The following is a 144,179-nucleotide window of genomic DNA, read 5'->3' on the forward strand; positions in this document are numbered from 1 at the left end:
CTCGAGCCTCCGCCGGTGGTCAGGCTTCGGCGTAAGCTTGCGCAACCTGTGTAATTTGCAAAAAAATACCAATGAAAAATACCGAGCTCACGTGACCCTGCGCCTCGTCAGGTGCGCCCAGCTTTGGCCAGCTCGACCTTCAAGAACACACCGTCCAAAGTTTGCGGTGTGACCTCTCGCGTGCTGTTCATCTCGCCAGTTCACGTGCCTTCGCGCCTGAAATGGAGAGAACGGGACAGAACGCGCTACAAACGTCGAGTTCGCGAAGCCGGCTCCTTCTGGTTCTAGCGCGTGGTAACGCGGTCCACTTCGGGTAGGTGTGAAAGGCTGCGGACGAAACAAATCGGGTTTGATGTCATAGAGAACTGTCAGCGGGAAGTTCGGAAATCTATGTCAGGTGAAACAGCGGGGTCTCAGACGAAGGGAGAGGGGCCGCCAGCTCTGCTGTTTCTCGATCGTTGCACCAGTAGTAAAAGCTGTGCTAAGTCTTTTTATTTTATTCGTGCGTTGCGAAAATTACCGGAATATATCAGTACCAAAATGGAGTGTCGGCATGGCAAATTACGCCCTAATCTTAACGTCAGCTTTATACTTCCACTCCCTAAGGCTAAACTTAAATGCAAAGGCTGTGGATTAAGCCGATCATAATTACTCACTGAAGAGGCCGTCGTCTCTGACCTTGCCATAACTTCGCCAGGTAGGGTCCATTCCAAGTTATGTTTGGTTTCACAAAGTCACAGACTTAAACTGGCCAGGCAGTCTTTGTCTTTACTAGTGGTTTTCAAGGTTAGCAGGAGTTTGGGGAAGGCCGCAATTAAATCAATACTTAAGAATGCGTGTAGCAGTGGGCCACAGTTTTATGGGTCCCGTATTTTAGAATGCGTTTACTAATTACTTGAGGCATAACAAAGAGTATAAAGACCAAGAGAAAACAAAAAGGCTGCTAAATGATTAAGAGAAAATACTGCGATAGTAAAGATCTTAAACATAACAACAGATCCTTCTGTCGTCCCTGAGAACACTTGGTTGTCTCCTTAATGTCTCTGATTACACCTAAGAACACCTGAGATTTGAATACGACAGCACTATCATTTAGTAAAACTCCCCAGACTGCTTTCTAGTGCGGGCGTGTTTACGTCGCAACCAATGGGAATTGTAAAGAGGAGTGAGACTCTGAGTTGCACCTGCCACCATCATTTACCAGTTTTGGGTACCTGCGAATTTGCGTTGCCTTAACAGCCAAATCAGTAGTAGTGAAACTGCCGCGAACTTCTGAACTTCTGACGCAACTGTCATAACTAGTTATCTTCTTGAGTTTGTAGTTTTGTTTCGCCTAATTATACCCATACCGTGCTACCCCAACACTGACTCTTTACGTGCGAAGCAGCGTTGAACTTGCTGCGAATTTCGCTTGATGTTTTCTAAGTACGAGGCGGCAACGAATGCAAAAGGAATACCTGTAGTACCAAGAGCCATGGTGCCGAAATCGCAATGGTGTAGCATGTTCGGCTTTCATGCCGGAGTCCTTGGCTTCGATGCATTTTCTGACTGGACATTAGAATACACAGTTAAAATGAAACTATATGTGATATATGCAACTTAACATGATACAACGAGGTGAATAACTAAACAAAAACTAACGCTACCTAAATGTGCTACCGGGGCTTCCTAGGCATCTACTTGAGCAAGCAATTATAACGCACCGATCGTAGCTCTGCAATTTAATGATTAGAAAAGGAGTTATAATTTCTTATCTGAACAGTGTTATGTGTTTAATAAAGCTTGTATTGACACTTACCGCATTGCGTTCCACACACTTAGCAATTTAGGGCAACATGTGGTAATAGGAGATCTTTGAATAGACTAGGAAGTAAAGGAAGCGTTTCATACATGAAAAAACTGTGGTTGATTCTTCTCTCAAAGGAATCGGTAAAACACGAGATTAAAATGTGCAGCGAAACCTGCAGCTGAGCATGATTTGCGGGTCAGAGGCTGTCTTGTGGGTGTGCTCGGCGAGTGACATTGTGCTGGCGGGTCATTTCGGCAGAGGTGTACTGGCGTCATTTCCGTGATGAATAAGTCGCAAGTAATATATTGGTGTATCCCGGCATAAAAAAATTGAGTTAAAATATAAAACCCGAAACCGAAAAAAATATAAAAACCGAAAACCAACAATCCTAAATACAACGCACTAATAAGTACTAAGGGCTGCTTCGCCACAAGAGCACCTGTGTAGAGGGGTGCACCCTTTACACACCGCTTGCTTTGTTGTACCGGCGTTATTTTCGTGAAGATATTACGTCAGTGAAATCTTCGTGCATCCCGCCATAAAACACTTTCGTGTTAAAAAAGCTTTCTTCTTTTTGGAGTAGTGAAAAACCGTTTTCTGTGACTAATATCGAACATGAAAGAATTTCTTGCCTTCCGTTTTAACGGTGTGGACAACATGTCGGCACACTGAAGTGTCTTGAAGTCCAGCGATCCTGTAATGGTGTACACGTATTTCTAAAAATTCACAAAAATTTTAAATGAATAATCCTGCTCTATTTAACCTTCATCCTCCTAACGCAGGTGGGTGGAATCGCAGCCACAAGCGGATCCCATCTATCAATATCTCGGCAATTACATGCGTAAGACCCTGTGATATATTCGGACGTATTTTACAAATTTTATATTATTCACACGTCTCGTTTTTTTTAAACCAGCACTTGCTCTTTCTGCCTTTAACGCTGGGCTGTGTTGAGAACAATTTAAGAAACATGCGTAATATTTCGAGCTCTGCCAAGAAATAAAATAGTGCGAAGAGGGCTAACGAATAAAGAACAGTTTTAATGGTAGATTTTATGTTTTTTTTATTTTAGGGTAGTGCCTGATCTTCTTATTACGCCAGTCAACACAGTGTTGTTAAACGTCATGATTTATGCTTCATCTCGCAACGGTATCAGCTATCTATACCCATGCCTACAAAAATGTAGGCATGTAGCCTTCAGCTCTCCGAAAATATGTTTAGCCCAGAAATTCAGCATCTTTGACCGGTGAACTTTATATAGATTTCAACGTCAGACTTGTCATGTATCCCCATGTGGTTCGGCGTGCCGAACCAGAAATATATGCGGCAACTTGCGAACTTTTGCACAGAGCGCAGATTCGCCATTTTAAATGAAAAGCGACAGGGAAGTAGGGATTTCAGTGGTCGTTTCTATGTTTGGTAGAATTGTTTATCAACCATTTGACAGTAATTCAAAGACATTTCCCGAGGAATTGAATTAGTATTAATACAGCGTTTTCCTACCAATACCGGAGCTACTTCACACAATTTTCTTAAGAAAATAGCTGCTGCCTTCGTACCGCAGCGGAGCGACGGTCACAATTTATGGTGATATTGTTTGTAAAAAATGCAATGCCAAACTTTTATTTCTCTTGCAATTCACCAAGAAAAAGAGCTTGCGAATGGTATTCAATTTTTATGGAGAATTGTTTCAAATTAGCGCGCATTATTACATGTAAAAACAAACGTTTATATAACGTAGAATAATAGGTGCATTCCTCTTACTCGGTCTGTCTAAGACATGGATTTCGGTTATTTAAAACGTGAACCGTTACTAGGAAACTGTTGAATCACTGATTTCTTCTTCGATATCTTGTATTGTGCATGGTCGGGGTTCCATGGTAAGCATGCAAACTGATGCGACATAATGAAAGATTTGTTTTTCACACCTAGAATACAAATAATTTCGTTGTTTGTCGGGAATTGCAGTCAACAATGATAACCGTTGATAATCGCTCTTTTACTTCATTTCCAGTGCTGCCGGAAGGATTCCTGCATGAACCATTTTTTTGGCTTCAGGGCAGCCCGTGAGTTTTTTTCAGCGTAATACAATCTCCAAAAGTGCTGAAAGACTTAAAAGGTTGTTGAAAACAAAGTTGAATAGAGTACCTCAAAATGCGGATATACAATGAAGGATTTTAAAAAAGTACTATTACAGGTCATTTATACTACTGCACGTACTGCAAATAATCAGCAGCAAAACAAGGCGCCGTGCTGCTGAGTCTAACGAAGCGGATGTGGTCCAGGGCGCATGTTGTGGATGCAAAAAACAAAAAGCCTCCGCTGTCGAGATTTCGGTGCAAGTAAACATACTCAGTTGACATTAATCGGGATCTCCTCGCTACTCCGGGAATCGTTGCCTAGGTGTCGGTTAATTGGGTGCGTAAAACTCCAAAACTTGAAAATATGAAGTTGTTGAACTGAATACTCCAAAGTTTTTATTGAATGCTGCGATTTTTTATAAAGCTGCGTGATTTCGGAGTATTCAGAAGGGGATTTTTTATCCTTCCTAAGGTCCATGTGGCGGACATAGTTGTTTAAGTATATAACCATGATATCTAAAGAAAAGAGCTGCTCCTTTTAATCAGCTGTGGCGGTGTGTATGCGTTACCCTTCAAAAAATGCTATTTCAAATGAATAGGTTAATATCGTTCCGCCAACCTGTGTTCAGAAGGGGCTTATATCTCAAACTTTTCTGTGGGGTTGTTAAATGAATTGCGCGTTTGCCCTCTGCACAAGAGTAGTGAAGCAGTTCCTGTCTGAGAAAAACTCAAAATACACGCATAGTGATGGTAAATATCATGCCTGTTTTACTTTCGCTTTTTCTCAGATCCATCAACTTCGGAGGGTTTGGCAGCGCTGTCGCGTACTACCTAACCCTTGGCTTCGGCTCCTATGGTAAGTAGTATAAGGGCCAGCGCTGTGGCCGAAAACGTTCTGGCTTGAGTGCAATTAGCCTAATCGAAGCCGCAATCTCCTTTCTAGTAAAGCAACCCTACCGTCATAGACGCCATATTTCTTCCCACCAATCCTTGTTAAATAAATGCTGCCGTGCAATTTACGCCTGAGGGAAACTTTATTCCGGCCTCATATGGACAATTAGGATAACAGAGTGGATACCAAGAAATGGATCTAGAAGTAGGGAAAGGCCATTAACCCGATGGAAGAATGAAATATAAAAAATTGGGGGTAAACTGTGGACTCGAGCAGCGCAGAACGTTTGGACGTTAATGGGACAGGCTTTCATGCTGCACTACTTTAGTAGGATGATGATGAGAATGATAATGGTGATTATGATGATGATGATATGCCCGCTACCTCAGCCGACCGTTGAAGGTCCAGCTGTAGCGGCAACTTCAGAGGGGGAACGGTGAGGACGCCACTTGTCATGTCCAATAGGCTCGGCGATGGTGTCGTTTTTGCCAGGGAGGTTCACATTTCGACGTTTCTCCGGCGTCGTGTATTTCTCGACCCACCTGCAACTGCTCACCGATCTTGATTAGGAGCAGCGGCGCCAAGCACAGTAACGTACAAAAAAATGTCACGTGTCACTCAGCTATACCGTCATTAAAGAATCGTGCTAATATATCCCCACATATGCGAAGGGTTCGCCAATTTTTTCACTTCCATTTGTTTCTTGTGGTGGGGCCAATTCCATTTTAAAGCTGTTTTTTTGTCTGCATCCCCAGTAGAATATCCTTTGGCATGTCCTCGATGCTTCTCTTCGTATATCTGGGGTATTCTTCATGTTCCACCAACTTCTACTGTTCCTATTCCTTCCAGTTGTTGCGTTACTCTTGTGCCGTATCTTCTTTTTGTAAAAGAATTTAGTTGATTGTATGACCAGTTATTGTACACTGCCTCTCAATTCATTTGTCTAAGCGTTCGACGATTTTTCTATCTGTTTATTCCGTAATTTGAAGTCATGATGAATGCTTCCTGATAATAGCAGTGCTGCACCTAAGCAGATCTACGAAACCATATTCTTTCTGTCATCACGCAATAATAACATCACAGCTCTAAGTCTATCGAACGCTTTTAGCAAACTTTTGCGGAGCCTATAGATACATAGAAGCAACAGTGTTGTTTTCGTTATTGCAATCTAAAATGTATTAATACTTTTGGGGTTTTTGGTCACTGGTATGATGCGTCAGGGTGGTAAGCATTCAAAAATTGGCATGAATGACGAGCAATTTACGGAATTCATGAAGTTCTGTTCATTTGTAACCGCTTTTTTCTGAGCTGCTTGCGAAAACTGAAGTACTGTATGGGCTTAATATGGCTTTAGGCAAGGTGCGGCCTGTGTCGATGGCAAAAAAAAAACTAGCCGAGGATGGCTGAGGTGTGGTTCACATGCATTATTATAATATGTATGAAATTCTTCCCTCCGTTCGAGCTTCAGTTCAAGTGGGATTATATGTGGGATTGATAGTGTAACCAGATTGCAGCAACCGAAAGTTATTGTACGCAATCCGCTGGTTCGTTTGTAGATATAACAGCAACATGACCCTTTTATCAGTTCGGTTAGTGTTGAAAAAAAGCACCCACAAAAGAAGAAACCCTCACCAAATCACGGTAATACGTGTAAAGTAACACAGTTTGGTGGAATAAGTGAAATGTAGATTGTTACTGAGTTCCACCGATCCTCAAGAAAGAGAAGTCACAAAAAGTTTAAAACCAACCGTCTGAGATATTTTATTTCATTTCATTTTATTTTTCTTAAGGACCCCCCAATGGGGATATTGCATAAGGGGTGATGTAAGCACAGGAAATAGTAATTTGTAGCCACAAAAACAAATTAACAGGACAGGTCAGCCCTTACTTCGGCACTGAAAGAAGACGGGCTGGTGATGGCGGCGATATGGTGGGGAAGGCCGTTCCAGTCCTTAGCCGCGCGGAGAAAAAAGCGTGGAGCGTAGATATTGAGCGTGAAGCAGATTGGTAATTGCGTTTTGCAAAAGTAACTTTGTTCATTGCGTGAATTTTTTAGCTAAAGACTGCTCAAGAGCCGGATCTAAATCCAGCAGGTGCTGTAGAGGTGAATTGTCGTATCGCTTGCAGGCTCCATGTATAACTACAAGGGATCCCTGGACGACTGGTGGAGCGGACACACACGCCGCCAGTACGAGTCCGAATCAGTATGCTTCCGGAAGCAGGTGGAATGGTTCACGAACCCTTTCACTGGTGAAGAGGTGCGGCTCTGAACTTCTCTCTTTTCCTGTTGGGTTATTTCTCTAAAACTGCGCCTTTATTAGCGGCATGACGTTTGCTGAACTCTCGGGAATATGGGAAGCCTATAGACGAAGCTAGAAGACGCACGTCTGTCTTGGCCGCATGTACGTGTGCCAAATGAGCGTTAGTTGGTTAAGTTTTATGTAAAAACCATATATATTCAAAATAGCTAAAAAACCACCACTGCGATGAACAGGAGTACAAATTACATGAAGGTAACAAGACAAGGCGACAATATTCCTTTGCTCAGGATAATACCGCTGCGAAACAACTTGTATCTGGCATTTAAAAATGGCAAATAATAAAAAAATGGCAGCGTTTTCAGTTGTTTGGCGCTGCTCGTCCAGTAAATGCCGCTAAGCAGCCAGTACTAATTAATTGACTTACGCCTTTAAAGACGAAGAAATTACCTGTGACTGCTGACTTTAGGCAAATACAAATTGTTCTTGAAGATTTATGGCGCAAAAATGTATCAGAAATCAACATAGATTTCTCCTAATTAATGGCTGCAGAAGCTGCAGTCATGAACGAAGAACTATCGATTTCCTTGACGCCGCCTGCCTCGCAGATTTTGACCGTCGCTCCAAGGTAAATGTAGCTGGTAGCGAAGCTTTCATAGAAGCTCATACATTCAGAAAATGGCGGCTCTTCAGCTGCTCATGGGGCATAGCGCTATCTGTGTGAGGAGGGAAAGCGCTATCTGTGTGAGGAGGGAACACTTCCGGCGGAACAGAAAATAAACCGGATGTGGCGCCAGATACGGTCAAAATATGACGCCATTTTGGCGGCACTAGCGCGAAAATTTGACATCAAACTTTAGCAGACCTCTGATCGCTGATGGCTCATGTCATTGCCATCCGACGCAAGTTGGTGAGCTTTGGGTGAGTGGGCATCAAGTCAATGCCCGCTTAACTAGTACAGACTCAGGGCTAGAGAAACGTACTTCAGTGTACCGTCGTATGATTCGCCTCGGTGTTGCTGAAAATATCTTGCATTTTCTCAGAAACCTTATTCTGTATTCATGTCTTCTACTGCTGTACAAACGCAAGCAGTTGTTTAGCTTCATCGCAGTGGGTGGCAAACCGGGAACCCGGCATGAACCCCCCCCACACCCGAAAGTTTTTTCTGCCATGTATACAGAGCACAAAATGACACTGGACTCCACATGTCTGCTACCCGGCTCCCTCTTCATATCAAAAACATGTCCTCGGTTGGCTTGGTTGTTAATTGCGTCGGACATACTCATGTTGCTTGCGTGCTTTAAGTATAGATCAACGTTATATAATGCTTGCGCAGTTTGTGTTCATCAGTTCTAAGAGAAGAAATAACGCATAGTCATGCCATAATCATGACATTTAAAGTTTGTTCCCGGATAAACATCAAACAACTTTATTACACTAAAGAAAATCTGCACGTAGGAAAATAAGCACAAAATATTTGTAGACACTACATGCAATATGATTTTCTTTACGCGCAGCAAATATACTGATAACAAGAAAAACTGTAGGCACTGCATCTTGACGCAAAAAATCGGGCCGTAGAAATGCCGATTCATTAAAGTGCAGCGAGAACACCACTCCAAACCGCAGTAATACAGGCGTTTTATCAAGTACACGCCGGTTTTTACAGAACTTCACCCAGGACTTCGCCTGCAATTTCAAGGTTGCATTGTTTAGGCAAGTGTCGCAACATATAAGTACAAAGAGAAAAATGAATCAACGCAAAAGGTAGCGACTCCAGTAACAACACATAGCAGCAAAGATGTGGCGGCAGCGCACACAGAGCAGCACAACACAGTACTGCGGTGTAAAGATTCCTTGCGCATGCAAGCGCGGGAAGCGACGATCACAACAAGCGTTGTAATGCAATAGAGAAGGCACTGAGATAGACAATTAAAGCGAATCGTTTGAATCCGAGTGGCGCACAATACTTGCGCTTTTGGAATACGCTGAGAAGTCCTAGACTATTTTACACCACTTGCTCTGAGCCAAACCATAGGCGAAATCAAGCGATAACTGTGATATTACATAAGGTTTTAAACGCATTTTTTTTTCAAAGCACCACGACGTCCTCTTACACAAACCACGTGCACGTATTAAGTTAACAGTACTATAGTTTTGCCTTAACTTGTGGAAATGAGAAAATCGGTGCAGTGAAGCGCCAGGCGTACGGGAGTTGCTGTTGCAACCTTGTACAGCATGTCGTTTCCGTGGATACCGAGGAAAGCGCTCCGCGCCAATCGTTGGCAGCATCGACCCGTAGGACACCGTGCGCGTCAGGCACAGTACTAAACGTGTTCACCGGCGATACAACGCACCTCGCAACTCCACGCGCAGCAAAAAGTAAGTTCACACCGAATTATATGTAAAAACAAATGCAGGCGATACAACGCACCTCGCAACTCCACGCACAGCAAAAACTAAGTTCACACCAAATTATATGTAAAAACAAATGCAAATGCGCAACACCAAAACACGCGACGGGTGTTTCCTTGCAGACGAACTTTACGCGCGCCTTTCCGAACACTACAAGGCCTGTATCACGGAGAAATGTCATGTGCCAATCTTCAGAAGGCGCGACAAAAATGTTTTTGAGAATGAATAACAATTTCATATATTTTCTTTGCACATTGTGCCTATGTAAAGTGATTCAAAAATAAATCTCGTTCGTGAAGTATAAATATTGTTTTATTGTTCAATAGAAATAGTTTTTTTGTTATTAGTGTTTGTACTTTCCCCAGCTAGTCGCGCTTCAATCACTACTCCCGTAACTTCCCGTGCTGATGTCGCTGGCAATAGGTTCTGAACCACTTTTCGCCCAAAGCTTCGCAGTGTTACATTTACCTTGGTCGCTCTGTACAAACCGGTTTGGACATGTTTTTTGATAAAATCATGACCGGCTTTATATATAGCCACCAGCCCATGCTCGCCGATTCCGTGTGCCAAATTCGCCATTGCTTGTTTGTCTTTAATAAAGGCGTTCCGACGCCACAGCACAGGCAAGGGCTGCATCTGATCCCCATTTCTCCGCGTTGTGCGCGTTGCCTTGGACCGCTGTCACGGTAATTTCTTATTGTTCTCGGTCCATCGTGCTCAGTCTGCGGATTCGCCCTAGAGGAAGTGCACGCCTTCTGCGTTCTCGACGATGTGCTCAAAGAAGAGGTTTTTAACGCGAAGTTGTTACTTGGCTAGACTAATGAAAGCACGTCCCAGGTTTGCGTCCACCGAACCCTAACCCACACGGATATCGTCCGCCAAAAATGATCCACTGCTGCTAATTCTCTGCTAACGCCCTCCATTGCGTTCGACGAGTTTGATAACGCTTTACATCGGGAAGAATAAAAACCTGCCAGAATATTCCGCGCTTATGCTTCTATAGTAAAAATCATAAAAAGATGAACAGGAAGAAGCACTTTGCGGGCATGTTTTATATAGAGAATCAAAAGAAAAAAAGGAAAAACGGAAGAAACACTCGGCGTGAAGGCGATTCTCATTGGCTTGCGGCAGCATAGCATGAATAAAATAAAAGAAACCGAGTTTGCATCAGAAATTTCCCGCGAAGTCTTGGTTGGCCTCCAACTTCTGGGCAGTGTAGCAGCCGCATGAATAGCGATTCTTGAAAAAGTAGCTGGAGTGAGTCTGATGGCGAGGTTGTAGGTTATAGTCGACTTAGGCGGGAGGCTCGGCGACAAACATAGCCAGAAGAAACGTTTTCACTAAAGAATATGCCGGAAGGTCCTGCAATATTTCTGCATCGTACCTCCAGAAAACACATTCTACTCAATGGTATCTGTTGCGTAGAGCCGAATAAGCCGTGTAGGCGCACGGTGCAACCAATTGATTTTCATTAGGAACCGATCGCTTCACTACTGGGACAGTGGCTGAAAAAGGTATCCCGAAGATAATTGTGGTTTTCACGAAAATCATGGACCAGGACATGGCTGCCATAGCCAACTTCCCCATTGGTTGGGCTAAGCCACACCGACGGAGCTGCTGCAAGCGTGGCGCTTCATGTGTGGTGGAATGCCGCAACCGCTGAAAAGGTTGTCGTCGATTCGTACTCCCATCGCTGGAAAAACATTTTTTTTCCCGCATGAATGACGGCGCTTCCACACACACACACAATGTCCCTTTAGGGGTGTTCTTACGAATTGGAGCCTTCCTTGTGAGGTTTGGGACGTGCATAAACGAGCGTCGCGAAACAAAGATACCTCCTCGACGCAACACAAGAGCCGACAAAGTGTCTTCATATAGTATAATGAAACAATGATTGCTCGAAGAAAAATAAACAGGTCTAGACTTAACCGTGAATTGTCGTTGCTAGCCGGTATTATAGGTAGAGATCGGTGCAATAGGCATTGATTGGCATAACGGCCGCTTCTTATGCGAGCAGTATGAGGCCCCACTGCGAGCGAAAGGAAGCTGGAGAGTTTGGAGATTAAACTTAGCCCCACGTGACGGAGCGCTCTGTCCCTGCACAGCAATTTTAAGGCACACTGGCTCCCATTGTCACCAGCGGCGATGGGCAGGTCGTTACCTATAAGGCCGGTCGCGGACAAAATGAATGAACTAACGGACAAGTTCACAATTACTCGCGCTATACTGTCCAACGTTAACGCGCCATGGTACTCTACCCACTTAAAACGGTTGTATAACCGAAAGGAGCGTTTGTACATATTAGCCAGCATGTCTGCAAGCTCTGTTTTGTGGGCTGCCTGCAAGGCGAAGAAAAAATTGTCAACGCTCATAAAAATGCCAAACTTTTTTTTTGCTTGATACAATGCCGTCGCTGTTAAGAACTGACGCAAATCGGTTTGGTCCGTTATAAACGCCCTAAAGATTGCGGTTCTCCAACGGTTTCTGATAAAAGTAATACCTCTATTCTGTCTAACCGGTGTTCTGGAGTTCTCAACACAGTCTTTTTATCCAACTTCTCTCAAAACTGATAATGTCCTACTAACCTTACCTTGCAGCTAGTCACAGCCAGATGCCCCCACTTACCATCGATAATTACGGTTTAAAAAACTCATTATGTCATTAAACCCGTCACCTTCACCTGGTTGCGGAACCGATCAGCTCGAAATTTTTTATCAGCATGCGTTCCTGTTCTTCCATAAAATAATATTTTTCAGCAGTCGCTTAATCATGGGGTTCCACTGGCTCAATTTATACTTGGGGAAGTGCTTCCAATCCAGAAATCCGAAAACAGGCACTCACCCCTTAATCACCGCACAATTTCATTATTTAGTATTCTGTGCAAACTTATTTTCACATATAGTATCCCCTAATGTAGTTATATTTTTGGAATTCATTGGTTATTCTTATCAATAACAACACGTTTTTAGAAAAACGTACTCATGTGAAACACAGCTTGCATTTTCCTTGATTTTCCAAAGCATTTGATAAGGTGTGTCAGTAATTATTTTTGTTTAAACTTCATCAGCTCAACCTTGATTTTACCCTTTTAACTTGGCTTCGGTTTTTTCTTACCAACCAGTCTGTTCTCGTCCGCTCATAATTTTAACTCTGAGCAAACACGTGCAATCTCCAGTAGGCTACAAAGCTCAGTGCTGAATGCTCTAACATTCTAACATTCAATTATCCATCGACGACTGTGCCGTGTACCGGCAAATAAGTTTTGACCATGACATCACCGCCTTGGAAACTTTTCTTAGCTGTATTTTTTGTGGGGCGAAAGTTGGCTCGTGGAAGTGAACGCTAACAAATGTAAGCATTCTCGTGTCACCATAACAGCTCTTAAGTTACCTACTCACTATATTGGTGCCCCCGTTTACATCATGTACCATCTTAAAAAAAACACTGGTGTTCACATTTCAGCCGATTTAGAATAAGCACTTACACGGAGTATGTAATTGCCAATGTTAAGCTCCGGCTGGGATGCCTACAACGCACTTTTCAAAAGCCCCCTATTACTTAAATTACTAATGTACAATGCATTCATTCTTCCCAAGCTCGAGTATGCCACTTCAGTGCGGCATCCATGTTACGATTCTCTAACCCAATCCCGACAAATGGCACAGCATAACTCTGTTTCGTTTTTTTTAATCTTCAATCGCATTGCTGGCATCAATTTGATGAAATGTAGACTTTAACTACCTCCATAATCTTGTCGACAAAACTTTTTCTGCCTGTGTCTGTTCCGTAAGGTAATTTATCACCCACAACTACGTTATCACCTTATCTTGCGTCCGCATTTTACGTCGCCTTGCTTGGATCATGCTAGATAAGTTTAAACTCATTGTCACGAACAGAAGTATTTGTTCAGTGTTTTACACCAAAGACTTCAGTTGACTGAATTCACTATCCTGCCTCAACCGCTGCCATTACTGATCATGAGTCATTCGAGAACAAAATAGCTGACATTGCATATTTAAAAGGCCTTTTTTTTCTTTCCCGTCCCATTGTTATGCATTACCTAATATTGTACAATAATAGCCAACTTGTTATCTTTCTATTTTCCGTCCTATGTTTAGCTATGATTGTATGTTTAGAAGCAATTTTTGTAAGCTTTTGTTTCATTTTACTGCTTTCATTATTACTTTACTGTATTTAACCACACCGCTATCCAATTACCTATGGCCCTGAGTATAGTGTAAATAACAAATAATTAATAAATAAACCTAAGAACATGCAGCCACTTTAGCATGAGTCTCGTACACTATTAAAACGGTAGCACATATTTGGAAAAGGAAATACTGTTTTGGATATTATAATGTAGAGTTAAGTAGCGTTCAAGTTCAGACATGACAGATTAACACAGTCTTTAGCTTAAAATGTTCGTCGAACGCAGCAAACACTGAACCCCTGCAGTCAACATTACTGAAATAGATATGCTGTATATTCATTGAAAGGTAATCAGAATCTGCCTGATTACTGAATTGTGCTCGACTGCTCCCGTTGGCATGGTATAAGTGCGCCTGTTTCCCGCGTTGTTTTTTTAGGCAATTACTCAGCGGAAGAGTTAAGTACGAAACTAAGCGGGTATGTTTGAAATCTACCGTTTGTAACGTTTATTCGTTCGGTTTTGGTTTCTAGTAGGAAGAAATCGATGCGTAATGTGAAGTTGCAAGTTTCTTTTAAAGGTAACTTGAACGGGCGCACAAATCCCTTTCAAAGGTTTTTCAACAGCTTAAAATGTTTTAGTACATGCTCAAAAACATGTCAAGTTCTTAGGCTAAGTGGCACCGAATACCCATTTATTATTGCGGCTCTATACACATGGAAGTTTTTAAAAGTTGCTAAGAAAATGGTTCTTTCGTTCTCGACAGAAAAAAAGCCGCTATGCTGCCTTGTTTGAGCATGCTAGAATAAAGGCCCATTCCCTGATTGGCACAGAGGAAAACGAAACAAACGAAAAGAAGGTACTGAAGCAGCGCTTTCGGCGTGGAACTCAAACAGCTTTGTTTCGTTGTGTCAGCGATAACAAGGTCGACTGAAGTGCTGAGGGCCTCGGTTCTATGCTACACTTCGTGCACATACATGTAGAGTGTAGTGCATAGTTCTTACAATTTTGCATTTCTCATTTGCAGATCAATGGCACCATTAATCAAGATGAACTTGTGGCGAGCAATGCCGCCATCAAGGAATCTTTCAAGGTGCGCCCCACCTTTTTTTACTTTGAATCATTAAATTAAAATGTGTAGGCGAGACATTTGTGGCAGTTTATATTTTGCCCGCGTACATTGCTGGTTACTAGGGAGAGGTGCAGTCTGGGGTGGCACCGAAGAAAAGGTAGCGTTGTGGGCAAGTTAGTAACCCGTTTTTATTGCTTTTTACGGAACATTTGTGTTACTTTTGCGATACAAAAGAGTCCGGGATCTTCTGACAGTTCAATAATGTTCCGAAGGACGTGTGTGATATTATTGTACCATAAAAATTTAAACAAGAGGATAGAAACCGAAGAACATAGTACTTTTACAGGAAGTCTGAATGATGGTGAAAAAAAAACGTCCTGTTGCATTCTAATAATAAATGTTTCGATTATCCTAGTGGCCCGTCGTATTTGCGTGAAAGGAAATAGCTGGCGACGGTATAAAAATAAACTGAAATCGATTCCATACACGTGGAAAACATTTTGTGTCTTTGCCGGAGGTTACATGTTTAGATAAAAGCTACAATTTTCTGCGCTGCTCACAACCGTGCTATTTATAAAGGTCAAACGGTTGCAAACGAGGCTTTCTGCACTGAAGGAATAATCAATATTTCTCCCTGCAGTCGATTAGACAGTTTGAACACTTTCCATTAAAAGTGGCCTGCTATTCCTTCCTCCTCAGTGGTTTGTTTTTACAGTGCTAGCCTATTAAACTTTCATAGATATCCGCTACACTTTAGGGCCATCTTCCAGGGCAAATAATAAAAACACTAAGCATGGCTTACCGCAAATTTAATAGGCAGGTAAACTGCTTCAACTCTCAATACCGTGAACTTCACTCAACAAGGGATCCAAGTGTTAACGTGCACAGAATCGTGAGGTCCTGACTTCGAGGTAGTTGGCACTGAAGTCACGATTGCCAACCTTTGACCCGCTATGCAGTACGACACGTTTATGCCTTTCGTCTTTTTTTGAGTAACGTTAGACGCTGCAACACGTCACGCCAGATTAAAGCCTTGAGGATCATCAAAGTGCTAATGGTGTTAATTCAGCGAAGGCACTAGTGAATATGAGAGAAATCATTTTGCAGGATATTCAATTTAAGCAATGCGACATTTGCCCCTTCTGCCGGTTTTTCGGAGAGCTGCTGCTTTTCCGGAATTTTTATCAGGTGCGCCAGTGGGTTTTTTGGCACACCAGACACAGGTAGATTTCCGCGTATTGCTCCCACGGGCAGGGAAAGCCACTCGCGGAGGGGTACGGGCCGCCCAAGAATTTACGCCAGGATATACTGGTCTCCGTGTACTGCGCTCGAGTGGCCGGCCAAGGAAGTTAGTGGTGGCCAGCGCCCGAGGTAGTCCCAGGTTCGATGTGTATCACGTGCTTCGCTTTTGGGGCTGCTGGCGTCTTCGTATGGGAAGTTGAAACGTCGAGCGTTTCTTGCTACATCTCCTATTTCCTGACGTACAAGCCAATACTCACCCCTATGAAGCACCGCGACGAGCACAATAACGCAACCAGAAAGAAAATTAGAGCCCCTTCCCTTCGGAAATAGGGGCGTACGCAAAATTTGACCTCAGTGAAAATGAAATCATCTAAAATCTAAACGCAGTGACCACAAACTGAAAGCGGTGACACTTATGCAGATATCAAAAGTCAGTGGCGCCAATAAAAACCGAAAGCCATGGATTAACCAAAACAAAACGCTTTCATTTCGCTGAACTTAACCCGAGCGCAAATGATTGGTATAAGTTATGGTAATCATTAGAGAGTTTTAGCATACCGTCAGCGCGTTTACTTCACCATCTACTGTGCTTGCGGGAGCCGACTGCGCATGCGCGAGAAATTACCGGAAGAGGCTTTACCGGAAGAGACTTTACCATCGCCAGCGAGTTTCCTGCACAGACGAAGTGCACCTCGCGTGTTGATAACCGCAAATGAGTGTGCTGGGCGCTTGATGCTTGGTAAAGACAATAGAAATAACCTTAGTTGAAGTTGTTTATTACATTTTCCTTGTGAAATGACACTTAGCTGGACGAAAAATGACTATTTTTTATAGGTGGGCAAGCAAAATGAACGCCCCTATTCATGCTAATCCTCGTCCACCTCTAATAGTTAAGATACGTTTCTGAGCTCGCGAAGTGCTTTTACGACGCAAAAATTGTGCTTGGAAAGGTATTGTAATTTATTGTGTAATTAATACAACATATTGTACTCCTGTCTTGTCGAAGCATTTATTGTACTCATGTCTTGCCGAAACATTTAGCGAGCGCGTAATTATAGTTTACCGTGATTCCAGCCCTATACAGTAGACGGCAACACCGGCATGTTTTCTTTTTTGGAGATTTGCACCTGATGGCTACAGCCTACTAAAAATACCTTAGGTTATTGGGAACAATTCATCCGAAAAAGTGAAACATTCAAGGTACTTTAAACGAAAGCAAATTGATATGAGGAACATAATCATGCACGATTAGCTTTGAGATGTCGCTACCTGACCACGGTGGCCAGGATAAGCATAACATAAGTGGTGTGCTAAAACGTGTCCCACCGTTTTCGATGGTATTCGGAAGTCCGGCTTCTGGTTACATTACACAATAAACGGTAACACAAACCCGGTAACGATAGGCGAAAACTTTATATTCTGCGATTTCGGGGAGGTTGACGTTCGATAAGGGCAGCCAGCTCTTCCGAGCAGCGAACATAGCCAGGCCTACCAATGCCGCGCTAGGAGGTGCTACGGGAATTTGCACAGTAGAGGAGAGTTTTGTACACCATCTTACATATGAAAGATAATTTTCTGCCTCAATGAAAGGCTCAGGGATCATAAGAACTCGTTCGTGTCCATGGTGAAATGCGCCTAGCAACGTAGCAACGTATTGTTGAATATCTGAATTCACCCCGGAATACAGGAAAAAGTCCGTTCTCCAGAGGCCAAGAAATGAAATAGAGCGCGAGATTTGGTAAGCCTACAGCATCATCTCCCGAAAAGAAGGGAACTACGCTAGCGTACAATCGGTCACCTTATCGAAAAGAGATGTAGACTTCTTGTCCCAGTAAGAACGGAGCATGCACTCCACATAACCCGCGCGCCATGCTTATCAGAGGGGCTTCAAGAAAGTATTGTTTCTGTGTTCTCGTTTGTATTTTCTTGTTTTAAACAAGCAGCGTGTATACATACTGAATGTGTCCAAATATACCAGTTGTTTGCGGTTCTTCACTGTGTAGTTGTCTTTCTGGTCCTTGTTGCTCCTTAATTTTAAGCGGTTTACACCCCAGCTTTGCCGCATCAACTAGCCCCTAGTGACTTCCTCTCAATGTCAAAAGAAAGTGTGCCTGCTTTCAGCTTACCTCGCGAAGTAATTGACATGAGTTAATCAAGAAACAAATGAAAATGTAGCGCATGGAATGCCCTCATGCACTCTAGAAGCTTCGCACCCAAAGCTGCAAGGCGTTGTAGTCGTTTAATTTGAAGATGGGACAAAGAATTGAAATTTATAAAATATTGTTTTCTAAAACGTGTTTTCAGGCCTACAGAGTGTACATGACCAAATATGAAGAGTTTTACAAGTCCGTGGTCATTCCAGGGCTGGGAGGTTACACTCAAGACCAAGTATTCTTTATTTCGTACGCTTTGGTGAGTTGCCGCCTGTTTGGAATGATTTATTACGTCAGGTTTGTTTGCTACAATCTTGAAAATTATTAATGAGAAGATACGTATTTTGGAGATAGTATTGAAGCGATGGGGAAGCGGGAGGTAGGATTTGGCTGGGGGAATCACCACTTTAGCTCTTCGACAGAAACAACGTTTTCGGGTTTTTTTTAAGTGTGAATACACTTTATAAGCGACCCCAAACCATCCACCGCCGGCGGCGGCGTTGGCGTCCGCAGTGCTCCTCTATATTTGAAAAAGAAACAGCATCCGGCGCCAGGTTTCGATCCGAGGACTTTGCGGCCGCAGCGCGACGCTCTACCGACCAAGCTACGGACGCGACGGTGATATCAGTGTTAGACGCGCCTTATATCTTTAACGCATTCAAACTACGTCGTCAGCGGCGTGCGTTGGCGACTCAGCGGCGTTATAGCGGCTTGATAACTGCGTGGTGTACACGTGATACTACAAACCCGATGGAAGAGATGGAAGAGAAGGCGGCGAGGCGGTGGGCTGCGGGGGCCGAGCGCAAGCGCCGCAAGCGGGCCGACAACCGTGCATTCGCACTTTCACATTCTCCCCCTCGGGGAAATGCGGGGGAATTTTTTTGTGTAGAATATTCAATAACATTCCGGTTTCTTCAGACTTAGGCACTTAAACACATGTAGCAAGAGGATTAGGCAGATAACGCAACTTACTAACTGACCAAGTGCGATGGTCCCTAATCTAAGACAATGGACAATGGCAATCACTGAGTCACAGCCGAACTACCCAGTCTGAAAGCGGAAGAAGGTAAAACGCAGGTTTTTACCTAGAGGCCGATACCTTGGTTGCGTTTTTGTTAAAATATTGATCTGCAGAGTTACCCAGAGGCCGATACCTTGGTTGCGGTTCTGTTAAAATATTGCTCTGCAGAGTTTTATAACCTCCAGTGTATTAGCTACGGCAAAACGATTTGATAGGAGGGGCCCAAAGGATAGTGTTGCGGGCATTCCAGCGGTTGTGCTCTACAGGCAACTGTGCTTCCACATGCGTAAAACTCGCGGAGGTTGAGCAAACACTTTTTCTGGATTTTTAGCGGGACAAACGTTGTAGGAAGGTTCATAAAAAGCTTCTCTGTTGTGCACTGTCTACTTTTGGCTTGGAAAAACCTGAAATTAAGAAGGTTTTAAGAAGGTACAAGTCAGGGTATGGCGTTTTCAAGGGCGAGTCCAACACTTTATCGTGATTTTTTCGTACGCCTGCGGATTTCATGTGCAACCCTACGGGGTGAAATTTCAGTGTTAACACAATGATACCAAGATGCGCTATTTACGAGGCAGCAATTATAGCATATTACACTATTTTCCGACCATCGTAGCGCGCAAAAGCCATTCGTGGTTCTAACACATTAGTGGAGTTTGGGAAAGAGTGTGGCAAATTAAGCGGGATGTTCTGATTATTTGGAAGAGATCAGCCCATGCCACCTGAAGTAGCGAAGTCGAATGTTTCCAGCATTGAGCACAAGCCGGTGCACTGCCTCGGAACATTGTCTGCCGGTACCATTTTCCCAAACACTTAATCTTTATTTGGCATGTTTTTCTTGGCAGCCAAGAGACGCTGCTAATAGATTTTAATTAAACTTGGTGGCTCAAGATGAAAGATGCTGAGTAGAACCCCCGAGTTTGGGCAGTGACTAAGGCGGTGTACTGCGGACCCCAAAAACGCGGTGGAGGCTTTTTGATCGGGGCGAAAAGAGAAAACGCCAGTGTGGCGACATTTTAGCGCGCAATGAAGATCCCAAGGTTGCCAAATAATCTGCAGACGGCGCACGTGCCCAGGTGCAGCTCAGAGCGTTAAACTGTGCAATCATCGGCATGCGGAGAAAGAGCGTAGGAAATGTAGCAGCTGAATAACTGCGCCCATGACGGCCATCTGAGGCAGTATGGTTCGCATTTCAGGCGAGTCCTAACGCATAAATTATGGCTACATCAATGCAATAGCGCCTGTGGATTGTTATCTGAAGGCGAAGAATAAAAATGTATCTGGTGGCGACATTTGGCGTTGGTCAAAAGGAGTGGCAGCTTAAGTTCTCATTGAACTTGTTGCTCACGTAGGTGTCCTTTCCGAATTCGCTGACTTCACAGTGGTACGACAGGCGTAAAGTGGAGGAATTCCCAGTATACAGTAGTTACAAATCTTCCCGGTGCTGTAGCATCCTCCTCTTTTTCAGATATGCGCTTTACCAGGTTTCAGCAGCGATTAATGAGATTCAGACGTTGGTATGGCTGATGTGAAGGGATATTAATACAGATGAAATATATTTCACTTCCCGTGTCAGGGAAAAGCTAAAAAAACGCAATTTATGGTGTGCATGAGCATAGAAACAGGTCCTCCTTGCTTGGTGCTCTACGAATTCTATAATATGCGAAACGGTGCACCCATCTACATTTCTGCGAGCCTTGTGTCACTAGATGTATTGAGTCGTATCGCTCACTCTAACGGATATCCCATAGGATATCCGTTAGAGTGAGGATAGAGTTAGAGGATACCTGAGAGTTAGAGGATACCGTTAGAGTTAGAGGATACCTAACTGGAAGTCAGTTCAAGCGGACTGCACGAGAAACATCACCAACGATGAACGCAGCTCATGTAAATTTTAGAGTGATGTTGTGCTACTGACACTGCTGTCCTCGTTAGTCACAATAACTGTGAGAGAGGTGGTGAGAGAAAAATAGAGAGAAACTTCATTGATAATGGGACGTGTTATGCGGGCAGGTGGTAAGCAGCCTCAGCTGCTCAACGACCTTTTCTGCTTTGTCCGTCGGGACTGTTGTGTCGTCATATCAGAGCAGCCCACGCCACCTTCCATAGCTCAGCGGTGGTGATTGGGGTTAGGGGCCTGTCGGGGAGGCCGGCATGTGGTGCCGTCCGGTGGCCTTGGTGCCGCACAATGTGCACTTGGGAGCAGAGAATATGGAAGGGTGATTACGATGGAAACCTCTGTTAGGAGCGAATTCTTTTTATAGGAGTGTCCGGAGCCGTTAATCCGTGTCGGTGAGGTAAAGGCGGATTCGCACGACGAAAAAATCCTGTCTTTCTGGCCCGCGCAGACAGGTGACGTGCCCAATTTTAGGCTCCGCCTGTTGGCTTCGAGAACCCCCGGATGCTCCGGGAAAGAAAATGCCTCCGCATGTTTCCGGTCTACGGCGGCGGACCTACGGGAGGAATGGAGCCTGTCTTTGGCACTGTGTTCACGTGGTTTTACGTGGCGCGAGGGGGGGGGGGCGGATTTTTGGCGCGGTGTGGTCGATAATATGGAAGTGACAAGGGCGGTCTACGGACAAGCGCGACTTGGCGTTTGGGGGCGCTGTGGGTGATCGATTGCTAGGGTACCTCAGTGTGTGTTTCTGAAGAGCCGCTTCGCTTCCTCCGCGCTGTCGCATCCAGTCGCTCCGAACGTGTGGATGAGCTACCAAACCTGACCATACGGTGACGCTGCTTTGACATCGTATATCCGTCCGCCTCCACGGGCCCTCTCGTAGGTCGCGAGAATCCCACTTAAGGGTGGGCGGGGAGGACGTAGCAGAGGTGAGAGAGGCGGTACTACGTGGTTTGTCACGTCGTAGCCAAATAGGCTGTCGCGAGCTGACCTGGCTCCGTGGGAGGCAAAGGCAATGGAGGTCATTGCTGTGGCGGCTCTACGTCATTTTTTACCTGAAATAAATAAAACAGGCGCGTGGAAGCTACTCCGTACTGAGAAAAACATGGTTTTGTATGTCTCTTCCGTATTACCCAATATTGCAGTTCTGTTTCCAAGCAGCACTACATCTTTTTTTCTCCGGTTTCAAGGACTTAATTCGCTTTTTTCAGACTATGTGCGAGAAGATACGACGCCGAGCGTACTACTACGACCTTCATCCTAAAAAGCTGGTGCCCAATCATCAAAGGTATTTAGTAAGCTTCTCTTAGTTTCGTGGGCTGGTATTTAGTACTATGTCTTCCTAAGCTGTGCGAGTAAGTGGAACCTCACTTGCTGGCTAGCTTTTTTAGCTTCTATGTTTTGGTGACAATAAATACTAGCTGGTTTGGGACTGCCTAGGGAAAAGGGATAGTTCAGTTGCAACTACCAGGGCATAACTGAGTTCGGGAAATGTTTGAGGTAACTCCGGAAGCCATAGTCCAAAATCAAGTGGGACCCAATCATGTTTGGACTAAATATTGTAAATTTGCTTTCAGGAGCTTCCGAAGTAAATTTGGCGTAAATTTCACTATTCTTCGACCTGGTTTTACGCTTTGAGTCATCGTTATTTTGTGTGTACTCTGTGTGCCTGAGGCATGGGGTCTTTGACCTTCAGTCTTGTTTTCCGAAAAACGAACTATCAACATGGCAGGGACATTTAAGAATGTCAATCAGCACGGGGGAAGAAAGAGACATACAGGAAAACAGCATTTAAGATTGTCAATCAGCACGGGGGAAGAAAGAGACATACAGGAAAACATTTAAATGAAAAACGTTTGATTAATATTGAGAGAAACCTGTCTTAAATAAATCTTCTTTTGCTACAATCAGTCCGTGATGAATGTTTGGCGCTGCCTGAGAAATTGGCCTGCACTGATGAATGACAGCATCTCAGCAAATGAGCTGAGAAATCTTTCGGTTCCTTAATGCTGCTGGAATAACTTTAATGAATAAACGACGCAAGTATCTGCGGCTTCACAAGTTGTCGGGCCACCCACCAGCTTTGTCACCACAGTAAAAATTGCTCTCCAAGGAAGCAGCAAGACCGCCAAATTTGCGGCGCAGAGCCACCAACGGTTACCTTCTTTCAAGTGTTCTTATTAAGAGCACAGTATAAGTGGCTCCCCTCGGCTGAAGGGAATTTTTACAGCGAAGCTGTCTATGAATAACATGCAGTAGATCGTATCCAGTGATTGACCTAGCGCAGACCAACAGCGTAAAAAAAAATTCAGTGTATGGAAAAAAAGTCGTAAAGACATAAAAAGTGGCGCAGGGCATTCGCATTCATATTTTGATATAAGGAGCTTATGTTGTCCCTAAAAATTTCTTCGCAGCATTGCACTTGTGCTTTAAGGTGATGACGACTTTAAGGGCATCAGTGTAAACGTGGTCTTGGTGCGCTGGCTTTTCTCCATGTTGTGTCGCAAAGTGAATCATGACCATCTCTGGAGGGAGTATGGTTACAGCGTCATTTTATACTCCTCATCACTACCACTGCCTCCTTCCCGAGTCGTTTATGCTCCTCGACACGCGCGGTGCTGGGTTCCTCCATGTCATTGCGCAATGCGGCGCACTGTTCGGCGTCTACCTGGACGAGGCACTGTGGCCTGCGACGTGCTTCGCGTAGCCTCGCTGTAATATTACATCACTGTGTCTACCCCCCAATCGTGTATGTGTGCTTAGTCTGTGCCGTGGAGATCGCGCCACTGCCTTTATATTTAAACAGAGTAGATCCGCAATATAGCGAAACCCTAACAGAGCAAATCCCACCAAAGGGCCAGCTTCTCTGGGATTCGCTCTTCTCGCGGTGGAAGCGCTCCGAACTTCTTTTTGCATGGTGGGCATGCAAACAAACACTTCCACGTTATTCTGCCTTTGCGAGAATTCAGATTCATCACATTGAAGTTCGGCTTCATCACCATAAGTACGCCTTAAAAGTAATTTACTGCATTTCTGTCTGTGGTCCTCCCAAGACTTCGGCAACATTCGGTGCCCGTCACCATTTTTTGTTTACACCTGTGCGGTAGAGCATGAATTACAAATGGTTCTTCGTACTGTGGAAACGTTGATCCACCGGCTGGTTATCGTATAAGTTTTGCCCCGTAGGGATAGAATGTACCCAGTGGATCTGGATATCGCCAGTGTGCTCCACCCATGCGGTGCCGGGTCCCTGTCAGCGGGCATCTACAGCAGGGATTATCGATCCATGTCTGCTATCGCACGTTTCGGTTTCCGTTTATTCTAAGAGACTACAATGTTTCAGTACATGGTGATTGATAGTGCAGAAAGAGGTCCCGAAGTGCGTCACTGCGGTGGGAGCGTTTGTAAATGAATAGTAAAATATTATATAGGAGTAATTGCAATAAACGGAAGTTACAAAAGAAGCAGCACGAAGATTATTACAACATTACACAAACTCTTACACAATATTAGTTCGGGCATAAAAACAGAACACGCGTCTCAGACATGCGAAAAAGTACAAATACGTATGGCAAAAGAACAGGATAGTGGGAAAAAATAAAGTAAAATAAACTAAGCTGAAACATAAGAACAAAATCACGTGAACTAGTCAGCTGGAAGGCAGGGTTCTTCAAAGATAAATTTCAGAATTGTTTGTAGGATGAGCGAGTTAAGGTATTTCTACCATTCATATGCAACTCGTTTCATAATTAAATGGGGGTAGATCTAATGGTCTGTATGCCATAATCGGCGGTAAATAGACTGCGAGATAGGTTAGGCTGGTATTTATCCTGTAATTATACCCAACCTTTATTGAGGCTTGAACTGAATATGTAACGTTATCATCTAGCTCTTTTGTATTCCGAGAAGATATATTTAGCCTTTGTGCATCAGCATGCGCTTTGTTACTGGGTGGTGTCCCCAGGAAAATTATTCACGTAGTGTTTTCAAGATAGCAGTTGTGTGTAGTTTTTATCACTGTTACTAGAGTGTAATCATTTTTTCTAATATTCACGTTTTCAATTTTTTTACAGGACGAATCTTGCGCTTATGAACTTCGACCGTTTCGCCATTGCCTTTGACTGTCCTCTAGGATCGCCTATGAATCCTGAGCTTAAATGTGACGTTTACTGAGTACACAGGTGTTACTATATATGGTGCCGATCGTCTAGAACACTTCAGCCTGATTTATCAAATGTATTTTTAAAGTGTGTTACGTTCATTATTGATTTTATTCGTTTAAAGTAACTTTGTAATATAATAGTTTACGTTTTTTTAATAAAAAAATATATTTCTATTGCTTTTGTGGTCCCACAGTATCATTCGTGGAATGCTACATTACGCACTACACCGACCCATAATCTCAATGCAAAAACGACAATCGGTGTACTTTTAGCCAGAGACTAGGCTCTGCACTTACTCTCACCTGAGACTTTTTGGGGCAGTTGTTGAGCGCTTCTTAGAAAACTAAATATCTAGGCTAACGTCAAGGCTGTTTCTAGACTTGCTGCTCCACGTAAAGACATCGGTGAGAAATAAAAAAACATTGATCTGAAGGACTATGCGGAATATTTACACTGAACCGATTGGGATCTGTGTATAGCAAAAGTGTGCCAAAATAAACCTAACTCCTTGGACTGAATCCAGGTATGGACAGCTGCGTGTGAAACCAGAAAGGGCCTTTGGGTATAAGAATCACGTATTTAGTTCTAGATTAACGCCCCTGTAAAACACACGTCAAACCCTGTTTGCCTTTAGGCTTCACTGATATGGCTTCAGCCAATATCTTTTCTGAGAAATAAAAAAAGTTTTCCAAGCAATCGAATAACCAATAATAAAGCTCACCATTTTGACATCGGCCCCAAAATTTACTGTTGTCACAGTGGGGATTTAACAAGAACCAATGCAGGAGTCAGCCATGTGTCACGTGACCAAAGTGAATCACGTGACTGGGAAGAGGGCCAGAAAGGGGAGGGCATAAGGAGTAGAATGCAATAGAAGATTGGGGTTCGAATGTTTTTTTTTTTTCAGTAATGACCACGTTAAGAAGACCATCCCGGAAGCACTATGGACCAGTTTCCGAAGGAAGAAAACCCTGAAAATTGTTCTAGTACATTCAACAATTGGCCCTCCACAGCTCCCGGTCATAAGTCTCAGTTCCCAGCATCGATGCAGGACTTGCAAGCATCTGCAGTCGGAATGCCGGCGCTGAAAAGAATAATGGTTTCTCGAGCACTTCCTCAAACATTGTGCATATGCTACAATATTAATTCCGTCATTATCAGTACAGTGGAGAAACCAATAGGCCTAAGACCTCCTTTGAGCAGTTGCTTTTAATAAAGCTTCACTAGGTGTCACCCCAATATTTTTATATTATATCGAGCTGAATATACAGCAGTCCTGCGTTAATTCTCCAAGAAACAAAAATATGACTATTTATTTCGTACTCCCTAGACTGCTAAAAATATTTCTTGTAACGGTAACTTCGAATCATTAGGGCCATTACCATAGCCCACAGCATTCAGACTTTTTTATGCAAAATCTCGCTTAATACAGAATGACCGCCTACCTTTTAAGATGATACCTCGATATTTTTGCACACAGTCACCTCTTCCGCCGATGTCCTTATTTGCTTCCTGTATTTTTTTTCTTTCTCCATTTGTAAAAATCTCGAACCGTCTACCAATATTTTTCTTCTTGTGTTGTGTACTTGCTCCTACCATTATATTTTCTTTATTCAGAAAATGGCCCCTCCTAGATATTTTTCTCTGTCGCATTGCGCATGTACTGTAACGTGATACGTTTTTTCTCTTCTGACTGGTAGTTTGTAGGAAAGTTAGGCGTGTACCACGAGCCCACTTTTTGGCGTTGCCGAAAGCTTTGCTTTAGGTCTCACGGGGTCACTACCAAGCACAATTTACATCCGCTCCCCTTATAATAGGTGTTCATAAACTATTATTCGCAGATACTCAAAGGGTCTCGTTCAAAGGTACCTTCCCTCTCACCGGCTATAACTTTCTAAGGAGTAAACCCTTATTTTTATCTCGTTATTTTGCTCCTCTTAAACAGATTCTAACACTCTGCTTCTCTCCTGCCGACAAATTATTTCTGAATCACCCACTGCGTTGTGAAGAGTTCGTCCCATTATAGTGCATGCCAAGTGTGACGGCTGTTGCTCTTAAGGTGGCAAGTCTTCTGATTGATTGGTTGGCAACGTACCGTGGCCACTACCTATCGAAAATTTTCCGTCTTGTTCGTTCACCATCATCGCAGTCGTATTTCACTCTCTGCCTCTATTTCTGTGTGTGCGCGTGTGTGTGTGCTTGCATTTGTGTGTATGTGCGTGTGCTTTGTATTTGGGTTGGCGTGTTCGTGTGCATTCGCGTGCCGGTGTGCGAGTGTGTGTACGCGCGTGCGTGTGTATGTGTGTGCGTGTCTGTATGTGTGTGGTTGGGTGTATGTATGTGTATGACTGTGTGGGTAGGCCACATTTTCATACAACTAGCAGCAGTCAATCAAAGTATCACGCAACTCGCGTTGGCCTGCTTCCAGCGCCTGCAGTCCCACCGGGAAAAGGTAGGCCTCTCATATCTTCGCCAGTCTAAATCACCTGCATTGCTTTGGGCTATACAAGTACCATCGATAGGCATACTGTCAAAAGCATTCCCTTGAACTCTTTAGAATTACCATCGCGGTTACCTCCCGTGGAATCAGTAAGAGCCAAATCGTGGGACTGTAAAACAACTCTCCAAAATAAATTCTCGGTTTTGAAGGAGCTAAACAAGGTCAGTGTTGAAAGGCTAAATGAGAACCTAGCATCGGTACTCAGTGAATCGGCAGCGCAGCAGCTGTATGAGAAGCAACATGTTGAGAACAAACCAAAAAAATTAGCAGTGGCTTAGCTCGGCTATGCAAGAATATACGTAGCGTGAGTAAAGGTTCAGCTTGTTATTCTTAGCTTTCTCGTTGTCTAGGATTAGCTTGATTATCATGCTTACTGCTGCTTTAATGACACACACACAGTATACGCGTTATGTGGCAAATGTATATTTATTAAGCGGCTACGATGCAGCGTCACCAATCGCTCCAGAGCTAAGCTGGTTCCACAGGCGCACGCCGGTGTTGCTGCGGCGCATGAGCCATCGGTTTCACACCCGGCCACCCTTCGCTGAATCACCAAGTGGACCGGTCTGCCACGTGCGGAACCGAGGTCGGCGAAGGCGCTGGACGGGTGGGGTGTGGTTCTACACGCACATGCTGTTGTTGCTGCGACGCATGAGCCATCGGTTCCACACGCGGCCACCCCTCGCAGGATCATCAAGTGGACCGGTCTGCCACGTGCGGAACCGAGGTCGGGGAAGACGCTGGACAGGGGCGGGGGGGGGGGGGGGGGGAGGGTGGTTCTACAAGCACACACCGGTGTTGCTGCGACGCACGAGCCGTCAGTTCCTCACCCGGCCACCCCTCGCAGGATTGTGAAGTGGACCGGGCCGCCACGTGCCGCGCTTGCGCAGCAAGGTCTCCAGGAGCCACGTGAAACTGCTCAACCTCGGCCAGTGTAGCTCACCCTACAAAACAAAGAAAACGAAAGAACTAATTGCAAAACCTCAGAACATGCAAGCGTCGAATGAGGTAAACCGGATTGACTTAAATGAGCTGTCAAAACTGATTCAAAGAAATAAAACAAAATACATTCGTGCATATAACAGGGAAGTGGTCACGGAAACGCTGTGAATAGGGGTATGCTTGAAAACAAGTGAGAGAAAGCTAGCCATCTGCAAACACAGCATGTACGCACTCCGAGATAAAAAGGGAAACATTACGCGCAACCTGAACGAGGAAATTAAGGTAGCAGAACGATTACACCAGGCTTTATGCCAGCGAAGTTATACCAGAGAAAACTACTGAGAATAGAAATTCAACTTGCGAAGTCTCACTAATAACAAAGAAAAGCTTTGAGAGGCTCTCGAAGGCAAGAAAATAGGAAAAGCTGCTGGTGACGACAGCGGGAGGAGATATTCTACTAGAAAAGCTTGCCGCACTATTTTCAGAATCCTTGAAGGCTCAGGAAGTGCCCCTAGACTACAAAATGCCAATTTTCTGATTCATAAGAAGCCAGATCCCAAGGATTTCAAACATTACACTCATACGCCGGCTGTCAGTTGCTTACGAGCTTCTTACCAAATATAGGTAGCCGCATAGGCGACAGTCAGGATTACCCTCAGCCCAGAAAGCAGGCTCTGTTACCGAAAAGGCATTCAACCGCGGATCACATCCGTGCCTCCAACCAAGTAATAGAAAAATCTACAGAGTACATTGAACCCCTTCACATGGAACTTATAGATTACGAGAAAACGTTTGATTCCGTGTTCAACGCGGCCGTTTTAGAAGCACTAAAGAAACGGATGCAAGAATTCTAGAAGACATACATAAAAGATGCACGGGCAGGGAAACCCTCCATAAGCAAAGCGATATATTTCCAATCCGAAAGTGAGTAAGACCGGCACATGAAACATCTCCAAAACTATTCACAGCATGTCTGGAGAAGGTATTTAGAATACTTGACTGAGAAAACATTGGTTTAAGGATATACGGGGAATACTTGAGCCACTTAAGTTTTGAGGAGACATAGCCTTTCTGAGTAATACTGCATACAACATGCAAACAATTCTTGAGAAACTATAATCAGAAATCTCAGCCATAGCGCTAAAACTAAATCTAAAGTAATGAAGGATAAGCATTCAAGAACATCTTCACATTAGGAACACAACGTTAGAAGAAGGAACAGAATGGAACTACCAACATCTTCACATTAGGAACACAATGTTAGAAGAAGGAACAGAATGGAACTACCTAGGTCTGATGGTTAGTTCAGCACCCAAACACGGGAGAGAAATCTGGCACAGAATAGGTATAGGCTGGGGAGCACTCGGCCAACACTCCCAGATAATGAAAAGTAAACTGCCTCTCTGTCTCAAAACAAAAATCTACAACCAGTGGATACTTCCGGTGATCACATATGGGGCTGAATTTTGCTGCCTTACTAAACAACTACAAAGCAAACGCAGGTCGGCTTAATGGGCCATGGAACGAATGAAGGTTGGAGTGACACTCAGGGACAAGAAATGAGCTACCTGGGTGAGACAACAAACTAGAGTAGAAGATATCATAGTTCAAATAAAGAAACACAAATGGGCTTTGCCTGGCTGTGTACTGAGACGAACCGACAACCAGTGGACAATTAGCGTTAAAGAGTGAATAATAGGAGATGGGTCTAGACGTACAGAAGGCCAATAACACGATGGAGGGTTTAAATTGGAAATTTCAATGGTAAATGTCGACTACCGTAATACAGAATCGGTTAGAGGTGAATGGGAGCTGCCTTTACCGTGCAGTGGACCTGAGCGGGATGATGATGATTAATGTGATGACCACGTAGTAAATTCCGGCAATAGTCGGAATAAGGCGATACTCCCACTGGAAGCGTATTGTATACTCAGACTTAGGACACATTTGTGCGGCAAGCTATTTGCACCCATTTCGGCTTATTTGTGTTCTGTATGTAAGGTAGGATTTGTAATGGGTAGCGATCGACGACGTAACACCCGAAAGCGAGACGTAAGACCTAACATCCTATGTTTGTGCTTAAGGTTTCCACTTTCGATTGGAGCTTTAAGACATCTCAGCAGCGTGAAAAACGTTGTAAACCGAGCGCTCGGATACAGGCTAACGACGTTGACTTGAAATAGGAACCTCAAGCCTAATGTCTCGCTGTGTCGTCCCCGTCCACTTTTCATCAACGTGTTGAACTGGGTACCGGTTGTCCAAGTTAGACGCCAATACGTGCCATTAGACGCAAGTATGGTCCCGATGTTGTTTAAGTCATGTCTCACGATGAGCAGAGCGATGTCACAACCACTGTACTTTAAGCCGCGGGTGCCAGTTGATAACGTTATTGCTCAAACAGTGATTGGTAGACCTTTCCCGAATAAAGCACTCGCGTCGCCGCCTCCGTGTACGGTATATCAGCCTTTGGGCTCAAAACTACCAGTAAAGAAAAGCGGCAGTGTTGTCCGCTATAGATTCTGTGATTGTGTTCTGTGCACTTTACGTCACCCACTGTGATCCACACGGACCTTCAGGCACTTATTTTCTGACTACACGGGCGGGGAATGCAATAGTCGTAAAGGCATACAACTAAGCAAGCAAACATACTTTAAAGCACCTATTTACTCCACATGAAGTGTGGATGTTATAGCATTTTTGCCAAGATGAACGCGCTTGGGGTTACTTTGGCTGGGTATATTAACTTGCCAGATAACGGTACGCAGATAAGTGGTGTACATTTGGAAATTTGCCGGACCGTGAAACCGCTTTAATGGCAGGATAAAGTTTTCGGCAGTCTAGAGCCCTGTTCTCGATTTACGGTGCGCTGAACGCCTCAAATCAGGACAATAGGCTTTCGCAACTGCTAACTTGTCGAACGGCCCTCCTTTTCCGTCTACACGCTTGCAGTAAGGTATCTTGTCTCTCTCTTCGCACCAGAAGTTTTCTTTATATGTTCAGCGCCTTGGTATTTTTTCGAGCCCTGTAGCGTTTCTATTCTGTTTAGTCTCAGTTTTTTGGGCCGGTAGCAATCACTGTAAGCTCTTCAACATCGTCTCAATCAATAGGTTTGCCAACATGCTCTCCAGCTCAGCTACTCTACTGCTTCATCTCGGCAATTACTTGAACTTGCGGTAGTGGCGACTCATGGAGTTACGCCGTCGTCGTTAATATCTAAAGCCTGTACCTCCCATTTTTCTGGACCTGGTAATTGTGTTAACGACAAATAGAAAACGCTAGAAACCCATACAAATAGAAAACGCTAGAACGAATGCTCCCAAGAAATACGTTAGAGTTTTAAAATGCTCCAAAAGTCTTTTCCAAACGTTGACTAAACGTATTTTCCCACAACCATGACTGATGCTCTTGTTAAAGAGTGCGCGTCCGTCCTTTGGGAAAGGCGCTCACGACACCTGCAACCAACTTTCTATGCTCAGAACACCAAACGTCACACTGCTGCTTGACCTTATTATATTCAAGATGTCAAGAATACGATTACAGTTTAACAACGTGTGGGTACGACCGAGTCGGTAATCCATTATAACTCCGTTAACGAGCCCTTTTGCGTGTTCTTCGGTTCAACCTTCTTTTCTTATAATGCTCATCACTATCGCTGTTTGCAAGTAGCGTTCATCCTTGTCTCCCTCGTCCTATGTTTTCTTTATTGCGCTTGACTGAGTTATAATAGGTTTCAGTTTATCTCAAGCGGAATACAATATTTCAAATCCTCCGGCATCTTTATCGCAGCATTAGTACGAACGGGACAAAACGCTTCCATTTTCTTTGAAACAAACATCCTCCGCAAAGTTAGGAATCTCTCATACCCCTTTGCTCGAGAGAAGCACTTGAAAGAAGTTTCCATAACCATAACCGTCCCAGGCAACATATCCGGCTATCCGGCTACCAGTCGATGTAAGCTGCGCAGCAGGAGGACCGACAGCTGTCTTAGATATTTTTCCACTACTCAAGATCCTCACAGATCAGCTGCTTTTTCTAAGCAGGGCAAGCTTAAAAGAACATGAATCCAGAAGAGCTACCACTAAGGACTTTCGAGTTACGCTTTACTTTGTAAACTGAATGCTCGAGGTTGCTAAGCGCTGCACAGTTTACGGTGGCAATGAACAGCTGGGAGCAATGAACTTGGCGCCGTACTTACCGGACGCGAACAATGACGTAGGTCTTTTTATGTGACCCGAAATTACCGCTGGCATGCGCTCGTCTGCCACATAAAAAAATGCGCAGCGTACCTGCTTGCTCTGCAGAAAATGTAGGCGGAAGACCATCGTCTTATGCCACTCCTGCCGCGAACAGCTTATTCTGTCTTCCTTTCGAACTGCTCCCGACCTCCCCCGTTGTCGCTATTCTTTAATGAATACAATGTACGTTCGATCAGTTCACTTGAATTTTCCCGGTGTCACAGTGGCAGCGAGCAGTTTGTCGGAGAATGTTTTCTGTGTAGATCTTGGAACAGCTCATGATGACATTCTTTCTTTTAGTGTTTGCTGTATCCGCCTGTCTTCCAGAACGCTTTCAACTTGTAGTTTCTTTATTAATGCTCTAAAAAACAATCCAACGCTTAGTCTTAATCAAGAAAACGCTGAAGAGTTCGGTTATGCAGCTATATGTTGCTATATGTTACCGCATATATAGCTGGGTCTTTTTTCGCGCTCGTCATTTTGGGCACGTAGTAGTTTAAAATGGTTCGTATGCATATGCTTGAAGTTCCAACATCCGTCAGAGTGTTTTTTGATCGGGCGATTGAATCATATGAAACTGAAGATAGACAGATGGACCAGAATGTTCGTGGTTATGAAAGCCCAAATAAAATTTACTCTTTAAAAAGCAGGCAGACTCCAAGCTATAGAGACAGCTTGGGGCGTGCCAAACGGATAACATTACTTTCATGTCACACCACGACACATTAATTTATTCCCCTGCAGACGTTCATGGAAGCCGTCATACCGAGAAGCGAGCAAGTATGAGCTGAACATTGCGAGCACAGCAGTTCACTTGGTTGTGCGGCGTAAATTTCCGGCTTCTAGCTGCAGCTGGCGATGTTTGGTTGGCAGCGCAGCGCTAACTCGAATAACGTTCCCTGTAAATGCCGAAGTATACTGTGGCTTGCAACAAAGAAACAAAAACCACCCACAGTTGTGCCGTAAAGGTGGGGTTACAATGTGCCTCGTGGCAGCCCAGTATTTGCGAACCTGAGGCCAACCCCATTTTGAGAATCGTTGGTGTGGTGTACGTGTTCTACCGCCTCGAGGATTCCTGGAACAGTAAACATGGTAAGTAACCGCCTTTTGCAGAAGAGCTTTGTCTAAAATTGGGAGTTACAATTTGCCCATAGATGTCCGTAGATGCATAATTTGTCGGCAGATTTGTCGATCGTTGGGAGATGTTAGTGACCGGTTCTTGAAAGCATTGTCTATAGATGGGAGTTAGAATTTAAAAAATTTGTCTAGAGAAGTCCGTTGATCCATAATTTGTCTGTATACTTATCCATAGATGGGATTTGTAGGTGACCGCTTCTGAAGAATAGCTTTGCCTATCGATGGGAGTTACAATTTGTTCATTGATGTCCGTAGATCCCTCATTTGTCCGTAGATTTGTGTATAGATAAGAGTGATAGGTGACCGTTTCTTGTAGACATTTTTTGTCTATAAATGGGAGTTATAATTTGTTCATGGGTGTGCGTAAATATATAATTTTTCATAGATTTGTCCATAGATGGGAGTAGTACGTGACCGTTTCTGGCAGAATAGCTTTTACTGTAGATGTCCGTAGATCCGTTGTTTGTCCGTAGATTTGCCCATAGATGCAAGTGATAGGTGACCGTTTCTTTTAGAAGAGCTTTGTCTGTAGAAAGAAGTTAGAATTGGTCCCTAGATGTCCTTAGATGATAATTTGTCCGTAAATTCGTCCATACATGGGAATGGTAGGTGCCCGTTTCTTGCAGAAGAGCTTCGTCTATGAATTGGAGTTATAATTTGTCCATAGATGTGCGTAGATCCATAATTTTTCCGTGGATTTGTCCATAGACGGGACTTAGAATGGGAAGCACTGAAGACAGCCCTTCTCACCCGAAAGTTCGTTGAAACCCAAGTGCAGGAAGGTAGGAAGAAAGCAGGGACAGGCTCAGACGTGCAACTAACCTTTATTCTACACAGAAACAGCCATAAACACAGAATCGACAAAGCATTGCGCATGCGCAAGAAAAAACAAATCTACAACGACGTGTGGTGAGGATATTCACTGTTCTCTACACAAATTGACGTATCACTGACACAGATATTAGAGTGTTTTAGCTGACCGTCTTTGACGATCCGCTCCTCTACCGGCGGCTTCAGTTGCAGAAACCCTTTTAGCTAAGTGATAACCGTATCCCCCTCCCCCCAACCCCCCACAGGAATCGGCGCCACTGGTCGTGTCCTGCGCGTGTGTAAACCAAAACTCCCTCCAAAGCAAATATAACAATTCTTATTTTGGTCACTCAAACAAAGTAAAATACTTTGTTTAGCGCCTAATTTCACCTTTTTATATAATGTAGTCGCTGAAATGATATAATAATCCCAAATAATTCAAAAGAAACTGTTCAAGGTTAGCATAGCCAAGACAAGGCCGTCTTTCCCGGCGGTGCATAGAAGTTGGCTCGCGCTTCGGTCGACGTTTTTTGCTTCCGTTCTAAAGATGGTTGAGGTGTGTGTGGCACCTTTGTCTATTCCGAAGCGCTTTCGCAGTTTCGTCGCTGGTGTTTCAACTGAAGAAACGGAGTTTTCGCCTCGCTGGGGGCATCCATTTGGAATTCCACGCAGTAGCGTGAGCTGCCTCGTCGGTCCGCTAAGAGGCCCCGGCTGGCGGAGCACGGCCCCGCTCCGGTATTGCCGCTAGACCCTAACACGCCATGCATGCGCAATGGCACTACCGCTTGCTAACGGAGTGGAGCGGACCGTCAGAAACGGTCAGCTAAAACTCTCTATTTCCTTTTTACTGTGACGCAGTATATGCTAAATCCCCGAGTTTGCATTCCGGTGAAGCCGATTTACTCGGCGCCGCTGCGGCGCTCCTCCTCGCCACTGCTACCATCGCTTTCACAACAGTCATTCCAGTAGACGCCACCTATGCCTCTTTCACAAGCTGCGCAATCGGCTGATAACGGCGGTAGCGCACTTTTTAGGCATTACCTCAGCAACTTGACCGCTGTGAACGGCGACGTGAGCCTAGAATTATTTTTCAGCATGAAATGCTTCCCCGCGACATTTTCGCCCATATATATCACACCTAAGCATGCCCCTATCACCGGTTGCCGGTTTATGCGTCCACTGGTTCGGGGTGGAAGCAGGGTACGTGCATACACAGCTAGGCTTCATGCCGCTACCAATGGCATACGCGTTGTGCGGCGGGAAATTTAAACCTTGAAGTCCCGGGGCTCAATGCGACAATTTAGATGTCCTCAATGGCGGAGCGGTTTAGGTTTGGGTCGGCGTGTTACACGAACAGTGAGATGCCTACGACGCGGGGCGGGAACGGACAGCCGCAAGCTTGTTCACTAGATCAAAGCTCGAATGATTCCAGGTTTTCACTCCATATGGGACAGACGCCTGTCGTTCGCTCGGTGGAAGAACAGCGGGAATAGAAGAAGCGTCAGCCGGAACATAAAGCCCGAATGGGAGCGAAAACAACAGAAAGCCGTTGCCGCCACCGTTGCCAACGCACGTTTCAGCTCACCCAGCAGCTGGGAATATCTCCCGGATGAACAATAGCGTCGACGTAAGCCAGTATTTCCTGTTAAGCTTGAACGGCTTTCAGAGCGACAATTTCGGCGGTGACCCCGCACTTCTAAGCACGCGCACATAACTGGTTTTGGGTTTAGTAGGTACGAGTTGGGTGTAAAGGGGGGGAGGGGTGCGCGCACGCGCTGATATAAGTTTCATGCCCTCACTGATGACATGTCCGTTGTTCTGGCGGGAGGTGTGAAGCACAAAGATGCCTACGACTCGGGAGGGAAACAGACAGCTCCATGTTTGCCCACTACAATATATCTCGGGTCCCTGAAAGGTTTATTGGGCTAAATCGCAAAGTACAAACAAACGTGTTTTGTTTCGTGCGTTTCATGTACTGCGTTAGCTACGCAGGACATGGTTCCTGTCAGAGTGGAAGGGCACTAATTTTTTCCCCATATTATAGAAAAATTCTTCTTCTGGTTCGATCGGCCACATGGTCAAACCAATCTGCAAATTTTTCGGTTTCTTCCTTCTCAACGCTTTCTTCGACCCCGTTTTGGGGTTGAAATACCGATCTCCTCCTCCTGCACACACGGACACTAAATTCGGCGGCGACAAGTTCATTCTTTTCGCCTTCTGGTACATTTTCTAATGTACCTGCGCTATGCCTAACGTGATCCCGGTGCGCCCATAAAATTGCGGTCCGGGAGCGAGCCTTACCGCTTTTTTCAAACCCCTGTCCTAGCGCCGGCTCTATTCTCAAGAAAACGGGCGATGATAGGGTCAGCGTCTCCTACAGGCGAAAGAGAGATGCCACTAGCTCTACAATTATCACCATGATAACCGAGGGAACAGACCTAGAATCTGTCCCACGCGTACTTCTCGCCAACACCGTCATGAATGCTGCGGGACGGAACTTGGCGGAACCACGTGATACCTGCTTGAGACATTGCCCAGACAGAACCTGAAGGGGATCGGAACCTACCGCATATACCGCCAAGAATAAAAATCTAGCCATCATGCAAGTGCTTCTATTTTCAGATTCCACCGCCACGCCTGAGATCTCTTGCAAGGGTGTCGTACATAGAATCTCCACTGAAACGACCTAACAAGAGCTCCGGCAACACCAGGAATCATAACAAACCCGCATTCTGTTCGCCCGTCCCATGGGTCGGTCCAACACCGTCTCTGTGACATTTCATAGCCTCAGAGCGCCTCACTACGTGCTATTCACCGTACCGCCATCCAATGATATCCTCATTGGCCAAGCAGCATACTGTTCCCGAATCGAATGATTATCGTGCTCGAGGTTGGCCCTAAAAATGGCATTACTCCGACCTGTCCCAATAGCGCAGGCATCTTTCCAGCCAACCCGGGCTGGAGGGTGGCCCACTCTTGCGAGACGCGCTGCTACAACTGCCAAGGTGAACATCCTGCTACAGACCCCGACTGCAGGAGCAAGAACTGCTGCGGACGAGAATGCAATAAGACTAGCAAACACACATCGAAAGCGGCTTATCGCCGCCAATAACGCCTGTGAAAGCCAAGATAAACCAGTGCACACACTGGAAGTTTACGGATAATTGCTCAAACATACCCCGGACTCTCGACGAAGAAGCCCAGCCTTTCACGCAGGTACGCCAATCCCGACGCACAAGAACCTGGCCTGCACGACGTGTCGAACTGGAGCAGCTACCTGGAGGTACAGTCAGCTGTAACGTCCAGGGAACTGCGGTTCATGGACCGGCGAGAACTCCCCGAGCTGCCTCATCTAAAACAAGGCGAGAGACGGGCACTGTTGGAGCATCCAAAGGAAATACGGGCACCCCCTACCAGACCACCACTGTAACGACAGCGCTGCAGAGGGTGTGAGAGTCTGGTGGCAGATTTGACGTGAGAGAGCCAGTCCGTCCCTTCTCCTCCAATCATCTGCAGGGCAACAACAGATTCAAAAAGCACACACACATCATACCAATAACAGTCACCAAAACATACAAGCAAGCATTAGGACTAGGATTAGACACACACACGCAGCCCCTATCGACGAATGAGCTAGTCCAAGAGACAAACCACCGTGTACCGCAACACATTCAAAGGGAAATTGATTCTGCTGGCGGATGTCCCGTCCCCCCATTAGCAATATTTGGATTAGGTGACGATGGGTTGCCTCTATACTTCCCTCGAATGTTCGTATCTGCACCTCCTTTCCTCTTACAGCGTTCATTTCCAGGCGCAGTTTTTGGAGCATAGCGAAAATATTGGAAATGAACTACAAGACACCATTGCACTGCACGTCATTCCTAATGTAGCCACTAGGCCTTCCAAAGGCTTCGTGGAACGCTTAAGTGACATTGACACCCGTATAAGTATCATACCTAAGAGGCGCGCCATTGAATCATCTCCAACAGGCGCCAATTACTCTGCCTATGATGAGTACACAAGGACTGCGCTACTGACACACCGCAAAGCACACAATGAACTACGCCCACGACAAAAGCATGTCCGATCGTTATCCGAGGTTCCCGCCGGAATGATCTCTCAGCACTATGACAGCCCCTCCCTAGACAAACCCTGACCATAGGGCAATAGAACTGTCGCTGCCTCAAGCGCAAAAAGAATCTGCTGCCAAAATGTTTGGATACATTAACGAAAAATTCACAAAGTGTCCTGGAAGAAATGCGGGAGAAATTTGGACTCTCAGGTTTGAATCATTCTCCCAGAAAGGTATCGCACGAAGAACGAGGAAAGACAATCGTGAGAAAAAAATTATGCAGAAAGTCAGAGAATTGTCCACTGGGGCATAGCATTCTTGTACCACTGGTCTTCAGCGTGAGTTCTTTATAGCCAAATGTTTGGGTTTTTCTTAACCCTGTCTGACCAATTATCGCCATTTACGCTATTTTACGCTCTTTTAACGATTACATTTGAGACTTTCACGAAATCTTCATTATTGTGGAAATTCAGAAATACGCGGTTCAAAATTTTCAGTATTTATTACATTTATATGTATTTTTTTTTTAATTTGGAAAATTTCAATCGCCCACGTATCTTCATTTCTGACCCGCACTCAGATAGACGAATTAGAAATTACGTCCCACTCCACGAGACTCGAGTAATTGGAGTTCACACAGCAATCTCGCTCCGCATAACATCTAAAAAGAAGCAAAAGGGTCTAAGGGGTACTCCTCTAGACAAGGATGAGCTATGCTCCGTTCACTAGGGCGAACGATTGAGGATCCAGAAGGCTAAATACAGGAGAACCCCCCCCCCCCTTGCTACCACCCCCTGGGAGAACTTGCCGAGGATGACTGTACATCCTATCCCCCGCCACATGACCGTGGAAAGTGGCCACGAGCGCAGAGCCCAGAGAGCGCCTGTCACCCGCCGTTTAGGGGCGCAGAGTATTGACGAGGGTTGCACTCCGATCTTCACCGGCGCCGCCGTATCAGACGACGGTATATTTCCTACCCCCGGATACTACGGGGACGTACAAAAGATTCGTCGCTTCCTGGGAATTCATGATCCTGGTCATGCCGAAGCGTTAGCCATAGCAGATGCCATCATAAAGTTTACCGGCCGACGTAAACTGCTCATACTGACTGACAGACAGGATGCAATCCGCCTGTTCTGCCGAAACAAAATAGCTACGCACACGCAACACAGTCACAGTACTAATAACCCACCCACCAGAGCTTTCGGCCGCACTCCGGTGGATCCCAGGTCATCGAGGGATACCAGAAAATATGGCTGCTCACCCAACCGCTCTCTCGGAGGAATACGGCCGCCTTACAAATTGCATCGAAGAAATAAAAGCCAGGCACCAAACGTTGGTTTAGATGCGCACAGATGAAGACACACATGCCATCCAGCGATCTCTTGGGCGCGATCAAAGAAAAGTTGCATCCGCCGAGCTGAAGGAGGTGTACTACGCACCACCCATATCATCCACTAGATAAAAAATAAACCTGGCCACCCTAGCTGCCCACCCTGCGGTCACGGGTACCCTAACAACCCAGACTACATGTGGGACTGCACAGAGATTATAGAACCACGGACTCTCTTTCCCCATTCTCCTGGCATTTGTGTCGATCTGCTCGACCCCTCCCGAGGGCCCCCAATACAGCTCAAACTTGCTCTCCACCAGTGCACGAATGCCACCGGCGGCACCCATCTTCAGTCAGGCACTTCACCACCTCCTCATTAAGATTGACAGAAGAGGAGCTCTGGGAGGCCCTCCTCCAACACATTGAGGCACTCCTTGGAGACAACTGGTCACAACAGCTCCAGCGCAGCAAAGCAGGCGCCTTTATAGAAGGGCAAATAAAGATGTTTTTTTCTCTGTCTCGCTCTCGTGATATGGTAAGCTTCGGGAATGCCTCTTTCTGGGCTATTATTGAATATAACAAATTTACTTCGGTTTGTGGGTGGGGCTGGTGGTGCGCTCTTTCAAGCAGTCTAGGTGCTCTTGTGTAGTATTTTTTGAGCACTGTGATTGCGATACACCAATGCGCATGGTGTAATAAGGTTGTCGAGCCTTCTGCTTGCTGTTTTTGTATTGTTATCCGAGTGCTCCAGAATTGATCTCATAACTTTTCATTACATAACGAGCAGTTGAAATGCTATGCTGACAATGGTCGCTTGCGATCACCTACTTAAACGTGACACGTTCACCTTGTGTGGCAGAAACATTTCTGTCGAATCTTCAGATTCAATGCACGACGGCCAAGTTCTCAGCGTCGCAGTTTACGCCATTTATAACGACAAAAAACATTTCACGTTTTCTTGACACACTTAAGCAATGTTTAATTGCCGACAGAAATCTGAGCTAAATTGCCTTGGGCTAATTTTGCAGGACACAGCGTCCCTGACACCCGTTCTGCAACCCAACGACCACGCTTTTAAAGCTGCAATAAAGGGTGGGGTGGTGTTATCGCCTTACCCTCCCGTGGAATTGATTCCAAAGGAATCCCTCTACCAGTACCTGAAGAGGCGCTTCCTGCCACGAGCCCATGAACCGGCATTGGTGAGTGTAGTACGGTTCAAGTCGAGTATTAGCTGGTCGTTTTGGTGAACAGTGCACTTTAGGTAAAATCTGTAAAGGATTTTATCTACGATATATATACAATCTTGAACTTCATGTGAAAGTCCTCTTGAATGTATTTCATGAGTACGCACTTCAGTTTTAGTTCAAGATTGAATTTTCTGAGCACATATGCTGTCCTCTATTGCCTTACAACTCCATTAGGGGGTACGTGCTGTTGTTACATCTCTAGATACAAGAAAAGGTTGCTGAAGGTAAATCCTGGCAGTGAAAGGTAATAGGAGATTGAATAGGAGATGACATGATTTTTGTTTGGGCTCCCTGATTTCTCGGAATATTGAAAGTTGGGTGAACGGCCACCAACAGAAGCCAAACAAATAATCTCCCCGGTCACGATGTAACTAATAAAGGGGAAATAAAAAGGTATTCTACTTAAGTTGTTCTTTCGTCCCCAGATAAAGCAGGAATCAGTTTAGCTTGCGATGACTCAAGTATGCTAGCTACCATACCAGGAAACGCGTTTTTGATCAGTCGTGGGAGCACATTGGTAAAAGGCACAGCGGGTATTTCGTGTATAGGACTGCTTTCTTACTCACCGCTGTATCTTAGTGGCTGAGCCATAGTGCTGCTGAGCCCAAGGACGCAGGTTTGATTTCCGGCCGTGGAGGCATCTTTTCTGATGGAGGCAAAAAGTAAAAACGCCAGTGTGTTGGAGAATTCGGCGCATGTAAACATCTCCGGGTGGTCAAACCTAATCCGTAGCTCTTGACTAGAGGCACGCCTCATCGCCTGTTGGGTGTCGGCGCGTTAAACAACATAATAATCACTCAATGACGGCCTTCTTGCGGACAGTGGTAGGTACATCCGGGTAGGTGAAAATCCTGGAGTATAAAATAGCCTTTGTCAAAATCTTATTACCGCATAGCCTAGCTTAATTGAAAAATATGGTGGTATAACATTGGAGAGCTGAAATTGAGCATGTGCGGCGCAACTAACCACCATAAATTGGTGATTTCGAAACTGTAGGAAATGCGGTCTTTCTATGAAGCGTTGGAAATAAGTTATGAAGAAAAAAGATTCTTCTGTCAAATGTATAAACAATTGGACACAATGTGAATATTTATATAAAGCTGAAAATAAACCAACTCGCCAAGAAAATGTATAAACAATTGGACACATTGTGAATATTTATATAAAGCTGAAAAAAAACCAACTCGCCAAGAACGCTGAAAAATACGAGTATGACACAGATTCAAGAAATAATGTGTACTCCAGTAGTGGCCGGGGCCTGCCTTCCTCGCAGTCAGGTAAAGTAAAAGAACACTGGTTATCATGACGCCGGCGATCAGGGGAAGAGAAGTGCTGCAAAAATGGTGTATGTGCACATTGCTAGAGGTGCTTGCAGAACCAAACGTTCGGCATTTTTTGGCAATGAAAGGGAGGAAATTCTACAGAACAGTGTATGTTCATACATTTTATTTTTGAATTTATTTGCCGAGGGAAAGAATAACGACACACCAGTGGAGCAGATTGTACACACGTGTCAAGGGCACCTGGTCGGAACGGCTTCCATGCACTATAAGAAATTGTTGGCGGTGAAAAAAGAAAAAAAAATATTGTACGGTACATATCAGTTTGCGTATCCTTGACACCAAACAGTCTTTACGCCCCGTTTACTATGAATTCTAAGAAATAAGGCACAAGGCACAAAACCCACACAGTCTATAGTGCTCACACAAAAGGCCGGCATACAGTGTGGAACGTTTTAATGGTACAACACAAATGCGGCTCCTGTCCTGGAATAGTACATGGCCAAATGATTATTTGGCGAAGATTTTGTGCGGCCTAGTGTGTCTAAATCATTATTTCGACACACTTGCTTCATTAAGTGGTGTAAGTAAGAGTTCACACTTGAAGGTACGAATACTTGACAAGTACGATTTCTATCACCAATTATTCCCACCAATTGATGGTCTCTTGCCGTTATAAATTAGGTAACGCTCCCGAATTTCTCGCTCGTGTTAGTTAGAAAAGCATTTACTCGAAATATAGGTTGGGGATGTCCGAACAAATGATCCGGTGTGCTTACATGCTTTCACTGGGTTAAAGCGGAGACACCTCCATAAAAGCGGTGATTATTAAACGGAATATGAACAGGGGTGTCGGTTTGGCCAGGACATTGTACATCGACGAAGGCACTTTGTAGAAGATACGTACACTATATTACTGGTGTCGCCCCTGAGTTTGCTTTCTGTTCCCTACGTACTCTGAAGCCGTGTCGGTGGAAAGTTACTAAGTTGTAATGCCTGGCCATAACTCGGGCCCCATGTGATTGCAAGATTTCAGACCATTGCTTGCGTCTGGGTGATGTTCGAGCAAATAAAAGTACCAGCTATACTCAGGAAAAAGCTAAGAATAGCACAGCTCATGTCGTGTGTGATGACTAGCCAGTGATGACTAAACCTACCAGCAGGGACCCACGGCAGATTTATTGCTGCCTCTGCTGCGGCGTTAACATATCCAATCGAAGAAGCAATAAGTAACGGTCTATTGAATGTTTTAGCCTTTGCATTCAGAGCACGCAGGTGATGCTTAGGGGTCATAGGAAGGTTTTTATCTGACATTTTGTGGGAACATAGTTTATTGCGAGCAGTGTTTGCATCAACATAGGTTAAATTTTATTCTGTTTTCTTGTTTTTTATTACTACTTAGAGCGGCTTCTCTCTTTTTAACAAGGCTTGATGCTTTGAAATCACAGAGGATTTAAATCAATCTGTCGTACCATTGCAATCGGTGGCTCACTGGTCCAAGAATTACGCCGCTCTTAAACATCCTGGGCCCCAACTTTGCACACAGGAGAGGAACGGGCGATGGCTCACGTTCGGCGAAGTGCTGAACCTTTTGGAGCGGTACGTCGGTGGTTTCCAGCGTTGCGGCGTTTCTACCGGCAGCCGTGTCTGCGTCCACGTGTCTAACTCGGCTGAAGCGCTGCTCGCCACCTACGCAATTTGCTGCGCCGGAGCTGCTGCGGTGCTAGCGAAACCAAGTTTAAAAGAACGTAAGGGATGCCTGCGCCCGTTTCTTTTGTGCCATCGCGTCCTCAAATGAAGTTCGTTTCCCCTGCTGTTCATCGAGACAAACTTGGGAATTCTACTTTGAAAGGGCCAATTGCTTGTCTTTTATATATTTTTAAGAAACTAAAGGTACTAGAAACTAAACACTGACCAGCTGCGTTCCACGTGCAGTGCGCTGTACCACCCAGTAATAAGAGATAATGACTAAATACCTGAAGTTAAGGCATGAAAAATCAAGATTTTCTGGTGTTTAACAACAAACTAATAAATTGATCAACAACATTAAGTTAGTTGCAAATAACCTAAAGTTGAAGGTTTAGTTACACATAATCTGGCGTGCAGTGGCACGCAAGATGATTTGCAACTAACCCTTCGGTCTAATTGCGAACACCCTTTGAAGTTACCCGGCACGCTAGATGACGACTGTCACGACAAGAAAACTTGAAAAGTGGCGAAATGCTCGTTCTATAACCACCGTCTGTCGTTCTTTCTTCGTGCTACTGGGGCTGCATCTTGAAAAGAAGCGGTGCATCCATGTACGGTGGTTCACAGTGCACCAGTTGATGGCGTCATCAAAGTCAGACATTCACGCGGTTTTCGCCCGGCAGTCATCTTTGACCTTGGGCGGCACGTGCGCGGCTATGTCGCGCCATTTTCTCTGTTTTTATTGCCTTAGCAATAAAGAGGCACAGTTTTTTCCCTCGGTCCCAGGACACAGCCCAACAAAAGACGATAGAACGAAGTAGCTCCTGTGAACAGGGGTGGCGTCATGCCTATCCGCTGGCCAGGTTATGTGCGGTGTCGCTGCCTACACACCTGTGGCGGCCAAGCTGCTCGGCGATGTCAGGAGGGGGTGGCGTCGGCTCGAGAATGGTCTCTGCGTCTACGTATGTTTGGGATGGCGGAGCGATTCGGCTCGCAAACGGCGTGCGACAAACGCGCTATTTCGCGGTTCCCAAGAAAGGACAGCCTTTGCAGAACGCTGACACGAAAGACCCAAAATAGTCATATATAACAAAAAATGCTTATTAGCACGAACATACAAATGGGCACTTACGGGCACCATTTAGGATTGCTTAAAATGTTGCCATCCCGGTAGTTTACGCCTATCTGTTAAGTAGTCTTTGCATGGACTTAAGCAAAAAGAGGCATTTTGCTTAAAGTTCCGGTCTCTTAACAATGACAGGCGTGCTTGGAAGACATAATCATGAAAGAGTTACCGGGGAAGTGTTGGGAACATCAGTTTTAGGGTTTAGCATTGAAATAACAGCCCCGGACAGGGTCAAAACTGCAACAATCGTAAACTATCATAGCTATGGCAACCGCAGCATCTGATTGTATGGGGCGCAAGAACTGATCGTTTGGGCTGTAATTGAGCATGCAAGCTCAAGATGTGACTTGTCACCGTCTTGTGTTAGCTAGCGGGGTTGTAGTGAGTCCGAGTGTTGCAACTTTTTTTTTTTTTTGAGCCTTAGTAGGTGTATTTAAAATGTATCAACTTTGCTTTGAAGTTTATGCTCAGGGCAAGGTTGTTTTTCCCAGAAAGAACACTTACTTTGCTACCGGTGAACGGGGAACTGATTTCAAATAAATCCTCGCTTTTGACAGAGAATAACATATAAATAAGCCGTTCATTCTTAAGTGTTGCTAATTACAAGCGATCTTTTTTCATGTCAGGGATCATTAATGGACCTGAAGGGTTTTAAGACGGACGTTTCTTTTTTTTTTTGACAAATTTAGTTGCTTCACTTCTCAACGGGACCACCTCAGGTTTGTGACGGCTGTCTGTAGGCATTGGGCCACACTGAGGGCTTAGGCTAAAGTCGTGGCAATGCCATAGTTTCGTAGGTTTGGAATTTGGCTTTAGCGGAATGATAGCTCTATTATCTATTTTCTATAATCTATACCGATTATATACTACATGAGGTTAGAATTTCCCTGTATTGCGGTTCGGGCTCCTTTCATTTGTACCATCTGTTGACGACGCTGTAGAAATGGACTATCTTGCTAAAACTTGTTTATTTTAACTAATCTGTCCGTACAACGGCGTCCCTTACCCGTGCAACAGGAACTTTGTTGCATGTATAGCCGTGCTGTGCCTTTTTTCTAGTCCATTCTTTCAGCAAGTATATCGCATGGTTCTGTAAGAAGGTTTTCATTAAAATGTACCAGCAAATATGCTGTCTGCTCTCAACCATAGCAAGTCTTCACCATTCTATGAAGGTTCGGAATGAGGACTGCATTTACTGTTTTTATAGTATTTACGAGTCTAGCGTGAACGTAAATAATTAATTGTAGATGTCGGTTTGCCCCCTTTGGCAGCCGAACTAGTTAGTGCGAAACTGGAAACAGGTGCAGATGCGTGGTTCACGGTTAGTAATGCAACCATTGATCACTTGAGAAGCTTCGTTTTCGTGACCCGGAAGGCTAACATCTGCAACATTCGCCAGTATTTTACAGCCTTTTTTGAGATTCCAAGAGCCGTAAATCTCTAAATGCCCTTCGGCGCCCCCCACCCTCTGCCCAAAAAAGTGCGTTTATTTTGCCACATTGACCACTCGTCTGAACAAAAACCTTCAGTGCTCCGGCAAAGCTGGGCGCTTCCCAAGAACTGCAACAAATAAAACGCGTTTGCTTGTAATTTGCCCTAGACTACGTTTTTTTAATGAGCGGTGGGAAAAGTGGAAAAAGGAGAGTTTCATGTTAGCGTACAAACATGGGCAGCCCGTTTACAACCCGCGCCGTAGGGATCTTACTGTCTCTGTAACAACCCAACCCAAACTGCTCGACAACGGAGGACCGAAGGAAGGTTGCATGGGGTCGTGAGATGCCGACGTTGAAACGCTGCACACGTCGCTCTTCAAGCCTTTCAGGGTGCCCGCGTCTGGATGGAAAAACACCGGGTATTTTACCCGGTGTTTACCCGGTGTCCCTAGGGGCTCTAACGAAGGCAACCCAAAACACCAAATTCTGGAAAGCAAAAATTTCTATTCTAGGCGCTTTTTGACAGTTATGATACTTCCAAACCGAGGCAATAACAGTTTCGCTGTAAAATGCTAAAGATGACGATATCGAGTCTGGCAGATTGTTTAAAAAGTGATTCTACCATTTTTTTACTGACAGGAGAAGTTTTGTACCAAGTGAAGGACAGCGGGGCCACCTTTGTCCTGACGGAAGAAGAGAACCTTGAGAAGATTTTGAATGTACACAGTAAGTGGAAGTTTAAGGTGAGCCTTTACACTTGCCTTTTGAAGGAAACATCACCAACAATGGGTGACCGCCCTGAACATAAATGACGTCTGTATTTCGTGTTATACCATAGCGAAAATGAACCAGTATATAAATAACTTCAAATGCCAGGATAGGAGATAAAACAAAACGTTCTTGTAATTTTTTTAACAAATACAACTAATTTCTTTTTTTACTGTAAAATTAGTATGTTCCCGTTTTGGCTTAAAAATACGCATTGGGATTAGTTTTTCGATAAATCTGCCTTTGATAATCTTCGCAAATGACATCAAGAAGTTTGTGGGGATAAACTGGTAGCAGTTAGCACAGGGAAGGATAATTTGAGATCTATTGGAGAGGTCTTTGCCCTGCAGTGGGAGTAGGCAGGCGGATGATGATGATTATGCTGATGATAGTCGGTATATTTTATATCCTATCGTAGGCGTGAAATGAGTGTTTGTGTTCGTCCACGACTACATTCAGACCAATATTGAAACTATCACGCGTACCGACCTCACCAGTTCACATTAAAGAGCATTCTCTCTCTCTCTATCACGCGTACCTGCACAGCTGATGTATGAACAGGTAAATGAATTTAATGCAATGCGCGCCAGTAAACACACACGTCGGTTGCAAATACGTATTACGTGCAAGGGCGTTTATTTCATAGGCTTGCACGCGAACGTAGGCCTTTTGCTAACGAAGGTAGGCACAGGTGACGGCGTATATATTGACTGTGTACACAACGAAATTACCCATACGTACTTCCCTTTGTTGGATCCGCCTAAAATCAAGCCAATCAACACTTTTGTTTTAAAGAAGGTCTACGGTCCATCAAGCGAAAAGCATTTGCATATTGCTTGATGGCACCTGACGGTTGTTACACGCGGACGCGTATTAAGCATTATTGAGCCCACCAGAGTAGCCTATTTTATTTATTTATTGTACCATCCAGGCTTTAGAGTATTGCGGATGGGAGCGGCACTGACGAACGATGTACAAGAAATAAAGGACATGAACGAGGCACTACAAACATGTTAAAAACACAAAACCAACTATGATTAAAATGTAACTGTCTTGTAATGTCCGAAGGGGGTGTGAATTAATTAACGAGATAAAAAACGTGTTACATTTTCAAAACAGAATAGGTTATTAAACACAGTTTTGAAACGGTTGGGATCGGTAATGAATGCAGGTAATTGTGGGAGGTGACTTCATTCCTAACGAGTTTTAGGCAGGATAGAACAAAAATGTGTTGATGTTTTTCAGCGATGAACATCAACTTTAAGTGCATGGTAAGTATGATTTGAAGTGTATGATGGTGGGTTCATCAAACGTTAACAAACAAGAGAGCCTTTACAGTAAATTTCGCGAAAGATCACAACGCTCGATATCTTACGGCAAGTAGCGAGCAGTGGAGTATCAAGAATTGACTTCGTCTTTGAAAAGCTGGCACTTCGGCAATGATCGGATAATACAAATGTGACGGCACGATTTTCAATGCTGTCAAGTTCGTTAACTAAGGTGGTATTCCCGGGGTCCAGTATACATGACGCGTTAGTCTGTAACGTAATAACGCGAGCAACCTGTGCTAAATGTGCGCGTCCATCTCCGGTATTTCCGCGCTAAACTTTTTCTAGTTACGGCATAACAGCGTTGCCTCTACATTTTCCCTCGTTTCTTCTGCGTCTATTCTGCTTGAAAACCTGACACTGTTTTCATTCGCCAGGGAAGGAGATGAGCGTCGCCAATGGGCTCAAAGCAAAACATAACCCTGAGGTCATATCCAAGGTATTAAGCTGAGCATCATTCTTTGGTCTGGCTGAGAGAATAAGTGGTGCGTTCTCCTCTCTTGCCATTGCCGACTCCCTCAGCGTGAACAGCATGGCACTTTGCCCAGTAACTCACTGACGCCGGAGTCAGCACCCAACTTCACACACCGTGCGGATATTTCTGTTGTAAGCATCAGTAACGAAATTCTAATCTTTGCAGTTTACATCACACCACAAATTCTAAAATAAGCATCCACTCCTTCATTTATTGGCAATTTTGAGGCGAACACACTAGCGATGCACCCCTGTGGTGATTGAGACTTTTTTTGCCATACCGAACAAATGAAGTGCAGCTTCCTGGATTTTGACTTGGGCAACTGTAGACTCGCACACCTCAGCGACCATATATAAAGACACATTAGAGATTCTGTTTGTATTTGGTCTTGGAAACAAAGCTACTCCACTATTAAAAGAAATCCCACAAAGCATTGGGTGCCCCCCTTCGCGAACCTAGGGGTTTTGCAACAGGTTTGTTAGACAACCATTTTCGCGGCATCGGGATAGTTCACCAAGTATTTCCTTTAAAACGATCCTTAAAGCCTGTTTCGGGGTTTTTATTTGAAAGGAAAAGATGAAATTCCTTGGCGCGTGTTAGCGGGGTGATTACAGTCGCGTCGGGAAGGCGTCATTAGGTAAGGCCCAATGATATTGCAGTGCTCCGTAGTGCTTACACATGCCGCTTTTCTACCCAGAGTATATTCTCCATGGATCCAATCAAGGGATATAAATGCATCCAAGATTTCGAGATGGAGAATACGGACTTCTTCAACGAGCCTATTATCGAGGATGCCAGCAGCCACATCATGCTTTATACGTACACGTCTGGCACCACAGGTCTTCCGAAGGGAGTGGAAATCAGCGTGCACGCCTGCATTGCATCGATAGAGTTGACCAGGTAATTTGAACTCTAAAATAATAAGAAAATACCCACTTTGAAGGTTGCGGTCGGAGATGAAAGCGTCGACGAGATTTTACTTCGACGGGCGGAAATCGTACAAAACATCAAAGTACAAAACACAAACTTTGTTAAAACGCGAAGCTTTCTCCTACTCAAACCGGGTTAAAGTCGAAGTCCAAAGCCCAAGCTGCTTCGACCAAATCGGAATGGCGCATTCAAATAAACGCCTCGTCATAACGCGAAAGATTTTCTAGATGCGCTTGATGGGCCTTCTCTTATCATCTTTATTTTGTGAAAGCCATTGTTTCCCACGTTGCTTTTCCTGCAGGGTGTTTTGCTCGGACATTGACTCCATGAGTAAGGCAAAAAAAGCGTCGCTTTAATTGGGGTCCAGAAATTACTGACAGCTTTCGTGTTTTCAAATATTCTAGGCCTCATCAACCCAGCAACGTTGTTTCACCGGGAAGCTTGCTGCAATCAGTTTGAAAATAGTTTGTAAAATTCCCATTCTAATAGCCTGCTACCACACCTATACTATTACGTCGCAAAAGACCGGTGACAGACTTTGGAGCACAGCCTGAAATGTCCTGCCAGTAACCGGACGCCGTCGGGAAGAAACCCGAAAGTTGGAGCCGCTGATCAAGCCTGGTGAAATGTAACATAGCTTATTATTATGTAAAAACTACAAGAAGCCTAATGGCGCCACGAACGACTTGAGCTTGCTTTGGGGCACTTTAAGTGAATCGAATTGGATTACCGGAAGCGAAATGAACCGCCGGTGTCTTTAATAAAAGTGTGGGTGCGATTTTGTTTTTGTAACTCTGATTTCTAAAGATTGGACGCTGTTTAACGACGACATTACAGAGACGCCCCCTCCTAAACTCGCACAATAAGGTCTGTCGGATCTATAGGCTACGAGTCATGTTTATTTCTTTACGTCAGTGCACTGGTGAGGGCCGCAAGTCACCTTACGCCGCCATGTAACACCATTGTCGCTCGCAACTGTTATAGCATCCAGATACCGTTCAGATAGTGTGTTTGAATAACCGGTTGAGATTGCAGCAGTCAGCTGCAGGGAAAATCGTAGTTGGAGCTAGTAAGATTGTCGCGGGTGGGTAGCTGGGGATCACCAGATTTCCTATCTTTTATCATTCATCATCATCAATTGTATGTCTACTGCAGGACGGAGATTCCGTTCCGTGGTGCGTACAAGCATGCCACTTCCTGTGCGCAGCCAGCGCGATCCCCTAGTTTGCTTCGGAAACGCTTTCTCTACTTTTGAGCAACTGGTTAAAGATCCACGCTGTTCGGCTTTAGCATACTAGGTGTAGAAACGCGGGTAGAAGCCCAAGCAGTGCAATACTTCTTGTAAGACCCATAATGTTTTAATAAAGTTCTACGCATTATTTTCGTAAATAATTGTGACGGGGTATCTTTTAGGCCAGTTTAGGGGCTTTAGCAGGAAATCAACACGTTCAATGATATCTCCCGAATGTACCGGAAGTGTCTACCTTGTACCTATCTGGAAACAAAATATGGCAGTGCCGCACGGGGGCCTCCCACTCACTTACTACGGCTCCTACCCTGCAATGTCTGAACTTATTCAGTGCTTCCAAACATCCCTATCTAATCTCTTCATCAAGGGTTGTGGGTTCCCCCCTTGTAGTCCCCTCTTTCGGCAGCCACTTTATTATGGCCCTGGCCCAACGGTTGCCAGGTCTGGGTATTACCCGCCCGGCCTATCTTCATCGCTTTCTTTATTGAAGTCCGTCTTAAACCCGAGCCTTCCCTCTATTCTAAGATGCTTTTTCCCTATCCCTACACGTTATATCTATCGTTCTTCTTTTCATGGCCAATTGGGTCACCTCCGGCCTTTTTTTCTGGGGTGTATTCGGAGAATAATTCCGTGCGGTGCATTCACCAGGTAGTCAGGGGTAACTATGGATGTCAGAGGAGAACGAGATACTACTCAGCCCAGTAATCATCATCCGACTCATAGCCACCCTCCAGATAAAATATATTTTAGCAATACAAAGTTTCAGCGATATCATGAATCATCATTACTGCCTAGCAGACAGCTTTCCCGTAAGAAATGCGGGGCCGTCATATTTTCTTTGGAGACTGTGGGAGTCAGGTGGGAATATTCTGTCAGGTTTACCTAAAAGATACCATAGAACAACATATTGTTTGTACAGGGAATAAAACAGCGTTCGGTTGTTTGCCGTCAATCTAGATATAAAAATGAATGCAGGGCTGCTTTGAAATTAGAGGTTTCAGTTGAGGCATTTTCATTTATTTATGATAGAGGCTAGATATTTATGTTGGAAGCGCGTTTTTTTGCAGGTGAGCAATCATTACAAACATTCTTGGCCTATGCTCTACAACAAAGCTTCATGGTTACATCGAAAGTGTATAGAAAATAAGAAACGTCTACGCATGAGTGCATGCCGACGCGTTTTGCGTGCGGTCCACGGAGCAATAGACCCATAATAACGGTGCACTTTCAAAATAGAGAACGCTACTTTTTTTTCATTTCCTCGCTTGGTATCTCACAGGGCGGCAGAGGTGTATTACGAGGACGACGTCTTCCTGGCCTGGAACCCTGTGACACACGCGTCTGGCTTCATTTTTGCCCTCACAGCGTGGTGTTGTGGAGCCAGAGTGGTGTCTTCACCTGGAGACCTCTCCCCCGCCGAATTTGTCGACGTTGTGAACAAGCATCAGGTACACCTATTTTCCAGTCAGTGTGATTAAGACAGAAATATGCCATGTGCAAACTCCGACGAGGTATACGCGCCAGTTAAAACATATCACGTTCACCTCAAAGGCAGGATATTCAACTTCCCTCTTTTAACGCAGATTTTGCACTGAAAGGGGGCTACTAATCGAACTTACGCTGTTCTGAGTATCATTGGCTTCGTATTTTTTAGGTGCCTAATCTCACATCACGGCTACTCAAGACGAAGCTTGCTATACATTTGACTAGCAGTTTGGACACTCCTTGAAAAAGATCCAGCTACGTCAAGCTCTTATACCTCGATTTTAATACAGACCTTTTATATATTCCATCTAGATATTCAATCTACCTAGGTGTTGCCATTTTGCCCTATATTGGTATTAGGTGGAGCGTCAGTTAGAAAACTGTATTTAGAGTATTTGCAGGTTCTTGTTTACAGAATTCACACGGTGGAAAAGATAGTCGCGTTAGCAAGTGAGTGAGTGAGTGATTTATTGATACAGAAAGTGGAAAAGAAGCGGACTGGAGATATTTTGAACTCATTTGGGGTTCACGAGCGAATCATGCGCGCGTCACCATCAGCGTCAACTTCATCTGCCCGTTTGGGGTATTATACGTGTGTAGCACAGCATAGCGAATGACCGCTTTGCAGGGAATAGACTTAATGTCACGTAACAGCATTCAGGCAACTTCTTCGCAAGGTGGATGCTTGTGTGAAAGTACACGCCACCCGTTTCTGCATTACGATTATGGTAACGCTGTGAGTAACGGGACTGTCGCGGACAATGTGCTATGGCGGACCATTGTAAACTTAGCTGTGTGTCGCACGCCTGCCTCGCTAATCGGGGATAGCGGAAGGGAGGCGGAATGTGATACATCAGCCCGCTTTACAGCAGTCGCCAGTCTAGAATATCTCTGCAAAACGGCGAGTGCCCGTTACTCTACATTACCTCTTCACTAACAACCGCTGGTGCAGGACATTGTTTCCTCGTTCACTAAAGTTCTCCTGCGCTGAGTCCTCACGCTTTTGCTATTTCTTTCCCCTGTTTTCCACCTCAGACTCAGTTCGTCATTACCGCCATTCAATACCCACTTTGCTGTGCGGTCACTCCTCCTCTTTTGCGTCAGTTGATCGTTGATTCGCTAACACTGACGACGCTAAAGCGAAGGAACCTTGCTTGAATAAAATAAGAGCTCTAAAATCAGAGCTCTAAATCAACATATAGCCACAAAAAAACAGTCCTTACACATCGACAAATACAAGCAGGGACGTACGTACACCCGCTTCGAATGAACTTGTTGTTTCACACACAGTATGCAAACGCAAATGCAATCTATGCAAATTTTGTCTACAGCTGGGTACCCGCCAGCATATAATTGTAGAATGCCCTCAAAACCCAGCCCTACCACACCCCTCCACCCGTTTTTTTTCTGCGCTGTGGGAGACACTGCTGACCAGCTCTCAACCGGAGGACCAGACTCCTGGTGACACGGGACAAGACGGCTAGGGCAAGGCATGGATTACCGGACAGGGTTCCTCTTGTGTAATTCGAGCTCATTAAAATATCTTCTCTTTCTCTTTCTCTCTCTCTCTCTCTCTCCCGTCTCGCAGAAGCTTAAGATTCCGCTAAATCTTACTACAAAGCCATATGCAGGGAATTCGACCGTACAAAACTTTGTGATGGACAGCTTGCTCGCCAGGAGTGCTACTATCTAAGTGCTTTCTGCACCTTACAACTGTACGTGCGGTAATTTATTTTCTTCCTTCTAGGTGACTTCGCTGTGCGCGTTCCCCATGGCGTTCCGCAAACTAGTCTTTGACCTTGAGAAAGGCCTGGTTCCGTCGCTAAAGCGAATCATCACATGTGGCACAGTGTCTACCGAGGAACTGTACCGCAAAATTCTTGAGGTATGAGGGAACGGGACAAATGAATATCCACCGCATGCATGCGGGCAAAATCACTTTCGGGGAGGTTATATTATCCCGCGCTTGAATGTCGGTGTTTTATACTGAACTAAAAACAAACAGCATGATCTTAATAAATTCTTAGTACCTGTACTAATTTAGGTCATTTAAATATTCACCTTGGTGATTCCCAGAGAATCGTTTTTGAATTGAATGTGCCGAAGGAATTCTTCCATAAGAAAATTATTAGATATTCATGCCCCTCCACCTCCTCAAATGTACCAATAAAGGTGTACATAACCGGTTCCTCGTTTAATAACTAATTTCAGAATATAATGGAGCCCCGTTAGCACCACATTATTATTATGTTGTAATGTAAGCGAAGGATGTCATGACACAGTACTCATTCATTTTATGGTGCCCACGTGCGGAGAAACTTTAGCGCTTCTGGTCGCACGCGACCAACTCTTCGTTTTAATCATGGCTCCAAAGCAAGTGAACTTCCCATGCCTCCTCGGTGGTATCTGCATGTTTCTAGTTACCCTAAAATTCCTGGTAGTGACTATACGTCTTTACGCACTCCGCAGGCATGTCGTCTTGTGAAATACCGTGCAAGCATACAGAATTATCACTTTTCCAGAAGGAGAAGGATGTTGCAAGCCTTTTATGTTTGTGTAAAAAGTACATTTGTTTTCTCTGCAAAAGAGCTCACGCCTGAAATCCTTACTGAACTTGATTTCTAGTCGCAGAAAGAGCAGTTTATGTAAGGTATGTTTATTGTATGGGGTATCATCCAACAACCTCGTTTTTCTACCTAATTTTTTCGGGCGTCTTCATTTTAAACAGGCGCAGTGCACGCGACCGTCCGCATAGGTTCGCTTGCTACTATCTCTCAACAACTGTATGGACACGCAGGTTGTTTTTTTAAAGAAAAAGACGCGATAGCACTGTTCTCTCGAAACACATGGCTTCAAAAGTGTCAGCTGTCCCGAACTGTTGTTTGCCGCTGACTCCTGGAGTAGCAGCATATGCACTTAAACAATAAAAAGGATTAGTGAAATTTCTTCCCTCACTTCATTTACCAATACTCAGACATTTGTAGGTCTTTGTAATGCAATGTCTACAGAATAAATGCGGCTCCTTGTACACTTTGTGTACAAGGGCACCGGGACTCAAAATTATGCAGCAGCTATTCATCTTCAGGCGAGATCGGGCAAACTTCTTTGGGGCACGTAAGCGTCGACCAGCCAACAGTGCGCGCTTTAAGTGGTCGGAAATAGTTAAGCATAATATGTAATCTGGCAAGTAAGACTAGGTAATATTTTGATTTCATTACCTTTTTCGTTGTTTATGATTAATATTCGAATCACCTACACGCCTAACTTCTGCAATATTTTTCGAATACGTACTAGCGTCAAATCTCGCCATCTTTATTCTACACTTTTGTCCAAGTTCCCAACTAAAAAGATAGGCTTTTGTCAATATCTCCCGTCAAATGGGTGAGACACTCAGTTAGCTAAGCATTTTGCTTCGTAAAACATGTTAGGTAATTGGGATGCTCATTAAATGGTAGCGAATGCACTAACTTTTTTCAAAAAAGAATCCTAAAATATTTTGAAGAATTCTTAAATTCACATAATGCAATCAGGGTCTATCAAAACAGGTTTAGGAAAAATAGGTCGGCGGATCATGCACTAAACTAAATTAATAGCAAACAAGTAAGCAGTAAACAGCAAACAAGTAAACAGTAGCAAACAAGTAAACAGTTTTGAACAAAGAATGTTGAAATTCAAATACCTATTTTAACAAAGGGTTTGCGGACATGAACCACAAAAGTTTTTTTTTTTCACTTCTACCAGCTTAGTATAACAATAAAAGTTCTATTTTCGAATAAATTCTAAACATCATGTGGAAAGGCATACATTTAGATAACTAGATTTATTACCCCCAGAACATCTCCCCTCTCGTTTATTACCCATTCTTCAGGAAAAAAAAGTTTTAGCATTAGTTTTTATGTTTGAAGAAAATGTTTGAAATAAAACGTTTGTTTCATAATTTACGAGAACGATACCACCGTTTCTTTCTCGAAAGTCTTCTGCTTTGCTTGATGTGCAAACACATTCTTGGCTACAAAGTTGCAACGTTGGTCAAACTTTAATTTACTTGAGGTTAAATTATAGAAGTCTGTAACTTTATTTTACGACAAATAATATCGAAATATACATACAATTTTTGTTTATTTAAAGAAGAACGCAAATAGTGAAAACATTCGACACATTTCATGTTATTTCGTCAGAAAATATGCTATGCAAATGTCACGTACGCCACTTGACAGTAAAAGCTTCTCGATTTACGCCTATTCGCCAGCACAACCAAATATTTATTTCAAAAAGATATGCTACTTTTCTTTACTCGTTTATGTTTATACCTGACCTTTTTACTGGTAATACAATTTTCCCTTGAGTTGAAATTATTTTCTGTTCACCAAAGTTTTGAGTCTTAAGTATGGCAAACTTTGAATACGGTAAAACTAATAAAGTATGTTCGTTTCCCCAATTAGGTATTCCAGCTAAAGAGCCTGAGAAACGCTTACGGCATGTCGGAGACCATCGGTTTTGTCTGCATCACACAGCCCAACACCTTCGCTTTTCAAAGCATTGGATACCCATTGTCTGGTACCGAAGTTAAGGTATGGCTGGGGTTTCTCTCTGTTTAAAAACCTTTTGCAGTACGACGTGGAACAAAAATAGCCAACACTGCCGCCATTATTTCTATATTACCGTATAGGAGACCATGGTAGAAGCCATTGTTTTCCATCAGAATTGAAAGCAAGATTCAGATTATGCGACTTTAAGGCTCAGAAGGTACACCTGGGCTATAAGGTACACCGTATTGGATGGCTCAACATTAATTTTGACCTCCTGGAGCCCCTAAACGTGAGCCGAAATCTCGACACACGGATTGTTTTTCTTTTGTTTTTGTTTTTCGTCTCCATCTGAAAGGAATCGCAACCGCGCCCTTAGGTTCAGTAGAACAGAACCTTAGCCACGCAGCCAGCGCGGCGGGTTGTTCTAACCAAGGCTTAATTTTTTGCAACGACCGTTTTGTGTCTGGTTGGGATGTTTTCTTATTGTAAAAATATATTCCAACAATACGGTATCGTATTTTATTTATTGTGTTTTTTATTCTTTTTTTCCTTCATTTCTCTTTTTCACGGTCACGGTTTCTGAAGTGGTTTCACTGGTTTCACCGCCCTGCCTAAGCTGCCCCTGTAATTCTAAACATTGCATTTCTTACTTTCTTGCTTGGCTCCATCCCATGAGCTAAGTGCGTTATACTTTGCATGCCGCCAATACGCCTCTGGAGAGGTAGCAATAGGGCTTAACTTGGCTAACTCTCGTTTTGTTAGCAAATAGCGCACGTTGTGAAAAAAACGGCCGTTTGAATTTTGTGTCCCTTTCTTTTCGGCTGCTTTCTCTGCACACAAATATAAGACCGCGTATTTATTTCTAGCTTTATAACAGAAGAAACCTATATTAGTTGTTGGGAAACAGATTGCCAATATAAACTTGGCAATCTGTTTTGAATATTAAGGTGCCCATTGTGTACAAACGCTGCCAAGTAAGGAAAATTGTGTCTAATCAAAAATTACATATATAGAGAGACGGCTGTCACTTCACGCAGTTGACAAGCATACTATACCGACGTTCGGCCAGTTACCACTCGCAGCCTTTGTATTGCTTAGTATTTTCGAGCGCCATAGTTGTTTTGAACCAATGTTTTAAGCTGGTTTTAGGGTCAGCTTTAGACATTTTACCCAAATGCATAGAATGTTCTTCAAATATTGTAAAAATCTCTGAAACACTTCAGGCAGATTCAAATTCGGTCATATAAATTAAGCATGTTTATGAGAAGCCGTACAGATTATCCCTCGACAACATTTCAGAACACTCATCAGCTTGCACCGCTTCAGAAAGAAGACGTTAGAATACAACAACGCGGGAACGTTTATTTGTGAGTGCATGAATTATCCTCGGGGATGATACCAAGAGAGATCGAAATTGCGTGACCATGAACATTTCTTGTTTCTTGTCATATTTTATGAGTTATGCGCAAGCCACGAAATAGTCCAAAAAATTTAATGCCCTTCCACTCTGTAAAGAAGGATGACCAGCAGAGCTGTGGTGCCAAGCCTCAACTTAAGCTTTGAGTGGGTCGTAGTTCAAGGGGTGCACGAAGCAAAACACCTTTGTTTGTAATTTGAGCTTGAGCATAGTTCCTGGTCAAATAACTGGACGAACTTTTGACAAACTAGAGTTTTGTTCCGGTGGACAAACATGGTGATGTCCGTTTCCCTCCCGTAAATCCCATATGTATTGACAGCGGACGAGAATTCCAAAATATTTACAACTTCACTGTGCACCATGCCATTTTGAAAACTATATAAAACCCGGCGTTGTGTTAGGGTCGTCTTAGCGGCTAATTGTCATGTAATTTGTTTCGATATAGCTTCAATAAAACAAGCGTTAGATCCACTTTGTGTAATGGTATTCCCTCCGAAGATTGACGTGATTCACTGTGCAACCCTAGATGTGGGAAAACCTTCTTACAAAGATCAAGCTTACCACGATTCAGTCTGCTTCACCTCCTAGCACAAATGAATTGCTGGGAAGACATTTTAAGGCGCCGCCCTTGTCGCCCATCTCTGGACTCAGCCACGTCGGTGTGACCGAGCGACTGATGGGAAGACCGCCGATTGAAAGAAAGGAAAGGAGGAAAATGTCGCGGGATTGGGACAGGAGGGCGGTTCGCCGTGGCGGCGTGAGCCAGCGCTCTCCGAAAGTGTGCGTTGTGGAAGGGAAGGGACAGTATGCTGTGCCCGCAGGAGGCGCTCGAAGCTTGGCGAAAACGTGAGGGCGGGCGTTCGCGTCACAATGATGCGCGTTCGCTTAAGCGTATGTTCAGACTACCGACGTAACAACGGTATCGTGCGCTATGGACGTAAAAAAACGGCGTTTCACGCAGTTCGGTTGGCTGAAACGTCAAATGACGTTGTTATTTACAGATATTACGACATTTGCGGCAACATTCTGAACCTGACTTAAGACGCAGTGCGCGGTCCCTTCCTGAGACGCACTTCGCGCCGCTGCCGCCGAGGCTCACCGTCGAGAGAACCCACCAGTGAGTGTTGAACTGCGAGTGACGCAACCGGTCGTGCGCATCTGCAGCGGCTGTTGTGGAACGCGCACATGCGCGCTCAGCCAGTTCTTACTGAGCAATGAGCGACGCAACTGGTGGAACTGCGTCGTCTGCCGCTGCTACTAAACGAGCTGCCCGAACAGCAGCGCCCAAATATCGCATTAAGGAGTATCGTAATCGCCAGACAATTTCTCAAAGGAAATATAAGCTCTCTTGTATTAAAATATGAAGGCCTTAGGACCTTTTTAATTTGATATGGTTGTTCCATGCGCGGGGGTATGGCGTGAAGTTTTACGGTCACGGGGATTTGAATGGGCTCCTGAACGTGGCGCTACGCTCGCCAGCGATTCTTGTCTACATCGTTCGGTTACCGGAGACGATCTGCTGAATCCTAGCTATAACAGCTTTGCTGTAAAAGGCAACTTCTGTTCCTTGTACCGTGCAGAGTTTGCAAGAACAAAGTTTGCAATGGTGGCCAGGGTGACTCATAATTTCTGGCTGCGGCAGTTTTGTTCTAGTTTGGAGCTTTGCGCATGGCAAGGTGTAATAGTTCGGACTCCAACTAGTTTGAAATCAAGCGCTGCACCAACAAATCCAACAGGTCAAAACGAAATTTGCGCTCTGCTCTCAACCAAAATTTAGAAAAATCGCAAATTAGGACTGGACGCTAGATAGTCGCTCACTTTGACGTCCCTTACTTCAGTATCTACAATAGTGACAAGCTTGTAAGTGATAGGTAATATCGACCAGATAATAATAAACACATCTGTGATGTATCGCTTGTCAGTATCAAATATAAACGTACCCAAAAAAACATTGACTGACGTGATTTTTTGTAATATTCCATGTATAAAAATTTAAAAAAGTACTGGATATCGATCATCTTCAAAATTCGGGAAACTAGGCTGCTCAATAGCTCCAACAACACTGCTACAAAATGTTGCATTAGTTTGTTCGTAACGAAGCTATAAGCAGCAGAACTCACGCGTTCGAGAGGCGTCGGCGTGCCGTGTGCTCCGCTACAGCGGCTGCTTTTGTGTCTTCGCGCTTTGATTAAAGAGTGCCATTTCACAATGTGTGGCCACACCAGCGAATTTCGAACCTTTTTCGCCCTTGTATGCGAGAAATCGCGTTTTTAGAAAAGGCACAGCGTTCCATCTTTTCTGCGTATGTTTATACTTTCTCTTGACAAGCGATATTTCAGAGATATGGTCATAATTATCTGGTCAATATTACCTATGCAGTACAAGTTGGTCACTATTGTAGATACTGAGATAGGGGCCGTCAAAGTGGGTGAAAATCTAAACTCTAGTACGAATTCACACTTTTTTTCTAAATGTTTTGTTTACGGCAGACCACAAAGTTTGTTTTGACCTCTTCATCATTATGGTGTAGCTTCTGTTTTCAAACAGATTTTACTCTTATATTTACTAAGGTGCTAACTACCTTGATCCTACCTTTACCTAACCTTTACCTAACTACCTTTACTCCTAACTACCTTGACTTGAGCAATGCAAAAAGTATGACAAAACTGCAGTTGCCGGAAATCACGAGTCAGCCCAGCCACCTTCGCGATTTCTTTCTCGCAAAGTATGCATGGTAGAGGAAAATACTGCACTTTTGGGCTATGGCCTGGCTTGCGCGTAACTCGTAAAAATACGAGGAATAATCAAGACTGCACACCCGCATATTCGATTGCTCGTCAAATCAGCCTCACGGTTCAAGACAATTACGCAAAGTAAGCGTGCAGGGGTCAGTAGCTCCTTTTTCAGATTTTTTGTTGGATATCCGGGCTCATTTCTTTCCCACTGTTGTCCTGCCCTTATTCATATGGGGAGCGGCGTGAGAATTCTATCTATGTCCCGTGCCTAAATCTTCTCACCGCGGCAGCGAAAGCGCGCGACAAATCTGCATATTTTGTTAGATGACGATCACACTTCTGCTTCTAGTTTTTTTTTACTGAATAAATGCTCCAGTACAAAAAAGAAGCGCGAAACGGATGCCGACACAGAAAAAAAAGTACACGGGAGGAATCGCTACTAGCAAATGGGAAGGCTATTACGCATTAGAAATATATTGGCGGTGAGATGTTTGAGTGGCGCCCCCTGGCTATGACGTCGGCTTAGGGACTCGCGCCGCTGTCGTCTGCTACACTCCGCTTGTGAGGGGCAGCAGTGCCTGTGCTAGAAATCGCCCGCTTTGTTGCTGTAGTGCGTTGAAAAGCGCATTTCTAGTGACTCAGTTATTTTGCCAGCTTCAGACGCATCTGAATAATTTCAAGTTGTATCCCCCCAAGTTTGCAACACACGAGGAGATAGAGAACAACTTTCTTCAGAGCATCGGCCAGAAGATCGTGTATAACTCGTCCTTTCTAGCTTATTCGCGAGGATCAGCGATCAGAGCTTCTCGATAAGTATTCAAAATGCGTACGCTTCCCTGCAGTATTTTTTAAATGCTCTTATGAAGACTCAACAGTCTAATGCTACGTACCAAGCAGCGGCCCCTACACGTGCATCGCACAGCAGGAAAAAAAAAGCGGCTTTCTTCTATTTCTTTCGTTGTTGTTGTCTTGAATCAGATTACTGTTTTTTGCTTTTTTTTCTGCGCAACGCATTAATTTTTCTGCGCCATCACAAACGTCTTATTAAAAGGTTTTGGGATGTTTGGGAGACTCACAAAGATCGTGTAGATATTTCCTTCATGTTGTATGGCATACATTCCCTTCACAAATTGGCCTTCATTACGGCTGCGTGCAAGAATGTGCATATGCGCAGCGTGCTTTGTTTATTCACATGCAAATACAAAGAGAAGGTTTGTGCTACGCCACCGCAGTCGCGCCCTAAACAACGCTGTTCACAGTACTCGAAGGCGGCTTTTGTGCTCCGCATTTCTATGGTAATCACATCGTTATCATAACGAACTGACTCTCAACCCATGGTGACATGAATACGGTGTTGAAGGCATGATATACTCGCTAACTAACGCAATAAATAGTATACCTGCATATATTACAAGAATCGAAACCGAGGAATAATTCCAAGTAGCTCTTTATTATTTTCCAACCCTTCCAGGCGCAAAGAACAAATCCTATTCTACTCGGGATGACGTTCTATGAATTGAAGGAAATTATTTTTACTCTCTTGTCCTGGACTGAGGACCCAGTCCACTAACCAGCTCTATTTAATTGTTAAATAAAGTTTTCTCCTCCTCCTCCTAGTCCTCCTCCTCTTGAGTGCAGTTTTCCTATTACGCATATCCGAATATCGGGAAGATATGGTTGTGGAAAATGTAACGAAATATCCCTCCAAGTCTGAACAAACATAGTGTTACTGTATATTTAACGTAGACGTGACTCGTTTTGCTCAATAAACGTACATACTGGTTAGATGCCTGGTATAAAATCAGCACGCGCCTATATACACAGTGGGTTATTTGGAACTCAACCTACAGTTTTTGCAGCCCATAGTGCATGTCGGCAAACTTTCATGCTTTTACAACGTTAAGTGATGTGACACAACACGTTCGAGCATTAGGCATGGTTGCAAAAACTGTTTTACCTTACATATGATCACCCGGAATCGTAATGCCTTCTGCTAAAGCCAACAGCCGTGAAGGCCTAGAATTTGTTTTGGTCTTCCATTTTCGCTGTTGTCGGTTATTAGCAGCTGACTGTTCCTTTTGTTCGAAAGATTGCTTAATTGAGAAGCTGACGCCTAGCTCGGACTCTTCGCGCTCCGCACAGGACCGGCTTCGCAAGGAATGGGGCGACGCCGGCAATGTTTCGTCCGTAGCGGTATCCAAAACTATACTTTAACTGACACCAGGAGCTAGTGTATGCGATTTTAACCCTATTACTATGATAAAAAGTTACCCGGACGCCAATTCTGGTGCGGACAAGCATCAGACGTTGACCGAGCGCAAAGAAACAGCAGGGAGAGCGAGCCTGAGTGAAGCAGACGACAAATGCGAGAATCCCTAAGCCGACGTCACGGAGGCGCGCTTCGCAGCGCCGCCTGTGTTCGCGCTCACCGCCAATAGAGTGAGAGACCTTGATAACCTAAACTGATTTACACACACACACACACACACACACACACACACACACACACACACACACACACACACACACACACACACACACGCACACGCACACGCACACGCACACGCACACGCGCACGCGCACGCGCACGCACACACACACACACACACACACACACACACACACACACACGCACACACGCACGCACGCACGCACGCGCACGCACGCACGCACGCACGCACACACACACACACGCGCGCACACGCGCACGCACGCACGCACGCACGCACGCACACGCACGCACGCACGCACGCACGCACGCACACACACACACACACACACACACGCACGCGCGCACGCACGCACGCACGCACGCACGCACACACACACACACACACGCACGCACGCACGCACGCACGCACGCGCACGCGCACGCACGCACGCACGCACGCACGCACGCACGCACGCACATCAATGAAAGTACAAAATTAAATACGAAATTGGAGTTAGTAAACTGTACAACCGAATGTTCTTACTTTTTTTCTTTTATTTATACTTGTGTATATGTGTGGGTGTGAGTCAGTTTGGGTTATCGGGGTCTGTCACACTACACATTTCTATTTCTTAATAGCGTTCCAGTTGCTATTAGCGAGTGCTCCTGTGTAATTTGTTTCTGACTCGCCATCCTTTTCTCGCGCCTTTTTCTAAATTTATCAACTTTCACTCGACCATCTTTCTGCAGGGCAGTACTCGGCCAGGAGGCCGAGCAAAAGTGTACCTATATCACGAAAGAAACACGCTGCGTACATATAACAAAATATACCGGATGTGCGAAGGCATCGATAATATTAGATAAAAAAAGGCAACATCAGAAGGCAGAACAATGTGCAAGAACGGCGGGGAAATTGTACAAGACGGGCAGAAAAAAGTTGCGTAGGAAAAAATGCTGCGGACCAAAACGCAAGCAGATATATTTTTTTAACGCTTGGTTGAAGGCATTTTACAGATAGAAGTGTCTTCCGCAGAAGTGTTTTTCCATTCATGGACTATTCGGGGGAAAAAATCGAAAGGTCTTTCGAGCAAAAACAAATTACACCATCTTCCCGTGGGGAACTATGAGGAGGATGCGAAGCATCATAGGGGTTCTGTGTAGGCTCCATTGTGTTGCCGTTATGTTGTTTCAGGTATCGGAGCACAAATGGTAACGTAGTGTGAACCCCCATGTAGAGTCAGAGAAATGTAGAGAAATGTTGAGACAGCGAAGAGACCGACACCAGCGTCACCTGATCGAACACCTCCTGGTTCTCGTCTTTCTTTATTCCGTGCTCACGCTCCTACCCCGCTGCCCGCCCTCTCCGTCCTCTTCTCTGGTTGAGCTGCAAGGCGCGTGGCGCTTCCCGCCACAGCTTTCCCACGGGAAATTCAACATCCTCCTTTAATGTTTTCAGTTCGTCGTTTCCGTTGACGTTCAGCTTCGCGTGCCTTCGTTGTATCAGTAGCTTCTTGACGTAGTTTGAATGAATCAAGCACATAAGGCGCGTTCGTAGCACTTGCTCCTGTCCCGGTTTTGCAGCGCAGTGGGAAGAGCACCACGTACTTCCCGTTGCTGCCGGAGAGTCGGGGGATAGAACGCGGCGCCGCTAACTATTTCTTTTTTTATAGTGTAGGGGGAGAGGTACGGACGCCGGGCGACGTAGGGTCGTCTAAGAGATGCTTTGCATCTAAAACAGAGTAGGATATATTTTCTTTTAATAGACCCGCACCTGAGACAATGGTAACCAGCGCTTCAATATTTGAGAATAGGTTACAGTTTACGGGAGCCTATAATCATTCATTTGAGCATATTTTGTTACCTCGGGTCGAATAGACCAGATTTTGTTATCTCCTGTCGAATAAAAAATTTCTTCATTCATTCAATAACAGTACTTCTCTACACATGAGAGAAGAACGCTGGTTTTACATTGAATACGCTTAGCTCGGTATGCTAAGTGTGGTGCTTCGCTGCAAAATTGTTTTTTACAGATTGTGGATGGGGATACGGGTGTTGTTCTGGGAGACGGTGAGCTCGGTGAAATCACCTTCCGGGTTCCAAACCTTATGAGAGGCTACCACAACCGGCCAGAAGCGACCGCAGAAGTCCTCGACAAGCAGCGTTGGCTTCGATCTGGTTGGTACATAGTTGTAGGATTATGTGTATGTATGACTACAAAAGAAGGTAGCTTTCATTTGGATGCTTCTGTATGTTTAACGGGACACTGATGCGACATTGTAGAGGTGCGCAACCAATGTGCCTTTACAAGTTGACGTGCGCAGGTTAGGATGCGAGCGTCGTTAGGTCATGTTTACAAAACTGCTTCCCCCATTCACCCAGTTGACCCGATCCGCGGGATTTGAACTGGCGAATAGCCCTTAGCGTGCGCTTAGCCATACAGTGTAGACGTTATGCTGGTATTTCGCTGCGCAGTCAAGCAACGTATGCGTGAGTCTTATGGTGATTTCTGAATTATGTCTACCATTTGAAAAACTGCCTAAACACACTGCTCTTCTCTTGCACTCAGCGTGTTTGGCTGCATGAAATATAATTCCAAACAGGTCATGCAGGAAACGGGCGATTTCGTTGGAGCAGACATAAGTAAAGCGTGCTTCACGGTTTATTCAGTGGTGGAAGGCGTGATGCTATTGATTGCTGAATGAAGGCTCAATAAATAAATACACACCAAACAAAGCTCGTATCAGGCACTAGACCACAACCTCAGCCCCAATTTTTATCCTTCCCTCAAACACCCGCTAACGTGTTTTAACCCTAATTCGGCGATTACACTATTTTATTCTCGCAGGCGACGCTGGCTACCATGATGGCCGCGGCAGGTTCTACATGGTCGAACGTCTCAAGGACATGATAAAGTGTCTAGACCAGCAGGTTGCGCCAGCGGAGATAGAGGCACTTCTCACCGGGCACCCTCTGGTTCTTGAAGCAGCGGTCATAGGCATCAAGCATCCACATTTTGGTGAGGCGCCCACTGCATTCGTGGTGCTACAAAATGGTGTCCGAGGCCACGTCGTAGAGGAAGAGCTTCTCAAACTTGTAGCCGGTGAGTATGTTGCTGTAAAGCTTCAGGTGTAAGCCCAATTTAAATATGGACGTCCCAGTGGCGCGAATGTGTAGCAGTTTGCGTCGCCGAGGCGTGGAGCGGTCGCATTTTTGGTGTTTCTCATAGAAATCGACGAGTTGCGCAGAGTAGGGAGGAAGTAGTAGTAGTAGTCACATTAGTAATAATACTAGTTAATAGTAGCTATAGTGTTGTAGTAGCATTAGTTATAGCAGTAATTAGTAGTAGTAATGACAGTGACACTCTAGTAGTGCTGGTATTACTACCACTAGAATAAATTAAACTCAGACGGCACAAAACCTCCCCGGTGAAGTGTAAGTGACGAAGGACTCAGTATGACTAACTCTGTAAGTCTCGCAGGCGGTGGTCTATAAACACCCTTAGGGCGCCAAGGCATCAGTTCACGGCCATATTCGGCCTTCGCAGGAAGCTACCGCATTTTGTTGTGTTCATTGCGGATCGCTTTTATTTTGGCGCATTTCCAAGCGCGATGATAAAAGTTTAATGCCACTTTCCTGTTAATTATCTGCATTGATAGATGTAGTCTGTGTCCATCAACGCCGGGGACGGATACGGTTATCGAAAAATGCGCGGGCAGCGCATTCCAGTCTCCCCTTGCACAATGCCATTTTTCCGTCCATCATCCAGTAGGCAGAAAGGGCACTAATAATGAGAACCAGGTCTTCATGAGTAAACCTTCTTTCGTAGCGGGTCCGGAGCAGTACAAATGGCGACAAAAAAACTCACATGAAGGGCGTCGCATCAGTCGACGCCTTCGAACTTTTTGGCTGCGATGTATAGCGTCCTTGTGTTTGCACCTGTGTCGCAAGCGGAGATTCTGTTCTACTTCATTGGACGGCGGATGTATGTACTATCGCGCTCAATTTGACTCGGATCACGCGAGCGGCTGCCGGAACTGCTCCTCTGGCGCTCGTGACACCAAGCAGCGACTTATTAATGAACTTTAATGCGCAGGGATCGGCTCCTCTGATAATCACCACCATTCCCCGTGGCATGTTCTGTATGAGATCTACGGATCTCAAATGTGCCTAATACAACCATTCCACGAGTGTTTCAGGGACCATGTAAATAGCGTCACGAACATTGGTTGAAACTGCAGTTCCCTATTGCGGCTCCTTTTCGTACGCGCAATATTTTCCGCAGGCAAGTCCGCCATTTCTTTCTTTATTTTCTTCATTGTTGCCACTCAGCTCAATTACGTGCTTTATGTTCTTTGGAGCGGTGAAAAGTCGAGGCAACAGGTCTGCACTACTTTATACGATAAAAGAGAGGAAACTTCCACGTGTCACCATAATCGAGTAGCCATGCAATGCTGCACCGACTAAAGTATATCTGATCTGAACTGTTCCCATTTCGGGTGCATTCAGACGTTGCGCACAAGGCAGGGCAGCTGGCTGTAGAACCCACGGTGGGTGCGGGTGATTATCGGAAGAGCTGCACTCCTCTGACTTCTTGAATGCCTCCCTACGCGGAGGCACGAACGTCTGATGAGACACTCCGGCCCCCGCTTTCGTGTTGCTGGTCAAATTGAGCGGGATATGAGTTTCTCATTACCCACATAGTTGGGTTGTGTGGTTTTTATATGTCCGTGCTTTGCGGGGAACTTATGGCAACCGGTGCTCACAGTAACCTCCCGAGACGCCGCCGTGGCGACTTAGTGGCTATGGCGTTGTGCTGCTGATCCCAAGGACGCGGGTTCGATTCCTGGCCGCGGCGGCCACTTTCCGATGCAGGCAAAAGCACCTGCGTTTTCGATATTTTGGCGTGCGTTAATGCCCCCCAGGTGGTCCAAAATAATAGGGAACACTCCACTATATGGCGGGTTAAACCAACAATCAATGAAAGAATCAATCAATCAAGCAGCGTCCCGAGGTGCACCGAGCAGGGAGGAGAAAGCCGTTGCGTTTGGTGCGTCAAATGGCTGTGCTGAGTGGCGTTCGTGAGATTCTCCATGCTTTTTTAGGTTTAGTTGGGCTGTAGTTGTAAGCGGACGTGTGACTCGGCTTGTGCAGTCAGATATATGCAGGTACAAGCTATCATGGCTGCGTAAGATGGAAACAGCGCGCCCAGGCGTGTCACGAGATATAGAATCCACACTTTCTAATAGAAGGGCCCCTCACATTTCGCATTTTTTATACGGTGTTGCTGTTGAAACCTTCGGGCACGGACTTGATGCCTTATTTGATGCCTTGAGAACAACGTGCTTGATGCACCTGGTTGATGCCTGGTGTTTGATGCCTTCAGAAGCATTTATTTCGGTTTGCTTTCGCAAGATGCCCGAAAAACCGACTACCGTAAAAACCCGCGTATAATACGAGTTTTTTTGCCAAATTTTACTGTGTAAGATTTGTGCCTCGTATTATAGGCGGATCCCAAAGTTTTCAGTCGAAATTTTGCAATTTCGGTTTCAGCGGAGGGTGCGCCATCTTGAGGTGGCGTTAGCTGGCTGCTGCTTCTCTCAGCCGGCGCCATTTTGATCGTTTTGACCACGCGAAGGATCCCGACACGTTCAACTCAAGTCTATCATGATGTCGGGTGCACGAAAAGAGTATTCGGCTGCAATTAAAAGAAACGTTATTTTATGTGCCGAGACCATCAGGAATTGCGCCGCAGGACGGCAGTTCGGCGTCACCGAAGGCAGCATTCGTGGGTGGAGAAAGCAACTGGTGCTTGACTGGAAAAATAAATGTTTTCTGTGCTCTTTACCTCGCATTATATGCGGATGAAAACTTTTTTTCTGGCTTTGCTGTCCCAGAATTACACCTCGTATTATACGCGGGTCCGTATTATACGCGGGTTCTTACGGTAATCGAGGCGTAAAAACTTAGAATCCCACATGTACGTTTGTGAAAATTGAGCGTTTACAGTAATCACCGTAAGTCTGAATGCCTCTTCGTGGCAAAATATTGTCACTCCGAAGGCGTGTAATGTATTTTATGGATCTACATAGTAAAATATATCTTTATCAAAACCGTTCGAGTGACTACATGAATTTCCCATAGTTTCTCTGTGTTTCTTCGTTATTCAGAGCAGTATAAAAGTGCGGGCCAATGCACCCTTTACAGGTAATTGGGAAGCTAAGCTTTATACACCACCTATAACACGGGTGACTACGGACCGCTTGCGTCAGTCACACGTTACACTGTACCTGCAACATGTTCTTTATTATTTCACTACAAGACGACGATCAGAAAGGCCTTATTATCGGTTTGATACGCACTCAGACTTTGCGCTTCACCGCACTTATATTTTGTAGCAGCTGAGTAACAACTAGGGGTCGACTGCGACGAACACAATCGAAACTGTTTATGATTTTTTTCGTACGAATCGATCGTTGAGCTCTCTACCGCGTATCCGAAATGCTTGTAATCCATAGATCGGCGGCATAGATGGAGGATAAGTGAGATAGCATGCATTGGTGCGAGCTTCTTTTAATTTTTCGTAGCTCCTGACGTATGCGCAAGGCGCGCACACGGCCGCTACACGTGCCGTGGGCTATGCGTACAGCGGCGCGAGATACCACGTGACGCTGTCAAGTGGCATTCAGCGACAACGCAGGGGATAAACCCGCAGCTGTGCTCGGTAAATACACCGTCTGTTTGCCCCATTTTCGTGTGCACGGGTCGACGCGGTTGAGTGCGCGGTGAGCGTGAAAGCCGCTTGGCGTTACCTTGTTTACAAACTCAACTGGACAACAAGTGCGCTAGAAGGAGCTGAATCTGACGAAGCACTGTGCGACGCTTTGAAGCACGGCTGTCACGCGGCGATCTCCTTCAAGAAAAAGCAGGCCATCCACCGAGGCAGCCATGCTATACGAGAGTAGGTGTTGGTAGAGTAAACGCCAAATACAGCATGCGGCAGTTTCTACCATCGCATTTCTTTGTTGTTTGCTTTTCTTTAATATTGTTCTTTTGTGTCAGTCCTCTTTTTCTTTGAATATCTCATGGTGTGCAACTTGTTATTGGCATTTCGTTTCCTGATGCACTGTGAGAAATGTCCTCATGCTACCAGTTTTCTTATGTCTGTAACTGAGATATTATCACTGTGTATTTATGTGTGACATTGTTCATGTGTGTATATCTAACGTCATGAACATTATATGACTTTGAACCCATGACCATGAACCCTTGGCTGTGCTGTCCTGCCTTTGAATATCATATCTCTGCTTTTCATGTAACTTGTATGCCTGTTTATTCATGTAAATAAAGCTATCGTTGGAAAAAATGAAGTGCGCTCACAGCTCAATTTGTAAGACAGCGGGATCTTGTTTTTTTTCTCTGTTCGGTGCATGTTCGATTCCTCGCAGTGTCAGTTTTTTTCTTTTATTTTCTTGGCGGAGTTTTCTGTTGACGCTTCGCTTTAAAATAAAAGGGTTGTGAGTTGGGCGAGTTGGTAATGGTGCATCTTGAAAAAAAAAAACTGCGCGCAAATTAACGGGGACAGGAACAGATGAAGAACATAACTGCGCTTGTGCCGTCTTCATGTGTTCTTGTCCCCGTTAATTTGCGCGCAGTTTGTTTTTTGCGAGTCGCTTTAAAATGCTGAGTAAAGCACCGCAGACGAAACACTGTGCCATTGTTGTACAAACTGTCCCACATGGAAACGGTCACGGCATAACTTCATCACAAATATTGCACTGTACCATTATTCACCTATAAAGGTCAGGAACTGTAAAGTTTCGCTGCTTAAAAGTGGAAGCTGGTCACGCTTTTGCAGAACGGATTATTTTACGAGCTAGAAAGATTTCAATAGTCCATGTTCAAGGATATCGCTTCTTAGTGCGAAGCGTAGGAGGTCGCTGGGTATGTTTTTTTAATGAAGGATCAATATATTTTCACCTGTTTTACATTGTATATATTTGTTTCTTTCCTTTCATGCAGACCAAACAGCGAGTCACAAACATCTTCACGGTGGCGTCATGTTCGTGGACTGCCTTCCCAAGACGGACACGGGAAAAATTATGCGCGCACAGCTGAGAGTTCAGTATAGCGCTGCGGTAAAAAATTAAAAATGCGGATGATTTTAAGCAATCCCGATGTAGTTATTTCCCAAGATTATAGATCTTTCCTATCTGACGATCTGTCTTCTTCACATGAATATTTCTGGTGACGGCAGTAGTACTTATAAGTTCTATTAATAAGGAGAAGCCGAGAAGTTACAGAGATAATCCTCCGACATGTGGCCAACCCACACCAAGACACCTGCCACGAGACTTTCTCTGAAAAGGTTTATTGTTTGGTAGTGCTTTTTTTCATGAAGCAAGAACACCGCCAAACCACGGAAATATGATGTAGCGCAGCCAAGACAAGGACGGGGCAGGGACAAGACGGGTGCTAACTCCCAACTGGCTTTTATTTAAAAAAACGACGTGCATATACACTTAAGGCGTTATCGCACATGTGTACAAAAAGCAAACAGGCATCCAGTGAGCGGCCACATAAAAAAACCCCAAAAAATAATAAAGAAAGGCACACTCATTTGCTTAAATCAGCAGCACACGGCCACGCAATCATCTCCCTTTCGTTTGATGTAAAATGCTTCCTCTACTTTCCTTGTCGCGTCCACCCGACTTCGTTTCAAATTTTTGTTCTCTCCGATACAGAGACACAGTGACATTCTTTGAGGTGCGACGACAATTGTGTTTATTGGAGAGGGCATGCTCTCGCAGTCGGTCATTCACTCATAGACCAGTTTGTCCGATGTATACTTCGCCACAATCTAACATCATCACGTACACAATACCGTCAATGCAGCCTACGAAAGGCTTAGCATTTTTTGTACCGCATGTTTCGGGACGTTTCTTTTCGTGATCTGCTTGAACGCATTATGTGCCAAGTTTAAAGGGTGCTGAGACACTGGCGGGACCTTAAACCTCGTGGCGACTTTTTTTTATATTGTGTGCGACTCGACGATGATAGAATATAATTTTAAAGCGTGTTTTTTGTCCAAAGGTTCTTCCTTAGCTCTTTTCAATACAGTTCACAAAAGGCTTAGCATTTTTGAGTCGCATGTTTAAACGGTGCTGAAACTCTACCAGTACATTATACCCCGTAGCGACCTCTACCGAGACTCATTGCAGTGGGTGATTACATTTCACAACTGTTTTTTATATAGACGGTTAAGTGTTCATCGCCGTGTATTCCACAGCGGTGATATTGAAAAAAAGAAAATATGTCCGTTGGCATTAACGCGTTCATTTAAGCAGAGGCGTGTGGGATCGACGGAGGCACATCGGCACCACTTTTTTCATACCGGTATTCACGGCACGGGTCTGTAGTGGTGCGACTGTGCTCTCGTATTATTAACGTCATATTTCCAGGTGAGAGATTTTCTTTCTATATTCGTTACTACGTCTTCGATCGTTGGCCAATGGTCCTGTTTTAGAGCTACAAGCATAAATGGGCTGTGTGTGAAAGCTGCTACAATGTTTGACATTTCCACGCTCAAATGACACCTGTAGACCACAGGACACATCTGTAGCACACTTTTATAAGTCGACGGACACAACCCATTCAGTACGTCCACGTTTAGTCAGCTAAACGCATCAAACTGTGGACCTCCAGGTTGAACGTTTAGGGTAAAATTGTGGACTTCCATACTCGTCGATCATACTGGAAAACGCTGGTTCTAATCTGAGTAAGAAAAAGGTTTGCCCAATTTTGTTTTCAACACAAATCACTCATTTTTACAGAAACGTCCCTGGGAAATGTGGAGTCATCCTGAGCATTTATTGACATCATTTCTATTCTGTGAACAGCCGCTCAATTCGCTGTGATCGCTTGGTGGTTGTCTGTACCTGGACGCGGGATTTCGTAGCTTCTGTCGTGCTGGTTTATTGTCCGGACGGGTAGCAAAGCCAGAGAGTGCTGAAAAGCAGGGCGCTAAAAGATGACCTGGCGATGAAATAATCGGTGTACCGGCCAGGTAACTGTTTGACAGGCACGGTGCACGAGCTTCGGGCTGATGAGGTTGCTTAGCCCAGTTGCTCGCCGCGGTGCTTCGCCTTCCCAGGTCGAAATACAGTGGAAATCTCGTTGGGTGGGTACGCGTCAGTCCCGTACGAAGCAACACCAGAAATTACGAGGCTATCGCTTACACCGCGCACGCATAGCGCCATCGGCCTTTTGCGGCTTCTGTCTAGAGGAGGAAACAATTGACCACTCTCTGTTGTCTTGCTGGCAGTTCTCCTCCCTCCGAAATCATTACCTGGAGGTTCCCCTCCGGCGACTGGGTCTCGCGTTGTCGGTGCCTAATGTATTGTCATTTGGGGCAGTCGGGCTTGGTTGGTGCAACGGGGATGTTTGTCGCACTCTTCACTCATGTATTCCCGAAACAGGTCGCTTGCCTTGTTAATCATTCGCTTCAACCAATTTTTAATCGTTTATCTAAATACCTGTTGCAACAACAGTATTCATTTCTTTGGTTCCAAAATTGTTAGCATCACTGTACCCTATTTTCCCTTCGTTTGAAACTGATTACTAAGCTTATTCAACAGTGAAATCACAATAAGACTTGGCCAATCCCCCAGAGTGGGTACGCGCCATTCTTGTTCCGGATCCAACCAACCAACCATATGAGTGAGTGAGTGAAAAGACTTTATTTGATTATCCGGCGGACGACTATCTTAGCCCTACGACGACGGGAGGGTCATCGCGATGCGGCCACACATCATCTCGGCGTGGTGTCCTTTACTCGGCGAGCAGCCCTCACTACTCCCGCCTTCTGGCACACGTGTCTGCCCCTGTGCTCCCGCCGTGGCTTGCGGCCGCTGCGGGAAGCGCCCAACGGGAACAACAGACACGGGCCAACCATATGGTGACTGTTCCGCAGCTTGTCTCTCCTTTCACAAGGCCGATTTGTTATGTTGATGACCACTCGCCTGTTGGATTTCGTGCAATTGCTTGTGATTTGGGCTTCACTATATAGTTAAGTAACGCTGTCACGTTAAAATTCAGGGCCGAAGGGGCGGTGAATAATGCACTTACTTGCGAATACGGTGCAAAGAGCCACCGGCCCCAGTCGATTGACGCCACGTGTCAAGACGACGCACAATGGAACTGTTGCAACGCAAGCTTAGCTCTCAGTCTGGGTCGTGACACGGGCGTAATTAACTGCCTGTCGTTGCGAAAACTGTGCGCGTTTGAATAAAGACAACGTCACTTTTATTTTCCATCATTGTGCCGGATGCAGCCCGTCAAATCGCTCCCGGTAATTGCCCTGGCGTCTTCGTCTGAGGCGCGTCGTTAGGATGGCTCAACCGAGGCGTTCCTGCTGGCTCGTTGCGGCACACTGATATTTGCCTTTCAGGATTCCACACTGGGACCGTATCTGCTGGCATCACCCCTGGTCTCATTATTCATCCCTCCTAGGACTAAAGCGGCAACCCTAATGACTGATGTTATCATAACCTACCACCGTCAAGGACGGCAAACACGGTAGCCGAAATGATTTTGCGTTTGCCACAGAACTTTCGTGCGTGCGACGGGGACAAAAGATAGCCGCACGCAGTTGTGAGAGGAAGGTGGGCTTCCCTTGGGTCGCGTTGTAAGGCCGGTATTGAACGGAACTGAGGCCGTCCGCAGATTGAAGCACCGTTTTTGGGCCACAGGTTTGCTACCGACCCGACGCCACTTGCGGATCAGAAACATGGTAGGTGACCTTTCTCCATAAGTACGTTCGGTTCAAGGCGCATGTGACCACTAACTAAAGTACTGTAGCTGATTCAGATGCGTTTTTCCTAAGCGTGCTGTGTTTGTCACCCTGTTGCAGTAAGTGTAGGCCCTGTTTCTAAAGTATTGATGTTTGATACTTTTTGATATGATATCATGTTTGACATGTTTGATATAATGTTTGATATTTCCGACCCTACTACGCTCAGTCGTAGAGGCGGGAATTTATTTTTGCAATAAAATCTGAGGCTCTTACTATATATCTTTTTCTAATATTTTTTCAGTGGGGGTGTTTGCATACAGTTCTAGTTTTCTCCTTAAACATTTCCCGGATAACTTGTGGGAAAAGTTATCCAGAAAGCCACCTATACGCCCAGACGTTCACCACCAAGCTGTTTTTCACTTACGTCAACAGAGATAGACTGGTACCCATTTTACCGAATCCCGTTGCCATGACACGACGTTACCGCAAGGCTGCACTGGTTCCGGAGCAGTCGACGAGGGCAACTAGATGGGCCAGCCCACATTAGTGCTACCATTATAAGGATGGGAGGGATGATTACAATCAAGTGGCACATGCAGTCTCTTTAGAATGGCTCCGTACCTCGTAAGTACACTGCCAAAGAGGCGCATGAAAGCAGGAGTGACGGGTAAAGGCTAAAACAAATTGCCTTTTAATGCATGAAGAGCTGAAGCGAAAAGTTGTCATATGCATGGTGCCCCGGTGTAGCGCCGTGATGCAAAAGCTTGAAGTCAATGTCGACCACCGACGACAGCATTCTCGGCTGCCGATACTTTGAACAGCTGACCCCTACTGCCTGGGCCGTAGGCGAACCACCCAAATCTCCACGTCCCGCACGGACACCTCATCTTCTTGTCTCTACAAAGCCTTAAAAACCGACCGCTGATAGAATTACGATGGGGTTGGCCGATTACAATGGCTATGCCACACAAGCAAGTAATGTTCAGCTCTTGAAAGGCACCCCGCTGTGCGCTGATAGACCCGGCGGTTGTCCATATTGCCGAATCATGGGCATATAATGTACCTTGTCAATGGGTGATAATAGTTCGCACAGGACGATGTTCGATGGGGTCAGTAAGAAATTGGAAAGAAGAGATTACATATCCTTGTTACTTTTATTTGTGCTGTGAGTTGGAGCGGGAAACATAACGTAACGACAATCGTTGATTCCTAGAGCGGCGGTGGTGTCGTTACAAAAAACGTTCAATGCGGTACTTTTTAAAAGCAAAATAGATTGTTTTTAGCGACGTTTAGAGATCTCCTTGTGCGAGACGTTACACAATGTCTCCATTGATTTATACTGCGATGGGTCTTTTTTGATAGGAGGTGTAAAAGATTTAGTACCAATATTTGGGTCAGAAGGAGACATCTGGCGTAAACACAAGTGTGCACTAAAGGTGAACACTATTTGGGAAAGAGGTCATTATCCTCCACCTAAGTGGTGAACCAGTGGTGAACAAAGTCCTCGCATAGCGGGACCTTGGTCTAATTTCTGTACTGAATTCATTAGAATTTTCGGCCGCCCTGCTGTACAAAAACTACGCACCGAACAGCGCTTACGTGCACGCGGGCAGCAGGGTGGCGAGACGTTCAACAGCTATATCGAAGACGTCATTGACCTATGCAAACGCGTCGAACCCTCAGGGAGGAGGCGCGGCTATTCTTAACCAACGGGATTTTTCTGGTTTTGGAAACGTGTACAATTTTTTTGTACACGTATATTTAGTGGTGCAGCAGTGAATCATAAATCCTCAGACGTCTGCATTGCTATTAGAGTGAAAGTTGCTTAGAAGTTTGTTGTGGACGCGCCCTTTCCCAGAGGTTGTGTAGCGAGATTTAGATGTTTTCGTACACCCATGTTTTATGCTGCTAGAACGTAGACAGTGGTCCAGCGGTAATGGGTAGTTTCCTTTCTCAGTAGTTGCGTTAGGGGTTTTAGATAGTTATTTTATGGTCGTATGTTTCATGCTGGCGGGATATAGACCATTGTCTAGCTGTAAGCACTACAGTCTAAGAGTTGTGCTGGTGCTTTTCACTTTAGTGCAAGTTTTTAGGCGCTTGTTATTGGCGCGATGCCTTCCCGTGAGTCGTTTGCGGGTTCCAGAAAACAGTCGTGGGCGTAAACTTTGCCTGTGGATGTGTTGCGGGTTCAGTATTCGATGACTCAACCCACATCGACTAGTGTAACGTATGCGTCGAGATGTGGGTTTCTTTTGACAGCGTAGATGAATACTAATTGGTAACCGAAGTTGCGGTGGTATCCACCTTCTCAGATACGAGTTAGTCAGATTAGTGGTCCTTATTTAGTAGGTGGTTCAATGAGATCACGGAGTCTGTGAGCAGTTACTATGCGAGTGGGCTTATATACTAAAACAGAGGGGTTCATGCTTCATGGCAGTATCGTAGTAAAGTTGCGTGGAGGTTATAAAAAAATGCGCCGAACTTTGCAGTCACTTGCTTTGGCACATTTTCCAGCGGGTTGGCTTAGCTGTGCAATGGGTGCGTCCAACTTTGCAATGACTTCTTTTGGCGCATTTTGCAACTGCTTGGGTAATCTGCGCAATGGGTATTTTGAATCGCCTATTGTGGTTTTAGTGGTTCCATCTGGCCACATGCCCACACCTAACTCTTACAGGTGATTCTGCATTAGTTCAGGTTCAACGCAGACCTCTATTTCAACCAACTCTCTGAAAACAACTTCTTCTAGAAGTAGAATTCGACGCTTATTCTCAGTGACAAGAGGCACAAGTTTGAATATAAAAAAACCTGGAGATGGTGGTCGTTTCGAATTGTTTCCACAACTTTCTCAGTGAGCCCTAGAACAGTTTCCGCGTGATTTCAAAGCAGACTTAGGCAAACATGGGCCTCGTTTCTACAAAAAATACTGAAATCCCATTTCATTTTCAACGCAGTGTTGAATATAGAACAGGCCTTTATTAGAAAATCATTCGTGTATTTACGAGACAACGGGGAAACAAAACTCCGCGGCTGCATTTTCTTACGCCTTAAAATTCACAGAACGGACGGGCTCTAAAGCACGCTTTTCCATCAAAAAGCTGTTTCTGTCTGCTCAGTACCATTCTGAAATTGCGCGTCAACTCCATGGAAGTGTAATTGGCAGTGTTTGGACGTCTTTCCCGAACAGATAAGGTAATACCACTGTATACAAGAAAATTAATAGACCTGTAAGTCTTTATGCGAAACCATACATTCCTAATAAATCGTGCAGTAATGCATTTTTTATTTTCTATTTTGCTGTGTCCTAATTAAATTGCGTTAGGCGGACTTAAAATATACCTTTTTATTTATTATTCCCAGCTATCAAGTATTCTTTTTGAAGCCAGCTGAAATGCGACACTCGAGCAAGTGACCGAGGCATTGAACATGAATGTGACCAGTGCGCTTGTTCAATCACTCCAACGGAGCGCCATTAGTCGAGCAGTTTTATGGGACAATTTAACGCCTGTATTCACCCGTTGGCGGCTTTGTGCAATCACAAACATTAACACTTTCGGTTTTCCCGTCGTAGATATAGGCTGTGCATGCCTTCGTTTGAAATTATTTGCATTTATATAAGAATTTATGGTGCCTGTGTTTCCGACGTTTGAGGCCTGTAATGTTGTTGTGCCTGCGTATTTCAGCCCCTAAAATGCGCTTCTTCAAAGCCGCCCTTTAGTGATCACTGTCTGTGGTGTCATCACAATGCGTACCGTTTGCAAGTGTGAATTTATACGTGAACATCGGGTCTAGGAATGCAGTGTTTCCAATGCGAATTGGAAAGTTCTGATCAGTTAAAAGGCGACATGCTTGCTGTGTCGCATCCGGCATTTCGGAAAGTTGTAACTGCATTTCGGAAGCTGTACTTTACGCTGCGTGCGATTAAGTTCTGGAAAACAATCACCTGAAATGCTGGGTGTTATTTTCGCCTCGTTTGTTACTGCATAATCCCAAGTGCGCGGGCTTGATTTCTGGAGCGACAGGCCCTTTTCTTATAGAAGCGAAAAGCAAAAACGGCCGTGCGTTCAAGATTTCGGCGCAAGTTGAAGATCCACAGGTGGTCAAAATTAATCCGGAGGCCTCCACTTCGGCACGTCTCATCGCCTGTGTAGCGTCAGCGCGCTAAACTAACAATCAATCATTCAATCAATTCATTACCACAATAAAAGAAAACACGGGGTGTTGTGGAGGACTATAGGCGCCTAGGATAAAAAGGTAGGTGTGTGCGTTCTTGGGTGAACTCTTTCGAAGAACATGTACATCCAGTTGATGGGTTAAGTGGGTTTGTGCTAGGTACGCGGCCGTTGAACGAGTGGTTCATGGTTGATAATAAAGAGTTAGGGGCTAAAAGTATAAAGGGCGACGCAAGGGAGGTCAGATTTAACCAGCCGAATCACATCTTGGCTGTGCTAAAAGGTATCCTGGGGGAGTATCGCGTATTTGCAGGCACAACAACGGTAGCACTACCACGCGGCGAGCTTTTGAGTTGGAGCGGACTACACGGGCAGAGTATCCTACATAGCGGAGGGTATGAGTGAGATGGTCAGAAAAATCTAGGCAGTAATTAGAACCCCTTCGGCTTTTTCATGACGGGCCGTATGGTTTCTTCAAGAAAACCGATTCTTTACCCGTCGTATTGAGCAGCACGGTTAGTAAGCTGACAACCCACTGTAACATCCGCACATGTCTAAGTTTTAAACTCTTTGCGGTGACGAAATAGCTCTTGTTTAGAGGCGGCGAGTGATCCTCTTTAGGGCTGCTGTTGGAGGCGAAGGATGAATATCGTCGGCAGGAGGTGGAAAAGACTGGCGAAGGAGTTGGTTGTTACTTATGTTTATTTCTTGCATGTTCTGTTTTATTGAGGCATCTTCCTAACATACAGCGATTTGGGTAGGAAAGCGGGAGTGGAACAGTGGAGTAAATAAATCTTGACCAGGGATCTGTGGACCGGTTACACTGGCTTATTTTATTGTCCGATGAAATTCCAAGATTTCTTTTTCTCGACGCCAGGAAGGAAAGGGAGAGGATACGTTTCTCCTCTGTGTGCTAATAGAATATTCATTTCGGAGCATGTACACAGGGTCAAGGCGAGATTTCCTTCTGGCTGTCCGAAGCAGGACCAGGCATGGTATTTTATTGGACTTGCCAACAACTCGTGTTTGTGGGTCCCTTTCAAAGCAGCTGGGGAAGACGACGGCTGTCGGCACCAAGCAAATATTCCTACAATGGTCTAGTACCCGCTGACGATTCCAGTGGTATTCTTCGTTCAAAATGGGCAGAGAATTACAAATGGGCCACAAATGTTCACGTAACGCGGCAAGTGAGTGCGGCATTGAGATAGTACGACCGGTGTTGAGCATCCAGGCAGCAAGCATCGCTAATTACACCTGTGTAGAGGATAGCTCTGTCAGAAAACCTTCGTTTGCCGAAACATGCACCCCTATACGTACTGTCCTAAAATTGGCTTGAGGTAGTTTAGGGCTTGTAGGTGGTTTAGGCAAAGTATTTCGGGCCATTGCTTGTAGAGCAAGCGTTAAGGAAATGCTTTGCATGCCAGCGGCGGTTTCAGGTTGTGTTTCCACAAATGCTGGTTGACCAAGCACAATGCACACAGATACCAGAATAGCTCAGTGGCAGGCATCCTTTCGAGGCGGAGGGCCGAACTGCATGAAGCCGACATGGCCAAGACTGGGCGGCCAATGGGGGGCCAGGGGCTGCTTTTTTGGACCTATGCGATGAAACGAAGCCAAGACGTTATAAGGCTACGGATCAAGATGGGGGACAAAGCCAACTGGGTGTGATCATTGTTTGTTCGTGTGTAACCGCATTTGAGGTCAAAACTACCGTGTATGCCTTGGCAAGGAAAGTGAGGGGTTCTGACGTCACGACGGGGGCCGCATAATATAGTTTGAAAACAGCGCGGAAGACGGGACGGAGCAAGTAATAGACGACACAAGCGCTGACGAACAACTGAGCGATTTAATTCGCAAGAAAATATATACATAAAAAACTAGGGGAAGAGAAGAAAAAAAAGTTGTTCGTCAGCGCTTGTGTCGTCTATTACTTGCTCCGTCCCGTCTTCCGTGCTGTTTTCAAATTATATGATGTACCAACAAGCCCTTCAGTTCACCCTTTGGCCGCATAATACTCACAGGGTCTGTTTCCGAAAGGTGCGGGAGGCACTAGTTTAGGTGAAGCTGCTTCGTCCAGGTGCAAGCTTAAGTACCATCCCGCCACCTCACGAATTGACGAGGCGTTTCTTGAATTTGTACCTTGAAAAAGAAGCTTTTATAGCCGTTAAAATAAAGCCGGTGCTTAGCACCACGGGAAGTGGGGCAGGAGTGGAAGCGTCTTTGCGCTCGTCGTTAAAAAAGGAGGGTGCTGTGAGGGAAATGGGAGGAAAAGTAACCGTGCGTGCTCTCACAAACTGCGCACGAAAGCCCGCGAACACCGAGCTATCGGTCGACCAAATTTGCCTTTACTCCGCACTCTCCGCGTTACTTGCGCAGTTCACCTCGTGTTTACACAGGCGATGTCGACCAATGTCTGTGCGTGGACTGCGATTGAATTGTGGATACGGTGGTTGCTGGCAGACGCTTCGCTACAACCGAGCTCGAGCTCGACAGAGCAGACTTGACCAGCTTTAACTACGGGAAAATTTATGGCTACGCCTTCATGTATGTAGCGGGTCCGAGACGTAAAACCTTTAATGATGTCCGCCGCCAACGCTCGAGAGAAACAAAATTTGCTCATACCTTTCGCCTTAATTTTGTGTCATCCCTATGTCAAGTGCTAAAAAGTTTTGCTGGTCATCGACCTCAACACGTGGAATGGCTGAATTTTTCGCCTGGCCTGCCAGTCAGTTGGCGGAGGAATTTATCGAGAGGATGACAAGGATGGGTGAGAGGATGAACTCACCCTTCTGCGCAGGGCTAAGGGGGAGGGATAGATGGTTTGCTCTTTGTTGACGTCGAAATTGATGCTAGCGGGTTGGTGGCCTGGTTAGGTTAAAAACGCCGGCTTAGTCATAGACTGCACGCTGTAAAACTGCCCTGAATTCCGGTGGCTCACTGTTACGTTTCGGAGCGGGAAAATGTGGGGCGGTTCTACTGATGCGGTGCAGGCCGCAGATGTTGCCGCTTCTCTGGGAATTGGATGCTTCCGTGGTGCACTGCTAATTCTGGACCCAGCAATGTTCATCGCATCGGGTGAGGACATGCTCTACATGTTTCGCGAATATAGCAACGAAGTTGGTACGACTTCAAAAGAAGGCCGACCGCCGATTTATGAATAAAAAACTCGAACAGTTTACAGTGCGACCGACGCCTGGCTTCTGTTGCGTTTTCTGTTTCCAGAAATAGTCAGGTACATTTCTGTTGCTAAGTGCGCTGTAGAGATAAAGGCACCTTGCGTTAAAAGGCAAACATATATGTAACACCATCAACGATGAAAGGGTACAGCTACTATTCCTAAACATACAAAAAAATCCAACCCGGTAAGTCTCCTGCAAGCGGACAGTTGCCAACGTTGTATAGTCTTTACTTGGAAAAGCGAGTCGACAGCAGGCCAAATTTTCTACTCCATTCTTTACCAAACACTTTCAGCATTTGTGCACCGTAAAGCCCTGGTACATTTTCGTGGTTTCGCAAGAGGTTCCCGGCGGAGTGGTTGTTCCTAAGTTACGTACTTGTTTAGGAAGGCGCATTATCAAGATGTATCACGCACAACATACCAGAAATATTTTCTCTCATCTTGAGGGGCTTGAACAGCTCCACAATAGCTCGGAGTCGCATTCACTGTGCTGGTAGCCTTCACCTTTTTTTTTCGTTTGAACTATAAATCGTAGATTGCGCCAGAACAGTCGAATACCAGAAGTAGACACTGTTTGGACGCCTACGATAAGAACATCTGGCGACAAAGACTTCTTCCGTCAGAGCAGGCGCCTGAAGGTGCTCTGCATGAAATGCTGGATTGTGGATTGCCGTCAGCAAAAGCACGACAACATTTGCTACAGTGCGACTATTGCTTCATTTACGAATGACATGCTTGTAGAACTCCGCTAAAGTTCATTTGAAAAAGAAAAAGTCAGGCCCGTCTAACGGCACGGCGAAAAAAACTTGCGCAGGACTGTGTACACGGCACACAAAATTACTATTCTCACAAAGCTCCTGCGCATCTTAAGTCTTTTTTCAGTGATTTATTATTCTTGTCTATTTGTTGGCAGCGGTTACTTTACTGAGTTCCTTCGCCGCTTGGGATCCATATTTAAATATTGGTTTTTCGGTACCAAATGTACTTTTAGGGCATGAAAGGCTGCTCATAAGTGCTCTCAAAGGGGAGCAGAACATCTAATAATGAAAACGTTGTCACATAGCTGAAAAAGAAAGTGTCTACAATTCTCGGCACTTGCGATGGATATTTAAATAGTAGTTTTTCGGTACTAAAGGCACATTTAGGGCATGAAAAACTACTCATAAGTGCTCTCAATTGGGAGCAGAGCGCCTAATAACGAAAACGTTGTCACATAGCTGGAAGCAAATTACCTACAATTTGTTTGGGTGACAGCTGATCATGTTGTACTGTAAAACCCATTATTACCACCGACATTCTATTTTCGCAAATAACGTGATTGAATAAGTTGTTCCCGTCCAATTAACACAGAAAGCTTTTGAATAATTTTAAAATAAAGCTGTTCTCTGTAATTATGTCATTGCTGTTATATTTACAGCCAATAACGGATCAGCCGAATTTGTCGCAGAAATGTTCAAGACAAACGTGTAAACGTGAATGCAAATTTACTTATACGCAGTAAACGCATCGTTGTTGCAACCAACAGGTATTTGAACTGCAGATAAGTCGATGCGGTTGCACACCGGTGTCTTCTGAAGCATTTAGCGCCTCGAGGAAAACATTTTTAACCTGAGCGGAAGTCTGTAGGTTTGGGCTTGGTCCGATGGCCTGAGCAAAATATGCACCAAGAAAAAAGAACTCCAATGGCGTAAGCCGCCTGGCGCGGGCGCCGCTCCGAGACTTGAATAAGTTCACGCAGCTGCGTAGTCGGAGCCAAGTCTCGCATAAATATGCCGTCATTATGCAGACGGGGTGTCGGATACTTCGTGTTGCCGCGTCAGCGACAAACACCGCATCGAGGCTCGCTCAAAATACATCGTTTAGACTCAAGCAAAACATGGGTTGCCCGAAGAAGTATGCAACTTCTAAGGAAATAGCGCAGCGTGAACTCTTTCGTGTCTGTGCCCGAGAACATTTCAGACGGCTACAATCCCACCCCGAGTATCGCGTCCAAGGCACGGCGCCTAAACGGCAGCGTAGAGCGGGAAATCCCGAGTAAGGCCCTCGTTATGTGGAGTACAAGCACAATCGCCGGCTAAACGACCCCAGATTTCGACTAATGGAGAACTTCCAATGCCAGGACGCCAATCCATGGGTGAAACCCAGGACCAGATCCTAGGAGGGAAGAAGCTATGCCAGCCCCCAACTCCGCTGTTTCTTCAGCATTGAACTACTAGTGAATGCTGCGCCAATTTTTTTGGAATATATTTTAATCGGCAGTCCTAAGTAAGCTCAAATGAAACACTTTCGTAATGGTTGGATTCGCTGGTGTTCTTTGATATAGCAAAGGACTTCACAAAAGCTTTAGTCTGAAGGCCTTAACTTCAATGAGACCTGAGATTTTAGATGTGGCAGGGATGATCTTGTCCTAAATTTATTCAAGAATGGGCATGGTCAGAATTTTTTTTGTGGTATTTGTACGCGTGATGTTTCAAAATCTGCTTACTTTCACGTAGGACAGACGTCCGCTCAATTTTCTTGCTGTTGATTTACATCTGAAAAATGGAAATGCCCAACGAATCTTGAGAACGTATGCTCATTCGAAGAAGCCCTTATCACAGAAACTTTGCTACAAATAACTGTTCGCGGCATTTATAGCAGTATTAAAAGCTGAATGCTGGCAATTTCCCTTCAAGCCTGAACTATTTTTCTTCGAAATTCTCTAAATTGGGTGTCCACTAATGTCGGCTTACCTCAACATATATTTTCAAGCAGTTAGGGCTGCGAAATTAAATGATTAAGATACTTTTATTGGCACATAAAATATAAACCCGTGGCGTACCTTAAATGGACACTGAAGTGGTCTTTAAACACTGCGGGATTCCTGGCGCAAATTGTAGTCTGGAGTCTCTAGGCCATGTTTCGATCACTCTCGCAGCGTTTACGTCATTTACTCAGTAGAAAAATCAATTCGCAAAGCTGTCTTCCTCTCTGCATCTTCCTTGCCGATTTCCAATGACGTTTTGTATGACTTCAAAACAAGTTAGCTTTGCTTGACTGCGCTACTGCACGGCTCGCCGACCTCCCGACAGAGTCAGTCGGCCCAGCCTTTAGCCGGACGGCGGCCGGCGGGTCGTGGCAGTTCGTTCGCTCAGATAAAACTAAGTCACGGCTCGGTTGTGCCACTCAGAATATACCTTCAGTTTGTTAGTTTGCAGACTGTATGAGAGAGAGAAGAGAGAGAAGGCTCTTTATTGGAAAAGCAGAGAGGTTTGCCGGCATTTACAGACGCTTACATGCTTCTCTGCTGTGGGTTAAGGATGGGGGAAGAAAAGGCCCAAGGAAGAGCTGGGCAGGATAGAAAAGAAAAAAAAACTGTCGTGTACTTGGCGCGGTAGCGGACTTTTGTTCTGAGCTTGGACCACATAATTTACAAGTTTGAAATTAGGCCAATTTCATCCAAATAAGAGAATAAACTTCGTAGAGCTTGGCGCTGCTTTGACGGATGAATCCGTGGTCCTAAAATATTTCTGAGAGTAATCCGCAGACTGTATCAAGCTCCAAGTCCAATTCGCTCCACATAAGCGCACATGTGATGCTTGACTTACTGCTACGCTAGGAGAAAACTCAAAAGCCAATTGAAGGTGGGAGAACAGTACGCGAAGTTAATACAGGTAATAAGGAAATAAAATCCACCGATACTTTTATCGTACAGCGTAAAACCTTGGTGCGTGCAGCTCTTTTTGCTATGAGTGAACTAGCACAGTCGCCAGTAGCACGACCACACATTTGCGAACAACTTTCCGTATAAGAAATGAAATCGCTAGAGATGAGATATTGTGGGAATTTGGGGGCGCTTACTGCACGAGTGCTATACAAGAAATAGTTGCCTAAGCTGCATTGATTGCTAAGGCTAAGTAAGAATGTACTCTGGCTATACATTAATGCTTTACAGTTACGCTTCCTGGCATCACTGGCTTATGGCCGAGTAGTTTGGAGCACTAGGTATATCGTTTCGCCAGTCGCAAGTTCGAATCCTCAATAGAGTACTTTTTTTTTCAATTGATTTATTTGTTTTTGGGTAGTGGTTTCTGTACTGAATTCACCATGTTTGCTCTGCAACGTTAATTGCTCCACGAGCGAGTTGGCAAAACGCGTGCAGGCTGACACTGCCGCGGTCGCGTGTTGTCCTGGCTTTGATGTTGCCATAAGCACCGTCTGCTTGCAAGCACAGTCCCAAATCAGCCGACCCTTGGCCTGGCCTGGTGTGAACACACCTCTTACGATACAAGCACGATCAAGACAAGCCCCAAGGAAGGGAAAAAAGCGTCTACCGTTATGTGGAGGGCGTTCATCCACTCGTGCGCCTCGGCTAGTGGTTGTTGCCATTCAAAGCCGTGCTGGTAGGTTTATCTGACGGATTTTAGAGCAGACAACCTGGCAGAAGCACGGTATACGCTTACTGACATACCGAGAATGCCCATGCAACAATACCATCGGATGCCAAGCACGCTGTTTCGCAGAACGAAAGCCGAAACTGGTGTGACTTCTAATCTTGGACATCGTCCAAACCGCACACGGTAGTTTTTCTTCTTGCACGCTTTATGAAATAAATGCTGCCTTATCGCCCGGATAAACGATAAAAAGTTTCTTTATTAGAGCTAGTATACTCACTGGGAGCAGAAACAGGAGCTTGACGAATTCACCACAGTGTCCCTTTAATGCGTCAGTATTCAAAGGAAGACATAGTAAAGGGAGCATGTCATCCGTGATGCGTAAAATGGCTCAATTCAAACTTTTGGTATGCAATAGAATGAATAAGGACACACACGATGTTTTTATAAATTCAAACTTAAATCCTGTTAATAACGCCTCGAATATTCCACTAATTAGGTGACAGTGATGGCTGTACTACCAATCAAGCGACAGGAATGGCTGTATTCCCCTTTTTTGTTTCTCTGCTACTGGTATTCATGTGTGTCCCGCATTTATGAGGGGTCTTTGTCTCTTCCCTGACCGACCGGTGTACAGGGAACCTCCTTTAAATCGCTAGTTGCATCGGGAGACTTGTGACGTGTCTTGTGGAGTTTATTGGCCAGAAACTCTTTCATGCAACCTTCGGCAGCGAGGCACACACATGACAACCACAAAATATTTCACAAAACACCGCAATGTAGCCGTTTGTATTCTAGGTAGTAATAAAGATTATGGTCTTCTTTCCCAGCTGGGTTGGTCGATGGAGCAATGCATATATTATAACCAGGTTTAATTTGGGCGATTATTTTCTATGATAAACGTCCTTAGCGGTGTTCCCAGATATGAGCGGATGTATCCAAAATAAAACTACTCTCTTTTTTTTACCTCAGCAACTCCGGAGTCGCGTGTGCCTTCGACGTATGTAGCCCGTGCTGCTGTTTTTGCTTACACCCAGCTCCACTGTAGAGATTGCAGAAATAGTGTTGCCAATAATCACGCTAATTTCGCCCATTTGCGTGTGGTTACAGTTGCTCGCGAAGGGCTGTCTTTTCTTTGTACCTAGACTCGTACCCAGGGACGCCGCCTAAAGTAGCATCCGAAGCACGTGTTTGCCCTGTTTATCACAAGCACGTTTATCGATGTTTTCGGTCAATCACCCCGAGGGATGTATGGCGAAGCCGTTATCTGGGCTTTGAGGCCCCGAAAATATTAGTGCAGGACCAAGCCCTCAGGCGTCGGCGGCGTTGGTTGAAAGGGAGGATCTTTGGGAGCTTTCCACGGAGTCCTTCACACTGTTGGTCTGGCCCTAAGGAGAAAACTTTTGAGGAACGTAAGTTTTCTAACGTGCTTTGAACACAACAGCACAAGGACATTTATCAAATAGTTATTTACTGAATAATTGTACTTACGTCTCCTTATTTGCCTTCTGGCGCTAATTATTTACACAGGCTCATTCACTGGTGCATCGTGTTTACGCTTTACGCTTCTTTTTGCTTTTACTTTCGCGGGTTTTAGTGCTAAATTATTCAACTAGGAATCTGTTAACACACGCCTCAGAATTCCCAGAATCAGAATACAGTAGAACCTCGTTATAACGAAGTAGTACCGGGGCAGTACATTAGTTGGTTATATCCGATATTCGTTATAACCATATAGATAAAGAGCAGCTCTAATAAATCGGTAACCTGGTTGCCGCATAATCCTAGATAAAAAACGAATTGTTCTGCGCTTCGAACCCACTATAAACGTGGTAGTACTTATCTGTCTCCTTGTGGCATTTCACACTAAACAGACCGGAACGTGAGAACGTGAAATTACAGCAGAACCACGTTCGTTCGGCAAAACAGGCCGGCCTTCTTATTTACTTGAAGGAGAATGCGACCTTCGCCTGGTGGCTTTTCACAGTCTGAGCGGAATGAAGTTTTTCACAGTGTCAACGCAATAAAGGGCCTTAAGCTACTAAAAAACGGTTGTTTTGTAGTTGCCACTAAAGGTTGCTACTAAAAAACGGTTGCAGATCTTTCGTAAGTGTTCTAGCTGTCGAGTTTCAAGCCTCGCGGGAACCAAATATTTCTTCGCTATAGCCGATATCGCGCGGCTATCGAGGTTTAGGTTTCGTTATAAAAAGAATAGGTGTGATTGAAATGAACCGTGACCAAACACACTTCGTATTTATTTCGCGATATCTGATAATTCACTATATCAGTGTTCGCTATGACGAGGTTCGACTGTACTACGTGGCTTCTGCGCGCCTGCTCTACTCACATGCCACAAAGTTCACGTGTCGCAGGGCACCCACTATGCTACATCATTTGTACCACTGCTGCTGACGTGCGGAGAGAGCCCCGTGGTAGCGCACCCGGCTCCTACTGTGCTGCCGCGGGTGCAAATTCCTTGCGAACTCAAATGTATTTTATTTGCACTTTGGAGCTGCGGTTTTTGTCGTACCCGATCATCAGAAACGGTTCTTGGCACAATGAGGCACTTCAGCTTTTTGTCTAAAACTAGGTGTTCAGTACTCACCGCGCATAAAGTAAAAGTAACGTAAATAAAAAGCTAAATACCTATACAGTTTAGGTAATTCCTTTCACTTGATGAGTTATCACTGTAATAACAACGATGTGAATAAAAATAGACGTCCTATTACATAACGTCATCACACAAGCTCATCAAAAAATATGTGGTGCCTATCGGATGCAAACTTTTCCTAGGTGAGCATAGAAAACACATTCGCTTCGTCTTGTCATTTGGCGTCTGATACAGAGCAGCTTATTTTTTGTCTTACATGCGAGCGTTGATAGCTGAGCCCAACTTCAATTTATATATCATTGTTCAAAACATGTGGAAGGGTATGTGTCACTCTACGGGCACCTAACGCTTTGCTTAGCTTCCTAGTGTTCGCGCAGATTTTCTGTACTCGACCTTCGTGCTTGTGCACAAATGTATAGTACTTTTTACAGTTCATAGTACGGTACGCACAAATTTATAGTACGAAATTTGCACACAATAACTGAATAAATCTGTGAACTGACTGAAATGATTCTTTTGATTTAGAGTTTTATAAAGTGTTTGCCAATATTCACCAGCAGGTATGTGATATTATAGGAGCATGGGAGCATGGGAGCTGTGGCCTAACCGCATAGAAGCGCCGTGTAGCTGCACAGGCGTCAAACGAAAGGAGCAGAACAAGCATGCACGCCTGCCGACGGTGATAGCCCATCTATACCTCGCAACCCGCTTCTTTTAACACGGCTTCCAGCATTATTCGCAGCATACTGGTCTCAGCGATGGCGCTAAAAGCAGAGGTGGTAACTGGCAGCGTTGCTCACACACTTCCAGAGCACGCGAGCTGTTGGACAAGCGTCGCAATCGCAGGGATTTGAAGTTACAATTTTTCTTTTCTAATATTTTAGGTGGGTCTGCTATCAGCGCCATCGCTGAGACCAGTATACTGCGAATGATGCTCGAAGCCGCGTTAAAAGAAGTGGGCAGAAAAGTATAAATGGGCTATCGGTATCGGCAGGCACGCATGCGTGTTCTGCTCCTTTAGATTGCCGCCGGTGCAGCTACACGGCGTTCCTATGCGGTTCGGCCGCAGCTCCCATGCTCCAATTACTTCTGATGGGGCACCTGTACGCCAATACTTTTCTTTTAAGAGTGCCGTGGGCACAAATCGTTCTACTCTTTATTCGTGTTCTTGTATCAGAAGATACTGGTTCACTGAACGGAGCATTGTCAGTGTCTTGGTTACTAGTCATATCAGCGCTATTCGCCAGCAATTCCAAGCTATTCAATAAATTCTTAATAAAGATGGCCTTATGCGCATGCTCCCAATCAGTCAGCCGACGGAGGGTGACGCACGCATATCAATCTTAAACCTTGGGAGCATGAGTGCGCGAAGCCCACGAGCGATAAATCAGAATGATATCTATAAGCACTCTGTGCGTCCTATTTTACAACGCTGTCTAAAAATCGTGAATACTTAGATGATTGTTTGGGCCTAATCTTAAATTTTTAATGACAGCTAGCTCTTAAAGCACAATGGCCTACACTTTATATGCGAACGGTCTGCACCGACTCATTACGCTTGTCGTGCAAGTCGTGTTCGGTTATCAGTCGTCTCAGCTTCGCCTAATGAAAGGAAGGTTCTCATGGAAATGAGAATCAATAAAGTCCGATACACTTCTTTGTTTTTATTAGGTCGCCCAACGATTGTAGCAATATTTACCACAAATGCCTAATTTTAGCGCACACGTTTCTGCAACAAAATCCTTCAACCCAAAGAAGCACAAGATCCATAAATTGTCTTAGCAGTTATCACTTTGTATTCTCACAAAGGGAAACGGCGGCCGCCGGCACTTCAGGCCATGGGGATATATTGCAGGCAGTTGGTATTTTAGTATCTTCTGCGAAGCCCTATTTTGCGTGCATGTTTCGCGCACCTATGTTAAGCCAAGATCCAAAGTAATCCAACCTACTCTAACCTAACTGCACTGCCCCAATCCGAGGGATGTCTTGAAGGAACTATAAAACACCGGCCTCAACGAAATTAAATGACTGTATGTCTATAAAACAAGCACAATTCGATGGGGGATATTTAGGGGAGAAAGTTCCGGGTAGGCAACTTGACTGCAATTGTGCCGTGTTGAAGACTTGTGTGGCTAAGTGCAGAAATTTTTAAATAACCGTTAATAAGGTGCAGAAAAAGCACAGAGAATAAAGTTAATTTTTTAAAAGAACGTAGGAAGGAGAATGAATGGAACCAGTGCCTTACCAACTAGCATCTCAAGCAACAACCCACGGCGCCACGCTGCCGCACGTGACGGCGCTGTGCTCAGAGGCAGAAATACCAGCTTCAATAATGTAAGCCCCTACAAATAATCGGGAGACTGTCGTCAAAATATTCCTTTAAACTAAAGTTTCGGATGCAGGCAATATATCCGCATTTTTTCCACACATAAATGTATGACTGCGAAGAAAGCGGCCGTAGACAGCATAAACTTTATGATATCTGTAGCATACAACGTATCTGAATTTGAGTATTCAAGGCGAAGTCTTAACATCATTCCCGTCGGCGTGCTAGCTGCAATGTGTACCACATTTCAATCCCTTGAATATTTGTTCCTTCGTAAGCGTGTCGCTACTTTAAATATCGCTGTCGCGTTTGAGCACCCGCTACGGATCTTTAGTTACTCGAGAGTTTTAGCTAACCGTTTATGATGGTCCGCTCCCATCTGATAGCAAGCGGGAGGGCCATTGCGCATGCGTGGCGTGCTAGCGCGCTACCGGCGATACCGGAGCGGGGCCCCGCTCCTCTAAAACCGGGGCGGACCGTCGGACCGCTTAGCGGACCGTCGCGGCAGCTTACGCTACCGTGCGGAATTTTACCATGGCTGCCCCCGCGATGCGAGGGCTAAGGCGAACTCCGTTTCTTCAGTTGAAACACGAGCGACGAAATCGCGACAGCTCTTCCCAATATGCAAAGGTGCCACACACCTCAACGAGCTTTAGAACGGAAGCCGAAAACGTCGACTGAAGCGCGGGGCTGTTTCTATGCGGCCCCGGGAAAGACAGCCTTGGCTTGGCTATTCCAAAGTTTATCGGATTCTTTTTTGTTATCTAGAAAAATTATGCCATGTCAGCGAATACATTATACAAAAAAGGTTTAATGAGGCCACGAAACAAAGTATTTTGCTCTGTTTGGGCGGCCAAATACCAATTCTTACGTTTCTTTTAGGATGAAGTTTTGGTTTGCACGCGCGCGCGCAACGACCAGTCACGCCAATCATTGCCCGTCGAGGGACACACGGTTATCGCTTAGCTAAAAGTCTTTCTGCTGCTGACGCTCCGGTTGTGCTGAGCGGTACGTCGGGCGCATAGCGGAGCGTCAAAAACAGTCAGCTAAAACTCTCTACTGTCTTGCTTCATGCGGTAACATTTAATCTATACTCTGTGCCGGGTGCAGCCCGGGTTCTCAGAGGCATTTCTCGCCTATAAAACATGCACAGTCGTATATTTAGATATTGAGTAAACATACCCAATCCCCTTTTTTTCTCGTTTTGAGAAACACCAGTAAATAAAATCTTTATATTAAAAAAATCCTTGCGTGAGTGGCATTCTCGAGTTTCACTTCCCTCAATACTTGTAGAAGTATACCGCGTACGGTTCCACGGCTGGCTGCCTTTCTATAGCAGCCTTCAAGGAAGAATCGACCGCTGGTTTGCTTGTGCAAACTGGTTATACTCGGGGGAAATACGAAGCGACATCTTTTGCAATAAATATCAAAAGACGGAACTTCGAGTGGCCCGAGCAACCAGCGATGGTCGAAGGCGGGTCTGCTGCAAAAGATAAAGGACACTTAGAAGGTTTCGGCTGCAGACAAACACCGCATTGCCGGAAGCACACGGGCTCGGCCTGTTCGAGACACCCGCTTTATCGCCATCTATCTACTGAAAGAGTGGGATACCTCCTCACGGTCGTTGCACTGGCGGTGCCCTTTTATCAGTAGAGCAGATGTTCCCACGTAATACATCCCTAGGTGGCTTAATTACTATGCACACATCAGGAAGATAGAATAATATAAAGTGTCCCGTCTGCTCCTTTTTGCGCTTTTATGTTGTGGGTTCTGGAATTCCTCTTATCTCTCATTACCAATCGGTCTGTTGAAAGTCTGCGAGGATAACGGAAAAGTGCAATTGCGCACTGAAATGTAGCGGATATCTTGTGTGGCAACCACTTGTAGTTCACACCAAGATACCTACGTGGATCTTCCGATTCGGTGTGTCTCGCGATAACGCTGCGCGCATGCCATCGGCCACTACTGCTACACGGCCAGAATAGTGGAAGCCTGCTCCGTTGAATGCTGCAGCATGCCTGAGTTGCTTAGCGAAGACCTCAGCAACAATTGCCTTGACGAACTGCTGCAGGGTACAGCATGTCTGGCGCTCTCTCACCGACCCGACGACGACGACGCGCTCAAAGCTCCCGTCAAGGACGGCGTCGTCTTATCGCCTTACCCGCCCCTGGAGCTGATTCCGGACGAATCCTTCTACCAGCACTTACAAAGGCGTTTCCTTCCGCGAGCTGATGAACTGGCGTTGGTGAGTGCAATTCTGCTAAAGATCACTCTATGTTGGACTATTCGTAGATATTCCCACCTGAAATTTAAATACTAATGTTTATGACAGCTTACCTAAAGTCGAGAATGTTTAATGTGACAAACATGTGATGCTAAATCTGTTTAAGGCCCGTGAAGTGTTCCTGCAGGTCACAAAAAGAATAACCTGCAGGTTTTTGACGTCAAACTGCCTTTTAATTAGAAATACGTGCGTTGGTGTTAACTCTGAAAAAAAATTTAAAACCCAGCGTCACCCGTGAAATCTGCTGACCCATCGGAGCTGTGGAGTTATTTTTACGAAGAAGCCATTTCAGCTTCGGCATATATCGTTGGCGTTTTGTTAGTTGTGTTAGCGGCTGATTGTCATGTAAATTGTTTCCCGATACATAAGAGTTAGAGCCCTCTTCTGTAATCATACTCTCTGCGTTGAAGATTATGCTTCACTGCGTAACAGGCAACGTGGGAACGCCGTCTGACAATGACTTAGCCTACACACAGATCTTCTTAAAGTAGGCTTCACCTACGGGGGGAGAAACCAGCTCCGAAGGGATCGTGAGGCGATACCAGGACAGGCCTTCGTAAAACCCCGAGATGGCAAAATTACTTTTAAAAAGTAAGTAACTTACATTACTCATTACTTGCCTAGCATTTTCTAAAACGTAATTAAATTACATTAGAAATTACAGGTGGCCAGACGTAATGACATTACATTACTATTAATTTTCAAAAGTAATGAAATTACTTCGAAGTTGCTTTCAGAGCTCTCATTGAAGCGTTGTTTTCTTCGCGTTCAAGAGCTCCAATGCCCGGATACTCTCTTCGCATTGGAAATCTACTTAAACTGTTCTTGGTCAACTTTTTATGCCGTAAGTGAAGCGGACATGCTATATCGTAGTCAAAACGAATTGCGAGAGTAATGAGTAATTTTCAAGAAAATACTGGCTTGAATTTATTTATTTTATTAATAAATTACCCGTACTCGAAATTAAGTCATTGCGTTAGTCATTACAGCAAAAATTCATTTATATATTGCAATTTCATTACTGCAATTTACTTACTGTAATATCATTGCTGCCAAGTCTGGTAAAACCCAGGACTAGAAGAGCTCCACTGTTAATAAACAAACACTATAAACTTCTAATCTGAACAAGGTGGTTACAAGCGGGATGTAATCTTTCATTTGCGTTTATTCCTTTCAAAACCATGTGGCCATCAGTCTCATAAATCAGATCCATGATCCCGTGCGCCATGTAATCATAAAAAATGTTGCGCTTGTAATCATTGAGAAAGTGGTAAGGCATATAGCGGAAAGTAAACCGGACGGGTTGGGACCAAGTCACCCACGAAAACAAAATGTATTTTCGCCGTACCGTACAAACACCGGCTCTGTCAATAAAAACCATCGAACACTTCAACACTTTAAAAAAAAACGGAAATCTCTGCATGCAATAGTAGCAATCACTTCCCGTAGTTAGACAAATGGGAGAAAAATATCTTGGCCACATATTACCGCTATGCTTCCATCTAATCGATTACAACTTTGGTGAAACTATTTTTCTATTTTCCTCGGTCTACTCGTTGTTGGCAGTCCTGAGAAACGTCCATCGCTTATCCGTCCGACTATTTTTAGTTCCAGCAGTACACGCAATAATTAACCAGGGGCCCTATTCTCGACGCATTAAATTCACCGCGTACTGTGAGCTCGCCCGAAGTCTTTCCTGGTTGGTTTTCCATTTAGGTGACGTTGTTCCGGTTGACAAAGCGGTTGTGTGTGCTTTCCTCATTTCCACATTTCTTGGCGTTTACAAGCCTGAGGTTTAAAGTTTACCCAATTTTTATCTACTCAAAGCGCATAATTCTCGGCGGGCCAGGAGAAACTAGACGAAATGCAGCAGACATGACAACGGAGCGCTGTTTTAGCTATTCAATAATACCGCTTGTATGGCACGCCCTCTCTGTGGTTGACTGAGAAGACGTGTCGTAATTTAAATAGTTGGCCGGAACGCTTAGGGCACACATTGGCAACTTCAGCTGCATAAAAGTGGTGTGTTACGTAACAGCTTGAAAATGGCGGAAATTGTCAACGTGATAAGGTAAAAAAATTCACCGACCTTCGGCGGCTTGAAATTCCCGTGAATTTGCAGCAGGCGCAGTTTCGCATGAGGCGCTGTTTAGAGCGGTTTTATACCGAAAGAAATAAGTTTTTGCTGTTTCACGGAGCGTACAAATAATGGTTCGTATTTTGTTTTTATATTTGGCAATTAAATAAAAAATATTTTTTAGGCCCAACAGAAACTTAGGAGGGCGGCACAAGCGTCTCCATTACAAAGAACCCAACGCATGGTATTTGTCCAGATTCCTCCTAGTCAGGTTCCGGGTCACATTATCGAATTCAACAGCACAATTACAACGAAAACTGGCTGTTTGATTCATTACGGTGGTGATTGAGCTTGATCTTGACGAATGAGTGAATGGGCGGCATCGGTACGCGCTGCCGTCTGCCGTCGTCAAGCGTAGTGTTTTGCTGTCCCTACAGCGTGAACCAATCGATGGTCACGGCCGTAATATTTTGCTATCACCCGATAAACTTCTTTCATAGCAGCAGACGATAGCGTGCCGTCGGTGACGCCCGGGAAGGTGATAACGCAACAAAGCTGCGTTGAAGTAGAGAGCTCAACGACGTTACTAGAAGCCATTGAAAGAAATAGATACGACAAAAAAGATTGTGCGATGTTCTTTTAGCCCAACACTCCCCTTTCGCTCGCTTTTGGATTAACGTTACTTGATTACATTATGGTGTTGACGCCGCTTTTAGCCTGAAGAAATGTTTTTCTTGCCAACCTCAGCTTCCGTCTTAATTTGTATAACACACGGCAAGCGCTTTTATATCTTATGCGCAATATTTGATAGCATGGTTGTGACTTCATAAGTTTGGCGTCAATTTGCCCTGCATGTCGTCAAAGCTATTGGTGCATCATGTCAATGATTGCTTACATTTTGCGTACTAGAAGGCGTATCCGCTGCGACAAGTGAATCACGCAGTTCGACTCTCTGCTCGTTATGACTGTAGCTTTCGCTGTGCTTCCAGGCCCAGAGGCGAGCGAAAGAAGGATCACTTTGGTTAGGCTTTGGGGTGTGAAGGTAATCTACAAAAGTTTTTTTTTTTTTTTTTGCTCCGAGTAACTTATGAAAGTTCTGCACTAAGCTCTAGCGAGGCATACGGCCACTCTATCACACATCCGTTCAATCAAACAGGAAGCCCTACTTGGTGAATGCGCAACGGGTATTTTTTGTACATGCTACTGGTCGCTGCGAATGAAGATATGTACAGGCGGGGACTAAATATTCCGGACCATGTGAGCGCGTGGCAAAAGCCACCCAGGCGCACTCTGGAGGCCTGGCGCCCGTTCTCGAGACCGGCGCGGTGCGCATGCGCGTCCTTTTATACTCGCAGGCACTCTGATTTTCTGGGTACCTGCAACCGCACTGCGATGGTCACTGAAGTACCGAAGAGCGACACCTTTGTTGCATCCTCTTCATCACGATGGCACATTTGCCGCCTAAGGCTATGTTCAGACTACCGACGCAATAGGCATATCGCGATCTATGGACGTAAAGAAATGGCGTGTCACGCAGTTCGGTTGGATGAGACGTGAAATTACGTCATTCTTTAAAGTTGTTACGACAGTTGCGACAACAGTCTGAACCCGGCGTAACGTGACCATTGCGCCAGCTTCGGCGAAAATGCTCCTCGCGTCCTGACAAATGCTTACGCGCAGTATTTTGTTGGTATTTCCTTGTTTTGTGCTTCATGGTTTTTACACGATACGACTAACGGCTTACGAACATCGTCGCCGAATGAAGCGAGTGTAAAATCCAATCGCAGGGTGCCATGCTATCAACAACGAAATGCCCGGGAGATGATTCGCGAGCCTTTATTTATAGTTTTTGTTTTCTATGCTACTTTACCACTCAACTTATTTTTCAGCGGGCTTTCCGATTGAAATAAAGTAGGCATTTTCCAAGGTTTGCAAAAGAAATTTTTTTGTTGTATGGTTCCCTACTTAAAATTTATCCAAAAAGATACTCCTATATATTTTCTGTTCAGTCTGCCCTTCAGTATTTGTCAAAACGGCCACTCGGGTTCCCATCGAAGAACGCCGTCAAATTAATCGCTTAGGGCCTCCCGAATTTATTTCGTACTAAGGAGCAGGTCTTCAACCACGGCCTCAACAATCAGCTAGTCCTTCTCTTCTGTTTTGGACATTGTCCTTCCGCTCTGATGGCCATCTGTAAGCAGTCCTTCTTGATCTCTGGAGGCATGAATTGCTCAGCTAACAGGATCCCTTGACCTATTGATAAGCCCGCCAATTTCCCCTTAAGGAATGCCTTCTAGAAGTAAAGAATAATCTTTGGGCGTTCTGCGATGGTGACGAATGCTAACGTGCAGAGCGAGCAAACTATTTAATGAGTGTCTTTCGATTATGTTTAAGTATGGAAAATGGCAGCAAGAAACAAAACAGAGAACATTTCTTTTAATACGCTTGAAAATTTCCGACTTTATCGGCAGCGGAAAACGAACTGAAAGACATGGTGAGTGTCGAGTAGTATACATAAAAATTACGCCCATCCTCCCGCGAGGGAACCCTGATGTGACGCGACGCATCGGGGGGTTCAATTGGTCGTAACGTTGCCTTGAGCGTTTGCGCTGACGCTGGTATTGGATTGTGTCAGCCCACTCGCTGAAGGGACCGTCGCTTCCATCACGTCTTCATCGGAAGAATCAAGTCAAGCACGGAGTCGTCAAGCAAAGTCACGCGGAGTCGAACGAGAGGGAGCACTGACTGAACCGCCGCAGCGCGCTACCCGCTTTATATTCACAGCGCCTGAAGGAGAGGAGACAACGGAGGAGAGTCGCGCCTGCGCGCACTTGCGCACACCGCGCGCGCCGGAGCAGTTCTTAACGCAGCGAAGCGCGCGCAAAAACAAGCGCAGCAGCTGTTGTTATGATAATGAGCCGGAGTGAGAGTTGCACACAGCTGTCGGAGCGGTCGGAGAGAAGAACGAAGGAGGTATGCGGACGGACGGCGCGATGACGCAGGAGGGACATGCCTCAGAGCAAGAGATGCGTCGCATCTAATAAACAAAATGAATAAAGGTTCAGGATTCATCTCGCTGGCACTTCGTTGTCGATAGCGCAGCACCCTGCGATTGTACTTCACACATGCTTCATTTTGCGACGCCGTTCGCCAGCCACTGGTATCAGCGTGTATACACGATAAAGCACAAAATAGGAAAACACAAAACAAAACAATCCCCGTGCACATTTATCAGGACGCGAGAAGCAATTGCGCTAAAGCCGGCGCAGTCGTCATACATTACGCCGTAAATATGCCATCGGGATGAAAGGAATGCTACAAAGGCGTCACTCTGAGGGGCTTCAGTGACCATCGCAGTACCGCTGCAGGAAGCGAGAAAATCAGCGTGCTTGCGAGCAAAAAAGGACGCGCAAGCGTGCCGCACTGGTCTCTACAACAGGCGCCAGGCCTCCAGAGTGCGCATCGATGTCTTTTGTCACGCACTCGCGTGGTCCGGAATATTAAGTCCCCGCCTGCACGTCGATATGGGGAATGCCTTAACACTGCGCTTTCATAGAGTAAACGATTTGGAAATCTGCTTCCCATTGGTCCTAACATTGCAAAACGTGCGGTTCTTTGACTGTTTTTAGGACGCGAAGTTATTTCAAAGAACAGGGTTATATAACCGGAAAAAAAAAAATCCCGGGCCATTTCCACTAACGTGAAACCTGGGGACGGGCAAAGCATGCAGTGCATAAGTGTATTCTTGGCGCCTTGGTGTTTTTTGGCAACGGAGATGAAACCTTTTGGGGGTAGAGGTATACAGCTTTGTTGTAAAAGTCTCGTCATTGAAGCACGAAGCTCTCTAGCGCGATGCGGCAACGAGTGTTTTGTTAGTACGCGTTACGTTCTAGCGCGAAGCATGAATGAGTTTCAAGGTGTTTTAGTACCGTGACTACATGAAACGACGATTACGACGACGACTACAGGAGACGCCAACAGCCCTAGCCCGTACGGGCTTCGCCTCCAAGCGTTATTGAGGCATGTAATAACCGGCGATTGGGCCATCGCGGAATCGCATGTCCTCCTAAGCCCAGCACGAATGATGTTTTGTTTGAAAGCGAGGCTTCCTCTGCCACCCCTTCCGGGTTTGCGGGTGCTGCTGCTGCGACCTCGACTTGCGGGCCATTGTGTTTTTATTTAAACCGAAAAGCTGTCCTCCACATATCTTGCCCGCGGGGCCTGAGGGGGCAAGGAAGCCACTGTACGCGGGGTTACCGTAAAACTTAGTGGCTATTAAAAGAAATACGAACAACGGAGCGCACAGCCTCTGACGCATGCCGCATCGTCTGGCCGAACTGTCAGTAAATTGCGCCCATGCGTATTTTTTTCAGAGCGTTGGAAAGTGTGGCCTGCATCTATAGGAAATGTTTGACAAAGAAGTGACGCCGGTCATTTATTTTGAGGCGTTTTTTTATGCTCTGTCGCCACTGAGCATCCTGTTATCTACTACATTGGGGAGCCAAACGCGAAGCCGGCTGATTGCAGCTAGAATGATACCCTTCAACAATCATCCTGCTAAGCAGCGACGCAGCGTGAAAAGGGGCCGCAGAATTACGACCGGCTTCGCTTCTTGATCGAGAATTCTCTATAAATGTAGGTCACACTCTCCGACGCTCTCGAACAAGTGCGCATGCGCGCAGTTTACTGATTTTACAGCCATATGGTGTAGCATGCGTCTGAAGCTGCGCCCTTCTTTTTTCGCATTTCTTTTAATCCGCCATCTGTACCCTATATCGCAGGCGCCCGTGTATGGCGCACGCTGGGCCGTGCGCCCAGCTTGGAAGCCCCAGTTCATGAATGCACCAGGTTCTCTGCGCTTCCAGCTGGTCGAGTCAAGGCCGCGGCCTGGTTCACACGGGTGTCTTCGCTGTGAAACAGCCATTACATGCTGCCTTTCGTTCAGTGCACAACAGGGGCACTGGTTTCTTCTTTTACGCCACAAAACGACACCATTCGGGGCGCTGCAAAAAAAAAAAAAAAAATCGCGCCAATCCACCCCGTGAATGTGGTTGGAAAGCGAAGCTGTAAACGGCACCCATAATGATTACCCATGCGACATCACTTAAATTCCTCACATCGCTCTACAAATAGTAAAACCAGAGAGAAGGGAAATGCACTTAACGACACCATTTATTACTTTAAAGAGATATTCTTGGTAAGGATAAATCAATGCCTGATGCACGAACGGTGTTTGGTCGAGTTGTATTGGTGTAGCACAAGAGTGGAAACTTTTTTTATGAAATTAAAGTAAGCTCCAACCCGGTGTTAGACGATCTGACTTCTCCGTCTCTGCGCCGCCTACGGAGGCGACGAGATTTGCGGCAGAGAAGAAGGAGGAGGACGAAGAAATACTTCTGTTCAGATTTCTGAACGTCCCAGAGTACAGCCCTCGGGAGTGATTCCTTCTTCTGTGGGGCCCATATGCAGTCCGCGCGGCTGTGTTCTGTCCACCTGCTGAAGCAGGGTAGGTAGGGAGGGCGTGGACATCAGCATCTCCCAATGCTCTTGTTGGGTAGTTGACGGAAAGAGAGGAGGGTGCTCAGGGCTAAAGTCGCACACCCCGATTACGGGGCGGAGTGTTCGTACTTCTGAGCAAAATTTACATTCAGTGTCGAAGCAATTCGGATGCATTAAGTGAAGACGCGTAGGCTGTGGGAAGGAGCCCGGATTGTATGAGCCGTAGGGTAGTTGTTCTCTGGAAAGGTCAGGGTAAGGCGAAGGTACGGTCTGTCGCAGAAGGCGATAATGCTGGGTTATCTCCCTGAACGTGAAGAGCGGGTGACTGTCCTCGTGCAGCTCCATAGCACGGGAGGTAAAAGCGCAGGCTTGTTGGGTGGGCGTATTTGTTGCCCTTCATTGAAGCGTGAGGGGGTGTCCAGATGAGCTGAACGGAACCGTTTGGGGAGTGGTTTTTTAGCACGCGCAGTGCAGGTCAGGACACCCAACCCGACTGGCAATTCTAGTAGGCTTGCTGGGAATCGGTGACTGCCCTCCGAACCTCTGGATAAGTGAGAGCAAAGGTGATGGCTGCCTCTTCTGCTGCCGTCATTTCTTGGGTCCTAAGCGAGGTACACGCAAGGAGGTTGGTTCTGGAGGTAGCCACGATGATGGCGTATTGCTGCCCTCAGTGTGTGGAGGCGTCTGTGTAGATAACTGCACGATCCCCACCGAGGGTGGTGTTTAGCGCTTGGGCCCGTGCTTTTCGGTGACCCTTGTCATGTAAGGGGTCTATATTTCTAAGCAAACGGAGCATCTTTAGTTTTAGTCGCCAAGAGTCTGGGAGTACGTCAAGCGGAGTGACATTCTGGGCTGCCCAGCTAATCTGGTGAAGCATGCGGTTACCCACCACAGTTATGAGTCGGACCTTCTGGTTAGAAAGATGGTCTTCTATCAGCTCTTCCACCGTGTTGTGGAGCCCCGTGCTAAGCAGCCTCTGTGTGGACGCACTCATAAGAAGACCAATGGCCTGCTCAACCACCTTTCTAATCATTATATAAAGCATCTCTATGTCTTCCTTATCGAGAAGAAGACAGGTGGTTGACGTAAGTGACTCTCGAGAGGACAAAAGCTTCAATTAATCGAAAGGTACCGGATTCCTGTGGGCCTCGCTTCTTGGTGGCAACTCGCCTGATCGTGTGTATGATTTGATTAATGCTGTTTTTGAGACGCTGCAAGGATACGTCACTCTTGGTATTAGCCTAGAGATGTAGGCGGAGGATCTTGATGCTGGGGCTTGGAGTGATGGCCTGGCTATCAAGGATTATTTGAATTTATTCCTTGATTTGTCGTGAGGGTGGACGACAAGGAGCTGTGATTTTTTACGTGAACACTGGCGGCACAGGCTTTAGCACACTGGCGTACTAGAAGTGAAATGCCATGCATTGGTGTGAGCTTCCTTTAATTTTTGTAACTCTTAGCACATGAGCAAGGTGCGCACAAGGCCGCTAGAAGGGCGTGAGTGGTCACGGGACACTTTCACGTAGCATTCAGCGAGAACGCAGGGGGTAAACCCGTAGATGTGCTTGGTGAGTACACCACCTGTCTTCCCCGTCTTCGCGTAGGTTCGTAGCTAAATCGGTAAGAGAACGGGCTCTCGCTCTGTTAGTCTATTAGTTCCTGGTTCGATTCCTGGCGGTGCCAGTGAATTCTTTTATTTGTTCGCTGGAGTTTTCTGGTGACACCAACGGTCGCGAAAGAACCCTTGGGGGGTAGAGGTAAAAAGCTTTGCTTTAAAAGTTACGAGATTTTTTTCTACACCCAATAAAACGGTTGATGCAGGGAAGCAAGAACGAATCGCAGTCTCTTCCTACTACGCCCATAGTCATTCTGCAGCCATGAAGGTCGCTAGCACGAGCCGTCACTGCGAGCTGCGAGACAGGCTGCAGCCGCATAGGCGTAGGATCAACTTCAGCCAACGTGGTTGAAGACACTACAGCGCAGTTTCTTGAATGTACATTTGGAAGCAAAAAAAACACCACTAAAGCAGTCGTCGCTGGCTCAAGTGCACCATGACTTGTCCTGATAGTTCCTGTAACTCGCGTATGGAACGATGACCGGGAACACCGTTCTATCGTAGAGTGGTGTATCTTCACCCGAGCTTTTAAATTGCGCCCCGACATTCGTTGTATTCTTCCCGCTGATGGAGACGCGCGCTGCCCACCATGGACCGGATGTTGGTACCAGATCACTTGCGGTATATCGCCTGCCGCAATAGGTCTGTAATGTTGCTCTTTGATGTAGTTCTGTGGCAATAGGTCGGCTACTGCCCCCGGGGCATATAAACAGTGTAAAAATACTTAAGTCTTGAAGCTATCCCCAAAAACAAGAATCATTCTTAACTGCTATGCCACCCCGCTCAACAAATTTCGCGGATGAGAGAAGAAAGTGTTCAGGTCAGCTTCACTCCACAATTTATAATACTTTCACTGGCGCCCAGACGAGGAAGTTGCCAGAAAACCAAGAACGGGACACTGCTACATTGTCGGGGTTCTTCCCCGATATAAGCTGGGCTAGGGCGTAACATAAAATTGCTCCCAGAATGCCACCAGACTGGGCGGCTTCACTGCACAACTTGTTATTGCAGGTTAGCTAGCTTCTCCAGTTTAACAAAGGTCCTCCTCAGCTATGCCGCCACCCATTGCTAACAGATGACAGAAAATACACAAATTAAGAGGCAAACTAGGAGCTACTGTTGTTGACAACATTGCACAAAACACACGAAGATAGGAAAAAATAAGGAACAGAAGCATCGCAAGGCCGAGAGTCGCTTTTTTGGTTTCAGACGAGGTTCGTTAATCAGCTGATATTCGTTCTTGTATACGCCGAGAGAGATCAACGTTCTGTAGATTGCGATGCCCGCAGCAGACAATACGCGTGGTCGCGTACCGGCTGGCTGGTCGAGCATTGAAAACATTCCACAACTCGCAGTGACGGCTCGTGCTAGCGATCTTCACGGCTGCAGATTGCCGGGGCGTGTCGTAGAAAAAGGCGATTAGTTCTTGCTTCCCTGCGTCAACCGTTTTGTTTGTGCGTAAACGATATTTTTGAACTTTTTTTCCAGCGCTGCAGTACTTTTTTTTGCCATTCACGGCTGCCACTGGCAAAGTCGACTGCTTCTTGAGAGGCGGAAGATCGCAAGTAGCAGACGACGCGCTGCCACCTAATCATGCGATGGTGCGACGAGATCTAGGGTGGTATTCGCGTGTTTTGTCCCTTTCAAAGTTCAAAAGTGTCCATTTTGAGCGAGCCCTGATGGGCTAAAAGCTAACAACCGGGTGTGAAGTAACGCAAGCGCGGCGGGCCTACTGCGTTTGACCGCGGCTTTTTCGAAAAGGCGATTTGAATTTCAGACAGACGGTTTTTGGAAGCAGTCATGAATACGCCGATTGTCGCTTGTTGTTGGCTAGCCGGACGAACAAGCGGTCCAGAAGCCATGTAGATGCGTTCGATATGCCCACAGAAGCATTCCGCCAGCTTTTCCGCCTCTCAAAGAGGAGCGTGCGGTGTCTGTGCGACGAGTTCCGGGACGAACTTGGTTGGCGGATGCGCTGGCTCACCGCGAGGAGCAAGTGTTATGCGCCCTTCGTTTCTTCGCTACCGGGGTATTTCAGTCAGCGGCTGGTAACGAAGAAACAATATCGCTGTCGCAGCCAGCCCTCCGTGAGCCTGTGCATCATGCGCCGCCACCACACAGTGAAATCAAGGATCTTGTGCGAGCTAGCGAATGGACAGCAGGCGCAATGGAATAAACGATCGACTGCGAGCTTGATAGCTGTCGAGCAGACGAACAAAATTAGACAAGCACTCCGCATGACATTTATAATCTTTTATTGGTACTTTACGCATACACATACCCGCTTAACGTTCGTAGACTTCTCGCGCAACACGTACGTCGTTAAGAAACGAAACTCTCCCCCTCTTACACATTTTTTCACTCGTACAGCACCGCAAAAATGTCAGCGACGTAAAGCACCATTCCAGGTCCCTGCAAAATCCCGCATCGGCATGCCGCATGCCACAAATGCGTCTCTACCAGAATAAGTCATTGTACGGTTATCTTGATGCATGGGCAGTGTCTCCGACCTCAAAACGGAGTCCAACCGTGAAAAACTGAGTAGCCGCAGCAATGTTAGCACTTCACTTTCAGAAGAAAAAAGCTGACTGCAGTTGCCATTTTTGCACGCTCCTCCCTTTGCGTTGAAAACTGAGAACGTCGTAACAAAAAAAAAATATTCATCACGTTTAGTTTTTCATAATACGTTCAAATAAACTCATAAAACATACTCTGATACGTTTTAGTTATTTAAAATGCGTTTTCAAGAACAGTGACGGTATTTGAATCAAAGACCCCCTGCTTAACCAGAAGTACGCCACGATGAAAGGGACGCAAAAGAGACGTTTTCAAAAAGGACGCTTACGAGAATACCGGTCTATTAAAGTTTGGGTTTGGGCTAGTTGGTAGCGGTAATCTATGACATCGTGTAGCACCAACAAAACGACAAGGTCAAAGGGGGGCGACGGGTACAAGCGCTAACTTCCAACTGAGTTTATGGAAAAAATGCGTGAATTTAAAAATAATTATCAAAGAAAGAAAGATAGGAAAGAACATCTTTCTTTCTTTGAAAAGTTTTTTTTAAATTCACGCATTTTTTCAATAAACTCAGTTGGAAGTTAGCGCTTGTACCCGTCGCCCCCCTTTGCCCTTGTCGTTTTGTCGCTACACGAAGTCATGGAGAATACCGGCCCTGTACTTTACTTTCCCCCGCAGCGCGCCTGCGCGCTTTTTCCGCGAACCGCCGTTACGATTCCCTGTAGTAGTAGCTCACGCCACGCGCTCAAGTTCCCACTAAGTATGACCGTTATAGTACCGGTAGCTTGTTGGCCGGTAGCTTGGTGAAGGTGGGTAAAGGCGCCAACATACACAAGCGAGTTTGCCCCTAACAGATGAATGACACATCACTCCAGCTAACCAAAGCTGCTGTCGCTGGCTGGCTAACGCACACATTACCGCCTTTCGCCATACAAGTAGCTTCTGTTACACTTGAAATGCTATTATGCCACACTTTAAATACGGTAGTTCTCAACCACGAAAGATGCGATTTGATTCTTGTGAAGAACAGGACAGAGACGAGAAATTTGTGTACTTCACAGGGACAAAAATCAGGCTGGGATTTTATTGTTGCTATTTGCAGAACATGCGCGGGGCACAACATTCCGTGGAATGAGCGAGTAACTCACTGGCCCCGCTGCACGATTTCATAGAGCCCGATTTTACACCCAGGAGCGGAACGGGCAATGGCTGACGTTCGGAGACGTGCTGAACCTCCTGGAGAGGTACGCCGGTGGCTTCCAGCGTTGCGGAGTTTCTACCGGCAGCCGCGTATGCGTCAACGTCTCCAACTCCGCTGAAGCACTGCTCGCCACCTACGCGATTTGCTGCGCTGGAGCGGCAGCTGTGCTTGCCAAGCCAAGTCTCACCGAACGTAAGTGTTTCGAACGCACGTTTACTAGCTGGTATGCCTAATCAAATGTGGACTGGCCGGCAATCAGCACTCAGGGGCTGTAGCTATCCTTCCTACAAAGCTTTTTTCCTTCCTTGGTCTCTTCTTTTCATCCTACTTTTCATATTCTCTTTCCTTTCTCCTTTTCTTTCTTCCTATCCCCACCTTTCTTTCCTCCTTGATTCATTAATGTTTTTTTTCTTTTCGTTCCTCTGTCTGTTCCCTTTTTTTCTTGAATCTTTCTTTTTTTCTTTCCTTCCAATTTTCAACTTATAGCTTGCAAGTTTGTGATAGTTGTTAATCAACATTAGGGAGTGCTAGCGCCATTCTAAAGTGTTTCCGCCGTGTCACAGCTTTATACGTAGGCATTTGGGTTAGGCGAAGTTTATATCAATATGGTTAAAAATTACCTGCCTTCTTCATTTAAGTTGCTTCTTTGTGTGCGTCTTGAATCATTACCGCCTCGTAGAGATGCCGCAAAAAGAAAACGCACGTGCCAACATTTGCGCTGCTAACTCAAGCTGTCTCCCTGTAGCGGAACCATGAAATTTTAAGCTACGTTACTTCTTTTCCTGGATGGATACAACGAAGCCTATTAACTCTAGAAAGAAGAGTTTTTCCCTAATAGTCGTAATGTGTGTACTAATAAAAACACCGCTTGATCTATTAAATCCACACCGTTGCACCAAGGTTTGTTTATAGACAAATACAGGCATATAAGAACCGCTGTTCAGAGTAATTTCTAGCCATTATTTGCCGGTTACTGCTTAGCCAAATTATAATTGTGGACTCCCAATTTGTATGCATACTTGCCACTAGTGTAAAAAAAGTGGGTTTTAGTTTTGTCTCTCTGAGTCGGGTAGCAGCATGATTAGTAAATGAATTGCGGACAGGCACTTATTCGTCCTGGTCAGGATGACGAATTTCTCTTCAACTGCGAAGTTTCTGAGAAAGCTGTATAGCTTTCCTTTGTAGCCGTATGGCTGCATTTAGGTGGATGTCAAACGTTCCTTCAGAGAAACTTACTCCACCTTGGGGATTTCCCCTAAATCTGGTCGATTAAATAGTAGATCAATACAAAAATTCACAAGATGTTATGCCTTTGTGGTCACATTCACCAAATGCCTGCAAAAAGTAGAAAGATAGAGGATGACTGTGTACAATAGGGTAGAATGTTCAAAGCGGGCTTGCACCATTTATTATTTTTTTTTTGTATTAACAGGGGAAGTCTTGTACCAAGCACAGGACAGTGAGTCCAGCTTTATCCTGACGGAAAAAAAGAACGTTGAGAAGGTTTTGAACGTTCACAACGTGTGCAAATTTAAGGTAAGCCTTTTTATCTTTGTGTTTTCGGTGAAATGGTAGGTAAGATTGGCACCTGTCGTTAAATTAGTCAAGGTTCACAAAGTTTGGCATTCTACGACAAGAATGGACCAATATATCAAAAAGCTTCACTTGCCTTGTCGGAAAAACAGCATATTCCTTGTGAATTGAAGGAGAATAGACTATCTTAGCTTTTTGCACATTCCTGAAGGGGTAATAATAAAGCACCGTTTGCCTTCAATTTATTTTGTTGGCGTTTTATTTGGTGCTAATAATACTTTTGTTTGAATCTGGCAACGCTCGTGGCGTGGGTAATTGTTGGACAATTCAAACAGGTCCCAAGAAAGTCCAGCGCGCTGACCGTATTAGAAAACCTCGCGATCAAATCCGTATTTGGACTGATATTTATGGATCAACCACTTAGCAGAACACTCCGTACAACTGTAAAATACGTATTTTAACTAGTCAAGCGTGTTCACATATCTACCCAATAAATCGACGTACGCGCGCCTACGGGAAGACCAGAGTAACTTAACAAAAAAACCCATCTTCCCCGTATCAGCTCACTGGCGAGCATGTGGCTGCCCGAAGTGTTTTGATAATGGCGAATTGTTATTCACCCCCAAGGAGTAGCTGACACCCGAAGCTCTTGAATCCTATCATATCAGCAAGAATGTGAACACGTGTGCAACTCACTCTTCTGCAACGCTGTATGAAGAGAAGCCGTTTGTAGATACGTCTTAGCCATGCGCGTGGTTCTGATGCCTGTATTGTCTTAGCTTACGTTTAAATTATTCTTTCCGTTTCTAATACACCAGATTGTACGTGTACAATATGATGTACACAGCGCCTGTCTTGTGCTTTTTTCTTCCGACCATCGTCTGTTTGGGCTGTGATACTCCGGTAGGAACACTCGCCAATACTCCCAATTATACATTTTGTTGCAATTTGTCTGGTTTTGAGTTAGGTATGTAAGATGTACATCATTCATTAATTCATTCATTCATCTTAATTTGTACGTGCCCACCAACAGCGCGTGGCCTCAGACGGTGGTGCACAAAACCAAAAAGGAAGAAAATAACAAAAAATACCCTTAAAAAGTGAAGAAACATCAATGCCAATACATGAGACGCTGTAAGTTTGCAAGAGATAGTTTAAATGACGACATATTATTGTTAAAAACATAAACATCGTTCAACCTCACAAACAGTAAAACAAATGAAACAGTCGTTTCATAAGAGAACCAACTTTGTTTGTTCCAAACCCATTGAATTCTCGAAATGGCTTATACGGTGCCCGCAAGTGTACTGACGACGTCACTCTCGAAGTCTGTCACCTGATACGACGGTTTGGAAACTATCCTGAAATGTTGTCACTGTCCAGCTGTTCCAGGCTAGTAGAAAACCATCGTCAAAGGCATGCTCCCGGATCGGTAAAAATGAATATCCTTACGGTTAGTAAGCCTAACGAGAAATGAACATTGTACAGGCATTTAGAATCGCCAGTGCCTTGGTGCTTCTAAACGAGCACATTGGAGTAGCGACCTTAGACATTTATACGGGCTCGCGGACGTTGCCTTGCTTGGTATTAATTCATTTATTTGGATTTTGTACCCAGGGTTTGTTTTCCATCGACCGGGTCGAGGGATTTCAATGCGTTCGAGACTTCGAAGACGAGAATTCGGGCTCCTTCGATGAGCCTTTCATTGATGATGCGAAAAAGCACATCATGCTGTACACGTACACATCTGGCACCACCGGTCTCCCGAAAGGAGTCGAAATCCCCATGAACGCCTTCAATGCATCGATCGAATTGATGAGGTAACGCTTTTACTAACGCACGAAATAATGCCTTCCTTCACAGGGGTTCGTCTGTAATGAAGGCTTCGGAGAGATTTTGTTCAGTTACACCTTACTGTTTTAAACGATCCAGGAAACAACACACGCGTAATATTACTGCAGTTTTCTGACCCAAAACATTGCTGCCAGAACTCAAGAAATAGTATTTGAGAAAGCAGATTTGGAATCAAATTTCACTGCATCGCCTTATTGTCACGTAAAAAGAGCGACGCAGGGTTATTTTGATAATTAAAGCTTATTGGAACGAATTTGATCTCATCAATGATCCATAGGAAATCCACATACGTAGATGACCCAGTTATCAGTCATTTGGTGTTACGCCGTAGGTACCGGTACGCCATCGAATTTTGTCCTGTCCGAAATATCGTCGCACTAGCTTCTCGCCGAGGTAAAGTAGTCGGATTGCGGGCTTAACCCACACCATAACCGGGTGGTAAATATTGTAAAAAAAATCCCACCCCCGTCGCGGGAACCCCTGTGTAGATGCGACGCATAGGGGGTTCACGTTGCAGCGTTGGACAGCGGAGGAACGGCGCTGGAACGATGGAGCGGAGCGGCGCAGGCACCGCGTTTTATATCGCGCATAACGATGAGTGGACGCGCCGGCGCCAGTGCGTCTGCCACGGCTATGACGCAACACAATCCAATCCAATTCAAGCCAAGCCAAGCCTAGCCAAGCCAAGCCAAGGCAACCCAAGCCAATCGAATCGAATCCAATCCAATGCCTTTCGCGAGAGAGTGTTCGCTATCGGAGAGGAGAGGGGGTGTGCGGCGGAGAGCGCATCTGGCGCGGCGAGGAGAATGGGGGAGGGGTGGACGCCGACGACGACGCCGGATGCAGGGACAACACGAGTGAATGAGATGCCTTCGCGTCTAAAAGTGTCTCTGCATCAAATATTGTAACGTGCGGAGTACACGAGCTGCTGGTCTATGGTACGAAATCGAGAAAGCTGGCACCCTTGTAGGCCCCCTTCATACGCGGTCGTTTTGATCGTCGTCTTCTACGCACGGCAGCATGGCGTTGAGATCGTAGTCAGCTGTATTCTGTAGACACGCTCAGAGTCATCCGCGTGATTAGTTGGATAGGTATTTGTATGCAAGCGTGTCATATGGGGGAATTTTTGTTCCGTGTCTAAAGTTCACCGCCGACGCGCAGTGACAGCATATTTTCGGAATTCTTGCTGATGCCTTCGGTACGTTGTATTTTGGTTGATAAGCTGTCCTCGTTCGATCATCTAAGTTGCTGTAGCGTGACTCCGTGCATGAGCTCTGTGGTGATGGCTATGGCGAGGCCCATGACCACGACATCCGGAACTCCAAGTCGCAGCACAACTTGGAGGACCAAAAATTGGGCGGCTTACCCTTCGGAAGGGTGGCGGTTTCTGCGTAGCGTGCCATGCCGTCTGTGGTTGTAACTTTTCCTTCTCCAGGTCTCGTGCCTTAGGGGATATACCTACCGCTTCCATTCGCCCCCATTTTACAGGATGGCGGAGGTGTACTATGAAGATGATGTGTTCCTGGGCTGGAACCCTGTGACACACGCTTCCGGCTTTGTTCTCCCGGCAGCAGCGTGGTGCTCCGGGGCAAGGGTGGTGCCTTCGGCCGGAGGCCTGTCTGCCAGCGAATTCGTGGACGTTGTCAACAAGCACCAGGTGCAGCAGTTTTCTAGTCTGTATAAATACCGGAAATACATTTGCTCCTTAATTACCCCGTGGTATCAGATCCCGTGAAAATGTATTGCGGCGGGAGGACGCCTTAATGCGCGTCTTTATCTCGAAGGCTCACCACTTTTGCTAATTTTTAACGCGACTTTGTGTCGAAACACGCACAAAAAACGAAAGCTACTTTTCCTGGACACTGCCTACGCTCAACGTTTGTGCGGCGCTGAGTCTCGCATCCCGACGAATGAAGACAACACACAGGAAAGTAACCATCATTGTAACAATGGCCTCTCTCTGACGTATAATTTACCACCCGTTCGCCAAAAAGCGCTGTGGGCATGTGGTGTGCAGTATGGGTTAAATAAGTCACAGAATAAGGGTTAAAATGATGGCTGAGCAGTGCAGTTTTTCAAAACATGAAGACATAGAGTTCCACAAATATGTTACGGAGGAATACAACACTCCCTACTTCAAAATTTCAGGTCGTAAACTTAGGCGTTTTGGATTTCCGATATTATTCGGAGGCTAAGAATTTTATAGCCACTCAAGTATATGGAGCTAGAGACACTCTCTTCTAATACCATCATGAAAACCCCGTGGACAGCCTTGTAAACGTGGACACTGTGTTGCGCTGCACATAGCAAACTGAGCGCTCAGTGTCGCGACTGCGTCGAAAATTGTAAGTTCGCCGGAGTAATCTAAATCGGTGTTCCGTCGGCGCTTTTCATAGCACTCGCCACATACACGACCTTTCTTGACGAACGCCGGACAGTGCGCCACTCTATCACCTCTGAGCGGCGTGTGTACTGGGTCGGTTCTGTATATCTCGCCTTCCCTCCTTATTCTTCAACTATACCTGCATTCGCTCCCCCTCAGCCTCCCTTCCCCCCTCCAACGCCCCTTCTTCGATCTCAGTCACTATTTAGCTGCGCTCTGCGTTCGCTCGCTTTCATCCTACCCTGTGGCCGTAGATGTTCGTTTCAGTGTGCTAATTTTGAATACGACGCCGGCGCTACTCAACTTCAGTACTGGGAACTTAAAAAAACTGGGCTCTAATTGGCCCAAGGAAGGGTTGAAAGTTAGAGCTACGAGTAACAGTACTTCTTTACTGATGGAGGGGAAAAGCAAAAACGCCCGTGTGTGCGAGATTTCGGCGCACGTTAAAGATCCCCAGGTGGGCAAAATTAATCCGGAGTCCTCCACTACGGCGCGCCTCATCGCCTGCGTTGCGTCGGCGCGTTAAACCCTACAATGACTCGAGTAACAGTACTTACTATTGCTCCCTTCACGCCTTCCGTCAGCAAGAAGCAATATAAAGAGGGTCGAGCTGGGTAAACATTAAGCATGAACAGGTTGTTCGCCAGGAGTGAGTCTTCTCTGCACACCAAATCTGAGCTTCAACAAAATAAATATTTGATTTCCAGGTGACCTCGCTGTGCGCGTTCCCAACGGCGTTCCGCAAACTAGTCTTCGACCTTCAGGAAGGCCTGGTTCCGTCGCTAAAGCGAATCCTAACGTGTGGCACGGTCTCAACCGAAGACTTGTACCGAAGAATATTGCAGGTAGGAGCCAATGTGCAGGCCGGTGGGCCGTTCTGGGTTTCCGGACTGTAAATTCCGTGTAGCTGTTTTGTTTTTGATGCGAAGAAAATTGATTCCTCCAACAGTCTTGGGCATATTCAATACAAGCCGTGAAAAGCGTTTTCATGGCAAACGGGGTATTGGCCCCCTGTAACTAAAATTGTGCACTCTGATGTCATATATATGTTTGAAGTTATAGCTAGGAGCCGTTTTAAATTGTTTTCTTAGGTTGAGGAACACTGGCATTTGTGCTGATTGTGTATCAATTATTTATTCTTAACCTAATGCCGAGTTCGGCCCCCTGTGTTCTCATATTCATAAAGCTGTACATTCGCCGCTCCGGATATCGAACATAACGTTAGTAAGCCTCCCACGCCTTTCTGCAGAAGATAAATATGGCAGAGTCACCTAGCAAGCTGGTAATGTTGGCCGTCCGGGGCAATTAATCACCAGAATAGGTGATGTCTACAAGCAAAGTCATGTTTTATGCCATTAAAACAAAACTACAATGCGTGTGGCCACGTGCTTCGCTCGTATTCGAGACGACTAGTTGGCAAAACGCCCGAGCAACCTGATATTCTGACCCGACTGTCCATATTACTCCTGAAAATATTAATTTCAGCCATACATCCACCTGTGGTATAAAACGCGACTCCAAAAGAAAAAAATGTATGCGGTTGTTAAGAGGTACATGGAGGTTTGTACATTTTAAAGACGATAGTCTTTCTTGGGCTATTTAAACCCAGAAATTTTGGTTTGTCTGTCTGCCTGTCTGTCCGTCTGTCTGTCTGTAACTCGATTCAGCTCCCCGGCCAAAGTAAACGGCTTATTGCGCAATAGTCTTATATAGTCACAGCCAAATGTACACGTCTAAGCCTGGTTTATATGTTCATACTTGTCAACTTTGTTGAACAAGAACAAGACATTACACAAATATAAGACAGGAAATTAGTACAAAGGGATGTTTACAGTGTTCCTTTATTAAAAAAATTCATGAATGCTTGGTTTTTCAATAAAAAATGGTATTCTACATCTACTGAAGAAAACCGCCGCCTCCTGGCGGCATATGAAAAATCACGCGGCAACAGCTGCGAACGGTTCCACTAGCTAGGTTCCACGTTCTGCTTGGAACGCACGTGGAGCACGGCCACGCGGTTCTATAAACCTTGTAGTCGGCCGCCTCCATTCACGTGCGTCTCCGCCGTACTGCAGCGCTGGCATCGAGGAATCCGGCCTGTAGCAGTGGAACGCGGTAAATTCAAATCGCCTTGCGCAAACATTTAGTGTGTTTACCTTGGGATGAGCGCGACGGTACAGAAACAGCATGAAAGGTGAGCAGGAAAGCAAAAGGGGGCATTTCCTTGGCAAATGTCTACAAAGGCTATCGTCTTTTGACGACATTCGCAACGAAAGGAGCAGATACGCGGCCAATTTTTTTACGTAAGATTGTTTACACTTTCCGTGAACAAATGTATTCTAAGGACACCACTTGTGTATCGCATTGAAGCCAACTCCTAACTTACATAGTGTATCAGGCTCCGCTAAGGGAAAAGGACCCTTTAAGAGGCAGCTATAAAATGTCATAAACTCACCTTTTCTTTTGAAAGACTGCTCATTTGGCCCCAGTGAAATTTCTTCCCTGTAATGCATGCGTGCGTTGTTGTGAAGCCAACACGTAGGGCATCGGTGTACAGCATATTGGTCTAATGAATGATTTGACTTAAGTGGTATTTCGAACAATTTATACGCACTTCTATTTTCATAATGGATATACCCGAAATAATAGCTCGGCATTTTGCGTACGGGCGCCATATGTCTTCCACAGCACCACACATATTTCTCTAGTGGGTCTAACTCCGGCTTCACGTGGCGGACGTGTGTATTGCAAACACTTTTATTATGAAGCGTTTTATTAGTTCGTTTTGAAATATCATACGCCACAAATCGTCCCAGGACAATTTCCTATTCTGCCTATCGGTTTCTCTACGCTAGGGTTTGAAGTGCTGAAGTGTAATTGATGTATTGTAATTGTACAACATGCCAATATACCTTCCGTTTCCGTCATTTTGATTGCAATTGTCTCCGTAGACGTGAGGACGCACTACTAGTGGCGATGCATAAAGGGACAGCCAACTGCTTTTTGGGGAGTGCATGTCCTCAAGCTTCTAGGGAAATTAGCTTTTTATATAGTAGGGTAACCATAAGGCATTTGTATATAAAGTGGGAGAAATAGGTTTAATTTGGCACTAAGCTTTCCGAAATCTGACAGGTGTCGCCATGTGGTGTGTTAACGCGACACTTGCCGTTCTTATAAAAGAGCCCTAGCGGTTTGAACACATGTTTGAAAATTGCATGTGATTATTGCTTTAGCTTTGGACAAGTGTTTAAATACCTGATGTCGTGTCGTGTACACTTCAAAGTATGTTGCCGAGCGGATCATTGTCGCTGTTGCCAGCATTCGTTTGGACACCATCCTTAAGACTGGTAGCTCTGAAAATTCTTCTTTCAAACATTCTACGGCTCTATCAGAAAATATTTCCCCCTGAGGTGTTCAAATAACACCCTTCCATTTAGAACGGAGAGCATATATTCCACAAAAGTCTGTAGGCTGTCTTTTTAAGGCTGGAGAGGGGGGGGGGGAGGCGCGAGGGGGTTGCTCTGTTTTTGTGAAAAACTTGCGGCAGGTACCGCTTTGCATTAACTTCAAAATTATAAGTTCACAATTTCACCTCGATACCGGCCATTTCAGTGTGCTGGTGCCCTTACATGCTTAAAGGGATAGGTGCGATATCTTGACTTTGTTTTTCAATACGTCCTGAGCCCTTTTATTGAAATTTTCCAGACATTTCTTCTTCCGGACTGCTCATTCTAGGCCAGAATTGTTTAGGCGCCTTCAGGGCAGCGGCTCTTCCTCAGAGATAAAATTCCTCAACTTTCTTTAGGTCGTCTAATCATTCAGTAGCAGCAGAAGTGAGCTTCAAAGCTGGTTGCAAATTTTTGGTACTATAAAATTCTTGTTCTCGGGTTTCTTAAATTGTATTGTTTGATGTTTGATAAATATTTACATAATAACGGCTGCAAGTTTACCAATAACCATAAACCTAACCATACCATCTGCAAGTTACAATTATACGCCAACTCGCTACGAATTATCGGCCTCAGGGCGCCAGTCGAAGTCATTCAAGGGTTGTCTCACACTTTGCTAATTGCAAAGAGCCAAAGGTTTGCTGCAAATAATATATTAAAAAATGGGCTTGCTGCAGAATATATGGCCACATATACCATGAGTGAAGAATCGCCCAGAGTATACCTTGCCACGTATGTGCCATGTTCTTGTGAAAGGTGTTACAGCTCACCAAATGTTTATATTGTTAGAAAGGTGAACTAGTATATGCTTTTGGTGAATACAAATGAATATTGTTCTTTTTGCGCCAATAGGTATTCCAGTTAAAGAGCCTGCGAAACGGTTATGGCCTCTCCGAAACCATTGGTTTTGTCTGCATCACGGCTCCCAACACGATCGGCCTTCAAAGCATTGGCTACCCCCTGTCTGAGGCCGAAGTCAAGGTACGGCTAGGAGTTTGCAGCGGGCGCTGCTCTTAGTATAGAAACTGTATGAAGCCCCGTTCACAATGAAGGTAAGGCTACATTGCAGCCGCAATTTTAATTAGCATATGTTACGCCAGCATAGAGCCACTATTTTAGCCTTTGATGGTACCCACTGTTAGCCAATATTTTTGTTTTTATTCAGTTGTAAGATTTTTCCAGCGGGCTGCTTTCAGTGTGCTTCTGATTTTTTTCTTACACAAAGAGCTTTGAACATTGTTTATATATGTGTACTCATCCCTTTCGCAGTCGCGTCTCCTGCTTTGTGTATTTCACACTCCTGCAATATTCCCACATGTACAATATCCAAACGGAAGGGTGATCTTTCCTGATTTTCGCACGTGTTTTTTATTATTTTTTACTAGACACGTTTCAGCGCCTCGAAATTTAAAAATAGTACTTGATCCCATCCGGCTTTTATAAGTAGTGTTCCTTGCGATTTCTTTGTTCAAATACTGAATCTAACCATCTTTTGGTAGTGCCTAAATAAACTAATTTTCCGTTCTTCTTTCCCTTCACCCCGTATTAATTCACACTATTTGTACCAAAAATGTTCGGTGATCCTAGTTCCTTTTCTAGCTGTTCTCTTCACTGCACACCATGATAAGCTATCCCTAACAGTAATTGTAAGTACAATTACAGTAGTGGAACGTAAGTGTGGCAACCAAATATGAGCTTACTGTTATAACTTTGCTAAATTACGTTTCTCAGAAGTGTGCTATATTCTTCTGATGTTGCTGACGTGACCGAAAAAAAAAGGATATAAAACTGAAAACATGCGCAAACGGCGGTCATTTGGGGCAGGTAACAAGAATGACACCGCGACATGCCCCCAGTTAATTACTCCGGGTCTTTGAAATTTTGTTACGCTCAGCCGTTACGGGTTCAAAAGTGATGAACCAATTTCCTTCAAGGTACGCTTTTGGTAGTTTGCCAATTTTAGAACGTTTTCAAAATAATTAAAAAAACAAAATAGACGTCGGCCAAATGTAAGAATTTGCTCAACGACAGCGTTCATTTTGTTACTGGTGAAGTTAAGAGTGCGCTGTTCTGTTCGCAATTCCCGCATAAACACGTCGCAAGTATACAAGACGGCCATGCAATTCCATCTAGCAGGGCACAAATTAAGCCCCTGATTTAATTAAGCCACAAAAATAAGAGTGCAAACCAGTAGCGGCTTTCCTAATTTTTTCTCTTGTTTTCGCTGGAGCCATTACTACCCTTTATACTGCTCCTTATTCCCGTTGCGATTAGAATGAGGGTGATATCCCTCTTCTGGCCCTGATGACGTTCTGGTCCCAGTAAAAGCAGATTTACTGCACTGTGCGCCAGCATATCATATCAAAATTATCGTCGTTTTTTTTACAATAAGTAACATGATGTTTGAGTGTGTGAAACATGACCGTTCGTTATGTGTAACTCAGAGTGTGATGGGTAAGATTGTATCTTTTTTCCTGTACCAGAACCTCTTTTTCTCTCTCTTCAGGTTGTTGATGCGGATACGGGCGTGGCCCTGGGAGCCGGTGAGCTCGGCGAGATCATGTTCCGGTCTGCGAACCTCATGCGTGGCTACCACAACAGGCCGGAAGCGACTGCAGAGGTCCTGGACGATCAACGCTGGTTTCGAAGCGGTAGGTTACAGTGCAACGTTTGTGCGCCTGCTTCACTACGAAGGAACGCAGCTGTCACTTTTCGGCTTCAATTATTTTTAGGCAGTGAGGAGAGTTGAGAGTGTTATACAATAATTTTTAACGTTTACTGTGTTTCAATGTGCACACAAGTGCGAGGCGTCGTTATGTGAGTATAGGGAATTCTTACCCAGTCACTGTGTTAAGAAGTGTCCCAGGCCTGCTTCTGTTAACCCGAAGATCACGAAAATTAAAAAATCTGGCTGTTGGTGTGCGTGAGCGTTTGTGTATGTCGGTGTAAATTTAATCATTTGTCTCCCTTAAATCCTGGAACATACGCCATGAGATGATTGGCAAATAATAGCGAACTCCTCCTGGTTATCCTTATTTGTTGAAAATTACTGATTCATCTTCCTTACACAAACTATGTTGGGCCAGATGACGAGTTATTTGAACGAGGCACTGAAGTTAACTTCAGCATTGTTTTAACCAAACATATTCACTCCTGCGCGGCGTTTATTCGACGGCAGAAGATGGGTGATAACTGTTGGAAGTCTCTGGAAAAACGACATATTTCTCAGCCGCACAGTTAAATTCGTTTTATACACTTATCATGGCGGCGTGAGTGCCGCCCGCACCTGGCGTGCAAGGAGGTGGAGGTACTTATGGAGGTCTACTGCTCGTAGTACTAATCTGTGCCCCCCCCCCCTCCCTCCTTATCTCGTATACACACCGGCAGGTGAGAAGCCTACCCTCGCCGCTTCGTTGCAAAGCTAGAAATGAAGCTTTTCTTGCGAAAGGGTGCTTATTTGGGGAGTTTTTGATACAAGGAAGTCGAAATATGGTTATATGTTTAGCGGATTGATTCGCTCTGTACGATGACACGACCTGCCTGCTGTTGTTCAAAGCGCAAAACGAGAGTGTGTGCATTGGTTCCTGAAGCAAGATAAGTACTCTCACAAAATGATACATGACATTCCACTCATGCACTTTACAAGTTTTACCGAGCGAAGCCTTCCGCAATACTGATTATGTAATATCCACCACAGCTTATTTTGAAGGAAGGCGCCAACTGCATTCCTTGAGAGCTGTATTGGCGTCATTTAGGCACACATGCAGCCTTCTGCGAGTTAGTTCGTGTAAATCATAATATGAAACGAAACAGGAGAACATAAGCTACACAAGGTTTGCAAACCGCCACTGCCCTGTTCGTGAGGCCCCGTGGCGAACGTTCACGTCCAATTTTTTCGCGCTCCTTTAAAAAGTAATGTCACCCTAGCGTGCTAACTTCTGGTAATTCAAACGTCTTAAGAAAGAATGTAAGGGTGCAGCTATACCCAATAATTTATAAAAGATCGTCTCCTTCATGCCCTAATCATCTATTTGTGAGGCTTTCCTGTATGCAATTATTCTTCTAGTTTTGCCATACAGTTATGCGCGCGCGCGGCTGCCGCGACGAATATTCGTCCAACCAAGCTTTCTCTATATTTACCGCTGTTTTAAGTCACCGTACATCCTCACCTCCTTTTTAGGCTTTCGTCAGATTTTTAGAAACCCAACAGCCATGTAGCCCGGGCCCGGTGAAAGGCGAGGCTGTACTCGGAGCGCATACGCAGCGCTGATCATCGCGAGACTAAGTTTAAAATGCACTGATGGCGTGTGTCCGGAGGGCTTGCGGTTATCAGTTCAGGGCGACATCACTGCCTGGACGTTCAGTTGTCAATGTTCAAGTAGTAGATTAAGGGGCGTGGGTGAGTACGGAGTATTGTTTTCCCGAGGCGATGGAGCCGCCCTACACGCACCCTCACTGCCAAATCTTCAACAAGTGTGTAAGAAGGTTGAAATGCGCGTAAATGGCCGCGTTCTATTTGCACATTTGGTTTTTTTAACTTTGTAATACAGAATATTTGTGTTCTCTGCTGAATTTACCGATTCTTCTCCCCTCCCAAAGAATATTTTTGTATATCGTGTTGTATTGCTTATAGTACTTTGATGGGTAAAATAAAACTATCTCCATTGTGGGTCGCTGCAACTGCTCGTTTGGGCCCCCTGGCCCCTGTAGGTTAGACCTTGCAGCTTTTATGACGGGGGGTGCTTCAGCACTCATCACTGACCGTAATCTTGAAACAAAAATCAACTTGACCACTTCGTTCAGCGGCACGCACTCGTTAGATAGCTGGCCGCGTCGGCACGAAATCGCGTGACGACCGCACGGTTTTCCTTCAGGAGCCGACCATCCGGCTGATCCGGCTCCGTATCTGATGATGGCCAAACGTCTTACTTTTGCGGAGCGTGGTTGCCGACTAATTTGTGCTCGTTAAACTGGATTTCGGGGTGCGTCGAGCCATCGGCACTCCCTATTGCAGGGATGTGGTCATAGCAGGCGGTCGTGTGCGATCTCTGCCCGATAGGCTAGCAACAGGTAGCTACAACAGACAGATTCGGAATGCTTCAACTTGGGGTTCCTTTTCGGCGCCTTGAAAGGGCTAAAACAGTAAAACAGCGCACAAACCGGACTAATAAAACCAGACACCAACCCACGCACCTTGGCGTGATTTCCGTATATAACATTGCTGTTTCTTAGCTTTTTTTCTGTTTAATCATTCCGGCTTACCACTCTCGCTTTAGCTTCTTTACGGGCCATCAAATAGCCATTTGAAGAGCGATGAAGGAGGACGTCTTCACAGTTGTAATAAAACGTGGCCCTCAATGTGTCGGTCAAATGTTTCTAATCCTGATTTGTTGACTTGATCATCCCCCGCCTCGGTGGCTCAGTGGCTAAGGCGTTGTGCCGCTGCATCCGAGGATGCCTGTTCGATCCCGGCGGCGGTGGCGGCGCTTCTGGTGGTGGCATAAAGAAAAACGCCCGTGTGGGGACATTGCAGCATACCTTAGAAATCCCCAGATGGTCGATTTTTCTGGAGCCCCCCGCTACGGCGCGTCTCATAGGCCAGGTGCACCTTGCTTTCGTTAACCCCCTCTCCCCTCATCGGCCTCCCTCAACCAATCAACTTAATTATTGCTTTCCGCAGCTCGTTGATACCATCGGGGCACCGCCGCTTTTTACCGTGGGTACAAATACCAATGGTTTAATTCTTGTTTTGTTGCCGGGGCTTTTGCGGAGGTGGGCATGCTCTTTGTTTTGTTAAGTATTTTAACATAGCTCGCCGTCTTATTCTTCAGAGATTCGCCTACTTTTGATTTGCTTGTCCGCGAAATCAGAGTGTAATTGTTGAGCTCTCTCCATACAATGTATCATGAATGTACTATCGGCGTCAAATGAAACGCGAACACAAAATATGAACCTGAACACACAAATAGCGCGATTTCTTTCCATGCAACCAAGACGACGTGTGGATTAGTTACAAAAACAAAGTTCGGAAAAGCGGATTTACAGACATACCAATAGCATGCCATTATATGAACTCTTTGAACAATATTTTTCAATTTTGCACGTTCTGGATGATATTTTCGTGTTCGCGTTTCATTTGACGCCGACAGTACACGACATGTCAAAATGACTCCTGTAATATTTGTTTTTGGGGTATTTACCTGCCACTTCTAAATGCGTTCTTCTAAATGGGCTTTTGCAAATAACTCCTTCAACACATTGATGAAGTGATTTTTTTGAATACCTGTTGCTGGCCACAGTCGGTTTCCATTGGGCTTCTATATGGGACCTGCACAAGCATTTTGGTCGTGAATCCTTGACTGCCCTTCGTAATTTATCACCATAGTACAGGCTACGGTTGTGACTGCTATTGCAACTAGTAATGACAACGTTGAAGTCTTGCAATTAAGAGTTATCGTAATTTTTAGCGGACCACTGGTATCCCATTTTTTTATCTAAAATAAGCCAGACTGTATGTTTAAGAAGGTAAAGAGCAATAAAAAGGGCGTTTGGAAGCCAACGAGAACACCAGTCTTCCTACTACACGCATCAAAAACAGGCAGAAGTACACCCAGTCTTTGGTCTTCACGTCCGTAGAGGGACAGTTGAATCCTGAAGTCTCATAAAAAATTTAATGTGATGCCCTGCTCCTCGGGCTTTCAGTGTTTTCCAACGGCCATTAGTGTGTGTGGAAAATCGGCAAAAAATTAACCGCCCCCAAAAAAATAGATAGCCGCGATTAGTTTTTCTTCAATTTTCAAGCGTGGAAAAAATTTGTCAGTGGGTATTTCCTTCATAGAAGAAATTGAGGCCGTTAAAGGTCAGGGAAGGCGGGCTCCTACAGTCTAACTCCACGTTTATTTATGAGTGAATGGTGCGTAGAATATTGGTGAAAACGGAGTAGTTTTCGATTTAAAACGCAGGTGCCTCTTTGTCCTGCTGAGGGGCAGAGTAGTTTGCAATGTGGAAGGTGCCTGCGCATGATTCTATTAAATGCACACACAAAGGGTCATCTCGCCATAAAAATTATTCAGGCACTGAACTAAAATGTTTCCCCCCAGTTTTAGCAGCTGCTTAAAATACCAGTAAAGTGTTCGTTATACCAAAATTTTGTGTAAAATATGATTCTCACAGGGGACGCCGGCTACCATGATGGCAGCGGCCGGTTTTACGTGGTCGAACGCCTCAAGGACATGATCAAGTGCCTCGACCAGCAGGTTGCGCCAGCGGAGGTAGAGACCCTGCTCACTGAGCACCCACTAGTTCTTGAAGCAGCAGTCGTAGGCATCAAGCATCCGGATTTCGGGGAGGCACCCACTGCGTTCGTGGTGCTCCAACCCGGTGCCCAAGACCGGGTCGGAGAGCAAGATCTCCTCAGACTTGTGGCCGGTGAGTCTGTTATCTTTCATGCTTCATGTTGCAAGAGATTACACACATGAGTGTCCAGGTGCAGAGCACAACGCGGAAGAAGTTAGTGTTGGTGGAAGAAGTGCGCATTGTTGTCGCAGCATGGACGCTGGTGTATAGAGCGGGAAGAAATGTTTGGTAGAAGACTGGTAGTAAGGCACCCAAAATTACACCGGTGGCATGCGGCATATATGATGAACGCAAGTGAGAAGAGAATGGGTGTGGATCCCCATGCGAGTACTCTCTTACAAAGTGTCTGCAATTTTTCGTGACGGTTGTGGCCATATTTGACCTTTGTGGGACCACTTCCGGTTTCAGCGATGCTCGGTGCATGGTGCTTTATGCTTGCTTACTTCGCAAACGCAGTCCGTTCTGAGTACACTCACTGCGTTGATGAGTGTGGTCTGCAGGTACGACAACATTCCAGTCGCTATTTGCACGACATGCTGGTGTAACCCGTTGTGCAACAGCGAGGTGTGGTATTATAATAACCGGGGCGCATCGAGACACCACACATAATTAGGTGCAGTAAAAATTCTGAGGTGAAGCCGCAATAAAAAGGGACGCAGTAATTTTGTCTCGCTTTTTCCACATGAAGATCGCCGTTACGGCGTTCTCAAATGGGGTGGAGTACCGCACTAGTCGTAAAAAAAGTTGAGACGTTGCAGTTTTGGTGCATCAAAAACAAAGTGGCTTTCAGTCTACTATAGATGCTGTTTTTGGGAGCTGAGAAGTTCAAAGAGATCCACTGTCAAGCTAATTGCTGTTCTTTATACAATGCGAGATTGTATTGTTTATTAATATTGTTCGGACACTTCTGTTTATTTTGTTCTGTTCAAACTCCTATGTATACGCTCCTTTCTTTCTAATGCAGATCAAGCAGCAAGTCACAAACATCTCCATGGTGGCGTTGTCTTCGTGGACAGCATTCCCAAGACGGACACAGGGAAATATATGCGCAGGAAGCTTAGAGCTCAGCACATGGCGACGTTAGGGAAATGAAAATACGTGGATTATATGGCGGTCACAATACGCTAGTTCCGAATATTTCAACTAGCAGCAGTTCCACCAAAGTTTCTAATACTAACTCGAGGATCAGCTGTCAGGCATTGGCCGTCAGCTGTCAATGCAGGCATTGGCCACCTGCACCACGGGACGAAGTTTTTCCCAGAGAGCAAAGATCGCAATCAAATAAAATAGTTACCGCTAAAGCTATTCTCTATTAGCTCCCATGCTTACATAACTCAGAGTTTATGATACTCAAATTCAGATGTAACTTCTTATTTTGAGGGTTTGAAGGAAGGGAGGGGAAAGGGCCCCAAACTGTCTGACATTGCGGTGACGACACCTCGTCAGTGAGCCAAAAGTGTGGAAGTACTAAAAGCAGTAGAACTTTTAACGCACACATTTCATGGTTGTTTTCTGGTTTCTGCACATTTGGTTTTGCACGTTTGCACTGTTACACGGTGCGAATGAGCGCTGGCTGGAAGAAAAAAAATTCACCCAATAGGTCACACAATGTGTGGTTATCTTCATAGACCTACAGCAGATTAGCTAGGGATAATCCGATCTTACAGGCCTCATTAGCCAAGAAACGGCCTAACTATATTACAGACCCATTATAAAAGCCACTGTGATATTGGGGAAACAGTGCATTACATGTGCATGACAGTGGGCTTTACACGCACCGGTTAAATTATCCGGCTGTCGATGTCTGTGCGCTTAAAGAGACTAAACGGCGAGGAGAATAATCGCGAAATAGAGTGGGAAAAGTTCAGTTTTAAGAACAGCCGGGGCTGTGCGGGAGAGGGGTTGCTTAACATGTGAACTTAACATGTGAACACAGAATGAAATTGGGGAAAGTACGCGGCGTGGCTCCGCGACCTCTACAGGAAGCTGCATCATTTAAACCCCAAGCTTTCAACCGTATAGCAGCACAGCAACAAATGGTTTGTCAGTTTCACAATAAAACTACCTTTAAAACAAATGTTGCATTCGAAACAAGTTGAAAGTGAACAAGACACTCCAAGGACACCTAGGAATTTTCCTTATGAGCGACAGATGCGGAAGTGTTCGTGTCCAGTGGAATGACTAAGCGCTCCTTCTAGTGCGGGGCCGGTCTTAAACATCGGAGCCGGTAATAATCAGCGTGTACGCCGTGACTCATATGACAGCGGTCATCGCCACAAGGCCAAAACCCATCAGTGTGAATGTGAGTATTTCTGTACAACATGCTGATGTCGTAGCTAAATGAAAATAATGGATTGCCCAACGAGTCTCGGACGCCGGCTGTGCTCAAAGGCTACGTGCCGCCGTCTAAGGAAGAACGGAGTTTCTGAAATTTCCCACTCCATGCGTTCCACTTTTTTTGAGAACAAATAAAGGTATTTATTATGACTGGCCATGAGCGTCTGACGCCTGCTGTCATCGACATCGGCCAATCCCGTCAGTGATCATTTCAAAATTGTGGGTGGGCATGTTGACATTGACACCCCAGCCATGTTGGAATTCAGTGTAACGGCAGTGTGCTTTATACGGCTGCTACAATCGTCACTGGCCAGTACACCGGAACGTGAAGGTTGTTGCGTCTATATTCACCCTCAACGTCTGGCAGCCCTAATATCAAACCCACCAAAATGCGAACCAAAGTTACCTTCATTTTAGTTGAGCGTGTTGTACCGGCTATCGCGGTTTTCAAATTTAGAGCAGCAGCACCCTTAGTTGTAGTCGGGTCGAACCACGTGGTCCTGGGTGGTTGTACTATTATGAGCAATATGAAAGGGAACACGGGAACGCGTGGCAAACAGCCTCGAAACAGACTCGGAGCGATACGCGGATGGCGCTGTGAAAACCAAAGGGGGAAAGGAGGGCGCTCTTCCACTAGCTGTTGGCACTCCCACCACGCTGGAATTTTTACAAAGCAGCAGCTTACGTCATTTCGCCGATAATATGGTATCGTCCGACAGCCTATAAGATGCACGGCGGGAATGGGAACAGTTGTTAGAACAGCGTCCCTCTTTCCACTTTGTTTCCGACGGCCGCCGCTGCGTATCACGCATAGCTGGGTCTGAGGGTGTTTTCTATGCGTTCCCGTGTTCCCTTTCATATTGCTCATAATAGTACATGCGCGTTGTCCTCGCAATCCGGAGGGCCTGGGTTCGATGGCGATTCTGCTGCAAATATTCATAAGTCTCTTTTCGCCGTTCGCCGCTGCAAAAAAAAAAAAAAAAAATCCGGAGTGCTCGTAAGCGCTTTCCTCGCGGCGAGTGGCGAGCGTTCCCGGCGCGCGCAGTGGCTTTAGGAAAAACAAGACTGGAAAAAACACGAGGAGCGAGAAAACACCGAGGGCTCAGGGGCGCGTGGGCCACCGAGCCCCCGACTGGCGCAGCAGCTTTCGCAAAACTTCTTCCGCGCATGTAAAAACCACACCAGCGACAATGCTGAAGGTGAAAAGACACCCTGCTTGGGAGAGGTCGAAGCCATTACGTAGCCATTATGTAGCCAGAAGTCATTATGTAGAAGCCAATGTAGAAGCCATTATGGATAAACTGAGACACGTCTAGGAGTGTGCCAGTCCCTCCTGAGACGACTTGCAGATCCCGCCACCGCTGCGTCGAGTCCATGACAAACGGCAGGTGTGAGTCTACAATGCTGAGAAGGACCTTGCATCCACCACTCCCCGGGAAGAATACGACGACATATTCGATGCATATGATGACGATTACTAGCACCGCACCTTTTTTTTTTACTTCGAGTTTTTGCCGCGCAGGACATGAGAGGCGGTTTGGAGATGGGAGGAGAAAAGAAAGTCGGAAGGCAAGCGAAAGAGAAGAAAGTAGAGAGAGAGGGGCTGCCAGGACCACATATGGTCGTAGAACCCATAGATTTTCAAGTCTACAGGTATGAATGCAGTCCAGTGGCGTGCAGAAAGTCCATCAGCGCCCTGCAGTATTTATCGTCCTGCACCCAGCGGTTGTAGTCATCCGGCTTATCCCACCCGAGACCAACCTTTCTGAGCGCATCGTATCGAGATTTCCTTGTTCCCGCACAAGTCCACAAAAGATGCTTGGGTTAAAAAAAACAATAAATATGTGTCCGGAGATGATCACCTGTAACAGCTCTCCAATTCATGTCTTGCGCGAATTTTTGAACTCGAATAACAATTTTTTATAGTCTTAGCGGTGTCGGTAATTTCGTGCGCCGTTCTTTTCGCTTTTACGGACGCCTAATGGCAATTTTTCTGCTCAATGGGTGAGTAAATGCTTCATAATGCTAAACATGAGTTCATCTGAGTGTGACGACTGGCAATTGTAGTAAAAAAACAAAAAAGGAAATCCGCAGGAAGTTTAGCGGGCAATTGTGCTTCTGCTCTGCGGTATTATGTCAAATATTGACAGTACGTAATAAGGAAAGCTGGAGTGCACGAGCCTTTTTTACAGCGAAGCTTTCCATGCTTTACTGATGGCGCTAGAGGGCGCGCACAAAAGCACTACAGGAGAGCCACAGTGGGTTTGACAAAATCATAGCGATTATCGTGGTACTCAAAGCGCTCCAAGAAAAAAAAAAAAAAACTTCCAGCGGTCGGAATCTAACCCGGGTCTCCCGCGTTATGAAGCCGACGTATACGCCTCGAGCGCTGCCTGCAGGGGCGCCCCTGAAATCCGCCTAGCGGCCCCTTTTGAAAGCAGCCGCGGGAGTCTCCTGCCCGCTGCCCACTGTCACCGCTGCTTTTGCGGCGCGCTCCGGACTCAGATTTACCGTTTGTATGCGTTGTAAATACGTATTTATGTGGAGCAGTCACTCTATTCTCAAATATGGTGTATTTACGAGAGTAAATATTTCTGACGCGATATTAGTGTGGTACATTCGCTCTGTATAAGCACCAGGTGTTGGTCACAGGCCGGCTTCGCGAAACCGGCCCATGAATGGAGCTGATTGTAATTCCAATGTCCTGAAATTTACTAACCGTATCTTTGTACGCAGCGTTTCCTCAAGTGGTCATGCCACGGTTATACACTACTTGCAATCGGTTTTGTGTGCTTACCTAATCTAGAGGGGCACTCATGCCTGACAGCACACCATTTACGCTTGCCTCAGATATTCATCCGTACCGCGGATAAGGCAATGCGGCCTAAATTTTACAAACATTCTACGAAAGAACTACGATGGATAGTAAATAATCATACTCGGGGAAACAGAACATGATAAAAGATTTAATGCTGGGTCGTCTTTTCGCGACTTGAGCGCTTGCAAACATTCATCTGCTACATATCTCCTCCACGAGCAGTGCGGGTTTGCAGAGCTCAACGAGCTCCACGAGCTCCACGAGCTTGCAGAGTAATGCCCGTCCACGACGAAACGCTTCTTTGAAACATCGTCGTATGCTAAGGTAGCCTGCAGAATATAGCACAAACCGAAATCAGACGGTCTTGTCAGACACCACACTCTTCCAACTGCACCTATTCTCGTTTGTGAACTGCCTAAGCTGTATACCTCAAAAAATGCGGCCGCTGAGTGATCAGCTGTTCGTTGAAATTGATAAACAAAAGGAAAGTGAACGCACAGATTGTGTGTGTGATTACTAAAGCGTTCATTCCTTGATTTCGCTCCCCGTTTGTACACAATAGTTAAGCGTCCACCTTCCCCTTCCACCTCCCCTCATGTTTGGGAAATAGCAGTGAATTTGGCATCTAGTTGGTCTGGTTTGTCCTACATGGCTTATGTTTAGCCCCTTTATCATTTCCGAAGATGCACTGGGATTTTTATTCCAGTTCGAGCTATTTTGTTCCTTACGGACTTGCAAATCATTTATTCTTCCGTGGTTTAATTAACTTTCCTTGGTTAATGCTATAAGGCATGAGAGGGCACATTTTTAACAACGCGGAGCCTTGGAATACACCTAACATTTTCGCGTGGCTTATATTTCATACAAGGCAGAAGTTATTGCCACGTATTGGGTAATTACATCCAAAAACCATATTCTTCTACGACGTATATTTTCAAAACAAAGCCGAACTTCTTGCCCGCACTCTTAAACAAAACCAACCTCCCTCTAAGCCAGTATCAGGTCTAAATGAGGTTACAGTAAAATTCACTTGCGCCTTACGTATTCGGAGGTGATGGTAATACGCTGCTGAGGTCGCCCACGCGCGGAAGATCGACCAAAAACGCGCAGAACCGCTTCCCCGGATAGCTCTTGGCGTTTGAGCACTCTACCAAGATGCAGCCATTTTTTTCAAGCACCCCAAGCGCACTGTGTGCTTAAAGACATGACCACAACAAGTTTTTTAGTGCATGGAAACGCAAAGAGAAGAGAAAGAGAACGAAAACACGGCGTGCATGAGCCCCTATCAGCCAGGCAGCGCTCTTCCCGAAAATGCCACGGAGAAGCAGCGGCAGGCGGCGCCTTAATCGCGAAGCTCGAGGCGTATATCCGATTCCGCTATTCAGACACGGTCGAAGTTTCGTGTTTTAACCATCCTTCTTTTGTGGAGCTGGATGGAAATGGTTAATCTTTGCGCTTCTTCGCTGTAGTCAAAACATATTCCTTAAGGCAGAAGGGGTTAGATTTAGTTTTATTAGAGCTGCTGCAATGCTTATTTTGTCTCAGTCAGCTAATTCCCTACCTCCAGAGCCATCCCATCCAAAAAATGAGTTCACTTTCTGCCCGCGTGCACTGGAATTAACTGCATGATGCTACCATAGCTACACATTCTTTTCACATAGTTGAAAAGTGCACGATTCAAGTACATGCAACATTGAAAAGTCTGCCTATTTAATGCAGATTGAAATATATCCGCATATCTCAAATGCAGTTGGGACAACACTTATGCTGCCCTAGTAGTACCGTTAGATGCAGCATGTAGATATCTTCGTTCTTCAATGGGTTGCTGCAGGAGAGCGTGAAAATGAGTAAAAAGATGGTATTTTTATTTTTCCGGCTAATATACAAAATGGGCAGTATACAGCATGAAAATGGCAAAAAAATACTCCAGGAGGCAGGAAAGAATGAGGCGCTGTTGGTAGATACGATTTAGTTTCGGATCTGAACCAGTTCAGGTACCGTAACGTGTATTTGTGCTGAGTTCACGCCTATTAGAGCACCTTAATGCCTCATCTGCAGCAGCATTCATGAACACACTTTAAAATATTTAATGAATCGATGTGACCAGGCAAAATTGATTCGTTCGCTTCGCGTGACAAAGCAACAAGACGGAACTATTATGATTTGTTATAAACTTCAGGTATCCGGAGACTGCATAAATAAGATACGCCAAAAAACTCTCTGTGCTAGACCCTCCACGGCGTGTGCTGTCTTTCATGTTCCTCCTTCCTGCCATTCCCCATTCGCTAGTGTTACCGCGTGCTGCCGGCGAGAATACTCGCCACTTCACGGAACTACACGAAATGATTTAGAGGGTTGCTACAGTAGTCGCAAGGTGGTGGTACTGCGTGTCCATGCTTAGGCACATAGGACGTTTAGTTTCTCCCCTGATCCGTTTGGTCACGCGCGCTGGCGCACACGGCTTAAGCGGGGGAGACACGTGCGGAGAGCACCGCGTTTCCGCGGCTGTTTTTTCCCTCTCCCAAACCGGTCCTGTAGCCTTCATGCATGCTCCTGGCCTCCGCCGGTCCAGTTTCCAGAGTGCGAATACGCGGACACATGAGCGGAGAGGGACGCGTATCCGCACGCGTATTCGCACTCTGGAAACCGGACCGGCGGAGGCCAGGAGCCCGCATGAAATCTAAGTGAGGGACACATGTGAGTAGAGCGACGCGTTCTCGCACGCGTTTTCTCCCTCTCCCAAACCGGTCCTGTAGCCTTCATGCGGGCTCCTGGCCGCCGCCGGACCGGTTTCCAGAGTGTGAATACGCGTGCGGATATGCGCCCCTCTCCACTGATGTGTCCCACACTTTAGTCGTTCGGGCTCGTCCCTACTTCTCCTATTGGAGAGCGGCTGACGCGTCACGCAGTGTTATACCGGCGGCGTTGCTTCGCATAGCCATTGTTGACTTCGCTCATCTTTATCAACACCCACCCCCCAGCTGAGATATAATGGCATTATATGTGCGCAGAAACCTCCTGACTCCTCTAGCTTGCTTTGTCAGGTCTCATAGAAGCCACAGCAGATACTCCAGCTTCGCGCGCATCGCTAAAGCATTTGCTCCCTCATATGAGACAACAGGCATGCACGGACAAAAATGCCGTACTCCTCTCTGACTGTACCAATCCTGTATGTTCAAAGGCGCCATTCGGTATGCTCATGTAATGACTACATCGGATCTGGCGTGGTAAACATCGCGAATGAGAAATTTCGGTGAACAAACCTGTTTGAATTTACGCGGGTAGCTAATGTCTGGTCGTCTACGTAGTGCATCGTAGTGCATCTTGTGCTTCGCATCAAAATAAGTGTCTCTAAAATTATTTCGTAGCTTGTTTTGAAAGTGATCTGGTACTTAGGCGACGCAGTTCATGAGAAATCTATGAATGGTACAATAAAATGGCATTCGCTGTTGTTCTATAATGGACACTGAGGAGTCTAGCATAAAGTAGTTTACAATAAAACGGCATCTGAAAGTAGATATAGGCAGCCAAAATAAAATTTTGACTGTATTGGAAGCTGCTGAAGGTGCCTACAACGTTTTTAATACCGAAGTTAGGCACCCATATCACCTCGATAATGCCGCTCACCGCCACATCACTGAACGTCACAATTGGCCGTACGAAATCCCCTTGTACAAACTAACAAGCTTCTACACAATTGCCGCCATGTCTTGTCAAAGCAATGAACAAAAGATGCCGCGCTATCGTCGCCCAGAGAACTGAATGGTGAGGAACGCGTCACTCTGGTCTGGTGACGTTGATGGCCGCTTGGCCGGTTTCCGACCCAAAAGCACATCCTTCAGCATACTTTTTAGCATGTCGTATCCCGACGACGAGCCTTTGGTATGCGCCCCGGTAAAATGTGTTGCTCCTATGGTTGGTGTGCCACCTCCAGTTGATTCATTGGTAACACCATCCCTGTGACGAAGCGTCTTGGAACCAGCCTGTACGCCATTGTGGGCACCGGCAGGGAGAACCGTGAGCGCCGCACTTGTGCCCTGCACGCGAAGTCGGGGCTGTCCTCTGGACGCGTACATCTCGAGAAGCTCGTTGGGCCTCAGGGTGCAGCGTGTGTAGGTCTCGCCGCAGGTTCGTGTGCTGCGCGAGGCGTGGCCGATGAAGGCTGCGTACTGGAAGGGGAAGCTGGACAGCCTCGACTGCGACGGGTCAGGAAGGTGCGGTCGGTCCCTGCGAGTTGTCGCAACACTCATAAGTGACGTTGAAAGTGCTGTAAAGAACCAAGAAAGCACTCAGAGTTTAGTGTAAAAAGAAAGTACGAAGATACTTAATGTACCCGCAGCGGCGGCTCATTGACTAAGACGTTGTGCTGTTGAGCCGAAGGATGGGGGTTCGATTCCCTGTTGCGGCGGCCGTTTTTCTTATGGAGGTGGAAAGCAACACTCATGCGTCAATATTTCGGCGCTTGCATAATACCTCCAGTGGTCAAAATTTCAAGTCCAGTGCTTCAGTAGTAAAATTAATGTGGTCAATAGGTATTTTAAATCATTAGTTCTAGATACCTCTGCATGCTTACAGCAGAGCTGCAGCACTACTTACAAAATAAAGAGGTGCGTACAGTTATGCAAGCCGAGAAGTTTTAGGTGATAGTGTGATTTAAACGCGTTTTACAGGAAATTAGGCTAGAGCTATCAAGAACGCTCCTTGGTAACGCAATGAAATAATGTTAGGCAAATATGAAAATATTACTGCAGCAGTTAAAAACCGTAAATACTGGTGGTTTCTCTCCGTAAACTGAGCGCTTGCGCCATATACACTAATCATTACACAATGCTTTGCGCACGAACGTTGGTGTTATATATCGTGCTCGGGCGCTTCGGCCTGCTTTCTTCGTGATGTGACTGGACTGTGTAAGTGTGCAGGAAAATTTATCATTCCCGCCTTGCGCTGCTCGAACTCCGGCAGTTACCAACCAGCACTGCCCGTGTGTCCACAACTCTTCCCGGCCTATATGTGCAGGGCGATTTTTCGGGTTCGCAAAACCGGGATGAGTACTTTAGAAAATACCCCGAAGCCCGTTATATTAGGCCGAGCTGGGCACCCTATGGACTGGGTACCGGAAAGGCTGCGTTAAACTCCCGGTAGTGAATTTAGGGGTTTTAAACAAACATTACTTACATATTGACTTCAAGGCCTATGTTTTCCCAACCTAAGTAAGCACCTCTATTTAAAAGCTGTGACACCTACGCTGTACAGGGGCGCATAGAGTAGTGGTTAGGAGAATTTCTGAGGTGTCACCAGAAAAAAAAATTTGCCACCATTCCTAATATACCTATCTTCAACATCGATTCATCAAATCTGTAAAAGGTTCTTGAAGTACCGTGTAAACAATCTAAGGTTCGCACAAGATTGCCAAAACTCTAAAAGAAATCGCTCCAATTCGTGATCCAGAGTTGCGGCTTATTTTCCGGCAAACCTGTTAAAAGAGTGGTGAAGATGTTAGCGTAATGGTTATGGCTCTTGAAGAATATTCTAGCTACGTACCTAACCACTCAAATATTTCTGTAGGCATAAACCCTATAAGCCTTGCCACATGTGTCTGCTGCCGTTATTAGACATCTCCGGCTCCGCAATAATTTTGGGTTCGATTCGAAGGGGGACATTCGCGAAATCTACATTAGTGTTGAAATACGGTTTGCTACTTTCAGTAATAGCATATTTTTCTTATTTTTAAGTTTCTCAAAATTTCGTGCGGCCAGTTATCTCTATTTACGCTATTAAAGCGATTACAGTTGGAACTTCTGCGATATCTGCATTTTTGTGGAACTGCAAGGCGTTACATGGTCCTGGCTGTAGGGGTACTCAGCAAAATATGGTACGGATTAAAAGTACATGAAATTTGATATGGTACTCAGTTGTCATCTTTTCCGGAATCTGGGCTTAACCTCTCCTTATATTATGAACACATGAGAGGTGGCTGCTCGTGTAGGTTGGTAGATAGGAGAAAAAGCCAGCCAGTGAGGTCACTCCAAATTTCCGTGTTTCCCTGATCCGCTAAGAAACACTACTCCAACCTCAGATACAAAGAAGCGTCATTGTGCCCGTTAAGTGTTGAAGAAGTTTCGCAATAGCTTAGATAAAAAAGACATTTGTATTCTTTTGGATGCTCGGTAGTGCGAAATATGACGTATTAGAAAGATTAATTTTTTGCTACTACGGGTTCTACGTTCCTAGGGATACGTACAGTAATCTTCACAGAGTTTCCCAATTAAAAATTTTCCTGTTCGAAAGAGAAAACTTGTTTACTATTTGAGGGGTACCTTTATTATGCCCGTCTGTTCATTGAGTCAGCAGCCACGCTATTTTAGGACCCTAACCAACTCTAATAGACCCTAAATTATAATAATCAATCTTATCACAGATTTTATGCATCCTTATCCGCCTTATTCCAACCTTATTTGATCTTAATCCACGTTAGTTTGTTAACTTACCCTCATTCTCTTCAATCTACCTCAATCAACCTCCTTCCCTACCTTAATTCACTTTACTTTTTCTTGAACATTTTAAACTAACACAATCTTGCAATAATTATCCATGCTACGAATTACAATTTAATAATGCATTCGTCTTAGTTCGTCTAAATTCATCTTATTTTATATTATTTTACCTAAACCCACCTCAGTATTCATTACTATCAATAGCTAATTAATCACTAATTACGTAACGTTTCCCGTTTGCAGATTCATAAAAGGCCTTCGCTTTAAAACCGAAAATCTCTTGCTCTACCGTTGATCTCTTTGCTCACCCAAACAGTCCAACGAAGAATTTTTCGAGCTCGCTTAAGTCCCGCTTGTGTTTTGCCGCCTCCAGTTGGCAGATCGCACGTTTGAAGCAGTCGGTTGGGTCATTGGCCTCGAGAACTTCGAACAGCTGCTCGATGTGGGCATCCGCTTCATCGTGCCGCAGGGTCACGGTGCGTGGTTTGTCTCCCATAGCAGACGACAAGTCACGCCGCCTCCTCCGGAAGAGACTTGTCAGAAACGCCAGCTGCGGGGACCGTAAAACCACACAATATCGTTTATACAATGAACAGGCCAGCACATGACACAGCCTCAGCCTAAAATAGAGAAAAGGTTTGTCAAACTTGTGACTTGATTTGTTCAACACCTGTAAACAAAATGTGCAATTCACCTAGTTTACACCAAACAACGCGGTTAGCACAATCTGAATCAAAGGCGCACAGAGGCATTGTACTTTAGTTCTGTGTAGGCATTTTAGTCTTCGTTTTCTTGCAAGGAAACAACGTGGAGAACACTCCTAGTAGATACAACCACAAAGAAAAAATAATCTACCGGAATGACCTTTGTTCTTGGCGTCAAAAAGCGAAAAAATTTAAATTTCAAAAGAGTACTTCATTAGAATGACGAAGAGGTTACCCAGATTTAAACAGCTTAAGTGCAGTAAAAAACGGATCACAAATAGTTTGAAAATTCTTTTGCGGGAGTGAAATATACTATTTAACTCGTCCTTTATGGTTCACAGGGAGTTCTTGTGCAGGTGAATAGCCAAGTTTTTATCATGTGTAAATGGGCTAAACGATATTTCAACATAGCTACACAACCGGTAATCGGCTTATAAAGCCTATCGTTTTCCCCAAGTTTTTGACAACGTGTTATTAAATCAGTATCCTGTGCTGTGGCATTCATAACCCCTTGCGTTGTCCAAGAACATGTTACAACTGTATTTCTTTGTCATTCTTTAATGCTAAACACTGAATAAATCATTCAGTGTAACAGCCGGCATTGGTGAGGCCGGCATCTTTGGCAGCAAAACGGCTCCCACACCCACGTGGCTGGGGAACATTCAATGCGAGCGCGAATAAACACGAAAGCAAACCACAGACCGCAAAGCAGACCGCACTGGAATCACCGGCTCCCGACTGGGCATTTGCCCTAAGCTAGAAACTCTAAATAGTTACGTTCTCATTTACATTAGCAAAACTCGAAAAACATACCTTCACCGCAACTCGAGACCGCTACTCGCAGCGACAAAAATTCCAAGGAGCACTTGGAGGGTTTAGTAGGTTGTTAAGGCCTCCACGTTCTCAACTCCTGAAAAGAATTGCCTAGGTGCCCTCGACTTTTTATACGCAAAAAATATATTGACTATCCCCAAGGTATAGGCATCAATTCTTCGCGTTGCTCTTTGGACGTTGCCTCTTTCTCGAAAGACGTTTTCTGTGCCTTTTAAAACAACTCTACCGTTCAAAAAGTAGGTATCGGATCGAAAAATAGTTTTATCGTTCCCTCTGCCCAATCGATGCCTTAAGAAATAGCGTTAATAAACAATAGTGATAGGCAAAACTTTCCCAAACTACAGGCACAGCTGAACCGATTAATATATTTCGTAATTACTAATTGGGAAGCAAATAATAGACAGATTTGAAACTCTACAAGTACATACACGAACATCATGGTGCCCTTTTTGTGACAAATTTACGTCTGATTGGGTTTCGTAAATAAAAAAATGCATTTATAATTCCATTACAGGTTGAGGTAAAGCAAACAAATGAAATACGAAAGGGGCTGTTTGGGAGGGTTTAAAACACGAAGGTAGATAATTACTCCTAAAAAATTCCACATGTGTAGCACCAAGCACCAAAGCACAATTCAGCCACTCACGGCATTGTTAAGTAGTCGTGGCTCCGTCTGGTCTTTTTGTCTGCCTGTTTCCCTTTTTAACTTTTTTCAAAGAATCCCAGATTTGGGGGTCCTTTCATAAAGTTTACCGACCACAGCAGAAATATGAGTGCGTTTTTAAACAGCAGCCCACACATAAAACAAAATACCTTAAACAGAACCCTTTATATTAATATTCATGTGTAAGCTATTTCTTCTTAGAAAGTCGTACCCGCTCGTGAAGTACTTCAGAATTCGATTGCTCTGGACCGTAGTTTGCGAAAGCTTGACTAAAAATAAAATCCCCCCCCCCCCCTCAGCATTATCGAAATTCTATACGGTTGCAGTTCGTAGGATTAAGCTAAAATTGTGTACTCTCTTCCTTCGACACCTTTCTGGCTAGAAGTACCCAATTATGACGCATGCTAGGTGACCGGGAGTTTCTTGTATACTTCCATATTCGGAGCATATCCATAGGAATCTCAGTAAGGCTTCCGGGGACTGCTTTTTTAGAGGCCAAAATCCGCTCCCACCTGATAGATAGTTTTCCGAACGCCAAAAAAGCGATGTGTATAACACCATATATACTACAAGGGTTTTATTAACCTTTCCTAAATAAAAGGTAATGGGAGAGAGAGAGAGAGAGTAAACTTTATTCAATTTGCCAGCTGTGTAGCTTAGTCGTCGGCCGTGAGCCCTTGGGCTCTGGCAGCGTCCTCAGCCAGTTGGACGGCCCAGAGTTGATCTTCCGGGCTGGAGCTGAGCAGCACGGTCTCCCACTGCTCACTGTTAGTGATTGTGCGGCCATTTGTGATCGCCTGCGGACACTGCCATAGCATGTGCGCCAGGTCCGCTCGTTCCTGACATCTACGACACTGGGGGGAATAGCGCCCTGGGTAGCAATAGCTATACACTAGGGGATTTGGGTAGGAGTGGGTCTGTAGCAGTCGCCAGACCACCGAATGCCGTTTACTGAGGGATGGGTGCGCGGGTGCGAAGCGGGCCCGGCCTAAACGGTAATGACCGATGATATCACTGTACCATAACAGCCTGACCCTGCCTGACATTGGGACGAGTTCCGCATCCGAAGGGCCGTCCGCTCGGTCGGTAAAGCCTCGAGCGGCTTCGTGCGCAGACTCGTTCCCTGCAAGGCCGGAGTGGGCGGGGGTCCAAATTAAGTTGATCTTGCCTGTCCGGTTTTCGAGGTGGAGACCAGAAATGAGGATTGCGGACGCCTCCCTTGATATGTGTCCTCGTGAGAAATTTAGAATTGCTGATTTAGAGTCGCAGATGATTGTCTTGATTTTTGTGGAGGCAACCATGGCTAAAGCAATGGCTACCTCTTCTCTAACCACCGAGTCTCTGGCTCGGATAGAGCAGGAGGCGATGGGAGGAATATTTTATTAGCGTGAAACGTTTTCATGACAGAACATTTTCAAGTACTCCCACAGGAAGTCTCAATTAACACCTGACCCGGTTTCTTCGCCCCTAAAAGCATTTCGAATAATGTAGACCTTGCCAGGTGAATACTGCCTTTTCACAGACGGTAGTCTTCCTTCGGCTATACCTAAACACGAAATTGTTGGTCTCCCTGTCTGTCTGCATGATTCGGCCATTAGGTATAAGGAGGAATAATATGTACAGGGACATGTATTCCAGCGCAAGAAGAATACAGAGCTTAGAGAATAATACATACAAGACAAACGCTAGAAAACATTCGACCGCATTCTTTAAGTTCCCGCCTTTTTTGCGCTAGAAAACATGTCGGAGTTATCCCATCCCGCGCCATTGCTGCTGCTTCACTTAGCTTTACGTAGAGGCTCCACGCTTTTCTTTTTCTAGCTAACCTATTTCTTTCATCACCCCCTTTCTCCTCTCTAATCTTCCATCGCCCTTCCCCCTGCCCCCCCCCCCCCCTGGGATGTATGCAGGTGAGCCCTAGCTGGGCTCAATAGTATCCCCAGTGCCCTGCCTTTCCTTTTCAGCTGAATCACATAGTAATATTAGTAGTAGTTATCCCAGTACCAACTTACCAATCTTTCCGCATGATATGCACAGGCATCTGTACACACGACCAACGAAAACTGACCAAAAAATATGTGAGACACATTTCAACAAACTGAGAAGGTAGTATATCGGGAGTCCCAGGTTGGATTTCTGAAATATTATTCTTACATTGGCGCAGGCTCGCAAAGACGTTTGAGCTACACTACAATGTAAGGTTGAAGGTTGAGCTGAGACCACATCTACTATGTACGGTAGGCCACCACACCTTCATAGAGTATAAAAATCTGGTAACGTGGCCTAAGCTAACGACCTCTAAACTCTTACGAGAAATTTTCTGAAAACGCTAATTAGGAGAATTGTAATGCAGAAAGAAAAGAGGTCAATGCAGCCTTGGTGATACCTTTCGGTTCTCCTAGAAAGGCTGCCGGTACACCGCGGTTTAAACAATGTAGTCTCAGCATGAATCATGCGCTGCGAACATTGTAGGAGTACAGAATATATATTATGACTTCCACCACATTTCCGTAGAACTGAATGAACCAGCCATGCAATCTATTAGGCAAGTAGTGTAGCTTATAAGTAGAAACGTTATGCCCACAGTGTTACTTCACTAGTGCATCACATGGGTACATGGACAGGCGAACTTGTACATCTACTCGGCATGTTGCCGGTGTCATCCTTGCCCACCAAGTTATCTCGAAGGTAACCCGAGTAAGCAATACTTACAACGTGTACTTGTAGAAACACTTCACCTATCAGTTTTTTAATTATAGGAACGATAGTACCCTGAACGTTTTTAGCTTTAGGAACTTTAAAAAGCGAGGGAGGGTTCGGCTCTGAACAAACCACTATTTACCACCAGCAGTAAACGAATGCTATCTTGGAGAATTTACGGTTAACGTATAATTTTATGTCATCTTGGGCTGCTCTAAACTGCTCCATAGCAGCTGTGTGTTTTGTTCATTCACAGAAATTCCACTACGAGAGAAATGTTGAGCTCTTAGGAACTTCCCGAAACTCCTGTAAACCGGCACACAAAAGATAGTTACGTTCGTGAGTGTGACTTCAGTTCACTCAGTATGGGTGATTATGCTTTTCGCAACGCGTGATTTGACTGAGGGTGTGAAGCGTTGTTGTCAGCCCAGAGATGACACAAGGAGCTGGGATCAAACGAAGATAAAAACAGGCATTTAGACGGCCTAATGAGATGAAGGAACAGAAAAGCCGCGGCCTACGACAATCGCAATGCTGAATCTGCTGTGTCGAAGAGCCTAAAAAGGCGTCAGTGTAAACGCAGGTGCAGGTATTTACACTCGCTTCTTAGTGCAACATATTTGTAATTCGTTCAAATGGGCTAGTTTACAATCGGTAGTAGCTCAATGGCGGATAAGAAAAATACAACAGGGGAAAAAACTGCGTTGTTGACAGTAGTCATTTTGATTGTCAGTAGACGAAAGGCACGCTAGGTTCTTCTGCCATTACGGCGGCTAGCGGAGCCAATTCATGCCAGCGAGGATCCGCGAATCCCAAGTCTTGTTGATATTGTGGTAGTACAGGACCGCCAGGAGCGACGTTGTTGCCTTCCTGGTGGTGTGCAGGCACAGCTGTTGGTAGTTTGATGACTCTCATGCCCAGCAAGGTAGGTGTGATCGGTGTCGATGGTAGCTTCGGCGTGAACGCATGATTGAGCCACAATTGACTCCCCACGGCCGTGAGGCCCATTATGGCGCCAAGATGTCCCAAGGTGTTCCACCAGTCTCGACGGTCCTACACGAAGACGAACCATCTGTACGAGAAGCTGTGTTCGGCCGGCACTACCGTTCTTCCGTGAAAACACAATACCAGTAGCAAAATTGCCTCACTACTTTCGGCTCAGGCACATTCAATAACAACATTCCTTCCTAATTATCCCTGTTATTTCATACTCACCTCCAAAATGACGCCCTAAGTTCCCTCCTGGATCGGCTCCTTAGCTCGAAACTTAAATTACTGAAGCCTGACAATGTTTAGTTCACAGAAATGATGAGTTTTACGAGAGCCCACGTACACTCGATAGACTTTGACGTACCGAAACTTCCAAAACCTAAAAATCTCGAGCAACGAAAACACGTTTCAAACGCACTATGAAAAAGGCCACCGTAGTGCATCCCGAGGCGTCTTTTGTTTGGAATATTAAGCTTTCTTCCCACAGTACGATAAACTCAGCTAGTTTCCCGAAGACCACTGCAAAGTCTTGTTTCTTGTCCCTGTCTTCGGTCGTCGGCCCCCGATCATACATACAAGATCCTTTCGCGCCAAAGGGACACGTGAAATAAAAAACTGGTGTGTCGGCAATGCCAGATTTTTCATATATTTTAAAATAATGGTTGAAGGTTTACAAAAAATATTACAGTAACCATAGCGACAAAGCAGTTTTTGTAATATTATTAACAGGCATTATGTTTTCCTGGCCCGATAAAACCCGCCGCAGGTATTTTTTGACACAAAGTTGGTGGGAATCAAGAAACGTCCTTCCCCAAAACTTGCCGTGGTGGTGACAGTGAAAAAGCGAGCACAAAAAGAACCTATAACGTATATATATATATATATATATATATATATATATATATATATATATATATATATATATATATATATATATATATATATATATATATATATATATATATATATATATATAGTATAAGTAAAGAGTCGGATACACAGCAAGAACAATAACAAACAATGTTTACTTACGTAGCGGCAACGGCACTTGCCTTCATCAGAGTAAAGTTACATGATTTTGCTGTATATATATATATATATATATATATATATATATATATATATATATATATATATATATATATATATATATAGTTAATAATTACGTGAGAAAGAAAAAGAAAGAAAGAAAAATACGCGCCCAGAGTGGGGACCGAACCCACGCCTTTCGATTAGATCTCGAATGCCTTACCAATTCGGCATTCGAGATCTAATCGAAAGGCGTGGGTTTGGTCCCCACTCTGGGCGCGTGTTTTTCTTTCTTTCTTTGGCACGTAATTATTAATAATGAATAATAATGTAACGTCACTAACGGTAAAAAATATTCTAACCATTCCCTATGCCTTCTTTGGCGTTGTAGACTGCCGGCATTTCTTCCTGCATTTTCTAACGAGCCCCTCATTTACAAAACCTATATATATATATATATATATATATAACACAGAAATAAGGGTTGGCAGTCGAGAAAACCTCGGAAAGCAAAGGGGAGGATGTGGTAGATCATTGAAACAGATTAAGAATTTGGAAAGAAAGAAAGAAAGTGAAGAAAAAATGCCCGCCAGGTGGGATCCGAACCATATATATATATATATAAAGATACAGAGAGAGAAAGGAGGCATAGTTGATGGTCCATGTAATCCAACACTTTGGCGTGCTGAAAAAAATAGTGCTGAACTGTTTGCTTGAAGACAACCAAGTGGATCAAACTTGCGTCCAGGTTGGGTCCCGAAACCCCGACCTCACGTGTACAAACAGATGCAATACCAACTGGGCCACCAGCCTCGGATGCAGCATCTTCCCCACTTTCGTTGGTATTTACGTCAATGGAATTCTATGCTACATGGAGGGTAGTAGCCAACGCCGCTCAGACCACCAGTTGGTGTGAAATGGACCTTCTTTTTAACCTCTGGGCCGTTATTCGAGCTTCTAGGACGTCAGGAGCTTGCAACTAGCTGATAGCCCTCAAGGTGCCTTCGGAATTATTTAGGGACGAGAGGTCATTTGATTTGTGCAGCTACGTTCTCCCCAAGTGCCTATGGCTATTTCTTACAAGGGAATTCAAAACTGCTATTCGCAGGATGGCA

At 45.3% G+C, this 144,179-nt stretch overlaps 5 protein-coding genes across 7 annotated transcripts; 4 read left to right on the plus strand and 1 right to left on the minus strand.

The window, feature by feature from the left end:
• Positions 1–4,617: 4,617 nt before the first annotated feature.
• Positions 4,618–17,968, plus strand: LOC144153241 (neprilysin-11-like). Its single transcript, XM_077684890.1, has 4 exons — positions 4,618–4,726; positions 6,890–7,020; positions 14,610–14,675; positions 17,951–17,968. Exons 1-4 carry the CDS (start codon positions 4,618–4,620, stop codon positions 17,966–17,968), a joined length of 324 nt encoding a protein of 107 aa, XP_077541016.1.
• A 231-nt stretch (positions 17,969–18,199) lies between these two features.
• LOC144153598 (neprilysin-21-like) lies at positions 18,200–25,155 on the plus strand. The gene is made up of 3 exons (XM_077685238.1): positions 18,200–18,308; positions 22,176–22,252; positions 25,038–25,155. Exons 1-3 carry the CDS (start codon positions 18,216–18,218, stop codon positions 25,135–25,137), a joined length of 270 nt encoding a protein of 89 aa, XP_077541364.1. The 5' UTR covers positions 18,200–18,215; the 3' UTR covers positions 25,138–25,155.
• Positions 25,156–33,717: 8,562 nt separating this feature from the next.
• Positions 33,718–72,443, plus strand: LOC144151717 (uncharacterized). Its single transcript, XM_077682839.1, has 11 exons — positions 33,718–33,896; positions 41,185–41,355; positions 44,230–44,431; positions 47,571–47,674; positions 50,200–50,402; positions 52,961–53,129; positions 54,914–55,051; positions 57,609–57,737; positions 66,309–66,453; positions 67,124–67,378; positions 72,298–72,443. The coding sequence occupies exons 1-11, from the start codon at positions 33,894–33,896 to the stop codon at positions 72,423–72,425; spliced, it is 1,647 nt and encodes a 548-aa protein (XP_077538965.1). The 5' UTR covers positions 33,718–33,893; the 3' UTR covers positions 72,426–72,443.
• Positions 72,444–75,929: 3,486 nt separating this feature from the next.
• Positions 75,930–126,571, plus strand: LOC144151391 (luciferin 4-monooxygenase-like). 3 transcript variants are annotated; one of them, XM_077682431.1, is made up of 11 exons: positions 75,930–76,066; positions 94,798–94,971; positions 107,910–108,111; positions 109,352–109,455; positions 111,070–111,272; positions 112,795–112,963; positions 114,397–114,534; positions 117,991–118,119; positions 119,645–119,789; positions 124,312–124,566; positions 125,459–126,571. In XM_077682431.1, exons 1-11 carry the CDS (start codon positions 76,064–76,066, stop codon positions 125,584–125,586), a joined length of 1,650 nt encoding a protein of 549 aa, XP_077538557.1. In that variant the 5' UTR covers positions 75,930–76,063; the 3' UTR covers positions 125,587–126,571. The 3 variants fall into 3 exon arrangements, with proteins under 3 accessions (XP_077538557.1, XP_077538556.1, XP_077538555.1); XM_077682430.1 differs by lacking the exon at positions 75,930–76,066 and adding an exon at positions 85,500–85,550; XM_077682429.1 differs by lacking the exon at positions 75,930–76,066 and having other exon boundaries at positions 94,431–94,971.
• A 4,893-nt stretch (positions 126,572–131,464) lies between these two features.
• LOC144151466 (uncharacterized) lies at positions 131,465–136,884 on the minus strand. The gene is made up of 2 exons (XM_077682520.1): positions 136,452–136,884; positions 131,465–133,876 (listed from the first exon to the last, which is right to left on the minus strand). Exons 1-2 carry the CDS (start codon positions 136,637–136,639, stop codon positions 133,390–133,392), a joined length of 675 nt encoding a protein of 224 aa, XP_077538646.1. The 5' UTR covers positions 136,640–136,884; the 3' UTR covers positions 131,465–133,389.
• Positions 136,885–144,179: the final 7,295 nt, after the last annotated feature.

This window comes from Haemaphysalis longicornis, unplaced genomic scaffold (genome assembly GCF_048455015.1).
Source record: "Haemaphysalis longicornis isolate Haplotype H1 unplaced genomic scaffold, Haemaphysalis longicornis Haplotype H1 scaffold_9, whole genome shotgun sequence".
Classification (NCBI taxonomy): domain Eukaryota; kingdom Metazoa; phylum Arthropoda; class Arachnida; order Ixodida; family Ixodidae; genus Haemaphysalis; species Haemaphysalis longicornis.

Coding starts and splice junctions, on each gene's coding strand:
- LOC144153598 (XM_077685238.1), top strand. CDS start 18,216: ATGACCAAATATGAAGAGTTTTACAAGTCCGTGGTCATTCCAGGGCTG. Junction 18,309..22,175: donor TCTTTATTTCGTACGCTTTG/GTGAGTTGCCGC, acceptor CGCTTTTTTCAG/ACTATGTGCGAGAAGATACG. Junction 22,253..25,037: donor CTGGTGCCCAATCATCAAAG/GTATTTAGTAAG, acceptor ATTTTTTTACAG/GACGAATCTTGCGCTTATGA.
- LOC144151466 (XM_077682520.1), bottom strand. CDS start 136,639: ATGGGAGACAAACCACGCACCGTGACCCTGCGGCACGATGAAGCGGAT. Junction 133,877..136,451: donor TTCTTCGTTGGACTGTTTGG/GTGAGCAAAGAG, acceptor GACAACTCGCAG/GGACCGACCGCACCTTCCTG.
- LOC144153241 (XM_077684890.1), top strand. CDS start 4,618: ATGGTAAATATCATGCCTGTTTTACTTTCGCTTTTTCTCAGATCCATC. Junction 4,727..6,889: donor CCTTGGCTTCGGCTCCTATG/GTAAGTAGTATA, acceptor TATCGCTTGCAG/GCTCCATGTATAACTACAAG. Junction 7,021..14,609: donor ACCCTTTCACTGGTGAAGAG/GTGCGGCTCTGA, acceptor TCTCATTTGCAG/ATCAATGGCACCATTAATCA.
- LOC144151717 (XM_077682839.1), top strand. Junction 47,675..50,199: donor ACAGTAAGTGGAAGTTTAAG/GTGAGCCTTTAC, acceptor TTTTCTACCCAG/AGTATATTCTCCATGGATCC. Junction 67,379..72,297: donor GCTTCTCAAACTTGTAGCCG/GTGAGTATGTTG, acceptor CCTTTCATGCAG/ACCAAACAGCGAGTCACAAA.
- LOC144151391 (XM_077682429.1), top strand. CDS start 94,741: ATGCCTGAGTTGCTTAGCGAAGACCTCAGCAACAATTGCCTTGACGAA. Junction 109,456..111,069: donor ACAACGTGTGCAAATTTAAG/GTAAGCCTTTTT, acceptor TTTTGTACCCAG/GGTTTGTTTTCCATCGACCG. Junction 111,273..112,794: donor GCATCGATCGAATTGATGAG/GTAACGCTTTTA, acceptor CCCATTTTACAG/GATGGCGGAGGTGTACTATG.